This window comes from Falco biarmicus, chromosome 9 (genome assembly GCF_023638135.1).
Source record: "Falco biarmicus isolate bFalBia1 chromosome 9, bFalBia1.pri, whole genome shotgun sequence".
In the NCBI taxonomy this organism is placed as follows: domain Eukaryota; kingdom Metazoa; phylum Chordata; class Aves; order Falconiformes; family Falconidae; genus Falco; species Falco biarmicus.
In genome coordinates, this window is record NC_079296.1 from 45,194,160 (window position 1) to 45,338,338 (window position 144,179).

The 144,179-nt window shown below is 39.6% G+C and overlaps 6 protein-coding genes and 1 long non-coding RNA gene across 23 annotated transcripts in view; 3 read left to right on the forward strand and 4 right to left on the reverse strand.

Annotated features, from left to right (window-relative positions):
* The first annotated feature begins 581 nt into the window (after nucleotides 1-581).
* LOC130154893 (rap1 GTPase-GDP dissociation stimulator 1-like) lies at nucleotides 582-34,433 on the forward strand. The gene is made up of 13 exons (XM_056351575.1): nucleotides 582-762; nucleotides 13,967-14,077; nucleotides 14,924-15,046; nucleotides 15,209-15,334; nucleotides 17,517-17,645; nucleotides 18,868-18,993; nucleotides 19,634-19,777; nucleotides 23,943-24,077; nucleotides 27,231-27,356; nucleotides 30,045-30,184; nucleotides 30,614-30,740; nucleotides 31,792-31,920; nucleotides 33,160-34,433. Exons 1-13 carry the CDS (start codon nucleotides 759-761, stop codon nucleotides 33,291-33,293), a joined length of 1,554 nt encoding a protein of 517 aa, XP_056207550.1. The 5' UTR covers nucleotides 582-758; the 3' UTR covers nucleotides 33,294-34,433.
* A 1,018-nt stretch (nucleotides 34,434-35,451) lies between these two features.
* On the reverse strand, nucleotides 35,452-77,130 carry TSPAN14 (tetraspanin 14). Its single transcript, XM_056351576.1, has 9 exons — nucleotides 76,568-77,130; nucleotides 61,028-61,125; nucleotides 52,732-52,782; nucleotides 47,290-47,436; nucleotides 46,272-46,442; nucleotides 43,394-43,519; nucleotides 41,691-41,735; nucleotides 41,149-41,268; nucleotides 35,452-39,310 (listed from the first exon to the last, which is right to left on the reverse strand). Exons 2-9 carry the CDS (start codon nucleotides 61,106-61,108, stop codon nucleotides 39,239-39,241), a joined length of 813 nt encoding a protein of 270 aa, XP_056207551.1. The 5' UTR covers nucleotides 61,109-61,125; nucleotides 76,568-77,130; the 3' UTR covers nucleotides 35,452-39,238.
* Nucleotides 77,131-83,419: 6,289 nt separating this feature from the next.
* On the reverse strand, nucleotides 83,420-96,546 carry PRXL2A (peroxiredoxin like 2A). Of its 5 annotated transcripts, none has more exons than XM_056352558.1 (6): nucleotides 96,397-96,546; nucleotides 90,085-90,264; nucleotides 89,622-89,713; nucleotides 85,251-85,391; nucleotides 84,038-84,202; nucleotides 83,420-83,902 (listed from the first exon to the last, which is right to left on the reverse strand). In XM_056352558.1, the coding sequence occupies exons 2-6, from the start codon at nucleotides 90,260-90,262 to the stop codon at nucleotides 83,804-83,806; spliced, it is 675 nt and encodes a 224-aa protein (XP_056208533.1). In that variant the 5' UTR covers nucleotides 90,263-90,264; nucleotides 96,397-96,546; the 3' UTR covers nucleotides 83,420-83,803. The 5 variants fall into 5 exon arrangements, with proteins under 5 accessions (XP_056208533.1, XP_056208534.1, XP_056208536.1 ...); XM_056352559.1 differs by having other exon boundaries at nucleotides 96,393-96,520; XM_056352561.1 differs by lacking the exon at nucleotides 96,397-96,546 and adding an exon at nucleotides 96,118-96,243.
* A 7,628-nt stretch (nucleotides 96,547-104,174) lies between these two features.
* EXOSC3 (exosome component 3) lies at nucleotides 104,175-107,542 on the reverse strand. Its single transcript, XM_056351025.1, has 4 exons — nucleotides 107,257-107,542; nucleotides 106,978-107,127; nucleotides 105,959-106,110; nucleotides 104,175-104,496 (listed from the first exon to the last, which is right to left on the reverse strand). The coding sequence occupies exons 1-4, from the start codon at nucleotides 107,515-107,517 to the stop codon at nucleotides 104,295-104,297; spliced, it is 765 nt and encodes a 254-aa protein (XP_056207000.1). The 5' UTR covers nucleotides 107,518-107,542; the 3' UTR covers nucleotides 104,175-104,294.
* A 660-nt stretch (nucleotides 107,543-108,202) lies between these two features.
* Nucleotides 108,203-116,441, forward strand: DYDC1 (DPY30 domain containing 1). Of its 12 annotated transcripts, none has more exons than XM_056351031.1 (6): nucleotides 108,203-108,312; nucleotides 109,620-109,775; nucleotides 109,870-109,992; nucleotides 111,736-111,816; nucleotides 112,736-112,819; nucleotides 114,988-116,441. In XM_056351031.1, exons 2-6 carry the CDS (start codon nucleotides 109,629-109,631, stop codon nucleotides 115,039-115,041), a joined length of 489 nt encoding a protein of 162 aa, XP_056207006.1. In that variant the 5' UTR covers nucleotides 108,203-108,312; nucleotides 109,620-109,628; the 3' UTR covers nucleotides 115,042-116,441. The 12 variants fall into 12 exon arrangements, 11 of the variants coding, with proteins under 11 accessions (XP_056207006.1, XP_056207008.1, XP_056207012.1 ...); XM_056351033.1 differs by having other exon boundaries at nucleotides 109,623-109,775; XM_056351028.1 differs by lacking the exon at nucleotides 108,203-108,312 and adding an exon at nucleotides 108,348-108,574.
* On the reverse strand, nucleotides 115,167-131,118 carry LOC130154705 (uncharacterized). Its single transcript, XR_008823831.1, has 3 exons — nucleotides 130,991-131,118; nucleotides 117,387-117,603; nucleotides 115,167-115,247 (listed from the first exon to the last, which is right to left on the reverse strand). It is a non-coding gene; the product is annotated as an uncharacterized LOC130154705 (long non-coding RNA).
* Nucleotides 131,119-131,219: 101 nt separating this feature from the next.
* Nucleotides 131,220-144,179, forward strand: part of MAT1A (methionine adenosyltransferase 1A) — an 18,510-nt gene continuing 5,550 nt past the window's right edge. The window contains exons 1-7 of one of the 2 annotated variants that reach the window (XM_056351023.1): nucleotides 131,226-131,540; nucleotides 134,291-134,329; nucleotides 138,826-138,903; nucleotides 139,758-139,880; nucleotides 141,577-141,689; nucleotides 143,244-143,387; nucleotides 144,052-144,179. The exon at nucleotides 144,052-144,179 is cut by the window's right edge and continues 91 nt beyond it. In XM_056351023.1, the coding sequence (XP_056206998.1) occupies nucleotides 131,447-131,540; nucleotides 134,291-134,329; nucleotides 138,826-138,903; nucleotides 139,758-139,880; nucleotides 141,577-141,689; nucleotides 143,244-143,387; nucleotides 144,052-144,179 (719 nt within the window). In that variant the 5' untranslated portion in view covers nucleotides 131,226-131,446. Of the gene's footprint in view, nucleotides 131,541-134,290; nucleotides 134,330-138,825; nucleotides 138,904-139,757; nucleotides 139,881-141,576; nucleotides 141,690-143,243; nucleotides 143,388-144,051 lie in introns of both variants that reach the window. The other variant, XM_056351024.1, reaches the window with a different exon arrangement.

A 144,179-nucleotide genomic window follows, 5' to 3' on the forward strand; every position in this document is an offset into this window, starting at 1 on the left:
TTTTTTAACTACTGTTCAAAAAACAGCATTGTTTTTTCAATAACTACCAAAAAAAAAAATTACTAAAAAAAAAACAAACCAAAAACAAAACCACACCACGATAAAATAATAGTAAGCCAGAGATCACAGCTTCAGGCTCTAGCATTATTTTTATGGAAAAGAGCGCTCCCATTTGTCTCAGCTACATAAACTTGAAAGGTGAGTGTGAAGCAGAGTAAGATGAGCTTGGATCAGGCTTTCTCAAGAACTCAGCACCCATCAGGCAAGATTCAGGCATCGATATAGTTTGGCTAGACTTTATAGAAGTAGCTTCTAGGAGCCAAACACTTTTTAAACCTGGCTGGTGTACCTAGATGCCAATGAAGGATCTGGTCTCTCTTAGAAATCTGTCCCTCGTTAGATTCAACAATCACTCTTCTGAATGACAATAGAAGGAAATTCAATATAAATTATTTTGAAGATCTGAAAGATTCTCTCCCAGCATGATAATTACTGTGTTTCCATTGCTGTTAATGACATCTAAGAACTGGAAACACAAGCAACAGTGGAGGATTAAGTAATTACAGAGTATTAGATGCATTTGAAGAGCAGGGTCACAGAAAAAGACAGAAGAGAGTGAGCATGCTGTGGGCTGCTCATCAGCTTGAAAGCTATAAAATATCCCCTCGTATTCACAGCTTGCTAGCTGGGAAGGACAAAGGCTCACAGTACAGATCAGCTATTCTTTATTGTCCCCATTCTGGAGAGCTACAGCTTTTATGGGTAAGTAAAGCTCTTGTTAACTATAGATAGATATGATCTCTTAACGTGATTAATTTTCTCCCATATAGGAATTGTAAATGTATAGAAATAGAAAACTAATTTAGGATCATTAGAAGTGTAGTTCTATGACAAATGCAGTATTATAGGTGACCTGAAATTCTTGTGTGTCTTATTTCAAACAATATGTAACACTTAAAAGTCATATGAAAATTAAGGTTTGTTTAAAGATCACTAGAAAATTATGAGAATAGCAATGAAAAATGAACTTAAAGCATTGGAAAAATGTGAGTACTCATGAATTTAAGTATTTTGAAGGGAACTAAAATTCATCACGCTCTATTGACAGTACAACACACATCAAAGCGAAGCTGCGCACAAACAGGTCTGCATTTTGTCAAGTGCTACTGAAAAGCTGCATTGAAGCGGTCCGGCCTTTGAATATGTTTCTCTATGACTCAGCTCTAGGCCTACATAACCAAGGGCTTACACTCCAGCTTTATGACCACGCCACACGAAAGGAATGACATTCACAGTGGATTTAAAATACACCTTTGAGATTTTATTTCCACTATTCTCCAGATCATTCCAAGGCATCAGGTAACTGGATCAAAGGGTTCAGCCTTCCACCTTCATTCACATAATGGTAACTTACTCCACAATTAGATCTCATGACATCAGTGGAACTAATCTTAGTATTACTCAACATGTTTAAAGGTGAAATAATTTGTCTGAGTATAACAACTGAGCAGCTACTTAGAGTAATCACCCTCCTAGTCAATTAAGTAATTATTCAAGTGAAGTTAAACATCTCAATAGTTTCGGAACACTGATAAAAAAGCAGGTTTAAATTTAATTTAAAAGCACCTTAAGCAGTCAGAGAGATGGACACAAGATGTAGGTGGACTAAACCAGTATTACACAGGCACCGCTTCTGGCTAAACCAGCTCAATTTATACAGAATTACTGCTGTAGGACTGACTTTCTAGTGTGATTCAGGTAGAGATAACTAAACTTTGTGGATTGTTTCTTCTCCTACTCCTACATAGTTTATGTGTACCTGTCCTGCTTTCCAAACGTTCCATTCAGAAGACTTACTCTTTTGAAATATTTGTTGATTGTGGCTAAAAGTGCTTATTCCCACTGTTGTTAGTGTTCTTTTGCTCTGTGATGGTCCAAGTAACTTTTAATACCCATTCATTTTAAACTATCATTTCTGTGCTTTGGGATCCCCTTCCCCTTCATTGAAAAGGCTACATTAAGGAAATACAATATAGTGCCACTTGGAAAAAACTGAATTCTCTTCTCACTATTCTAATAACAAAATCCACTTTTTTGGGGAGCTACTTTCTAATGAAGAGCATATTTAAAATAAAATCCATACAGAAAAATTACTTCATTCAGGACTCAGTCCAGTAAAAGTATTATGACAGCATAATTCCTGTTTGTAAACTGGTGTGGGGACTTTCCTAGGGCCCCTTATAGACTGAAATGTAAAATTATTGTTCTGTTTACTTTAAAAGTATTTGGGAATAGAAGTTGCTCACCTTTACTGGAATACATCTAGAAACTCCTTCAAAGACACCAATTCCAGAAAGAAAAAGGAAATGCTTATCCATTTAAGAGAAATTAGCCCATGTTACAGATTATAGAATAATTCACCTTTAAGGCAGTAAGAAATATCACAAATAAATTTTTCTGATCAGCACTGTTCAACCCATTTGTCAAAACATTTAGCAACCCAAAACTATTTCATGAAAAGCATTTCATCATTCTTTAACTTTGCAAGAAAAAGTAGAACAATAAGAAGAAATTAGTCACAAAGTACTTAAAAATGCACAAGCTCACCACAGCAAAAGAATGTTATGACTTGTGTGCAGACACTTCCTTCCCCCCTTTATTAAACTCTTCCTTTTCTCCTTTCTCCAAATCCCCTCCTATACACTTCAATATTAAAACACTGACTTAGATAATTTCTAACGACTGTAAGCATTTCTTCCAGGCAAACAGAAGTGAAAGAACCTGCAAAGATTTTTGAATGTGATAGTTCTAGGCACTGTCAAAAAAGCTCGTATAGTGTGTTACATAAACAGAAGTTTGTGCATTAAAACCTCATTGCAATATTCAGCCCAGAAAAGACACCCAAGACAGAAGTCATTCATGTCATCTTGTGCAGGCTGGAGCTATTGTAGCCATTAAATCTGTCTAAAATGCTTTAGAACTGATTGTGGGGTAACTGCTTTATTGAATTTATTTCATTGATACAACCAGGTTTTTTTTCCAAGATGTCAGTCTATATAAGCCTGCTTCCTTTCAAAACAAACAAAAAAGTTACCCAAATTGAATTTTCAAAAGCATTAGGACACCTGTGCTTGTCTACATACCTTTAAATCTGATCCTTCTTGCTCCACTGGGAACAAGCACTGAAGTAGCACTTTATAGGCATTGATAAAGTGACGTACCGATGAGCAGATTCTGCTGAGCAACTCAGGTTTTGGAGCACAGGACTAAAATATAGGTTATATACTGCAGCAACAGGTTACTTGTATTAAGCACTGACAGATCTCGTAAGGCCATAATTTTTAAACTATGTGTCAGACCTCAGAATGATCCTCTTTTCAGTATGAGGTATCTTCTACTGCACAAAAATAGCCACACACACCCTCCACTAACTAGGAAAAAAATAATCCTAGCACGTCCATCATGAATCAACCTTGAGGCTATCTTCCAAGGATGATCTTCCCATCCCTATGAAGTTATAAAACAGGTCAAATACACGTCTGGATTGACACTATAATACTGAGCACTACAAAAGCTTCAGACAGTGCCCACAGGAAAAGTTGCCAGAATTTATGCAAGTTCCCACTACAGTCTGCTTTATTCTGGAAACTTCAGATTAGTCAAGAGCCTCACTAACTACACCATAGATCGTGTAACAGCCTTCTCAACAGTGCAGAGACAAGATCCTCCTCCCAGTGGCTTTTCTCCAGATCTTGAGTGGAAAATGGAACAAGCAGTTAGCATGGACAAGATAGGTGGAGGAGGAGTTGCAGACAAAAGCTCTGTCCTTTCAAGAATCTAGAAATATACTCTTTTTTTCGGCACTGTACCAGAAAGCAAAGAAGAAAGGAATGCCCCTTAAAAGTCTGACAACGTAGCTTTGTACTATAGCCTCCTAAATTTACATGATACACCCACCTCAAACAGCATTTGTCACACAGAAGTGGAACAGACAAACGCTCGGGCCTGTGAGTTCCCTTGCACAGACAACAGTAATTAATTAAACCCTAGAGTTCAGGAGTTTTAGTCTGGACTGTAAGACCTTTGTGTTGTGCCTGTTTAGGTGGAATCCAATAATTGAATGTGCCTCATAACTTATCATCTGTCCACGTAGCTCCCACGCTACCGGGCGTGCTGGTGGGGCCTCCTTGCTCTGCCAGCCACGCCACATGATGGGTTGCCACTGTTTGGAGCCAGTCCTACTCCCTGGAGTCTACCTGGTGATGCTCTCTCCACTGCAAACACGCCTTCTGGTTTCAGTTGTGCATTGCCGTGCTCCAGCAATACCTGTACACCAACCAAAACATCTGCAATCAACCAGCTGGCTTTGCAACAAGTCCCTGCGGAGAACGGGATTACACACACTGCCATGGCCAGGGATGAGACTTTTCTGCTTCACTGCAGAGGCAGCAGACAGCTGGAGCTGAGGGATGGCACATCTTCCCAGCTATCCAGCCCACCATTCCGCAGTCTACCTCCTACACCTGTCAACAGCTTTTCTTACGACAACACATATGACTGTTTAGCAGGGATAGTTGAGGACTGGGCTGATGCTTTGATACCAGCACAATGGCTTATTTTTTCACAGCTGATCTTTTACTTGGCTGAAAAACCCCTTGTAGGAGTTGTCAGCCAACGGAAATTAGTGTTTTCTCTGCTATGGAGTCTAATTGGTTTTTCCTCCACTGACAGCTCTTCAAGCTAAATTTAGGGAGCCAGGGAAATTAGACTGAACACTATTTGGCTGAAACTACGGCCTACTTCCCCATACACACATAATGACCAAAGGGAAGGGTTCCCTTGAATTCCTTTTGTGCAGCAGAACTACAGAATGTGAGCAAATAGCAAGCCTATCATATAAAAGATCTATGCTTAAGATGTATATTAACCGTGTGATCAAAGGTACTTTTAGAGGGCAACATCACTCACAAGAAAATGCAGAAAACCAGATCTCCAGTGAGCAAGCAAGGCAGAGGGATTTCATTCATTTCCATAAGTCAGTCAATTTATACCCAGCTGTCACAATTTTTCTGATTACTTTGCTGCTCACATTGTCCTAGTCAGCATGTAGCTTTGCCAGCTCTGACAATTTACCCCTGTGCTTCACAATACTTGGTGAAATCAACACCTTCTAGAACTAAACAGCTATGGAAAAAGCTGAACTTTCATTTAAACCAGAAAGTTTCCTGACCTGTCGTTTACAAAGAAAAACCTGAAAACATGACCCAAACTGTTGCTCACAGAAGAGGAAAGTAATTTTAGGTGCATTACTCATTCCTTTTGAGCATAGTACATTCGTTGCTATTCTTGCAAGTCTGATTTCTAAACCCGAAAGCTGGCGTTCCCCTTCCCTTGCATAAGGAAGGAAAGCATCTGGGAGCTCAGGCTCTGCATTAGCCTGTGAAGCTGTCACCTGTCAAACAGGCCTATTCCATAAGCACCAAGTGTCACAGTTAAATTACCAGGCACGTGAAATGGCGCATACTTCTACACAAGTTTAAAACATTTTGATTCCTTTACACTAAAGTGAATTTTATTCCTATTCTCCATCCCTCAAAAAAGGACTAAGTTTAGCAGAATATGATTAAGCAGCTTTTCATGCTACGGGTCATCTCTTCAGCACATATGTTCTCCCTGACTGCACTCGGCTGGCTTTCTTCCGACTTATCTCACTGACCTGTTTTAGGTTAATCCTAGGATAATCATATTTTTCCTCTTATCTGTTTTCAGTCAGGGTTCTCCAGCATTTTTCTTGATGACTCCACAGGGCACAGCGTAAGCCACAGACCAGCAGGAACTGCTTTCTACCCCTACCTCCCCCCTGCCCTCCCCCACCTTTCCTGTATTCCCTCCTTGGTGGAATTCAGTTATCCAAGAATAAATTTGCCAAGGAAAAGTTGTTTTCCTCCTCCCAATCAATCTCCATTTCACAATCAATTGCTATTTTTCTCACCATCAACAGCGTATTGATGTGTGTTACCACAAGGAATATCAGTACCCCCTTTTACCAGGGCCCCTTCCTCTGAGCCTGAATTTCTCCACTGCAAATTTCTGCAAATACAATCTTCTCATCATGAGAAACATGGCTGAGTCTCTTGCTGTTAACAATGAAAAAAGCCTTTGTTCAGGCACTTACAACTTTATACTTCAGTCATTGCACTGTGAAACTCTCAGCTTCAACCATGTAATTCCCATCCAAATAATCCAATATTTCTAGATCTCCTTTAACTGCCTAAATTTTCAAGTTCTTTGCTCACTTTTGTTTTTCTTAAGTTAAAACTATGCACAGGTTCTCAAAGGATAAAATTTAAATGCCTTCCTGCATCAGCATACTCTCAACCATATGATGAAGTTGTCTCCTACCACACAATGCAATCATATTGTTAGTAAAACGCGTGCTCAGAAGCGAACCCCTCTGTCCACCCATCTGTTTTCTAATACCCCTCTCTGAACATGCCTGAAAACAAACCTGACATCAAAGGCCAAAGGAGAACTAAGATTTCCGGACAAACTGCAGGCCAAGCAGCAGACGGACAGTAGGGAGCCCTTCAGAAGTAAATGCTGAGTGTGGTGGTGATCAGCAGCTGGGAGAGTAAGGAACAGTCTAAGGCCAGCTGATGCACATCTTGTAGACATACCGACACCATAGTGAACTCCCTCTAATACTTGCTGCTCCCCAACCCCTTGCAATGCTCTTCTGTTTAATGGTTGGTGCTCAGGCATTAAAAATTCAACACTCAATATCCAGCCATGGCAGCCAGATGCTGACCCATTTGTGTTCTACATCTATTTTCTTTTTCTACTTTACCGCTAGGTAATATCCTATTATTCTTTACCTCTTTTTTAAAAAAAAATAAATAATGCCACACATTACAGCATGTAAAGAAAGAGTATTTGTGGCTGTCCTGGCTGATCTATGACAATTAAGAGAATTTTAGACATGGATTATAGAAAGCTTTCTTAAATCCTTGAGATTAATAGAGAACGTTAGTGTAAGTACTAGCCAGTCACGCTTAAATTCCTGTTTTTATCATCCCTTCCACCTGCAGCTCAGGCTAAACAATCAAAATCTCCTTAAAAACTCGCTGCATTCTCATGTTCTTTGAATAGTAAAAAGTTCAAAGGCGCATCCTACAGGATCATAGCCACTGAACAATGCTCAGAGGAGTTCAGTATGGGTCAACGCAGTCCAGAAAGGTTGCAAAAGCAATGGGCAAAGGCTAGTTTTTGTGGACAATACACTGGGCTTTCATCTATCTTTTTAGTCTTTGGCAACTGGCATTTTTAAAACGCGCTTAGAAACTGTACATATTTGTCCATTAACAATGAGAATATTTACCTTTAGTCTAAACCCGGATAAGAGAATATTGGGGAAAATACTGCCCTTTTCAGATTCTGAGAGGGCAGGAGGAAATATTTCAATTCCCAGATAGCAACATGGCTCCAGTTTTCTAGGACAACCTCTACAAGCCATCTAATTCCTACCCCTTTTCCTCCTTGGAGGAGGTTGCTGCAGGGTGCAGGGGCAAGGCAGAAAGGTTATATATGCCCCACATGATCATAAACTACAGGACTGTCCCGGTTAATTTAGAGTTAGTGTTAGGTGCCATTCCAAACAACATCTTAGATTTCATCCCCATGCTGCCATACACATAGGATCGAGCCTTAAGCTCAGTTCAGCTTAATTAAATCAAGGACATTCCAGTGAACATCCACCAAGAGAACCACAAATTAAAACACCGTCTCAAGCTTTCAAAAGTATTTAAAGAAAAAAAAAAATTCTGCTTTTCTAATTTAAGAATTTTAATAAAGCCAATGTGTCCACAAAGTAGAAATCCTTTCTTGTCCACAGATGTTTTCTGTCAAGTAACTTCCATTCAGAAAAAGCTAAAAATGTCAAAGGAATCCTTAAAATTTACTTTCATTGTGAAATCTTTACAATTACAGAATAGACAAGAGTAATCAACCACACTTCATAGAGAAACAAGTGTAAAAAAAAAAAAAGTCAGGTGATGAGCTGCTCATAATTATATCCCCTGTCATCCTTAGGATATTGGTTTTAAAGTCTCTCCCCAGCTCCTTTTTAATCTAATGATTTTTTTCTCCTACATCTCATCACCCTTGAGTGCAGTGACAAAGACACAAAACGTATCTTTTAGCATGGCCATATGTGACTTTTCATGGAGACATAGATAATAGCTTAGCTGATTTATAGGACAATTTCCTTGCCATAGGTTTGAAAGTCTGAAGAGATGGAGGAACTATTCTTTTCCAATACTTTATTTCATGCACCAAGATAAGATAGTTCTATTGGAAAGCATGTAAGTCAGCCCTGTCCCAAAACAGTTGCATGCCTTTCTAGAGATGGAATACAATAATTCACCACTGGAGAAATTAAAAAAACCTTTCCTCAGATTGAATTGTACCTTTCTCCTCCCTTTCCTGGTAGGGCCACCACAGTCAAAAGCAGCAGCTTTTGCTTCCCTTGGTTACAGCAGAACTGTTGTAATCATATAGCTGTACCATTCACAGTCGGCAGGAATGTAAGTATTTCACCTTGGAGGCTTTATTTGCTCTTAAGACACATATGCTGACCAGCCCTTCTAGATTTCTCCATCTCCAATTTACATCTTTTTTATGTTTCATTATAAAATAAATACAATAGCACATTCTTAGATGAGGAGACCTGGAGCCTTACTTCTATTACCATTGCTAATTCTTGTACTTGGCATACAGGCACATTTGTTACCATAGGTTTATATGGGTGTTGACATGGACCAGGAATTATTTTTGTTATTTCAGGGAAGAGCATTAAAAAACACACTGCGAGAAAACAGAGGCTTACAGTGACATGATTTTGCAGGCAGCCACATGAGTATGAATGCAAGTCACCTTCTCATTTTGTTTATTATTAAACTGCTAGACAGACCAAAAAGCTATTTTCCAGTATTATGACTTGAAAGTTTTGTTTCTTCAGGTCTCCTCTTATGCCTTCCAGCTACTCTTGACATGCAGAACTCTAGCAGTTTATCAGCATGGACTCTTACTCTCAGCTGTTACACAGGATGCATTTAATGTAAATATATAAAATATATTTAGTAAAATATACTAAAGGTAAGAGGCAGAAGAATAAGTTTAGTATGTGAAATTACTAAAGGAAGAGGCAGCAGAAAAAGCAGACACACAAGACTCTGCATTCAACTGGACTAATTTGTTTCAAGCCCTCAAACTGGATCATACTGACTTCACACTGCTCAGGATCCAAACAGTAATAAGTGACAGCAAATGTAGCACTTGGCATTGCAACATAAGGTCTATATTTCCTCTAGAAAAAACGAACCAAACAAACAAACAAAACAATCCAAACCACAAAATAGTTCCTACACGTGTGAAAGGGTAGAAAATGAGAAGAAAAAAAAAATCAGATAAGGCATTCCTGTTTTAGGGAGTGCATAATCAGTCACTGAATAAGAGAGATGTGTGAGATTCCTTCTCTCTAGGTCCCTGAGGACTTCATAGGTCAAAACTTGTGCTAGGAACTGGCACAGCAATAGTCCAAGGGATCCAAAGAGCTCACACCTCATGTTCTTTCCCCACTGTAGAAGCCAGATGAAACCTCCATGGTCCAGAATGTTTTCTGCGTTGTTTCTGCTCTCAAGATGATCCAAAACCATCTCCCACAGCGGAAGTCTGGTTTCTGTGCCTTTATTTAGTAGCTTATGCACAGATTTATGTGTGAAACAATAACCTAACCGTTCAGGTAAAGGAGAAAAAAAAAAAAAAAAAAAAGCAGCCTTTTGAACTTCAGTCTCCAGGGATTTTTAAATTCAGGCCCTGCAGGTAATCAATGAAAATGTAAAATTAGAGCTTTCCAGGACAGAGCCCGAGTCCATTTCCCCTATTTCTACAGTGAATTAAAGCTGATCAACAATATTCTGATAAAAATGCTGATTCAAGAGAACAAACAAAATATTTCTTAGGAACGTTTATTCTGCTAAAACCCTCCTCAGAAGGTAGGCGGGCAGGCACTCCCACTGCCCAACAAGCCCGCTAGCCTGGCTGGCTTCTTTCCAGCTTGCCAGGCAGCAGACCAGTATGCCAGGCAGCCCCCGGCGGCAGGGGGAGAAGCACATTTGCAAGAAATCTGAAACAAATTGTTCTGTTTTGCCTGAAGTTCCACCTCATCAACATTCTGTTCCAGCACAGGATGAGACAAAATGTCAACACCACAGAATTTTACACAAAACAGAAATATCCTTCTCTGGACAATTTTAGTCACAGTCTGTATGTGTGCCTCTCCACAAAAATAACTGTCTCTTCTGACGTCTGCTTTAATTCCACTTTAAAAGCATGGACTTAAAGGCAATGAGTATTAAGGAATCAGTGCCATGTCAATAAAATTAATCAAGTTTTTATAAACAACACGTTTTATAACGTGTTTTAAAACAAGTTTTATAAACAAAACAAAAATTACATGATGAAATTCTGAGTACCTAAGAAAAGGGTTCAGTGTTTTAAGAGTGTTACAGTTAAACACTGCCTTCCTGCAAAACTTTTATAAAAATAGCTCTTCAGTCAGCTACTTGGTTGAGTCTCCTGCTTATAGTACTAATTTCACAATACTACAGACTGTAACCAGAGAGATATTTTATGAGGACTTTGTCATCATGCATATGGTGTTATTCTACTGATCTATTCCCTGGAAAAATAACAATGCACCTGGATTTCTAATTACCACTATACCAACCTAACAAGTGACCAGTAATGTAGCCTGTTCCCTGCTATTTGTAAAACCACCTCCCCACTTTAGAGTGCGCGATTTGCCTTTTCATCTTTCTATATATACTAACTGTATCAGAAACGTAGTTGCAAATATCACTACTGTTCTAATTAGAGGAGAGAGTACTACAAGTTAAATGTATTACCTCATGCCAACACATTTTGGGTCTTCATTAGGACGAAGTCAGAGTTCAGCAAATAATTCATTCTCACAGGATCCTAACTTATTTGATGTTGCTCTACCAGCAACTGTAGCCTTCTGCCCACTCCCACTGGATCTAGTTTAAGATCAAAGCTGATTCAACTGTCAGGTTGCTCAGGTGATTTTTTTTTTTTTTTTTCTTGCAAACCCCCCTGTTTTCTACATGTGTTTCATTCATGCAAAAATCATTTATTCAGCAAGTTGTGGCAGGAGAATGTGGACAGAAATGGAAACATTTTTTTAAAGCAGGTCAAAAGATGTACAACAAGGTTAATTTCCATATACTCCAGGAGCTTTCAGCCTGTTCTTATTAAGAAAACGGCAACAAATCTGAAGTCATCTATTTCTTAAAAAAGCCATTGATCTCCCATCAATTTTATGCATGGGTTGCCCTTAGCACATGATTTTGAAGAGGCCACAAAAGACAGTTACTTTGAACTACAAAGCCTTTCCACGAGACATCAACACATACAGCTTCAGTTTCTTAATCAAAAAAAATAATATTGACACTTCCCCATAAAGATTTTTAACCTGATGAATCCATTCATTTTTCTACAGACAGCATCTTGTTTAAAGCACAAAACCAAAATTGTTTTTCTTAAGTAACAGCTTTTGATTTTTTTTTTAAACCAAATAATTTTTCTTCTCAAAGGACAGTAACAGCCTTTAATTACATTCTACTTCCCTCCCTTTAATTCATCCTCTCTTCAAAACAACTCAAGACACTTCTGGTTCCTCTGAAGTAGATTCCTGTATGCACTAAATTCATGGCTTCTACTTTTTAAAACAACACCACATTAACCAATGGACACATTAAGAAAAGAGAAAACAGTGAAGCCACCAAACAACAAGTAGTATGAATTATTAATCCTGGGCTGAAGAATTTCTAGACTAAAACTCATAACTCATCTTTTTCAATGAAATAGTTTGTGAAGTAAAATGCTATTTTACTACAGTTTTGGTAGCACTTTACATTATATTCTACTATAATTAACTACTTCAGCCATCAGTTTTCCCAACATTATTTCTTACATTCATTCAACCACTTCAGGTCTTTTCACTTTAAGGAAGTAAATGGAGGAGCCTTCAGATTGAAAGGACAGAAGATTTAGGACAAATCAGTAAAAGAAACGGTAACCAACTGTCATGACTGGATGTTATTCCACAGAGTTTAAGGCATTAAAGAAATGAATCATCAAGTCACCGACTGTGATATGCAGAACGCCATTTAAATCAACTACAGGATTAACAGGGTGGAAAGCAGTTAAGGGTGGCATGAGTTTACAAAAGCAGTTGCAAGGAATGCAGGAATTTAAAAACAGTAAGCTGATATCTGCATAGGTAAATTGCAGAATTATAGTAAAGTATAAAATTACTAAACACAGATATGATAAAAAAAGGAGAGAGTCTCCGACTTCTGTGGAGGCAAGTAATGCTCAACCTCTCTTGCTTTAAATGTATTTTTAAGGAGCTGGCAAGAGGGTGAATAAAGGAGATACTATTAACTATGCATTTCAATTTCTACAAGCCTTTCAGTAAGGTTTATCATATACGCTATCTTGGGGTTAGAGATAAGGTTATCTGATGAAGTTTGAAGGGCAAAATAAAGACAGCTTTCACAATAGAGAGACATAATTATTAGAGGTTACCTTTGCTGGAACCTGCATCATTCAATACATTCATAAACAATCCAGAAATAGCCGAATGGTGAAGAGGTTTTGGATTATTTGGAGTACACAGCTAAGAAGAACTGCAGACAGTTGCAGAAACATATTATCATCCTGTATAACCTGGGACAGAGAGGCACATCAAGTTCAGTGTCTGTAAATACAGAACACAGATGGGGAAAAGACGGCCTAATTATGAATCATGGTGGGGATCTAAATTAAGTCTCTCTGCCCAGAAGACAGAAAGTCATTGTGAATAGCTGCACAAAACACATCCTCAAATAGACAAAGGATTAAAAGAAAAAACAAACAAACAAAAGAAAAACCCTATCTCTGTCTTAATCCCAGTCCACCTATATCTTGAAAACACTTTCAAATTCTAGCTCCTCACCTAAAAAAAAAATAAAAAAAATAAAAGTGAACTGGAGAAAGATTGAGACAAGTTATATCAAAGCTTCTGTAGAGGAAACGTTAAATGAACTGGCAGAAGAATTACAAGGGAGGGTTATAATAAGAATCCATTTAATCATGCCAAGTATGGGAAAGGCAAATAGTGAAGCATCTTTCCTTTCTCTTACTACAGAAACTCAAAGGCTATTAGCTTTGAGCTTTTTGGTAGCTATTTTAAAACAAAATGAAGTACCTGTCTTTTACAACAGCAAAACTGTGGAACTTAATGTCATAGTGTGCTAAGGAGATAAAAAGTATGAATTATCTTAAATAGGCAATTAAAAACATTATGGAATACAAGTCCATCAAAATGTATCAAGTGCATCGATGTAAATACAAGGCACATTTCCAAAAGCCAAGGTTGCCAGAAACTAAGGGAGAAGTATGTTACTGTATCTGTTTCATGCTTGCATTCTTTCAGTGCCTGCTACTGGCCACTATCAGACCAGATACACATGTAATCGAACTGCAAGTGCTATGGTTAGGGTAAGGAGACACTTAGAAATGACAGGCTCCATTTGGGTTCTCTAACTATTCCTCTCCCCTCCCCACTTCAAACTCTGCCACAGTTACTTTATATGTTGGTTTATTCTTCCAGATGTAATTTATCTCTGCACGTCTATACCTGCACAAGAGCTATGTGCTAAGAAGCAGACGGAGCCTTTGCCCTCACACTTTTGGATTAAACGAGTTATTTAGTGAGCCTATTTAGATCTGGACCCTTCAGGAGCTGATCTTACGGTCAGCCATTGTCACTGAAAAATACCAGAAAGAACTAAAAATATTGTCCATACAGGCTCACCACAGTTCTCTATACCATTCTGTTTAGAAACCCTGAGTCAGCACCTGGAGTACCTTGGGCTCTGCGGAGATGACCCAAAAGCTGAAGATCAGATCCTTGAAAGTCTGAACAGGATTCTGCTGGCTCTTACTGAAGACAGCTAAGTATCACTCCAGATCACTGTTTGACCCTTTGCACAATCCAAAAGCATTCACTGAAGGTTTTCATCTGTTGTGGTAATCTGTATTACAAGTGACTGCTGCTGGAAATATAGCTGCCCTCAGCCTGTTTTGCTGCTATCCTTTCTCTTTGTATACTCATAAATCAACCTGTGACCAGATAAAGCTACTAGTCACTAGAGCACCTGAAGCTGCAGAGAAATTCCAAAGTTAATATTTTATTTCCTACAAACTCCTAGGATTAAATTAGAGTGACCCTATCGGTTAGGAATTTTAAAAAAGCAGTTCCTAGTTTCCTTATAAGAAAGTCCTTAAGGTCTCTGCACATTCTCCTGAAATGACATAAACCTGCATTTATTTGGATCTCCTGGCAGATGGTAATTTGCTACCTTAAGGACAATTAGCCATATTTTTGATGAAAAAAGGCTAAGGGAATTGACTGCTCTCATTGCTGGTCTAATAAAAGAAGATGTGCCTACCTACAAAATGAATCGCTAGGCCATACCTCAGGAATAGTCTTAATCCCTTACTTCCCATGCCTTATGCAAGCATCCTTTTATAGTCAGAGAAGATGAAACTGCCTTCCTCTTTGCTTTGCCACCTGTGCTTCAATTCCACATGAGGCAGAATAATCAACTGGAATTACACTTGCTGCAATTCAAGCAGATGACTGCTTCCATATATTTAGACTAAGCCTTCAAATACCTTGTTAAATCAGAACCTTGGATCCCACAGACGTCCACTCAGAATTCTAGGAAACAAACAACATCTAAATAAAACAGCTGCAAACCTACTGCAGGTATTGTTAACACTCTTATCATTACAGAGCAGAGATCCCTCAGCCTACTCAGAGAGAGTGGAATCTTCCTAACATTGGCAAAAATCCTGAAGGGCAATCCACGATGTGCAGTGAAAGCAGCCCAGGTGCTTTCAGAGATAGCTAAGAATGGTATGTTCTACTAAAGTGTTACTACAAGACATATTACAGCACATTAGCTGTACGTTTCCACTCTTGAGTTTTGTTTCATGGCTACCGGCTACTGGTCTTAACTGCAACTGTTTCATTCCAACATGGCAAAACCCCACAAGTTCCTCTCCTTTACCTACACAGAGGAAATGAAGAAACCATGTATTGAAGCAGATTTGGTTCCAGTTTTGATACCTTTGCTGGAGAGTACAGACCAAGAAATGTTGCTGCATGCTGGGAGGGCTATTGGCCGTATCTGTTATGATAATCGTAAGTATGGACTTGCCAGAACCCTATTTTCCCTAGCTCTAAGGTATTATAACCTGTAACTCTCAGTTTTATGAGACCTGAGCACATAATGTACTTCAGCCTCCAGTTAAACATACAGTTTACACAGGTCACAGACACCAGGCTGAATGCATCCCAAACACCTCCAGAACTCTGGGCTTCCCCCTGTATTTTTGACTTCAAGGTAATACATCTTTGTCAAAACTGCTCTGCAAGTACAAGAGTAGCAGAGCCTCATATATACCTTAATCTTGCAGAACTGCCTTGGGATCAAATCCTGAACGGTTTTGTCTTCTTTCAGAGTAATAACAGTGTCTATAAAGCAAAGCACTTTTTTTAAAAGACTCAGAAAAAGCATATCTAAAAAATAAAAAGTACTGATATATTTATCTCTGCAAGGAATTGTCCTCCCTGAGGACCATTGCTTGCATATAGGAGATCTCTGTGCTCCATATTTTTCCATAAAGCCAGTACACTAGCTTGCCTGTTGGTCTCAAGATTTAAACCCTTTCCATTTACTTGCCCCAACAAATTAAGACTTTTTCTACCTTTAATCCCCAGACTGACCAAAATTATTTATTGCATACTGGAGGTAATATGGAACTTTTTACACCGTACCTTCTATCTATTTCCTTCTACCTTCGACCTACCTTCTCTTACCTTTCTAGCATGGACCTGCATAGCTTTACCTAGAAAGCTATGGTTTTGCCTCGGCATTCTTTGCATAATAGGTACTGTATAGATTCTACCGGTCCCCTGCAAGTTATGTGTATTTGCAGCAATTTTATAAAAAACTTCCCCATATGATTACACGCAAGCCTCATGCAACTACCGTAAAGCCAGCATTACTACAGCATATGGCCATACTCCAAATCTGCTTCACTTCTGTCAGAACCAGGCCCAGCATAGATTTAACAAGATGACTATGACTTTAAGATATGTGCTTTAATAATTTCTAACACAACAATAAATACATCACAGAAAAATTAACTTCACCGATTCCCTGACTGATTCCCTACAATTGTGTATGCTGCAACAGCACTCAGGTACCTTCTGGAGTCTGTCATATATGCCATCATCCATGTTTGACTAGTTCTCAGCAAGACACTGCTGCAAAAGCCGTGTCACCATACTGTTAAGCAACCACTGTCCAACTTTGTATTTCATAGCTCTTGGCATTCTTAAAGTCATTTTAGATATTAAGCTTTCATTCTTTACAAGACAAACTACAAAAAGAAAACGGATTATCAGTGTTTTCCTCAGCAACTCTACATGTGGGTGGAGACAACTGTAGTTAGTATACTAAAACCAGGATCAAATTAGTTTTTACTTACTGTACTTCACTGACTTCCCTTAAGGGACATGAATTTACACCTGCTTGGAAACCTTATCAGCCCATAAAAATCCCAATGATACCTTGAATTCAACCACTCTTCATTCCTACATGCTGATCAGCTAGCATTCAAAACGCTGAAAGAGGATGATTCCCCTGGATCAACTTTAAAGCAGTCTGTCTCACAGTGATTTCTTGTAATAGCCCAGGTATTTGTAAAGTGTCTTGTTTTACAAATAATATTTTTTTTCCTTAAAAAAAAAAAGTAATTCTAACATGCAAAAAGCAGGTATATGGACATTTGCTCTGAGTCAAAACACTACTGATCTCGGAAAGCAGACCTGTCACTAGACCATGCTTTATCCTGAGTTTCCAGTCCCTTCCCTCTCCCTGCCCTTCAGAACAAAAGCATCCACAGGACAAGGCTGAGATTCCCATTCCCTGAGAGAAATAAGCCAACTGTCTGTTCCTCACTCAGTTTTCAGGTACACACCAACAGATACAGCCCATCAGAACTTGCATTAGTAGCTGTAGTAGTAATAGAGATGCTCGTGCAGTTGGCTTTATGTATTTTTACAGTGGCTTAATTCCTTCAGTCAAAGCAGAACCGGGAGGTTTAGCAAAACTGCCCTGAACCTGCATTTCTCACACACATGCATTCACTTAGACCCACAGCACAAAAGCTGTATAAATTCTAACAGTGTGTGACAGAACCAGACTATATTGCTGCAAACCATCTCAGTTGGACCCTTTTTACTGATCTAATTGGACCCCTATAAAAGGGTCCCCTATATATTGGTCCCCTTTAACCTCTACGCTTACTGTTACCAGGGGATCTTCAGGAAGAGCTGGTGAAGGCAGGAGTAACCACATCGCTAGTCCGAATATTAACTGATTATGCAGACAGTGAACCCCTTGTCCACGTTGATCTACTGGCCTTATGCAATCTCGCAGACCTTGGTAAGTAAATGTTTTCGTATCTTCAAGTAAAATATCATCTTCACACTGTCACTGCCTTTCTATGTATATGCAGAACACCCACAGGTTTTTGCTCTGGGGGTTTTTTGTCTTGTTTTGGGTTTTTTTGTTTCTTTTTTTTTGTTGTTGTTGGGTTATTGGGGGAGGGGTTTTGGTTTGGGGGTTATTTTGGTTGGTTGATTTGGGTTTTGGTTGTTTTTTTTAAACACTACTGATACCTAATCAGGGACTGGCCACCGTATCTGTATTGGATGCTTTGTATTTTTCCTGGAGTACCAGCTATTGCAGGTACTCTATTAACACAATTAAGATTTAAGAGACAAGTTTTGACCCAGAAAAAAGTACAGAGGGCATAACTTTATGTAATAAATTGGCAGTTTCAGCTATGTCAGATATGGTATCTTAAGTATTCATTTATTAAAATTTTATTTAATTATTAAGTTTGTATACCTTAATGAAACAGTTTCCCTTTTCATTTATGCAATTTTCAAACCAAAGGTGTCCTCACTGATTTAAAATACATCTACCTTACTTTAAACAAGTTGTGACAGAAGAAAAAGACCAAGTAGAAAACTATTACCACGCTTCGTATATGGTCTAACGACAATTTGATTTACTGCTGCCTGCATTTAGGGGGAGGGAGAGGCAGGGAAGTGGGTATGGTACCACACTGTCACATCATCCTCCAGTGAGGTCTGTCCTTTGTAGATTTCACATTACTTAATACCATACTCCATCCAAATCTGTACTACATCAGATACCAGCAAGCTTCCAAAGAAAAAAAAAATTTTTTGTTAACATACATCCTGTAGATATTTAGGATCCCAGCAAGACTAGATGCATCTAATAGAGGCAAAAAATGTACTACTACAGCCAAGTAGCATGTGCCAGTTTGATGTATTAAATAATCATACTACAGATGGATTCATAAAAGTCAGTGAAATTAAGCCAGGATTAATTTGAAAGCTGTTATAAAGTCACAGCTACAGGAATTACACAAAAATGGTGTTAAAGAAAGTGGGGGGAAGAAGGGATGGAGTAGAGTTTTGCTATCTCAGTGCTGTCCAAAGGGACTGAAGTGTCTATAAGAACAGAAAAAACATTCAAGACCAAAGTATGTCTAATCACTTCAGAATATAGGGAGATATGCTTTCAACATTTAATCAGATAAACATTCCAAATCCTGACTTTATCAAATACACAGATACAGCCAAGGAAGCTCTAAGCAAGACCAACATTGCTGAACAGCTGGTGAGACAACTGAGAAGAGCAGCGAACCATGAGAGGTTAGAAATTGTGTTTGAGGTCCTGCAAGCACTTGCAGAAAATGGTAAGGCTCCTTTCAGCCTGGGGGAATGCGGGGAGACTGGGTGCTGGCACTTAGCTTCAGCCCCAGGTTCAGTGTTTGCCATGGGATCCTACTAATGGAACCAGCAATCCCTTCAGTGGAAATAAGACACAAGAACATACAAAATTCTGGCCTAAGAAGGACTTTGAAGCTTAATAGGTGAGGCAAAAAAGAAAGGAGAGAGAGCATAGCATTCCATTCCGTTTCAGCGGATCCATAAGACAGCAGATTCAAACCAATGTTCTCCATGGTGCTAAGAGGAAAGCAGACTAGACAGATTGCTTTTTATAAAAAAAAAAAAAAAAAATGACAACAAAGTAGCATAGAAGATGTCTGTTCTAAGCAGTGGTGTAACAGGCACCAACAAGAACCCACTAAAAACATCCGGTTAACTGAACAGATCTTAAAAGAAAAGAAAACCCATGACCAGTAATACAAGAAATGTCAGAGATCAATTCTGCCTTGGTGTTATCCTACCACCAGAACGCTCCTTACAAATAAAACCAAAACAGTGACTACGTCTGAAAAAAACACTGGCTAAAGTTCAAGGATTTAGCTTCCTAGTTTGAAACACTTCAAAGACCCAAGAAGCTTTAGTGTGCTTTTACTGTGATCTCTACAGATTCTCTGAAAGTGCAGCTGGTGGAGGCAGGGGTGCAAGAGGTGCTGTCCGAGATCCTGCTGAGGCTCCAGGGTAGTTCACAAGCTGAAGACACGTGCATTTTGAAGGCTGCATCAGATCTCATTGTCTCTCTGCTGCTTGGAGGTAAAAACAAACAAACAAACAAACCAACCCAAAAAACAAACAACAAAAAAAACCTCAGAGTACTGACAGTCCAGATACTTAAAGAAACCACACCAGAAAGTCTCCTTAGCAGAGAAGTTGCCATCTGCTCTGTCGCTTTCATCTCCTTAACAGGGACACATCTGCCCCCTGTTTCGTGATCCTTAGGGGAATTCTCAGGCACCACGCTTTTTCATTTTATAGGAGCCTAGTACTCACAGTGCCATGCTTTCCTTCAAGCATATGAGTATGTTGCCACAGGTCATCTAACACCACTGCAACCACTCCTGCGCAGCACACAAACACAAGCACTTCAGCTCGTTGTAACTGTACCTGTGGTTGTCAATTCACACCCTGCTTCTATAACTTCACTTTCAAAGCTGCCCTAAGAGCTGGTTTTTAAATTTAAGCTAATCATCAGGTTAAGTTCACATGGTATTCAACTACTCATGTTTCCTCATTCACTATTCCAAATCTGTGTACATAAAAAAACTTGGATTAACAAATGAAATATAAGAACTTTCTTATAATGTAAGTTCTGCATCTATTAGGAACAGACTACATACATTGCTGACCTAGATTTTTCACTAAGTCTTTAAGCTGATTTCAGGAATAACACAAAAAGGCTGAAGACCTAACAACAACTTAATTTAGGGAGCCCTGCTATGTTGCATTTTGGACAATACAGGTTAAAGAATAAAACATCAGGAACGGGACCACTTAATACTGCATCCCATCATGCCCAATCCCAGAGCAACCAACAGTTTAAAAGTTTTAAAATATTAATAACAACAATCTTAAGTCATCATTGATTTGAACTTCCCCAAAGGCAGACAGAACAGTTTACTTTGGGGCTAATTACAAACAGACATGAGATGTCCCCTCTATTTATTGTGCAACAGACAAGCGCATACAGAATATTATTTTTATTTTTTTTTTTTTTGCTAAGGGATGTGGCATCATCTCCCAGAACACTGGTACTTGCATCACATCTCAATACATGCAGCTACAGAGACAGGAGCAAGGGCTATTGCTAATTTTACAAAAAAAAATGGTAAGGTTGATTATTCTCTACCCTTCAAAGATGGAAAGCCAGTGTTTGTGAGTGGAGAAAAAAAAACAATGCTATTAGGTTTCACTGCTACCTGGCTCTGAAATGGTAACATTCTTGCTTTTCTGCAGATGCGCATACCTTTAAGTTACAGATGCTAATGATATTGAAGCAGTTTGAAGGACATAATACTGAAAAATGAGGTAGTTAGGCATGCGAGTTTTGCGGTTTTGCGTTGGTTTTTTTTTTTGTTTTGTGTTGTTTTTTGTTGTTTGTTCTCCCCCCCGCCCCCCCCCCCCCCCCCCCCCCAATCACATATTATTAGAGGCGAGACTCTAGGAATGTTTCACAGCAAATATTTGTTAGAAACAAAAAAAAAAACCACAAACAACACACAGTTATTGATGTTTTAGATTTTAAGTCACCTTTAGGAAGGGAGGGTTATTCAGACAAATCAGGGGAAAAAAGAAATCTCAAGATAAGTCATTTCATCTTTTACACTTTCCAATTATAGGAAGCAATGAGCCTTAATACTATGTGGAGAGAAACACAGATTCCTGGAAGGCATGCTGTGCCGAATCAGTCACCAGACAATACCCCACCATGTTTTCTGTCCTTTCTCACAGATAGCTACTGTACTGGGTTCAAACTCAATTAACAAAAAGGAACTTTTTCAACATTGCTCAACTTTCTGCATTAATATGTGCTTAGTTATCATAGAAGATTCCCTCACATCTGTCTCAATATTTAGCTAGTCAGTCTAATGCATCTGGACATTTTTTTTATTTGTTGGGGGCTTTTTGCTTGTTTTTAGAGCAAGCTATCATACATGCTCTCCACCTTCCCACTCCCATCCTTTCTTCCTTGTCTTATACCTTGCTCTGAATCACCCACTGTGCACCATGGTTCCACAAAGGCCAGAGACATGCCCTCGGTGCCTTTAAACTGGCTATCTTCAACGTATTCAGCTGAATGGCTTGCTTTGCCTGTCGCTCTTCTCCCTCCACCTCCCCCACAACCCCATTATATGTTCATGTGGAAAAAGTGAGTAATTGCTCTCAGGCCCCCATATATGCCACTGATGTATGCACAGGCCTTAATCTAAGAGGAAAAAAATCCTATGGAAATCTGATCTCGACATCATATGTCTTCTGAGGCAGTGAAAAGACGACAGACAGCTTTTGAGCTATGAAAGTGGTTGTTCCTACCCGACTTTAACTATGAGCCATTACATTCAAGGTTCTGCTGTTATACAAGCAAAAATCCATAGGAGGGAACACCAGTTTGGAGCTCTGTGACCATCAAAGCAAGGCAACCACTAATGGCTTCTGCCTATTCTCACTTTACTACAAGAGAAAAAAATGTTCTACCATTCTTTGGTTTGAAAGGTGGGGGGAGAAGAGAAATTAAGTTCAGTTAAGGTTAGTCTACATGAAGATCAAAATATTTTGCCTGTAGAATTTTGTCACACCAAAAGAGATTATTTATTCCTAGAAAACCTGTTCCTAAAGAGGACTGGGTGATTTCTTCCATATACTTTCATCTCTAAAGATTAGGACCAGGCAACAGAGCATCTGAAGAATCACAAGCAAACCCATCAGCTTTAGAAAACATAAGCATAAATTACTATAGAAAGATTTTTGCATGATCAGAGTTCAAACTATTTCAGTTACAGTTCTATCATGAAAATATCCACTTCGATTGTATGAACATTTGACAAATTCTTACTTAACATATGCAGTAATATATGGGAAAAATATGCTAACAACAGAAATGCTATGAGATTAAAGGAATAGTAGGCATTAGTTCAAAAGACAACTCAGGAGTTTGTTACTTTGGGGTAGAAATAATATTCAAACCAAAGGCATTAAAATTACTAGACCCATTTTCAAGTGGTATACACACAAAATTTAGAAGCCTGTGCATCTTAGGCATGCAGCAGTTAGTACCATGAGAAGCACTTAAAGCTACTTTTGGCCAGATTCTGTATTTGCACAAAGTCTGTATAGGTACATGGATAATTGTTTACTCCAGGTGAAGATGTGATCTTCCTATATAGCATTCACACTTTTTTGCCACATTTTAACAAACAGCGCCCACATGGTAACAGCACAGCAATATGGAAATGGCCAGTGTCAGGAAAACGCTCCATTTGAGGCATAATAAATTGCATAAAATAAAATACAGGAAAATATTTGACAGATGGCATCTTCAAAACACTTCCTTCAGGAAGGCTGCAAACTGTAATATGGAGGGTTTTCTTTTGCTCTTTAGGAGAATGCTTTCTCATTTCCTATCAAGGTGAGCTAAGATGCCTCCTGATACCAAAAGGGCTGTTACCCCTGCAGATCAAGTTCTTGGGCAGGGGGAAAGATACAGACATATGTTGACAAAACAGTGCAGAGCACGTACTGGGAAAAATGGTAGTTCTTTGGAACATAAAAATCACTTTCACCAGCATTAAATAGATCAGAACTCTCTAAGTCAACTCATTTTCCTAGCTTCATACGAGTGCAACACAATAAAACTTCTCATTTCAGAAAGTGGGTTTCTCAAAACAGGTAAGAAAAGCCTAGGCCCAATTCTTTTTACGATTAGTTAATGAAAAAAATTTTGATTAATACAAGAATTAACAGCAGTACAAAACTAGTAATCACTCACTCACCTTGCTAGATAAGATCCTTGGTCTCACAAGAGTCTCTTAAACGAGTAGAATAGCAAAACTGGATTATTAAGGCTATCCTGTGGAGAAACGGAAAATGCCACCAGTATTCCACTACATATATAGTGGAAAGTAAAGCAGCACTGAGGAAGAAATTGATGGGAAAACACATGGGCCTGAATTTGACAGTGACTGTCCCTAAAAAGCTCTCTCAAGCTAAGCTTTACTAGACGGTGTCTCAGCATCAGTTCACAAGTGGCTGATGCCCACTTATCTCTCGAGTTGTTGTAAAAAACAATGCAAAAGCTACAGTGTCCATCTTATCAAGACATGAAAAGTCAAGGCGAGAATTCTTCAAGCTCTCAATCTGCATGATTAATGTCTATCACTGTTTCTTATCTCGCTCACCTGCTTGGTTTTGCCTCTTTCTTCAGATGGCAACTGTGTACGAATGGTACAGCTGGGAGTCATAGATCAGCTTCTAGATCTTTTGGAGAAGCATGTAGAGAGTGGGGACATCTCTGTTCAACATGCTGCACTCAGCGCACTTCGAAACCTTGCTATACCAGGTACAGAGTTTGAAGACAACTGACTTACTGTAATTCTTTGTAAAGACAGGTCATGTAATGGAGATGTGTGCAGCTCTGTCCAAGTCACCAACTCCAGTTCTTTGTATTTTGAGGGGCAATTGACCATTTTTCCCCCTGTAGAGACATATATATTTGAATAATTCATCAGGACTTCTCATCTACATAAAAGGTATAAATATAATAAAGTGTGATCTCATTGGCCGCTGATGAAATGTTGTCATATTAACAGTATACAGCAGTTCAAGACAAAAATTCAGAATAAGGTTTATAGTTTAAACTACAGTGTATGGGGTGGAGCTATCACATCACAACTGGAAGGGATTTCCTCAACCTGCTCCTCTCCTATAAAGCCAATATTCATTGATTATTTGGCTTTTGTAACACGCTTAAAAACTACAGTACTTAAAAGGGGGCATGTAAGAAAGATGGGGACAAACTTTTTAGCAGGATCTGTTGTGACAGGACAAGGGGTAATGGTTTTAAACTGAAAGAGGTAGATTTAGACTACATAAGGAAGAAATTTTTTATGATGAGGGTGGTGAGACACTGGCACAGGTTGCCCAGAGAGGTGGTAGACACCCCATCCCTGGAAACATTCAAGAATACCAGGTTGGATGGAGCTCTGAGCAACCTGACCTAGTTGAAGATGTCCCTGTTCATTGCAAGGGGGCTGGACTGGATGAGCTTTAAAAGGTTCCTTCCAATCCAAACTATTCTACGATTTTACTCTTGTGATATTTTGTTAATACAGGTCAGAAAGTTATGCTGCTTCTTATTGCAAATTTACTGCTTCCATGTAAAGGCCAGACACGTTTTGCTAGAGACTTAACGGTACGTTACCCTGCAACGCAGTCCTTACACAGCTCTACAGTACCCTAGAGAAGAGCGTGACAGCAAAATTATTTTGTGAAAACAAAAACTTGAATTTGTGTGCTATAATCATTGCTTTGAACAGTGAGAGCCCCAGAATGTACTAGTTGCTACTTAGCCTCCGCTACTTCCTTTTAAAGCCTGTTACACTCATTTCTTCTTGCAGGTAGCTCTCCTCAGAACTTCACTTATTGCTTTCAACTGGTTTTTTATATGCTTTCAAGTAATTTATTTAGTTTGGCTTACAGGATCATCACATCCTTTGGATCACAATAGCCAGTCACATCTTTCTACTCAGTATTTTCATAAACGTTCACACCATAAGCCCCTCACTGCTTCTATGTGTATTTTATTTTTCTGTGAAGAGATGTTCTACCACCATCCACATCAGCACACAGAGGCCTGTGCAAATTGCTTTTTGGTGCTAAGAGTATACAGCTTCTTGACCATGCATGCTAGCTACCTTACATCAATTACAACCTAACATAGAGCTGTTAGAAGATAATCACAGAATCATGAAAAATCACAGAAAGCCATCCAGCTGAAACTTGGAGAGTAGTTTTGTAGGCAAAATGTGACTAATTTTATTAGAATGAAAAGAAGGATTTTTTTTTCTATAAGCCTAGGCATGGGCTCCCACTTAGTTCTCATTGACTTCCCTCCTGTAATGTGTACAATAGGATTCAATGATTACAAGGAGCAAAGAAACCTATTAATCTCATTTGAAAGATAATAATTTTGATGTAGTTTCCCTTGAAAACAAGCAGAGATGATCACATTCTAACTCAAAACAGAACGCATTCCTCAACAAATACTAAGGTCTGCTTTTTGTAGTGCCAAGCCCAAGCATTCCTTGGGAACTCCTTAACAAAGCAATGAATGCAGATGATCTGCAAAGATGATAGGTCCCAGAACTCCAGAAAAATGTGGTTGCGGCTTACAACTTCATCCCTCTATCATTGCCTGTTACAGAGTTACCAGTACATCTTCATGTTCTTTGCAGCTGTACTTGCAAAGGCTAAGCTCTGAATTATAAAATATCAATGTATCAATATGGAGTCTATTTTGGTTATTTGTTCTGTTCAAGTGTGTTACAAACTATTTTAGATCTTTCTAAGTATGTAGGCAATGTAGGCACTTAAAATGCTATTTCTGCACCACACTTTTGCTCATCAATTGATAAAAATTTCATAACAGGGAAGCTGTAAGACATTCCTTCATGATAATACATTGCTCTATAGATACAGAAATTCTATCACTTTCAACAATACAGTCTGCTACCTGGAAAAAAAACCGAACACCAAACAAAAAAAAAGACTGAGTGCAAATCCAAATAAATCATAAAATTAAATTAATATGGGCTAATACTTACAAAGGTACACAGGGGAAGTCTTCAATTCAAGAGCAATCTTAAAAGAGAATAGGTGCTTATAAAAGAATTGAAAAAAGTCGTTATGCTGCTCTAAGTGAATGGAACCAGTCAAGGACATTAAGAGCAATTTACTTAACAGTGTCTACTTCCCAATTTGCCCCATAGGAGGAAGAGATAGAACAGTTATCTCCCTAATTTCACTGCCATGCCACCACCCCACCCCCTCAAAAAAAAAACCAACAAACCAAAACCTAAACAACAGGACATGAAGAAGATGGGAGGAAAATTCCTCTGGAGGAAGCGGCTTTCGGTAGCCCAGTTAAGAAGCATTAGGATTCTTTCCAGACAAGCTTCTGATTATCACCAGGGATTACTGCATTAACAACTGGAGGAAAGATGCAAGAATTAGGAGAGGGAAGTACAGAAACAAAGGCGTGAACAACAGGGGATCAGTAAGCTCAAATATGAAACCAAAATTCATTCTCAGGAAATAGTTATGTAAATGACTTCTGCCACCTAGTTCAGTTAAAATGAGCAAGCACAGGAAAGCCTTGCTCATGTGAGTGGGTGAGTAGATGGATAATCTATTACAACTAGAAAAACAAAGAGAAACAATGCTGTGCTTATCCTCTTAAGTACTTCGTTCAGGGCATAGCTGAGATCAAAAGTAACCAGAGTATAGTAACAGCAATTCCTAGGAAGTTTTTAGCTCAGAAGGAGCCTAAACAGTTTGGTAGTCCTAACTTCATTTCCAATTTCTCTAACATGTTAGACCTTTTGCTAAGAGCATAACAGAGCATAAAATTCTGAACAACAGTTATGTCCTATCTACATTTTTCACATGTGTAGTCACTGAGCTTCACATTCACATTCTTTTTTCCATTTTCTAGTTGTTAACAAGGTTCAAGTGCTAGAGGAAGGTGTGGCAGAACGGATTCAGGTACTTCTAAGATCAGAGGTGCCTCCTGTGCAGCTTAAACTTCTTGGGACACTACGGATGTTAGCAGATGGTCAAGGTAAGGAATTGCCAATGTTTCATGATGTCAACTACATGCTCCCCTCCTCCTGCAATACAACGGATGTGAAGGAGATTACAGGCTAAGTGTCCCGCTAACCTAATTCCATTCAGCCTGGAGAGGTTCCAACAGAGATGATTGCTAGGGGCTGCAAGCCTTCCATACTGACCCAGGCACCCTCACAGACAGATGAGAAACAAACTAAATGGAAGAGTCTGCAGTAGCCAGTGAAAAACGGCAAAGGCCTAAACCAAAAGTGTTTTCTACCAGAGATACACCAGCAAGGCATGAGTTTGATGGAAAAAGAGTCAGGCTGAGGCTTTGCAGTGCCAAGTCACAGGAAAGCAAATCAACAGGAAAAAAAAAAAAAAAAAAAAGGAGAATATGAAACAATCACAGGGAGCTGGGATGGAGAGAGGCAGGAGAAAATCCACTGTTTTGCTTCTGAGCAAAAGAATTTGTGCACTTCAACGGGCAAAGGACTTTCAGATCATGCACACAGTTCATTCAAATCTGGTGTTTTGTAAATTAAAAGGTCCTCCTGTTCCTGTTAAGAATAACTAATTAGATTTTATCTCAAAGAGCTCTATTGCTGGTAGACATCAGGAAGTCCCTATCAGACTGCTTCAGGGTGCTTTTGCTGAACAAGCCTCAGGCTGAGGTTCCACTCACCACCCTCTTACAAGTTCCAGCTTACTGTATTTAACTGGATTACCGTAATCTCCTCAGACTAACATGTAACATCTATGTAACATCTGACCCAGAAACAAAAGGAGGTAATATGCAGGTGATTCTGCGACAACAAGTAACTCAACTCAAAACAAAGATGTTCAACTAAGCTACAAACAGGACCAGGGTGATGCCCCTATCAGCTAAAACTATCCCTTCCGTTCCATGTGTTAATGGTGGTTCTTCCTCAAGTCTTTGCTTCAGCAAAGCTCTGAGACACAAAACTTCCCAGTATCTTAAAACCACGCAGACTTTCCCCCCACATTTTTCCCTTTCTGAATTTGCTTCCAAAAGCAGGGATCTCCCCGGTTACTTTCTTTCAGGCCTGGAACTATTTAAAGAGATTGGAAAAGCAGAAAGATTGGGAAAAGCTCACAGACCCTTTATAGCCCTTCTCAGGGAATGTACACTTCCCATGAAGGCCTCTACCACACCTTTCCTCCTTTGGAGCACCCAATGCACATTTCATGCTCATCTGCTCTGGTCCTCCAGCACCAAGAGGTAGGGGGCGGACATGGGACAGGACTCAATATGACCAAAATTAAGTCAACAAGAAAACCCCTTAATTACAAATAACTACATGAGACCCCTAAATTTGAATTAATTCTTGCAGCCACAGTGTAATTTTGCAAACAGGGTATTTCTACACCCAAAGTTAGCATCTGTCTGGTGACTACTCTTGCCTCTCAGTTGCTACATCTGTTGCCTAACTGGAAGTGCTGTGCATTTATATCCTCAGTTCACGATCAAACAGAACACATCGAACCAGCACTTTGGCAGTTTACAAAACCAGCTCTTTTGTGCTCAAAGCCAAATGGGCGAACACTCAGTTCCTACAAAAAGGCACATTAAGTTTTGCACATTACTACTTTCTTATCTTTCTCCTAGTACTCCTCACTTAGAAGAAAATTCCAGTTGAATCAAGATGTAGAATTTCAGTCTTAAGTACTGAACAGAATCAACTAACTGAAATCACTGAAGCAGTGTCTACCAGGATTTTCTCCGGACTGAACCCTTGCTTAACATATTTGGTTAAAATAGAGTATGTCAGCCTTCAGCACCCTTAACTGCATTTTTCTTTGGCTTAGGAAATCACTTTCCAACAGTTAGTCACTTTTGATCCACAGCACTTTAAAGATGCATTATTAAACTGCAATAAGATTCACACAGAACCATGTGTGAGACTGATGCAATATTTAAAGAGCACGACTTAAATCCCTTCTGCTGTTGAACTTTTAAGATTTTGGGGAGTAGTCTCCCTTAACAGCAACAAGATTTAAACCATATCACTAGAGTTCCACTTCTTAGAAAAAGTTAAATCTAGTGAGGGTTTTTCCAGATGTCAGCCACAGATTAATACTTCTAGCAAGTTTTAAGATTGCATTCCCTTGTGTTTCAGGAGTCCTAATTATAAGGCTCCTCCAAACACTGGGAAATTTTGATGATGCCCAATACACAGTTCACCACACATTCTTGAGACATGCAATTACAGACATGCTGCAATTCTGTACCAAGACTTAGCTTCCCACCTGCTACCAACAGTAATTATTACCACTACCAAGAGCACTCAACCAGAACAGGCTCCGAGGAGCCCATGATTACATTTGTGCAGGGCTCAAAGAGCAAATGCAAGAAACCAAACAGGAAAGGGACACTCGTCATGAAGACTTCAGTATAGCAACAGAATATCTGCTTTCAAAGATATGAAGCTGTTCATTTCAAGCCCTGCTCCAGCAGCCTCTTAGATAGGGCAGCTCTTGGAGGTAAAGAGCAAAGGTCGGTCTTCTGATAGACCTAACACAACTAGCATTCCTCAGGTTAAGATCTCTAAGATCCCTTAAAAGCCCAACACTGTAGTTACAGCTTTTAAAGCATACCGAGTTCTATACTCACAATTCTTTGACAGAAACATTGCAAGGTCTAATTTTGAATGTCTCCTGATGATGCTTTTCTCCTCAGCCGACGCAGCTGAAATCTTGGGCCAAGACCCCATGCTGCTCAACAGACTTGTGCAGTGGTGCGATGCCAACGACCACACCGGCATTCATGGAGAAGCAAATCGGCTGCTGGCATCCATCATGCATCACAACAGATCCCAAGTATGACTACTATTGGTCTGATATGTTTCTACTTTCTATCTTTCTCAAATCTTTTTAAAGCTTGTTGATACAGCTAGGTGTGCAGTGTTAAACAGCACACACAGCTTTATTGTTAAAAACATGAAAGTTCACAGTAAAACCTCCCCTAGTCTGCCTCAATACCAAGACAAAACACATATTTTTCTTATAGATATGCACATTCATAATTGTAAGTATTGATATTCCAAAACAGACCACCTCTAAGCAGACATGAATGATCAACGCCAAAAGCAATGTTATCTCTAGTCTCCAAATATCATCAATTTGCATTGCACCAGGCAAATAATTTTCCATCTCTTCAAAGGCTGAAGAGTATAATCTCATTTCTCTCTTCATTCTATTTTATTTGTAAAGATTTCCGTCTGTGATATTTTACCTTTGCTTTAACAGGAAGTGGTCAGAGCCATCCAGGAGGCGCAAGGAGTGAAGCATCTGGTTTCCATGACAACAAGTAAACACGCTGCCATGCAGAATGAGGCTCTGAATGCCTTGGCAATAGCATCTGCAATCGATTTAGGTATTTTTTTTCTGCTAAAAGTATTAGAGCTATGCAAGATCTTCAGTTACAAAGAAACTCTGTCATGCTGTTAATTCTACATAACATGGAAGATAAAGCGTATTTCTTGTCTAGATTTAGCTCTTCAGCATGAAATAAAGGTCAGCCATCCAGAAGATCACAAAAGCAACAGGCTTCAAGAATTGCCTGAAGATTTAGGGTAGAGTCAAATGATCAAGCTGTCTGGACAGGGACAACCTTAAGTTGCATGGTACGATGCTAGAAACCTACACACACAAAGCACAGAAGTAAAGATGAAAGACTAGAGAAAGAGATGAAAAAGTCTAAATGAACACAAAATTAAGGATAAACTCTGGACTTGAATAGTCAGTGAAGCCTAAAAGTGGAGGAAATAATCTTCAGAAGACAGATAATTGAATGCAAGAGACAAAGCAGAAACACAGATAAAAGGGCCTTATAAGAAGCTGCAAATGAAAAAAGTGAAAAACTGAAGGTTCTAGCTACTTTTACTGGGCTTATTTTCAGAGATTGAGTATAATTTTTTCCCAGGGTTTTTTTTTTTTTCCCATGTATGACTGATCACGTTTGAAAATGGGTCTCAATTTATTACAATAAAGATTTTCACCACAAATCTACATACATCAAGAGATAAATTGAAAAGAACTATCAACTTGCAATTTCTTGTACCAACAAAGCAAGACAGTAAAGCACCCATTTCACTGCTTGGTCCACCAATAAAGCTCTCAAACTCAGTTGGGTAACTAATGTGAACCAACTCTTCCAGCACTGATCATCACAAAGTTTTATCTACGATGAGGTTATTTTATACAGTCTATAGTATACATGTTCTGTCTTCCAGAATGAGGCCAGCAAAGAAACACTACAGAAAATACAGTAATTCTCCAGTACAGAAAACAGATGCACAAGACATCAGCGTAAAGCCAATTTGAAATAAGGCCAGTCAGGGATTTTATTTAAAAAAAAGCAAGCATGTTCACTTTCTAGCTTCTTCTCAGGTAACAGCTCATGTATTTGTTTACTTATTTTTCAGAAACCCTTGAAGAATCTTTTAAAGAATCACAGTTAGTTCAAAGCTTACACAAACTTCTACAAGATGATAATACAAGTCCTGAGGTGAAATATAATTCAATGGGTCTTTTGTGCAGTCTTCTTAATTCAGGTAACATAATTTTAAGTTGTCTGTGATGAAAAGATGGGAGTTTGTGGCAAAGACAAGTGTTTTCTGTTACCAAAATGTGCTGCTTGTGATGTTACAGTCAGTGAGTAGTAAAAGATATTCAAGAGGTTCATTCTTTATTGATCACCAAAAATCCCAGTCAAGTAGCTTCTTTGTTTTTGGAAAGTTGATTAAACCATCAGCTGAATAAAAAAAGAAAGGCTTTATTCCAGTGAGTCAGTGGCATAATCAAGTCATGAAACAGCAGAATTAGAGCCTTGGAATAAAGGCATCTTTGTCCAAATTCACCATGCACAAGTGTCTGGCAGTCCCAGGTCCTGTATGTACCCCAGTATTTTTGTGTTCAAAGAAATAATGAGTCTGTGTTATCTTCCACAGGCAGGCATGCATTTGTTCTCCCTATGCTGTAAGTAAACTAGAAGCCGAGATAAAACAGCGGGTTTAGCAATGCTGTCTTTGCACAGCAACTTTTAGTAAAACGTATGAAGGATATGCTTTCAGATTCTCACTCCATGGTTAGGGCAGACTTAAAATGCTTCAAGCAAGATCAGACTCATCCTGGATATGTGGCACTAACTGAAAAAAACACCCTGAAACCAGGAGTCCAAAGACCTCATGCCATTTTCTCACATCTTAATATATATATCATATAAGTTGAAAATAATGATTGTGCTCAAGCAAGGATCTGCCACACAGGGAGCTGCTTTTCAAATCCTGGAGCTACCTTATATTGGCAGACAAGCTGGATTTTGTAGTACTCTATTTTTTCCCTGTAGCCATTCAGATATTGGAATAGGAATAAGCATTTGCATCCTTCAGTGCTACCACAGAGTATTGACACAATTAATGTGATTTAAGACTTCTTCCAGAGGTCCATATACATAGTACTTTATAGACTAACATTAGGAGTTGTGTCTTATTAATATGAAAGGCTAACAGAAAGCCTACAGGCAAAAGAATGCTGGAACTTGTCCTATATTATATTTTCACCAAAGTACTTTTCCTCTGTTCAGTCACTTCTTGGAAGTCAAACAGGAGAAAACAACATCTTAACTGGTTCAAGACTTTCAATGGCTGAAAGGGTATCTATTGAGAGAAATTTGTTTAAATTAAAGCAGTTCATTTTAAACAGCAAGCACTCCAAACTTATCTTACAGCAGTTATTGGGAGTCACTATGCCATGGCACATCACTAAAAGTCACCATTTCATCTCCAATTCAGGTGATCTGAGACAAGAAATAGAAGAGGACAAGATTAAAGAAACCCTCGAACAACTCTGCAGTCACAGCAATGCAAATGTAGTCAAGGAAGCTGTCACAACATTACAGGTTTTGAGAGGAGAGACACCCCACTAACCTCCCTTCTTCCTCATTGCAACCCTGCACTGCTGCTGCTGCAAATGCAATAAAATGCCAGCTTAGACAACCCTACCTTGCATTTGTCATGCTGCCACATAACCAACACTACGAAAGCCCAGGTACAGTTCCTGCTTTTAAAGCTACACATACAAAAAAAAAAAAAAAAAGAAAAAGTCATTTGCTCATCTATTTGGCCTACAGATGCTTGTATCACTGCTGCTCTTCACTGAGCTACTAACACGTGGCAGTAGGAATGAGGGCTGTCAAGCAAGTGGTCTTAAACATCACATGAGAAGCATCAGGCAATTACCACTCGTGTAAATACATTTTATACATTATATTATGCAACCTGAAACAATGGGGTTTTAGATTAGTGAGAGCTGTAGCTTAAACAATGCAAAGGGCTAATTGCCACCAATCCAATCTCTGCACACTGCCACAAAACTAAATGTAAACCAATTCCCCCTTCAACTGCCAATTTTAAAACTCACGTCCAAGTTTTTAACCTACTAGTGTCACAAGCTATATTCCTAAATATCTGAGGTCACAGTCTTGTTCTTTTCAAAGTTGCAGCTATTGTAATGCTGAATGACACTCAGTAGAAGCAAAGTTTACAAGAAACTGCAGTCAACCTCCATACAGTGCTTGGACAAGATAGAAATTAACGACAGTTACAAATTACAAAGCGGACATGTGAAGATTTGGAGGCAGCTGGCATTTCATTAAGTTATCTCCAGTAAGAAAACCTAGGTTTAACTTTAAAAATTAAAAAACTGTAGTATGAAAAATGCCTCTGAACATTTCTACAGAAACTTTTCTTATTTAAAAATGGTCACCTGACAAAAAAAGCTAACGGGATCTATTGCACAACGTGTTCTTATGGGAACTTCCTGAAGCCATTGCAAGCATGTTGCAGAGTCCCACTGCCAAGAGGTAGGAGATCAAAGTAAAAATGTAGTGGTAGATGCTGAAGAGCTAAGTAACAATTACTCTTTTGAGCCAGCAGTAAAAGTTATTGAGAAAACAACAACAGAGAGTATTGACCTTCAAAAATTATTACAAAGCAGGGAATATTTAAAAGTCAACAAGGCCTCCTGTACTCGAACAATTTGAGTTTAACTGGCTTATGCCTGCAAAAGTGCAAAAGCTTTCCCACTTGCAAAATTTGTTAACACCATTTAGCTCACCACATTTGCCACCAAATATCACCTTGAGGAGTACTCTTGAGAAAGAGGAATTTCATAAAACCACCCAAGCAAGCTTTGACCACATTGTAGGAGAAGAAAAAAAAAAAACAACCAACACACACACACACAACAAAAAAACCTGAGATGAACCACATGCAATCTTCTCTAGTTTAAAGCACACAGTGATAGGGGTGTCAAAATCGGCACAGCTTCCAACAATCTCAACTTCAAAATGAGATCTGGGGTTGTGCCTAAACAGGCATTAGTATGAAACAGACCAGGATCTATTACAAGTTCTATAGATACACACCAAATAGCCACATTCAAGCGAAGTCATTGTTAGCAGAAATGATCCAGTCTTAATATTCTAGAGTATCCAATTCTGGATATTGCATTATTCAAATACAGTAATTATCTATTGGTTAAATGTCTCTCTGACCTTATCAAAACTAAAATCAGGTTTTAATGCATTGAAGAAATGTTAAAATGGCCAAAGAAGCAGACACAAGCCTATTTCTGCAAGCCTCATCTTCTAATCTGGAAGTTCCCTTCTGCACTCTTAAAGAGCAATTTCAGGAACATTGCTCAGAAATGACAAAGCATAGACTGCGCAAATCACAAGAGCAATAACTGTGGATAATAGCTGTCAAAGTGCAAACAGCAGTGCTAACTTTTTAGGTGTCTACATATTTAATAACTTCTGTACACCATTCTGCAACTCCTCACTTGTTTGGCTTTCCATTAACAATGGAAAGAAAAGCACCAGTGTTACCCTATTATTCAGCAGCCCAGACTGGAAAAAAAAATAATCAAGAATTAGTTTTGGCAAAACATACACATGAGCACCGGCAGATCTTTACCATTTCTGTAGTTATCCACAAACTGCAGTCTCAGTAGCCAGCCTAAACTGTACAGAAGGAAATACTAATGACTAGAAGCAAGAAATCTTAGAAATCAAACTCCAGGCATACAAAACATTAAATTTTATTTAATCAATCAAACTTAAGGCTTGAGAAAAAAAAAAAATACTGAAAGTCACTCAAAAAAGCCATCTCAGAAGAGGAGACAGAGCTTCCCCTTCCACTGGCTACACAATGTTCAAGCTGCATGATAACCCACAGGCATTAGGGGGAAGGAAGAGGAACGGGTGCAATGGGGAGACAAAAAACAAGGCAATTCTACACATAAGCCAACTGCCACATCAACCTGAATGGACCAGAGGTACAAGTCTATCCACATGGCACTGTATGAGGGTCACCAAAACTAAAGGCCCCTTTGGAGGAAGTATTCAGGTCTTCAGGAGGCAACCAAAGCTCCTTTGGTCATGGCAAATTTTTCAGTGCTTATATTCATCGTCCTCCCTCATCTTCACATACAGGGAAACTGTGTCCAAATGCAGGTATATTAACAGAAACAAAAGGGCAGTTGCACTGTCAAACACACTGACAAATAAATACATTGTTTCACAGAAATAAATTGTGCTCATTTCTGAGAAATAAAAGTGATCACACCGAAAAGTTTCCTTCTCTCAGTCTAGTTATTCATGTCTGATCTCATCTTTGACATCATTAAAAACCCTGTTTCCATTGTAGTGTTTGTGGAGTTGTTCCAAATGCAACCACTGAAATCTAGACATCAACAATTTTTCAAACCTCTCTGGGCGAGATCATTGAATTGCTTCTCCTTCGAGGTTTTAGAGGCAAGCTCACACCCAACTGCTTCTGCTGACAAGACTTTTAAACCATAGCCTAGATCTTTAGCCATGAAGTCATTGCAGGTCCACAGAGAAGGTGCTAAATACAACTAACAAGAACGTGGTAAGAAAGTATTCCCATTCCAAGTCTGAAATTATACCAGCCATGTGTGCCACCAGTTGGGGTGCACTTCAAGACATCTAAGAGTAAACCAGTATAGAGCCCTAGGGTTTTAAAAGTGATACTGAATAAGCACAGAGCAGTTCATCCACAGTGGGGTTAAAAAAAAAACAAAAACAAAAACAAAAAACAAATCACCCCATGAATTTAAAGATCCTCAAATAGGCTGAAGTTGCTCTCTTGAATTCAGTTCCAAATAACTGCAGCATTGATACAAAGCTGGTGTCAACGTGGCCAAAGCCAGTACAAACAAGCTGTGGAAAGACAACACTTCAATTAAATTCTGTTTTGCATACAAACAGTACTTCAAGAAGAAACCAAGTATTCATTTGTCTTCAGGCAACTTGGCAAGACTTGCAGACACTGGAATCCTGATCCATGACACTGGCTCAGCAGCAGCTCATTTCAGTGTACAAACTCCACAGGTATCTTTGACACCATGATGATTCTCACCAACTGCTGAAATTACTTCCCAGTATTAGGAGCTTTCTGTGTCAGAAAGTGGCAAAGGGAAAAGTACTCCCTAGATGCAATTGTCAATGCAATGTTTTACAAATAAAAAGTTACAAAAACTTCCTTCCCCTGTTTTACATACATCAGATTATTACACAAAACCATTACACTTTAGTTGGTTGATGAGGTGTTGTAAAGTTTCAAGCACCAAAATTTAGAGCAAAGGTTGCTGGACACTTCTTCACTGCTTAAAAAGTAGCAGTAACAGCAGGAAATTTTTGGCTGCTCCTAATGCATTAGATTCAACAAATAAGTAATAAAAACCTCAAATTCAAGACTCTACAGAAGAAATGTCACTTGATCTCCCCTCAGTGATTTACTGCTATTGTTTCCTTGTTGTATATCCAAGCTAAAACAAAAGAAAAAATAATCACAGTGCACTTCTAGCGATTTTACTTTCAGGTTTTCAGATGAGTAACAGCAGACTGCTCTCTCTCTACTGTAAGGAAATCAGCCATCCTTAGACAAGCTTCCTTTTCCTTCCTGTTGTGCCTCAATCACTGGCCAGAAAAAGGACTATGAAAGCTGAATTAAAGTACACATGAGACGTACAGCATTGTCTGTGAAGTGCTGCTCAGATTAAAAGCCAGAAGGATGTCTCGACAACCAATACAGACAAAAAGATTCTTACTGTTGATTTGCTTTTGCCAGTGAAACATTCATTAATACATGCATAATAGAAAAAAGGACAGTAGAGAGATATTTAGAAGTTTAGCTTCCCAAGAAAGCCATATATTTTGGAAATAGAAGTATTAAATCCTTCAGGCAGACTACATGTAGTAAAATATCATAGTAAAAATATATACTTTTCTAAAATTTACACTATGTTAGGCACTGTAAATTAACCTGCTCTCCCTGAAGAAAGTGGTGTCACTGGAAGCAGCAAACAATGTTAGTTGTATGCCCCACAGTAAAACTGACAGCTACAACTACTTCCAAGAACTCTGCGCTTTTATTACTTCTACCTTATAGCTAAACATACTATGCCAAAGCCTTTTAAAGTAGTCTGAAACTCTTACTGAACTACATACAGATCCATCTACTGAATCCCCAAGAAGGGAGGGCAGGAAGAAAGAGAGTTTAGATTTCTTCCAATAAAAAATAAAAAAAAAATATTAAAAAAAAATAATCACTTCAGCAGGAGTAGTTCAGTTTGGTGCAGAAGATGACTGTGAAGAAGTCATTCTGGTTCACCACATTGTGACGGGCATTTGAACCAGGTATCTGAATGCAAGCAGAACTGATGATTCAATAGCTTTACAGAAGATTTAAACATTCAGCAACTACTAATCTTTCACTAAATGTGTATTTCCTCATCAAATGGCGATTTCAATAGGGATCAATGACTAATTTAAATGTTTTTCATCAATCCTGATATTAGCAGTTAGGACTTGTGAAGATCAATACAGCAGTTGAGAGAAACCAGAGGAAAAGCAAAACCGTCAACAGCTAGCACAGCATGCTTGCTACCAACTGAAACAAGCTGCATTTTGAAATTTCTGCAGACAGCACTTGTAAAAGGTATTTCTGATCAATAAAAAGCTAAGTATCGTTAAAGAGTTTTTTCTTCTATAAATAAAGAATATTTACATTTTTTTGACATGAAACAGCATCAGAGATTTACACCCCCTTGCCTTAAATGGAGATTTCTAACACACAGCGCTACAGATAGTCAAGATTTTTCCCCTCTTGAGAAAAGGCTTCCATTTTCAAACAGCATTGTTTACTCAAGTTCTGATGCTGAGCACAAGTTCCTGCTCCCAAGACATCACATTTTTCCCAGTCAAACAGAACTATCACTGTTTCTGTACAACTGAAAACCAATTAGAGAACCAGATAATTTGTGACTTTTTTTCCCTCCAATTTCCAATATCATGACAATTACATTGCTGGATATCTTGCCAAAAAATGACTGCATGACTCTACTGTAGAGATTAAAAATATTTCAAGATCATGAAGAAATCAGCATGCCTTCTGAAAAGATTACATTGAGATTGATGCCAGTTGGGAGTGAAAACAGAACAATCTTCACAGTAATCCTTCAAGGAAAGGATTTACAGCAGTTTCACATCTCCTTGCAACAACCTTTAAAATCTGTTCCACCAATGTCTTGGGAAATTCCATTTCTTCCTCAGAGATCAATGCTGGTGCATCAAGTTGTCTCATTAGAAAAAAGGTAGGCAGGTGTGTGTGTACAGGGTTGGTTTTCTTCTGTACCAGCTTCCAACAAAAAAGCATAAGCAGGGTAAAATCCACATAAGACTTTTAGTAACAGGATTATTTCATGGTCTGTGCATTTCTTCTACCTTGGTGTCCGACCGATAACCGTAAAATACACTTTTTTTGCAACATGTGTCTGCTTTTATATTCAGAAGGCATTACCTGCCTTTACAGCTTCAATATCAGAAATCAACGTCCTGGCTAGGAAAATCCCAAAAATCTAAAAAGACAAAAAAAATAACCATTTGTGAGATGAAACACTTATAACCTACCAGTCTGCCAGATGTTTGTTTGTAGATTCAGGTATCATTTCATAGCCAGGATCATCCATCAAAGCATGGCTATTACTAAACAGTAAAGGCAGCAGAATCTTGCAGCAAATAAAACTCATGAGAAAAAGGTGCTTTCACATAACACTTCAGAAGCATTCAAAATAATAAGCTTCTAGGTACCTTAGAGCTGGAAGAAATCCACTTCAAGTCTGAATCTTGTAACACACCTATTGCTAAAGTTACAAATCAGGCATTTGCGTTCATTCCACAACTTTGGATAATCCACTCAATTTTCTGATCATTTTTTTTTAAATACATGCATAATGCACAACTGCCTGTACTAAAATGAAATTCTTGTCAGAAACAGTAGTGAAAAAAGTTCCAGATTATTCTGAGACATTTAAGTTTGCAATTCCAATGTTCACTCAAGTTCTCAGGGGAATCTTCCTTTACAAGTTCAAGATAAATTCACAACTCAGCACATTTCATGAAACATTCTTGGAAAAACAAAAGACTGGGGTGAAGCTTCAGAAAAGCCAGAAGATTCGTTTTAGAAGGAGTCAGGTTATGTCTAACTCTCAGTCTCACCATGAAATAGTTTAATCCACAAGAAAGAGCCAATTTGAAAATATAAGCAACTGAAAGTGGCTTCACAGAGACTCAGGACAAGAACAACAACAAAATCAAGTTGTTGTCAACATGCCGCCAAAAGATTAGACTTCATATCTTGAGTGCCTTCCTAGCAGAAAGTGGTGTTCTCAGGACAGCAGCTCTGGAGCCGTGGAAGCACCATCACTAGATGGTGATAAAATATCAAAAGCCAAGCAATAGAGGGCAGCACTGCCATGGCTGGGAAAAAGTATTTTGCCAGTACTCTACGTGCAACTATTTTCAGTTAAATGGGAAATACATTCTACAGAACATTTACAATTTTATTTCCCACCAAAGTGAAGCAGTACTGTAGCAAAGAAACTTAGGCATGTGTAAACTGCCACAATGAAAGCAGGATCCACCTCAAAAGTAGTAATCTGGTATACTTTATATTTTTTTTGATGTACCAACAACAAAACAAGGTACTAGAAGAAATCACAGCAACTCCTTCATCTGATTCTGCTAATATCACATTTGCAACCTGTTCACCAATGTCCCTACTCTTCTATTCTCAGCATTTGGTTTTTGGGTTTCTTTTGTTTGTTTTGGGTGGTTTGGTTTTCGGGTTTTTTTGTTGTTTTGTTGTTGAGTTTTGGGTTTTTTTAGCAGTGTGCTACATGTTAACGCAGCCAGCTGAGTGGTAATGTTAGCATGAAGGACAGAACTGTATTTTAGTCATTTTACATTTTTGACAGAAGGCTGTAGTTCAGATCTACTGGATTAGATAACCAGAAGATCTCCCCTCCCTCACAGTATACTGAAACGTAAGAAATATTATGATATCACATTATTTTATATCATCATCATATATTGGCATATTGCTATATTAATATATTACAATATACATCACAATCATCATTAGTGCATATATTGTAATCGTGATATATTTTTATAATAGCCTTCATTGCTTTGAGGAACATAATTTCAACAGAATTAAATTAGTTGATATCAGATATTTTCACTCTAGAATCCCCACGTCCCTATAGGGTTTTTTTACCATATTATTCTCATACATAAAAAAATCCCAGTGTCAAAATATTTACTCTACCTCTCCCCATGACTACTTTAAACTTCAGCAGGTCTGCATCTGCAAACTTGAAACTTTTTTCAGGGTAGCATAACAAAAACAACTAACCTGGAGCAGTGAGATAGCTATGAAGACACCTGCAACAATGTAGATATTTCGGGGTAACCAAGCTTCAAGTGCAAGAATACATCCTTTGACAAAAATCTGATCATCCCATTGACTCTTGCTCTGAATGTGGAGAGGAAGAACAAGAATTTAACCAAACTTCAGAAATAAATGTATGCCCAGATTAAACCAGGGAATGTTGGACATGGATGTTAGCATCTTCCTGCAAATCCTAATAGAATATTTTAGAATTGGCAGATAACACAATTCAGAGTTAGACTATTATAACTAATAACATTTGAAATGCAAGTCCTACCCCTTTTTGTAACACACCTTTCCCTTTCTCCATTCCATCACTTGTTTTCTCCACTCTCCCACAGTATGTTTACTTCAAACAAAGGAAAATCTCTACCACTCCACTCGTAGTATGATATAGCACTGCCAACTGGTTCACAGAGTTTTAAGCTGACAGCAATTCCACCGTTTTTATAGTTTTGCCTATGCAGGCATAGAACATGACAAACAGCAAGATCCCAGCAGCTTACCTTCTTCCTGACATCATAGCCACACTGTGTATTCACAACTTTTTGCTGCAAAGGAAAAAAAGATATTATTTTAAGTCAAATGAATTCTAGTCACTTATGTTCACAGGAAATTTTTCTCTTTTAGATTAACACATCAAGACTGTCAGAGCCAACCACTTTAAGAAGCTTTTTTACTAATACTCAGCAAAGCACTAGCAGAACACAAGAAAAGTAATTACAATGCAGAGGTGTATACTACCAGGAAAGCATCCTCCAACAGAAATCCCAGCTGCTTCTACCGTTTCGCTTTCAACTAGCAATGACTTTTTAGCATGAAGCACAGCAGCTGTACTGGCAGCATACAGATAAGACATCTGCATTTCCAAGATCAGTTTCATGTTAGCTATTTCACATAACACCTAAACATTGAGGTAACAATAAAGGTATCAGGCTGATTTATTTAAACCTGCTGTGCAAAAACATGCCTTACAACTCCATCATTTCAAGCGGTATACAACTTGCTATCCCAATCAGTTAAAACAAGTAACAGCTGCAAGCCATTTGAGCCCCCTCAGTCAACAGCTGAAGCTCACGCAAAGCCAAGCGCCAAGATACACCTAGACTTGAAGACAAAACACTCCAGTTGCAGATCCCACGTAGGAAGATCATAAACACCTTCTAGATCACAACCCTACACAACACAATGACAGTATATATCTCCAAAGATGCAAAGACATTCCTTTTAAGACATTTTTTGTTTTCTCTGTGTAAGACTTATGAAAACGTATGTATTGCACAATTACAGCATAATATACACAAGGCATAGTGAGTTATATAGAAATACTAAGAGCAGAATCTCATATTAAAAGATTTACATGTGCTTATGTCTCCTTAAATACAGCACGAGAAAGTTGTAGTGGAATAGTACTGCTCCAAATTAAAGTAGAAAATAATTACTGGGGAATGCGAACACTGAATAATTCCTTGTCAAAGTTTTTCCTTGGCTCACTTCCAAGACAAGCAAAAGCCATAGTACAACCTGCCAATGGCTATCTGCACCACACAAGGACTGCTGGACTCATTTAGAACTAGAACTATTCCCACTAATACTATAAAGCATTTATGTTAGTTCCTACCTCCACGTTTTTGCTTCCAGTGAAAGGGTCAGATTCCTAGTTTAGTAAACAGATCTAACCAATAAGCACCTAAATCTTGCCAGAAACAGAATTGGTTCAAACTGAGTTTCTGCATGCGCACTTTATTAGTTGCCGATTAAAAAAAAAAAAAAAAAATCATCAGCAAATGCAGTTATTCCTACTTATCTGGCAGAGAGATGGTGTAACATTAATTCTAACTGGGGCAAGGACAGAGCTTAGACAGCACTCTCAGATCCCTACAAGCTAAATAAGAGGTCAGGAATTCAAGTAAACAATACATTGGGAATAAAAAAAAAAGTAACAGTCACCAATACTTGCAGACTCAAGCCATACAAAAATAGCTTGAATACCTGATGACAATACATTTTCAGCTGTGTAACAGGTTACCACATCTGGACTCTAAAAAGGATGAAGCAGAAACATGAAAAGAGTTTGTCTGTACAAGAGTAATTTTTGATCACCTAGGAGACCTTTTAAAGCCCTAGTCATCACACCTTATTCAGGAATTCCTTCCTTTCATAACTCTCCAACAACATCACATCAATACAAAGCCAGGAAACAACTTACAGCAGGATCAGGTATACAACAGGAAAAAGGAACGCCACACTTCTCACGACTTTTGCTTTCACTGCTGCAGTTGAAGTATATGTTAAAGTCCCAGTCATCTGGACCCTGGGCACCACAGCAATGGTTCTGCAACAGATAAACACACACTTGGCATTTGGGGGTATGTTAGAGACAATTTATACATTAAACTAAATCTCTGGAATGGCATTCATTCATGACCTTCACTTTAAGAGTGTGAAGAATTAATGGCAGAGTGGGGAAAAAAAAAAAGAGCAAACAACACTGCAGCTTTATGAAATCAAAGCAATACATTTGGCATACTACTCTAAATATGTGTCAGCATGACAAGCGAAATCATAAGTTATCACTTTAGATGTAACTGCTAGACGTACATCTATAAATGCTGCAACAAAACAGTTTATACAAATGCTTTGTGCCCCATTATCTCCAAGTCAACAAAAAACCAGAACAACTGCGAAGAATGTTTCTTTGACTCCATCCTTAAATATTCATGTCAACAAGTTTTCTTCTTGTTTACTTCTTGTAAAAACTGGATCCAGACATTTATGAATATACTTGCTTTCTTCTGAATGAAAAGATTTTCATATCCAAGTGAAATAACTAGTGAAGTCTCACTAGTGCAAAGGTCAGTCAGCTGCATAAGTATTTCACATAAGTTTCTTGACCTAAACAGCATAAGGTAATTATCATAATTGCAGGTTGGAGAAATCCCAACCTTTCAAGGAATGTTCAATTCCTGGAAATAATAAAAGCTAATTTCTTATTAAGTTATGCTTTGCAGTCTACTGGCCTGAGTATTTAAGGGTGCAAATCTTTCCCTGTAACGTGAGTTCTTGAAATGTTATACCATCACAGAGATTTTCCTGGTACATGAAGTCCCATCCTTTCGGGATATCTCTAACCTCTCTCCTATGCCCGCTGCCAACCTCCAAAAAAGGAAGTAGTATAATACACTGCACCTTGTATTAAACTGCCTGCAAGTCCACCAAAACCTGAAGTCAGTAAATGGATTCAGAAAATTACCAAGTTGGGACAGACACAGATGCAAACAGAGAGCAGAACTGTTTGCACAGTTCCCACAGGAAATATGATGAGAGCGCTGAACAGAACGGTCAGAACAGAAAAAAATGCCAAGAAAAGAAAAATTATATTAAGTCACTAATTCATTTACCAGAAAAAGCAAAAGAGGTTCATTTTTGCCTTCCTAGTCCCTCCTCCCTCACACACCTAAACCTTAGTAAAAGGCCATACAAGCACTAAACAGGCTAATCTATTTTAGTAAGGAAGAGACTATGAGGTCATGCACTTTCAGGCCTGAAAGTAATATAATTAGCCAGAGCAAGGAGCTGCCTACAAAAAGCCCTTCGGGTCCTAAGGCACACACTGCGAACAGAGCAAGTCAGCCTAAGGAGCACAGCTCCTTTAAAGACAGGCTTCAGTGAGGCATTTGAATACACTGCTGCACCTTGTTGTTCAACCCTTGCAGAACCGCCCTTGCTAATCCCCACTGCATACTTCCCCTCCTTCCTCAGTACTTTCAGGTACGGATCAACAACAGGCTGACTCACATTTTTCTGGTTTTTTCCTTTTTGTGTTCTATTAGCTTGTTAACCTGGCTAGTGATCTCCTTTTAGTAAGCTCAGCCTTTTACTTTCATTGAAAAAGTATTTAACTGGAGTTCAACTGTAAATCAGCTTAGCATATTGGCCTGGCTGACTATACTGAAACTAGATAGAAAGAGCAACAACTGAGTAGACAACACTGAGAGAATTACTGGTGTTGGTCTTGGCCAGGAGAAGCCCTACCTTACCAAAAGCTAAGGCAAAGCAGCACTGAAATCCATCCAGGCAGCTTAGAGGATGCTTTCCTATCAATGTGTACAAGACTGAATGAACAAAACAGTTAAGCTGCTGGTAATATACAGCCGACCAAACCAGTAATCACTCTAAAATGCGCTTTGCTATCAAACTGAGCTGTGATTTTTAAACATGATCTTCTAGCAGATGAAACAGACAAAACCAACCTTCTTCCATAAAAGGAAAAAAAAAAAATTTGAAGGAGACAAATATTTTACCTCTTTGTGAAGTACTCACATGAGTACTCTGTTTCTCTCCATATGTATTTTTTTAACCACACACAAATAAATAAAAATCAGAAGAGTCACACTCACTGGTTGTTTCCTGGGCATGATTACAAAAGCAGCTGATTGAATGAAAACCATCAGGCCCTTACGAGAACAAGTCTTGTCATCTCCTGGTGTACATCACTATCGTCTGGCAACTGAACGCTTTTAGGTACAGAGGAGCATAAAATTATTTCATCCTTTTTTGACAACTAACTGACTAGAGACTAGCCTTTCCCAGTTAACGAAAATCCTCTTTTGCTTCAAGATGAGGTACATCTCCAAAGACAAAAGGCCCTGTGCTGCATCCCTGAACAAGACTGCAGTGCCTCTTAAAATAACAGTGCAGACTACCAGTTCCATTGCACAATTTTTTCAGGCTATTTTTATTGCTCACTTCACTTAAACTGGTGCAACACTGATCAGAGCAGGGGAACAAGTCAAGAAGGTCAAAAGGCAGACAGATGCTTGGCAGAGCTTCCACATTTACAGTCAGAACAGCACTGTGTCTTAGAATATATTGCCTCCGTGATGCTTTCAATGCAGAAAGAGCAAAACAGCACATCTGTAACATGACACTATTAAATGTACATAATATATACACAGATGTGTATATATTATTATATAAAATATCTATTCATATTGTAGAATATGATAAATTTATTTCAAAAAGGAAAACTTCCAAATCTACGTATTCTCCTAGAATGCATGAAAAGTGACAGGATATAAACTTACAATTTTCTGTAGCGAATCAATGAGGTTCTGGAGGTCAATATCGTCGCGGTAGGATTTAATGTTATTCTCAAAGAACTCCTTGACCCTGTCCCTCACCCAGTCCTGGAACAGGAAAGCCAAAACTGCCACTGCCAGCTCCAGCAGGAATATAAACACAATAGCTCCACAGAACTGTAAAAAAAAACCAAGTCCCAATTAGGAAATATCCATTCATTTTGAGTGCATCCCTACTTCAGCTCCACCAGAAACAGACAGAGAATTAGGTTAAGATTCTCATTCAGTACAGATACCATAAGAACACAGCCCGTTAAACGAGAATACAACATAAAGAAACCCCCAAAAGTAGTAGAGTTATCTTTTTGATTTGGTCACCTGAACTTGACGCTAAAATAAGCACCATACCACAGTCATTATGCACAGCACTGAAAATAATAATAAGCAAGAACGTGCAAAACACAGGGCCAAAGTAGTCTTGATGTTACCTCTTGGATTGTTTCTAGTTTTATAATTTTTTGTCCAGCTCCACTGTTTTCAGATCTAAAGCCAAAAAGAAGCCTCAGTACCACAAGAGCCATTTAAGAAGATTTCACACCAAAGTCCAAGTTTTGTCCACCAAACATTTAGAAGAAATTTTAAAGTGTAAGACATTTTGTTCTTCCTAAACCACTATATCGTCTCCTCTCCATGATTCTTTACTGACTACATGTTCCAGAACACCATATTTGGTATCTTACATACACAATGTTAGATTCCAGTATATATACTATAACATCACTGTATAGCAGAATGAATGAGAAAGGAAGAAATGTTTTCCAGAAAGGGGAAAACATACAAAGGTTTGAACCTACACTGCTTTTAACACTCCCCTGAAAAGCCTTTGAGTAATGGTAAGTTTACCATATATACTGTAACAAACCAAACCGTATAAATTAATTATCTGGGTTTGATACTAGTTCTTCACCCATTGTTCCCTGCTTTCACAAACCTAACAGTCCAGTTATATAATGATGGTACTTACAAACTTCAGAAGGCAGATGTTTTCTCTCAGTGCCCCTACACAACCAGCAAATCCCAATGTAAACATCACTATTCCCACCAGTAAGACAAGAACCACTGGGTCCAGACCATGAAGACCAGTCACCTTCGTCAGATCAGACAATACACCCTGAAAGAGAAACAGGGTAACAGAGAAAGGTGAACACTTAAAAGCATTTTTCATTTAACATTCCTTCTGGATGTCCATGATTCCAGATGAATCTGTTGCAACATTCTCCTAGGTCTATTTGTCAAACAAGCTTTCACAAGATGATGCCAAAAGCTAAGTACTATTACTGAATACTCTTCTAGTTTTAAGGCAAAAGAATTTATGCTCTATATTAACTTGAAGTACATCAATAAGAAGGGCACTCCAATTCCAGTCTCTTAAAAAATGCTAAGGAATTTTTCCAGTCCTCATGTTTAAGTGGCAGAAAGGGAGAGACATGGATATGGGTGAAACTTCGAGGGAAACAATCTTGGTTTGGTTTTCAAGGGAAGATGATTTTTCCTCTCATTGTTTTAGTTATACCCCTTCTAGTGCTGAATAGTCTTAGGAATCATCCCGTATTTTTGCAAGAGTTGGGAGAAGTATAGTCTAAATACTCCCCTTTCACCCCAGATAAAATTCTTACACCAAAAGAGGTTATCTATTCCCTATTAGATAGTTGCAATTTTCCCAGTTTAGCAGCACCTTTTTTTTAAAAAAAAAAACTATCCAGAGGCACAACTTATCTTGGCATAATCTTGCCTATTAAGCTTGTCTGCCTAGAACTTAGGACAGAAATTCTATGTAAATGTAATGTTAACACAGTGAAGCTCTTATTTCTAGATTAGGTTTTAAAGAAATTTTTATATACCAGCTACCATTAAAATTCCATCAAATACATATAACACAAGCTTCTCATCTAATGTGCAAGAACAAGATGCAACATGCAGAAGACAGAAGGAACAAACAGCTGAAACTCTTAAAGTTAACAAGAACAACTTGTAGAGACATCCATGCAGCCTTGCAATAGTCTGTTTGTCATACACATCATCAACAAACAGAACATTTTAATAAGGGAATACTTTCCCTTTAAAACAGAAGTAGCAAAAAAACCACAGTACAATATGCTTTGTAATAAATAAATAGAGTATGTTTACTTTTTTTTTTCCTTTGTAAAGTACATTCTGAAGCTAACTATGTTTAGTGTAAGAGGAAGATATAAGAAAGACTCGAAGTAATCAATACAAGCAGTCAAAGGAATGTAAATTCTCATCTTGCTACTCAGGTATTTGTGCTGAAGTGCAAAGAATACACATGCTAAAAGAATACCTTGGAAAAATCCCTATCACTTTGTATTTAAATGCTTACTTAACAAAAAAAATGTTTTCAATATACAATTAGAAAAAAATGTATACATGGAGAAACTTCATGAGGTGCTGAAAAGACAATGATTAACAGCACTATAGTGATACACAGGAGTTCATCTTCCTTTTATAATGTGTTCCATAACAGACCTTGTTAGACCTGTTAACTTGGCAAAACAATAGAGTTATTTTTACCAAAACTGGTTGAAGGAATGAAAATAAGAAAAATATTCAACTGTAGAACTCAGAATTGCCTTGCAATACCTGGTGACTAACAGTCAAAAGAGCCTATTAAAAAGTGGTCTCCGTTTATAAATTTCCCAGCATTCAGAAAGTCTTGGGAAGCAAAGACTTTTCTAGTTCGTGTCACCAGTGACGCACTTCATTCTTACAAACTGTAAGACCTCACAGCTAACTATCAAACTTGGTCTACTGGGTTAATTATGAGTGTCCCACCTAACCAAGCCTTAGCTCAGACCCACGACCAAGGAAAATATGCCAAGATTAGCTAGGCTAATTCAGTGTCTTTGTAGAACCAACACTATGAAACCAAACCCTGTATGACGGATATTGAAACTTTCACAACTATTTCCAGCCATCTCCTTTCCACACCCAAACTCAAGCTTTTTCCCCCCCGGACAATCTCACACAAGCAACATTTTTTGGAAGAAAACTTCCTCTGATTAAAGCATGTTATGAAGAAAAGCTGGCAGGAACTGGGCTCTATTATTCACCCTCAGATGTTGCTGGTTCACAACAGTTTCTTCATGTTCACATTTTATAATATTCTCTTTTGAAGAGAAGGTTGTGGGTTGGTTTTTTTGCCAAACAAAAGATGTTAAGTGAAAAATCCTTAAGGAAGCAAACAAGAGGATTAATTCAGGGGACTATCTCATTCCACCTCACTCATCTCTCTAAAGATGCTTCTGCCTGTGCCATCTGCAGGATGGTAAAAGCTCTCCGAAGCACAGGCTGCCCTTTATAACAGCACCTATATTTCATACCAGCATACAGGAATGAGGTCTGATACCTGAAGTCAGTGTCAAAAAAATCCAAGAACAAAACTCAGCCTTCAAGACTTCCTTTCCAGCAAGCTAAGAGTTCAACTGCACAATACTTAACCTGTTTTCCGCTTTCTTTAATTTTGTAAGCATTATGCCACCATCTCAACTGAAGTATGTTGGCAGAAAGCAAGCATGGATTGCCCTTAAAAGAAGTGTTTAAAATACCAAAAGCCAAGCCAGTTACTGTCTTGAGGTACACTAGTAGGGAAACTACAAACTACATCTAAGGACAGAGTTTATTTCTTATAATGAAGTTCTGTAAACTGGATGTTGGTTGTCACAGTATCACACTGCCACTAATTATAACACAAATTACACGGACATACCTTTAGTTTACATAACGCTGTATACAAACACAAAGATCAGCAGACTAAAGAATAAGTACACTTCATCACAGAGTAAATTAGGGTTGGAAAAGTCCTGTCTAACACAGGCAGTCCCAAACCCAGACACAATACTCCAGATCCAGCCTCACGTGTGATGAATACTGTTGGAAAAAGCTCTCCCTCAACCACTGGCCACATCGGTGCTAATATAACCCAGTATGCTGCTGGCCTTGACACGGGGGCACACTTGATATTCAACTTACTGATCAACAGGAACTCAGGTTTTTTTCCCGCAAAAAGCTGCTTTCTAGGCGGTCAACCCTCATCCCCTACTGACACATTGGGTTGCTCGATCTCAGGCACAGGATTTTGCACTTGCCTTTTTTCTTTTTAAAATAAACTTCCATCAGGTTCCTGTCAACCTATTTCTCCATGCTTTTGAATTCCCTCTAAATAAGTCTTGCTTTGAAGTAGACTGACTGCTCCCTCTCCATTTGTTATTAGCCATGAGCTTGCTGGAATGAAGTTAGGCTGACTAGCCTCTAGTTTTCCAGATCCCCCTTTGTGTCTTTTTTGAAGTGGTTTTACCAATAAAAACTGGTTTCCTGATGAAAGGGTTCAGTGTTATTCACATTGCTCCCATTAACTTTCTCTTTAGTGACTTTTGCACTCTCTTGGGTGAGAGATAAACATCTATCCAGTTTTTATTGTGGAGACTTAAAATTTTGTGCAGTTTAACATTGACGTGACCGTTCCAAATATTTCCTTATGACCTTGTAACTGGGTTTTGTTAATTAGGTACACCAGTTAAAGAGACTGGATTTGGCTCAAAAAGGTAACACAAATCAGGATGAGTAACATTTTTACATATAGTATTTTCAACATTTCTCACAAACCACTATTCTGATTTTGATATTTTGTAAGAAAAAGATGCACAGGATTTATAGACAGAAAAAAAGGCTGCTGAGGAATCAACAAGAAGTGTAATCCCAGCAGAAAAAAAAAAAAAAAAAAACAACAACCCCAAAAAAACCAGGGAAGGTAAAGGCACCCAATATACTTCATGTTGCACTGGGAGACAGGATGTTTGAAACTTCCACCACCTGTAGTTTATCTTTGAGTTTACCACTGCAGCACAGCTTCTGGAATGTTTTTCTCCTTCTTCCCATCTATTGTTCACCAAGATGTTTATCTGTAAACACACAGATCCACATATCCATATCCCCTATGGCTGAAGAATGGCACTACTGTGAAAGACTATCCACACAGCACAGAACAGACATGAAAAGCACGTACAGATTTCACAAGACATTCAGAAGTTCAAAACCACAGAAAAAGCTTTGAAGCCCTTATCTGCAAGGTATGACAGAGAGCAGAAATAGTTTAGGCAAAATTTAAGAAGTCAAGATAGAAAGAGCCTGTCCTTGCCTTTTAGTAACTTCAGCATACCATAAAGTCCGTTTGGCAAGTGGAGGTAGTTGTAAGCTAGTAATTTCCAACCACACAGATCCTACATGCCTCTTTACAGAACAGAAGACAATGTCTGACCATGAAAGAATACAAATTCAAGACAAGTTTAACATCCTCCCTGAAGGGTTGGAAAGAAAATCCTTTTGTAACAACATAATAGAAGGTAAATGCATTTGTGTGTGGAGATAGGCTGCTTACTGTACATCAATAACACTATCTAGTTGTGGGAAGGTGTGCATGCACATAGGCCGCAGGGAGAAGGAGAATAAACATCCCAGCATTAAGATCATCATCGTCAAACTCTTTCACTTCCAAAAAGCAGAACAATCCCACAACCTCTCTCTATGTGGGTAGCTGCTGCATACAAGCACTCTAAAGGAACTGTTACACTACAATGGTATTGAAGTGTTCCTACTCAGCAGCACAATGGAACAACTGAGGGCACCTGCCCCTCGCTGTTAATTAAGATGCAGATCAGTAAATCTGCTAGTAGTTGTCACTTTTTCCTACTGCTTGCAGTCATATTAAAGGCATGCTACTACATTCATAACAAGAGGGTGAACCATTCATTTCTATACCTAAACCATCTCTTCTCTTGTAAAAGAACTCCATAGGTACATGCCCACACAGACCTTCTGTGATTGAGGAAGTTATTCAGCTGAAAGAAACCTTTGCCAAAAATAAAGGTGTTATTCAGATTGATCATGCTCCCCAATTTTGTCTCTCTACATGGAGATGCAATAACACAAGCAGCTCCACGGAGAGTAAAGTAGAAGACAACAGATGGCCTGCAGATTGGAATACTTCAGAACAATGGTCCCAAAAACATTGTTTTAAATAGAAAAAGATATCTTTTACATTCCTCCCAAATGCTTCTTGTTTTTAATAAAAAGAGGTGGGTAGACATGCGTATTTTAGAAAACAGGCTTTCAAAAGAGAACCTGTTCCTAAAGACTATTCATAAAGGTTAAAATCTCCCTAGCAGCCTGCTCTTACAAGTTTACAAAAAAGGTCTAGAAATCAAGGCTCACAGCTTAATACCTGATGAGGGACAAGAATGAAACTAATTAAAACCAGTTTAGATCATTTGAACATGGTCCTGAGCTCAGATGCTACATCTAACCTTTGCTGCCTCCTAAGGAAGTAGTTTCACTGGGGCAAGGAGCAGGGGGGTGCAGCCATCAAGCAAAGACCAGTCATTTCTACACTTACCTTTTCACTCCATGCCCAGAGACCAGCTGCAAGGAAGGCCACCCCAGCTAGCTAAAACAAAAAGGAAAAAAAAAAAAAAGAATTAGCTATTCTAAACACATTCTCAAAACACAGCCAGTAGCACTGTTGCTCAAGTAAAATATTCTCTGTAATCTCAGACAATAGCCATGGGATATTCCTCCCCATTAATCAATCTCTTGCAAAAAGGATTTAGAGTGCTTTATTCCATAGCATTCTTGCATATTTTTTTTAAATTATTTCAATTTGATTTTTCATGATTACTCAAGAAGCACACAGTCCTAAATTAACAGTTCTATACAGTAGTGTGCAAGTTATCCATGTTCCAATGACTTGCTCTAAACCTTATTCCTGGCACACTAATGAAGATTTCAGAATATTTAATGCATTTTGACTTTAATCCCTATTTAGCCATTTTGTAGTACCACTGCCAGACAGTAGCCATACTTGACTCTTCATAACTTCTCAGTGTCAAGGCTCATTGTATTAGCCTCTCCTCAAATAAGATAGTTTGTCTCCTGAATCCTTACCTTGTTTAAGCCCTTTTGAATTAAGCTGAAGTAATGGTCCATCTACTTTCAATATCAAAACTAATTGTCAACATATAAACATTACACCAATATATGTGTTTCTATAATAACCATGTCTGAATTACATTCATCCAAACAAAGCAAGAGATCCTCATTCTAGTCTTTTATTCCCTTTCTCCATTCTCGGGTTGTTTGTCTAAAGACCCAATTTCAATAATCAAACTAAAATGGCCTTTCTACAAAGTGAGGGCAGCTCCCCCTCACTACTCTAAAGCGGCATTCTACTCTGCTGTGTCCATATAACCTTCTAAGACATTGAGGTGCTGAAATGTGTCCAAAGAAAAGCAATGAAGATGGTGAAGGGTCTAGAGCGCAAATCTTATGAGCGGCTGAGGGAAATGGGGGTGTTCAACCTGGAAAAAAGGAGGCTCAGCGGGGACTCTTATCGCTCCCTGCAGCTGCCTGACAGGGGCTGTAGGCAGGGGGGGTCGGGCTCTGCTCCCAGGGAACAAGGGACAGGACAGGAGGGAACGGCCTCAGGTGGCACCAGGGGAGGGTTAGATTGGGTGTGAGGGGACATGTCTTCACCGAAAGGGTGGTCAGGCACTGGAACGGGCTGCCCGGGGAGGTGGTGGAGTCACCATCCCTGGAGGTGTTTAAAAGCCATGTACATGTGCCACCTGGGGACATGGTTTAGTGATGGACTTGACAGTGCTGGGTTAATGGTTGGACTTGATCTTAAAGGTCTTTTTCCAACCTAAACGATTCTATATAAAGTACTGAGGCTGCTCCCACCCCCAAGCCTTACACAGATTGACAAGCAGATCCCAACAACTGAAAAATGCCTTGAAAAAGTGCCCTTTCCCTCTAGGGAACGCAGCATCTTGTATGAGCTAAACAGGCATCACAGGCAAGAAGCAAAAAAATTAAATAAATAATGAGACCCTCTTACAGGGTCTCATTCACAAGAATATACGTATAGGTTTTAAGTACCAAATTGACTACTAGTAACATGGAAAGAGCTACAAAGTAGTGCTAAGTAAGTTAAATTTCCAGGTGTTGCTTAATAGACAGCACGACGACTACTCATCTCGGACTGTGCATGAACTACAAACATTTGAAGTGATGATTTGGATCAAAGCACAACTTTAAAAATACTATTAAAACCCACACAGATATAAACAAAATATTGATCCAGATTACCCTTAAATCTTAACCCAGTTATTTTCAGAGGAAGCAGCAACACTGGTGGGGGTAATACTCAAACTTGCATATCGCTAAGTTACACCATGCATGCAATTGATGCATCCTTCACACTTTCTCATTCCAAAGGCTCCAGAAATGCCAAGGCAGTTGAAGACAGCTGGTATAATTTGCAGTAATCAAGGTAAATTACACAGTAGATACAGATGGTTCTTTGGGAATGTTTTCTAAAGATATGAGGAAAAAAAACAATTGAGAAGACACACATCCTCCACAGTCTGTACACAAGCTAATGTTAGTGTAGCGCTAATACTGTGCTATTGAATGCACAAACAAGACATCCTCTTCAGACTGGCTGCCTTTCACCACAACTGCCATCTTAATTACATTGTAATAGATTCTCGATTAAGCAGAATTTTCACCGGCATGCTTCATTTTCACCTCAGAACACAAACATTGCTCTCATTTTTATGAAGTGTTCAGGTTCACAAACTATGCTATTTTTGTGAAGTTATTTCCATGAGCACCTATGCAAACTAGCTACAAGTAAAACTATCAGCAGAAAAATAGTCTCATAGAATCAACGTGGATAATTCAAAGACAAATGATTCATAATTCTCACTAGAAGCAGCCAAATCATATACATTATGTTTCTTTAGCAAAAAGACAATGAAGTATGGTACACTAGCAGAAGAAACAAAGCCATTAGCTGCTACTTTTACATGCACAATCACCAAGACAACCAATTTGCAAGGAAGTAAAATATTAGCTGTTTAACCAAATGAAATTCCTTTGCTTTAAATACCACGTGCAAGATACTTTAAGGTAAGTATCTCACTGAAAATTATTGTAGAACACACCATGGTGATAATACTACCTCAGAAGTTAACATGATTGAGCACACCCAATACAGAGTTCTACAGACAATTAGCACCAGGAAAACACCCTCTCTTTACCACTTTTTCAAGTGACTGCTATGAGGCAGACCAGGGAACTAATCCAGCCTGAACTGAAGGACAAGCTTAACCCTTCATCAGCTCACTGAACTAACTTGTCACAAGAATAGGAGAACAGGCTGCTGAGAAATAGCAACTCTAACCGAAAGTGCTCCCAAGGTGATAAGTGAGCAAGACCGCTATTTCAAGAGAAAAATTTTGAAATTTGCTTTTCACCAGAATCTGGACAAGGTGTAAGCAAGAACAAACTGGACTACACAATTCACTTCTATAAAAGAGCCATTTAAGCCATATCCTGCATGAAAGGTTAGATGGAAACATACGTAAAGCACCTCAGCTGTACCCCTTTGAACAGGAAACTCGAACTAGTAACCAACGCTTTGTCATTTCCTGCTTTAGTACTGAAAAATCCACATTATTAGCATATTGCATTGAGCTGTAAGCTCCACTCAGGAGATGTGCAATACTGATGCCAACTCACCCACACCATGCACAAGACCACTTAGTTTAAGCATTATCTGTTCCCAACAACAGTTTAAATTCCTTTGATTATGCTATCAGAATCACCCTACTGAGAAAACAGGTTTAATTTGTTTCTCAAAATCTAAGTTGCAGCTAAGCATAATTCTTGCAAGAGAACCCTTTGCAAATAAACTGATTTTGGCTCAGTCTGCCTCAAGGTCTGGTTAGAAGCAATGGGAATGCATTCTTATTGTGCTCAGTTTGCATAAGCACAAAGTGTTACTCTTACAGGGAACACCTTCTACCCACTGGACAATCCTATTTCGCACTGTAGCTCCACCCATGCTGTAGCAATCAGCAGCCTACAGCCCTTCCTTCCTACCCTGATCTTTCCCTCTCAGGGTCAGGAAACCACCTGGTGGGGGATTCCTTCCTCTACTGGGCACAGCCTTGCTGTTTTAAACATCCCTGAAAAACATACAGACACTGCAAAAGAAAATCTTATGCTAGCCTAAGTCTTCTTTTACTTTTGAAAAGTAAGCTCAGAATTCTTTTCCAGAACTTAGAAGAGATTTTTTGCCCATAATCATCATGTTCAGGGCATCAATGCCCCATCTCCTATAGCACTTAGTAACAGTGAGCTCACATGCAACCTAAAAGGCTTTGGCAGAGCACACATGCAATCCTACACTTCACTGAAACAGCCGTGTTCTGGCTGAGGTGCAATTCTTGGACTACACATCCCCCCCCCCCAAAAAAAAATATCCTTCAGCTGGCGACAAAGAAGCAAGCACCAGAGACAGGTGATTGAGGCATCACCTTTTAATTCCTAAGGCCTTCCCAAGTACAGGCTGGAAGATATAGAGCAGCGCTGCACCCCAAGACAGGGCACCCATGCACTCCTCCTGGAGTCAGTTATCCAACCTCTGCCTCCACAACAGAACTCCATCGCAAAATGACTCAGAACAGAAAGGTGCCAAAACCAAGCTCTTCATTTGGTATTACTGCAGGGTTGATTTCATTATGACAAATGAAGGTATTTGGAAAAAAAAAACCCACCAACCAAAACCACCCAAACAAAACCCACCAACCAAAACCCCAACTTTCAAATTCAAAAGGAGGTCCAGTCTTGCTGTAACAAGGTCATTTCACTTAAGCTTCTGAGCACTGCCTAAGAAAACTACAGTTATCTTAATGGTTGCAACACTGCCTCATCACTACTCACTAAAACAAGAATACTTGCAGAAGATAAATCTTATTAGCATGCTTAAAAAGCAAGATGAAAATAAAGTAATATCACATTAAAATCATGCTCAGGAAGACAGAGCCTTCCTATAATCTCCATTCCCTTTCTTACAAGGGAAAGCCAAGCAAAAAGAATAGTGACTTTGCAAGCCAGTCATACACAACTAACTCAAAGCATCAGAACTGAACGTTCTATTTCCAAGTTGCTTCTATTGCCAAGTTGCCCCTCTGGGGAAAAAAAACAAACCACCAAACCTCCAAAGGACGATGAAGATTTACAGATTTCTAAAGGCTGATTAAACTGTGTGCTTGCTATTATTAAATTAGTCATATTTGTCCTCCAAGTTCAGTATTTTGTTCCACCCCATTCTATGCGAACTGCACTTGAAACATGGCACAAACTGAAGAAAAGCAGCCACCTACTAAAAAGTTTAAATACTCTGTAAACTACTCACTAAGTCACCATATGCTTTAACTTTAAAGTTTACACAGTGACTGGTACTGTCTTTAGAGCTACAACAGGGAAGTCAACATGCATCTTTAAGTAAGCCTGACAGAAAAATAAATGCAGCTCTTCGCTTACATGCGAATTACCTGGCTTGTGAATAAAGCCTGTCACAAGCTGAGACACAGGTGAGCTACCATCATACCTCCAGTAACAGCTTACATGGGCAAAAGGCTGTCTGCACTCCTATCTAAATACCATCCCTCACACCCATTATATAGTGGCCACCCTTACTAACATAAAACACAAAACCTGCTCCCACAAGCACCTCTCCTGCAAGCCAAGAAGAGGAGGGAATGTTAGACGATTCACTTAAATGCTGCTTTTTTGAATCATGGTTACATTTCCCTTCTGATTTTGCAGTCCTTCAGTTCTTTTAAGGCACATAGAAAGTTTACTTTGTTCTACACATGATGAATTTGTCCAATTAAAGATATTGTGAGACTAGTCATCCCAGCCCGCAGGACATCATAGACTCCCGAATCATCATGTCAGCTAAATGATTCATGCATCGCCTACAGGAGTGTCTCTCCTCCCATTCAACATTTACATAGCTTGTTCTACAACTACAGGTGCTGAACTCTTATCAAGAAAGAGCTGTAGTTACACATAATTTACTAGGTCAGCCTGATAGTAGCTTCTCAGAAGAAGCCTCAGACCATTCATTGAGCAAGACTACTAGTACCTGTTCAGAAAAAAAATTCCTCCAGCCAACAGATGATCTGAAACACAAAAGCTGCATTTCAAATTCTCCTCAATTTTTCTGCATCTCTTTCTTTAAAAGTGATTCTTTAAGGCACAGAAAAATCCTTGGAACTTCATCATTAATTTCAAGAGAATACAGTTAAAAAAAGAAGTTTGAAAAAATTGAGATAAAATGACTCTGCAGGGAATAAAAAAAGAGAAAATATTAATTACTATGAAAAAGCAAAGGTAAATTCTCAATAGTCTTCCCAGTAAAGACAAAAAAGTTCAGTTTTCCAAAGTTGTTTACCCAGCAAAAACAGTAATAGACCCCACTTGATAAGACACTCACTATCAAGCAAGCAGAGATCTAGAACAACAATAAATTCATGAACAAAAGAGTCTGTCAATTTCTCACATACCCCCACACTACCTGCTGAAAAGCATCCACCTAGTTAAAGCAATTTCTCTGAAAACCACAACAGGTTAACAAATATTACTTCTCATTGCACCACACTCCACTACGGGTACATGGGAGTTGTACTACATAGAAGAAAAATAACTACAGAACTGATGGACTTTAAGCACATACATTTTTTGACACATTAAGCCATGATAGCAATCCTCAATTACTAGGGGAAAAATAATTATCACTAACCAACATTTGCACTATGGCAATACTGTGGCAAATAACCCTTACTGGAAAAAAGTTTTACTCAAGCCACACACCTTTTCTGCAGTTATCCACAAAAGGATAAACTCTCCTGTGGCTTAATGCTACAGTATTACAGTATCATGTCAAAACACTGCACTAGGAGACAAGAGGTGGTGACAGCAGCAAAAACTTCTGTGATTTTCAACAGCCAAACATTGCAGTCTCGGAATATTACCTGGCTTTCTAAGATTTTAATTAGGTTGAAGACAGCAGAAAACTGATGAGTAAGAAGCTCACAAGACTCCCAGCAATTCCTTCAGGCAGTGAATCCACTCCATGGGTCTTGCTTTAAACAGAAAATTGGGCCAGATGACCTCCAGAAGTTCATAGGATTATAGAATGGTTTGCGTTGGAAGGGAGCTTAAAGATCATCTAGATCCATCCCCTCGCCACAGGCAGGGGCACCTTCCACCAGACCAGGCTGCTCAAAGTCCCATCCAACCTAGCCTTCCATCTGGTGGTTTGTTCCAAACATACACTTTTCTATGATTCTAAATTAATTCATTTTTTTCCATCATACATGCAGCTTTCAAAAGAGCTTATTTTCTACCTTAAATACTGCCAAAACAGCCAAAATGTGCAGAAACACCAGCCTAGTTTACCAGAGGTTGATGTGGTTTAATCAAACAAGATACCAAGCCATTATTGACAAGTACAAACAAGGTTCTGCAGCCGGCAATTTGTGTTTGGATACTAAACCCCCTTTTTTACTGAAGTTAAATACAGATTTGTGTAATAATTCTGTATATCTTAAATTTTAGGTAGCAAAAAGCTGACACTGTTCAAGGAATCACAGTAAACAAGTAGAACTAATACAGTCTTCTCTAGCATGTCTACTGATCTCAGACAACTCAGGATCAGGAAATTGGTATTTCACTCAAGTTGTGTCAACCACATACCACAACTTTCATTCTTACCACTTGATCCTTTCAGCTTTGAAAAAAACCTAAACATTTCAGAAAAAGCTATCCATATTAACAAATATTTCAATTCTGAATCAGAACATTAATCTAAGCTGCTAGCATGGGCAAGTCACGGTGTCTGCACCTCTCCATGACTACCCATGCATTTCCATAACTTCAGGTGCAAACTCCTATGCTTGACCTGCAAGTTCTGAAAAATTCTGAACTGCATCCTAACCTTCAAATCCCCTCACAGATACATTAACTATTTCTAATGCAACACTATGCATTAACCTTTGAATAGCCTTCTTTTCCAAAGTAGTCAGGTGCTTCAGTGATCTTGACCATCATACAAGTAAGTGTGTGTGTGTTACGTGTGTTTTTGCACCCTTTTCACATTCACAATTCTAAACAAATGTTACAGGCAGGCTAGTCCCTAGCTAAGTATTTCAAGACACTACCAGATAATTTCATGACATTTAAGATCCTGACTATGTTGTAATGCCAGCTGTTAACGTGTCTGGGGCACTTCCTTTCTTCTCTTTTGCATAATGTATTTACAGTTATACCGCCCCAACATAGAGATCAAAGATGATCTGAAAGGAGATATTAGAAGAGACGTCTCTTAACAGGGAAGCAACTTTTAAGTGCACTTGAGTGGTATGTTAAGGTAGCTTTAACCTTTGCCCCAAACATAACCAGCATTTAATGGCCTCCATCATTCAAAAGACATAGGCCTTGTCAGCAACAGCAGAGATGCTATTTTCTTTCTTTCTCCATCAAAAAATAACCCACAACCCAAACCAAGGAAACCAGTTTTATCTGCTTCAATCCTCTATCTTCACTCAGAAAGTAAGATAGGAGGAAGGGGAAAATTGTGAGTAATCTGTATCGGTGTAATTTTCAGTAATTACTTTCTCACATGGGATTGGCTTCAGTTCCAAAACACCCAGGACATACACTATACATCAGCTTCCTGCTTTCAGATAAAATACTTCAGCCTGTTCCCTTGAGCAGAAAAGTTAGTAACAACGAGGTATGCCTAAACTATTTCAGTTTCTACATTTTGTACTCACCCAGAAGACAATGTTGTAGCTGAAGAGCAGGTATTTGTACCAACAGCTGACTTCTGCATTAGAATATCTGTAATAGTGCATCTTCTATAGCACAGTGCCTGCACAGAAGAAAACGAATGCGAAGAATTAGGCAGCGAAAGATTTGACAAATAAAGAATTTTTTTTCCAGAGAAAGGGACTATAGTAACCTGTACTGTATGCCATTCAGAGGTGTGTTCAACGTCAGCTTAAAAACTTCTGCTGACCCTAAATTCCCTATAAGTATTTGTTGCTTAATAATCCTATCTTTTTTAAGCACCCTTATGTGGTGACGGGGAGGGACACCCAAAAAGGAAACTAGCTATACAGTTAGCCTAGAAAGACCTGCATCTGCAAGCTGACATTCATGCGCTTTCTCACTCCTTCAAAACCATTTTACTTACAGATGGCTGCTTGGACTTACGCAACAGTCTGAACACACACCCTGTGGATTACACATCCAACAACCCAGCTAGCAAACATTAGAAGCAGTTACCTGGAAAACCTCAGCATCTACAGACTGCTAAAGGTAGTTGTACTCTGCCTTTTCCATACTTTAATGTGTCTTTTCCAAATCAGTACTCCACAAGATGTTTTATTGTCAAGAATAACGGCCCCACCATGAAACAGCTGGCAGTTTGGTATTCCCACTTCCTTAAGTACACTAGAGATAAGGTTCAGCCACAGCTGTTGCTCAAATATTTCAGAGAACTACAGTTTTTCAGAATATAACAAATAAAGCAACCTCTGCAGGAATGCCACACATAAGAAAAGACACACAGGACAATCTGTTAAATCAAAAGCCAGACCTGGGAAGACAAAGCACTCCCACAGCCCTTGCATTCTAGAGAGCTGACTACGCCACTGCTGCCTATGGCAGATAAGAACCAGCTCCACATTTAACCCTCCACACACGTGAGGTAAATGTTTTCCTCCCATAAGATAACAGTGGAAGGTTTATGACAGGGAAGCAAGCAAAGAGAATTTTCAAACACCTCATAACTAAGAAAGAGACTTCAACTACACTGACCTGGACATTCACAGACAGCATGCAAAACCCAAGCCTACCCAGCAAAAATCTGAAACCATGGAACAGAGAACTAAAAATTTCCACCACATCCACAGCTATGAGAAGGGAAACTAATTTTTTTTAGAAGGCAATTTGCACCTGGGTATAAAAACCAATCCCACTGAAAAAAGGAACACAAGCAAATACCTGCCAGGTTTAAGAATCCCATTCAATACAATGAACGGCTTGCTTTAGCTTTTTAGCAAAATACCAATTATTTTCTGAGACAATTATGGAGTACTACCATTAATGTCTCCTTGGAGGAGCTTGCTTTTTGAAATCTCAATAAAAATGTTTCAAGCCTTACCTTGAGCTGGTTTTCTCCTGAAGGTGAAACAATACACTCAACAGATCAAGGACACACAACAGACATCTCTAGCCCATAAGACCATAGACAGAAATCCCAAACAAGCTTTGATTTTCCTTCCAGAGGTCTCCCCATGCCAGGCTTGGCTTCCATCTGGAAGCAGACTGAGAATCCCTTCTTCTTGGTCCAGACACATCCTCCCATCCCTCTTTGAGCCCAGCCAGGAAGTTTCTTTGCTGCCCAACTAAATGGAAATACTTTTCAGAGACCATGGAGAAAAATCTAAAGCTTTAGATTTTGGGGGGTTTTGTTTTGGTAGAATACTCCAGAGCTTTAAGAAGTTATGGAAAAAACAAGTGGAAATTCAGGTAACTTGTCATACCAAAGTAGAATTGCAATTGTGGACAGAAAATAATTTCTGCTTTTTTCAAGCTAAGATGACCTGCATGTGCATAAAAGGAATTTTCAGATCCTACTGACAGGTGGTAGGTATTATACAACTCCTAGTGATCCACCTGACACGAAGTAGATTAATTTGTATATAAAGTCAGGCATCACTTAAGTAGCCTTCATGCATATGTTACACCTATGCAGGCTGCTTAAGATACATTACCCACAGGCATCTCCAGATTAGTGCATCTGGACAGACAAAACAGCAACAGAAAAATCATTAAAAAAGGAATTACTCATCCTGATTCCATCCAAAATGGAGTAAAAAATTCTATATGAGATAGAGTAAAACTGAGTCAAGTCAGAACTAAAAGATTTTTTCCTCAATAGCCCCAGTAAAGGGACTGAATACACAGAATGAACTACTTAGCTGGTTCCAGAGAAATGGCAGTCTGGAGAAAGATTAAAAAAATAAATTGCACATTCTTACAGAAACAATACCTGCAAAATTTGCCAGGCTAGAGAGTGTGAGCATTCACCATTAACACCTGGGCTTGGTATTTCCACAGTTTAGATGTTTATTTCCATACAGTTTTAACCAAATACTGAAAACAAGGGGATTTTTTGCCTTCCAAAACCTCATCTTACAACTAGGTCCTAACGCTCACAGTTCACTTATAACAAAAAGCACTTAAACCGTGTTAAAACAAAATTGTACTTTGTGACAGTATAGGCAGTGACTGGAAACAATTTTCCTGCATGTGACCCAGTCATCTACATAAGCTGATTTTTGCCACATACATTCCTAAATAGACAGTTTGGTTTCCTCATGCCCTGGTTCAGCTATATTTACTGACCTTTTCAACCCATCTATCCTCACAGACAATACTTAGGAATATTACTATTATGACATCTAGTAAAGAAAACTTGTTTAAAAACCACTCTCCTGACATGCTTTATTAAGCTTGCAGCTGAGAGAATACAGAAGGAACAAATGGTTGGGTTTCTGAACTTCTTTATTTTAGTCTCTAGCTCCAAATGGCAATTTATATTTCAGCAGTCAATAGCCATACACTTGACCAAGTCAGTAAGTCTGATGGGCCTGCAGAAGAGAGGGAAAAGAGGGGGCACTAGGAGACAACAGCAGAATGCCACTAGTCTGAGCAGAGTTCAAAACTCAATTTGCATCAGTGTAAATGTGTATTACAGCAATAGGCTGGCTACCAGTGCAAACATTCTCTGGATGCAGGCACACCAAGGCCTCCATCACTGTTTTGCCTCCCTCCCTCTGAAAATCAGGATCCTGGCAAATGACAGGAGCAGCAACTCTAAGATGTACATACTACTACTAAGAAACATCTCTTCTGTAGTGGTAGTGGCAGCAAAAGCAGAGGCAGCAGGTGGCATTTAGCTAGCACATCACTAAATTCCGTAAAAAGGGGCTTCTACTAAACAAAGAGGCTTAAAATATAATCTGAGGCAGAAAGGCAAGTATATCATTTCAGGACCTAAAATATACAAAGTCTGAAGTCTTACTTTTTGTTAGGTTGCCCTCCCTGGCATAGGGACTGACATCCAGCTGTTGTCAGGGAAGCTATTCACAGGAATAAGAGCATCAGAAGTATCTTTACTGATAAGCACCATTCCCCACCTACCTCACCATTTTGACCACATTTCTCCCCACTTCCCCATACAACTGGCAAGATACTCCAGTCAATACCAATTACAGTATTCTCACAGAACGAAAAAGAAAAAAAATAATTATATACTGTTTGGGGTTTTTTAGTGCTCTGAAGTAACAGGGGCCCAGTACTACCAGTACTGGTTCCTTGTTGCAAGGAGCTATCCTATAACAGCACGTGGCTGCCCAGACAGATGTTACCTTCTGGAACACCTGCCTATATTAAGAGTAGATTTGACTTAATCTCTTTGCTTATCCTTATCAGGAGTCTTTTGGTTCCTCTTGACACTGAACACCATATAGTACGGTATAATCACTACTGGTGTGGGAGTGACATTCTGACACTATAAATCTCAACAGTAGGTGAATCCAGCTTTTTCCCCTAACCCTACAAATAAACAGACCAACAATCCAGTCAAGGCCACACAGCTGCCTTCCCTGTGTTTACACTAAAAGCAGTCATGTTTCCTAGTGTAGGAGGCATCTGTTACCAGCCTAGAAATCTGCTACATCAGTACTTCGTTGAATTTACATCACAGGCTACACATCTATGGTTAGGCAATAGTACAAAACACTTGGAAGATTAAAGTAGTATGTGGGCAGCATAGACAAGGAACTTTCTCTACAGTGTTTCAAACAACGCAAGTCACATTGTGTCAGCTGACAGTTTTCACCCACTCATGACAACAGGAATTTCTAACAGTTAAATACAGAGCACTGCTGCTTTGGTAGAACATATAATTTTGTCTTTGTGTTTACAGCTTTACTAAGGAGCAAAAAAAAAAAAAAAAAAAAAAATGTAGTCATTCATCAAGAGGCTACTGCCATTTCCAAAGTGTTTCTACACCCACAGATTCCACTCTTACCTTCAAAATGTTTACAGCACTGATATTCATAGTCTATATATTTTAACTCTCATAAAGCCAAAGTTGTGATATATGAATCTAATTTAGGTATGCAGGAAAACCCTCACAGATAAGATGTTAAATATAGAACAAGAACAACTGGAACACTAATTCACATCTCTAGACATAGGTCTACTAATTCTTTTGACCCTCAGGAGATGTTAACCTTACAAGGCTGACCTAAGTCACACTGAAGTTCCAGGTTCAGTCACTACTGCCACCGTGTGTAGTCCTGATCCCTTCCCTGCCCCCTCCTAAAATCCACAACCACTAATCATCCTACTCTGTGGAGCAAACAGTCACAGAGCAAATCACATAGCAAATCTCGAGAACAATCCTGTGATCTTGTACCACGCACCACGGAGAAAACATTTTTAAGCTTTCCAATCTACCTCCCTGGAACTCATATAAATGCCAGTGTGGGTGCAGTTGGGAGGTGGCAGGAGAACAGGATGGGAGGCCAGAAGCAGTACTAGCTTCTGAGAGTGCTCCTGGGAATGCAACACCCCTGCAATGACAGCACACAGCAGCACCGCAGGCTACACCACACTTGAGGCTAACACGCTGAAATGGATGATACTGGGGGAACAGGGGCAGAACTGAGGCAAGAGAAAACAAAGAAAAAAACCTGTCATTTTATAAGCTGTTTGCTGCTCCCTCATCATTCATCAGTACAAAGCATCAAGTCTATATGAAGCTGGTGAAACAAATCAAGTCGAAAGAACACACTGAGGAGCAAGAAAAAATTTTACAACACAGCCAGAGATGCACTTTGGCCTATGGTTTGTTTCAATATGACTACTTAATTCCAGTACTTTATCAAAACCATTCAAGTTTATTCAAGAAATGGTGCCATTAAAAATAATTGCCATATTCTTTGGACATGCTCAATCAATAGGGTTGTGGGGTTTTTTGTGAAGTTCAAAGGAAGACTTCTCCCTGACCAGAGATCACAGATTTTCTCATAACCTTCTGAAATGGAGCAACTTAGCAGCACCTATAGACTGTTCTTCCCACATGCCAGAGAGGTCTTAATGTTCAGTACAAAACCTGGGTGCCGAGGATCAAATCTTCACGTGTTAAGGGCTGATCTGGTGCAACACAAAGGAAAGAAAAACTGATGGGATTTGGAGCTCTTACAGGCTTATCTGTTCCTGGAAACAGAGATAGTAGCCCTGCCGATGATTCAGGATCTCCGTGCAAGCATGTGTCATCTTTATTTTCGTAATTTTGTCTCCAAGGAACTCTGACTGGAGCCTCCCAAAGAAAATGCAAGCTTCTCTTAAGCAATAAAAGTATAGTGTATTTACTTCTGCTACAGTCCAGAAAAGCAGCAAAATATTTGCTCATTTTTAGAGGAAAGCTGGGAACTACTCAACAAAAGGGTATTTTTTTTTATCCTGAAAGACTCATGATGCAAGACAGATATTGCTAATAGGTTATCCCTGGGTTTACTAAAAAAATAACGGCAGATAGCACATCTCTGAACTCAATGGAAAACATGACCAAAGCCAGACAGATTCCTTAAGACACCATCTTTTGAGGCTTTTATTTTTGTAGTGTGCTGAAGACTCAAAGTTCTTAAAGCATTTGAAGAATATTTCAAGCAGAAGTTGCTCTGATACATACTCTACAAAACAATCCCTCAGAGCAGATCCAATCCCCTATAAATTGGAAAGAGTTTCAGATTTCAGTGATCAGGCTTCATTTGCTATGGCACAAATTGCAACTTGGGAAAACTTGTAAGTAACATACATACACCAGTGTTCCCAAACCCAAAACAAAGAAGCAGCAATTCAGAAGAGCTCCACTCCAGCTCTACAGACAATTCACACTATATGCATGTGCTTTTTGGCCTTTTATGAGTTGCATCTGAAATACCATGTACAATTACTCTAACCTTAGACTAACATTCAGAAGGTAGATACCTTAAATTCTGAAAATAATCTACATGGGCATCGGAAAGCATCATCTTTTAACCTCTTCGGAACCGTCCACTTGACTAACATGACCAATAATTCAACATAAAAGCTCTACATTGCACAGCTGTAACTCAAGGAGCTAGTCAAGCTATCATTCACGGAATATTTTCAGCTTCACTAGATTACTTTAATAGAAATATACTTCAGGAAGATTTGAAAAAGCAGAGTATAATTAAGGATCACTCCCACAGCAATTAAAAAGCAGTGACAGAGGACAATAGCAGTTGTAACAATTTTACTTTTCATCATTCTTCAAAGAAGCTACCAAAAGATACAGCTGGCTGGCCTCGCTTTCACATCTTAAAATCTTTATTCCTACTTAGCTATGAAAGCTACTAGTAATGCTAAAAAATATATCCACAAAACAGAAGCAGCTCCAAGAAATCCTTATTTTCATTTACACACACTAGTCAGAATGAAAACCAATGACACTGTAGAATTCAAGTATTGACTATGTAAATCCAAACTGCAAATAATTTTAATTGACAATGAGGAGACATACAACTGTACTCAGCTATCCACTGAGTTTCACTAGGTTTATGCTACTTCTGCTCCACTGAGGTAATAAGTGAACAGATTAAGAGACTTTCCGCTCCAACATACAGCAGCGCTTGACAAAGGCACCAACTAAAAGGTATGGGTCTTTTACCTAGTTCAAGGGAAATCTGCTCAAAGTAGCTGACTACAAATAAAGTGTATACTCCATTCTGACTTAAAGCACGAGGTAGCACAGGAAGCAGAAAGAAAAGGAAATACCACAAGTAAACTGCATCTTAAAAGCCAGTGACTTTCCAAACACGAGCAGAAGAGTAAAAGACAGAAGAGAGAACATGTTGTAAGCCATCAGGCTCTTTATTAATATTAAAGAATAGAGGTAACGGCAGGAGTAGAGGATGTAGAGCCTTCACTAACCTTATCCTCAAAAGCACTTGGGAATTACCCATGCTCATGCAAGTTAAAACTCAGATGGATTACACCAGAGTAAGTGAAACCAACACTAGACACCATCACTGCAGTTCAATGGATGGCTTGTTAACATCTTGGTAAAGTTTGGAAAAAAATCTTTCATGTCTATGAAAGTTTTTTTAACAAAGCTGTCAACCAGTTTCACCTGAATAGGAGCTTGCCTGTGCTGTAACTTATTTAGTATGTGCAAGAAACCACAAGCCATGTTTTCCTTTTACTTCACAGAAAGTTCAGGTATTGTGAAATGCATAGAAGCGTGTCAGTCATTCTGACCAGAAGGTTATTCACCCCAGGGAGCAAAGCCTGTTAGAACAAGTAGCCAGAATAATCTTAGCCGATCAAAACTCCTTGGCTGCTTTCTACTGCCTCTCATGAGGCTCAGATACATATCCACTGCCTTTAACAGAACAGTAGCAAGGCAAAACTCAAGGTCTCAAATTAAAGCAAGCTTGTAATTTGACTTTTTTTTCCCTCCAACAGAAGGTTTTGGAACCCTAACAAAGCAAGTATTTTATTTGAGGAGCCAGATCTTCCAGTTTGGGGAACAATTTTATTCCTATTTAGTGATCAGGGGATAATTTTATTTCTGTTTAGTGATCCAACAGTAACAGAATCTATTCCATATACACTGTCCGCTCCTTCCCATACCTCCATACAGACCAAAATGTTTCAAGAACAAAAGAGGTCTTGCTATACCACTTTATATCACAAAAGTAAGTCACAACTTAAGAAAAGACAGGAAGCCATCAACTTTCTTTGCTGATAAATGCACGCTTTCTTCAGAGAACATCCTAAACTTTTACCATATTGTGGCTTTCCTCTGTTTCCAGAAAAGCTATTTGTTTGAGTTTCCAGTTACACTTCAGCCAAAATTGATAACCATTCATTTTCTTTTTTCGTAAGAGAGAAGAACAGGAGACTGATTATAGTAATACACCCTAAAGAAATGACGAGTATATAATTTGTTTCGGGGTTTTGTTTGGTGGGTGGTTTTTTTCTTTTCTTAAAAACATGCCTTGCTTTGGGTATAACATGCAGTCTGTCCACGTCCACACCATATTTCTTAGCCTTTACGCTGAATGTTCCTATATATGTATTTAAACACATATATAATATGTATACATAATATGTGTGTATATATACAACAAAATATATATTTAATAATTTAAACCAGATAAAGGGGTCTCTAAGTTTAAAAAAAAAAAAAAAAAAGAATTCCAGCATTGACAACTCCAGTAATGAGCATGCTAAGGAATGAATGCGTGTATTTGTACAATACTAGTTATATTCACTATTTGTTCAGGTTAAACAAGGTTGTCTCCATGTCGTGGAGACATGATGTGGAGCTGAATCCATAAAAATTCAATTTTTTCTCCCCTCCCACCCCAAGTAACAGGACCCATCCTTTCAAACACCAGAGGAAGAGTCATTCCAAGGAGGTGCCCTCCTAGCACCAGGGCATGCTACTTGTTGGGGGAATGGAGTGTTAATACATGTTGGGTTTGGGGACAACACTTTCAAACCTTGCTTTCCTTTGCTGCCCTCCACCTTGTACACCACCTGCATTCTCAGCACACCCAGGGGAACCTTATTTTATATGCTGAGCAGAGCAGTCACCAGCTCAAAGGCCACAAGAGAAAAAGGCTATTTGTGGTCCCATAGACAGCTCAACCACTATGCAGCTATTCTCCCTACTGACTGACTTTCTGGTAAAGAAACACACTTGTGCAACTTTCAAAAATCAACTAGCATATAAATCTCTTAACGCAACATCAGAAAATGTTAGAGACGTGACCAAATGGCATTCACTAAACACCTCACAGTCTTAACCACTGCCAACTCTTCAGCAAACTAGATGTCTCAGCCCAAAGACACAGAAATAAGGTAATGCTTCAGGAGACACAGCAGGTAGGTTTGCAAAGCAACCTGCACACCCCACCACAACACCAGGAAAAAGAATTTAAAAAAAGACAAAGACCAAAGCTGCTCCAGGCCAAGCCTGTGCTTGAACAGCTTCAGCCCTTCCCCCAAGAGCCAGTGCTCAGGCAGGTCATGAGAAACCCTTGACTGTCTCACTGGAAGACTCTACATCCGCCCCAGGGGAAGGAGGAAAAACAGGCTTTCCACCTCTCAGGATTATGCCAAGAACAACAGGGTGCCATTAAGAGACTGAGGCAGCAAAAGCTGCGAAGTGACACTGTTGGAGCACCTTCCAATGCAGACATCAAGTCTCTGCAATACCTAATAGCAAACAACAGCAGAATTGGAAGGTGCAGAGGTTAGACACAAACACTTCCTAATCTGCAGCTTTTATTAAAGGAAAAAACCCCAAATACCTCCAGAGGGAAAAAAAAAAAAAAAAGTGAGAACACAGGAAACTGCCATCTTAACAGGCTGACAGCATGACTGGTTACACAAGCAGCACAGCTCAGAAAAAAAAGATGGGAGCTGAACACCACCTTCCCTTCTCACTTGCCCAAGCTAGACAGTCTTTCAAACTCCCTTCTGCTTTACAGCAGACCACTGCTATGATCACTTTGTCAAAAACCCCTCTGCAACCTCAGCACACTGTACACTTTGCAAAGAAAGCCACCTCATTGTCTTCTGAGAGTCATCTCACTAATTGCCTATCCATTAGTTTCAAGTCAAACAACTTTTTAGATTAACCTTCCTCCTCCACAGGCTTGCCATGCAGACAAACTGAAGTAACTTAATACTCAGGGCAGGGTAGAAAGCTTTGTCATTTTGTACCCTTTATTATTTATAGCTATACCACCGCATTCATACTCCACACAACATTAAGTACTTCCCTGAGCACTGTTTAATAACAAATTGTTGAAGGGAAAGAAACGTGCATCAAGAGAATCGGCCCCATGTCCCGACAGTCAGAAGGCTGCTGTCACATAGAGACCAAAGTCCACCATCTCAGGTGTCTTCCTTCAGGTGCAAGTTACTTGAGGCTATTCCCTTTGTTTTCTATACCAGGAGTTTCTAGATGTCAGTGCACATGTTTCAGCACTGATTTTATACCCTAAAACAAAAGTAGACAGCTCTCACCAAGCGGAACAAATCACACTCTTTTTGAAATATTAAAATTCACAGCATTCAGCTGCCTTTGAATATTGTGCTTCATTCTGCTTCCTGTAGCTGCAACTGCAGCAACTGGAAGCTGTCTTTTTACCTCCAAGTCCATCAATTATTTAGAGAAAACACCTTTCCAGAGACACTCAAGCACTCAAGTATCAATTATTTAGTTTTGGAGCAGGAATCAAAAACTTTTAAAACAGGAAAAATGATTTCTGGAAAGGACTGTTGGGCCACATGAACAAATTTGGTTTTGTACGCTAGCAACCTGTCTGAAACAGGATAAAAAAGCCAAAAGTACACACAGAAGCGCAGTGAGTGCCTGAGCCTCCTACTGCCAAAGGAAGAGCCCTAACTGCATCAGGGTGCTTCAGCACAGGTCTTCACATGGAAGACCTTTATCAATTTGTAATAAATGCCTGCTCTCCAGACCAGCAGAAAAGCTCCTCTGTAATACCAGAACTCTGAAAAACATTCAACAATGCTTACTGCAAAGATCAAGAGGAAGCAAAGCCCTACATTTATTACACCCTTGCCTTTCACATTCAGGTTCAGATTGAGGGTGAAGACACCTCTAAAATGTTCAGCTTTTGCACAGACTTCTAAAGACAAGGGCACAGAAAGAGCTCTAAGAAATACATGTAAGCAGGCACTCTGGCTAAGAACAAAAATTAATCCATCTACACATAGTACAGCTCATACATGATACAAAGAAAGGGATAAAACACTTATTTTGCTCCCCCAAAAAGATGACAGACAGGAAACATTGAAGCAAAACAAGTGCTGGTCCCCCCATTCCAAAGGGGGGCTGAGGAACACTTTGAAGCAGAAAGGTTCAAAATACATAAACTTTTAAATCCTGCTAAGAGCCTTGGGTTTGGATACAGTTCCTCTTGTGGTCAGCACATTTTATGTTCATTTGCTAAAATTTTTCTGCTTAAGTGACAACAGAATTCAAGCGTGAATAATCAAGTAGAACGATACTTCACCTCTCTCAAAGGGCTTCAATTCCAAGATTTATGTCACATTGGTAATGAAGATCATCTAAAGCCTGGCCATTCAAGTCAGTGGTTTCAGCTGCAAACACTGCAATCCTTTACCCTGTGTCAATATTTGAGGATCACCATTTGCTGCAGGTTAAATCCTTTACCATAATCCTCACCTGTGACATGCCTAAAATAGAAGTATTTACCCAACAATGATTTTTCAGCTCACTGACCATACTGAAAACAGGTTTTGTTCAGTCATCCAGAATAAAGAGAGACTGGTTTACAATGCAAAAAAATCAAATACAAGATGTTCAACTATCAGTAATTAAGTTGTGGATGGACCCATCTGAACCTAGATGCTTCAGCCCGCTCCCCTACCTCACCCGCTCTTTTTTTTTTTTTCATTGCTACATTAAAAATCAGATCTCAGCCTTTCTGGGGCGACCCAAGCTATTAAACTTGAAAACCCACACATATCTAATTTTGATTAGCTTACTCTGATCATCTCCAACATTGTTCTTAATGTTTCCTTTACCAGATGCTTTTGGCTGAGCATGAGCCAAAGGGCCAAGGAGAAGGATCCTGCTCTTGCCCAAAGTGTGGTAGGGGCTGGAAGGCTGTGTCAGTTCCAGAAGAGCTACAGAATTTAGGACATGCAATACCAGGGGACAGACTCAACTGTCCTGTGGATGTATGATCAGAACCCACCCGGGAAAGGACCGTTTCTTAACTCCCCCTTATGTCTGCAACATTTACTCTGAAGTAAAAACAATTTTTATCCCTTTTATTTAATTTATCCATGATACTTAAGCTCAAAGCAACATAAGAACCATAGCATGTTCATGGATTTTGTGAATTGCAGCCCGTACACCTTGGAAATGCACCACAGATGCCAAAATACCAAAGTCCATTCTTTCCTTCAGAAACAGGAAGTTTTGACCCAGGAAGCCACAGCATGAAGCAGCATGGCACAAAAAGCCCACAAGTAAAAACATTCTCGATTCACATGCGAGTGAGGCATAAATGTCTCCTTTGTCTGGTGTCTGAAACCCACATATTTTACCATAACCCACCCAAGTGGAATTTTTTTTTGGTACAAGCAGAAAATGACAAAAAGGGAAGATCTGTAGGAACAGCTTTGACAATCGCTCTGTGAACCCTGCTCACCACCACCACCACACACCTCAATGAGATTTCTAACCTAATACAGTGAGATTAGAACAAGAGTTTAATTTATTCACACTCAGCAGTGCTCAAACTGTGCCACACCTAATATACCACGGGTAACTTGATGGAAAGCTGTAAGAATTAATTGTAGGAGTTTGTCAGCAGAAAAATTCACCCCCTCCACCCCCCTTTTTTTTCCTCCCCAAACATCCAGGTAATGGCGAACTGTTAGCCACACACCAAAGCTTCATAAACTAAACATAACTACCCTCTAAGAAAATCAGGTCATCCTCAAGATGAAACAATCTATGAGAGATCAAAAGGAATATTCCTCAATTACTCATTAGAAGTTAGCCTACAATTTAAGCTTCTTCATCCAGATTACCTACACATTTGTATCCAAACATGACGAAATTCAAAACACACCAATTCAATAATTTTCTCACTACATCTAAGAGGAAAAAAGTAACATCTTCAATACCAAAGACAGTGTCCAAATTAGATAGCATTGTAGGGCTCAGAGCAAGGGCTTTTTATGATCCTTTCATTAAGTATTACAAGGCCTAAAGCTAGTAAAAGGTAGCTCAGAACATACCCCCCCCATTTCAGTCCCGTCAGGTATATTACCTATATGAAAGCTCTCACACAGATGCTGCTCCTAACAAAAGATAGTATTTTTCCTTTTTTTTTTCTGCCACCCCCTGTCCCGCCCCTTGCAAGGGGGCAGGGATGAGGGGAAAGAGGCTTTAAGCAGGAGAACAGTGTATGACTAATTATTCTACAATGCACTAAATGTCAAAGCCTACCCAGAGACAAGAATAAGACTCAAGTGAGGTTTCTTCTGATTTGGTCTTAGCTAGGTATTGGAGATAAGGATACAAAGGAAGCTAACTGGACCAACTTACACTAAAAAATCACACATAGCACACACCAGATAAAGAAGAGTGACTTTCAATGACTGATTTAGTCATAGACCTCACTTATCAAGTCCATCTATGAGCAAGCCGAAAAAAAAATAAAGATGCCAACCACGTAACTTACTTTGCATATTGTTTTTCAAGACTATTATAAGCACATTTCCAAGCTTTTGGGAAGCTATTTCTAAAACCTGCTCTTTCTGTGGTGTTGTAATTTTGAACACAAAAATCTTCTACGGACAGGCATTATTACTTCATTCTTCCCTCCCCACTCCACAAGAACAGAGCTAAAAGGACATACATCACACCCCCAGAAATTACCTTTCTTCCAGGGTCATTAGCTAGAGGATAAAGAACACCATTCCACCAACACAGATGTTCTGGATTTGTTTAAAAAAAATAAACCAGGCCAACCAAAAAACAAAAGCCGCAAAGCAGTTCCTCCTACAGCTCATTCCTACTTCACACCAATGACTAGACTTGAAATTCCCACCTGACCCTTTCTGTCCCCACACAATTCCTCAGTCAAGCAGACAGGGGTTGCATCTCAACCATCCACACAGAAGCATTTAAAGTTTCACACATTTATTCTAAGTATAAAGTGGCTCAGAAAGTCCTAAAAACATGTGAGTACCCATGCCTAACTCGCTGCCAGAAAGGAGATCATCAAGCCACTGAACATTTATGAACAAGATATACCCAGTATTTCCGTTCTCTAGGAGCTGGTTTCCTTCCATTTTAACTAAAGCTCTAGGTCACAAGCTTTATGTCCCTATTTAGAAATAAATAAATAAAAGTGCAGTGCTGGAAAAATCTTGTTGTGCCTTTGAAGAGCTATTATGGAAGAGAAATCCAACACAGTAAGCAACTTATTTTTTACAGCTTTTTTTTATTATTAGGAAAGTGGTCAATATGAAACCATTAAGTCTACATCGATGTGAGGTTAAGTCAGATGGACACTTAACAGCCTCATGCAGATACGCTGAAAGTGTAAAATTGCAGTTTATTCTACACAAGAAAAGCCAGTATTGAACTTAGGCAGGTCTCCATAACACTAAGCCTTTTCCAGCTTTGCTTAAAGTATCTCTCTAGAAAGGCACAAGGGCCATCCCTTTCTTTAACAAAAAAGTTTACAAGGGGGGGGGAAAAAACCCAACAAACTTTCCCCACATTAACCGTACATAACGCATTTGACTTGCACCCCCCTGGCAGGGTCTGTATGCAGCAACTCCTCAGCAGCACTCTGTAGTGGTCACAGACCAGAAATTAAACATTCACCTGGAACTACAGAGGCAACCAGGCAGCAGGTAAATGACCAAACCGGAACCGGTGATGCGTAAGTTTTCCAGACACCCATGCCCGGACCCCACAGGAGCCAAAGCAGGCCCGGCATCACCTCAGGTGACACCCGCCCAACGGCCGGGCCTCCTTCGGCGGGAAGCTGGAGGGGTGTCCGAGAGGTCCCTTACTAACACAGTCTACAAGCAATTAAAGTTAAAATAAAATTTAAAACCCAAAAAGTTACAGATCTCAGCCCTCGCACACACAGAGTGGCTGCTCCTGCTCACAGCAGCCCGGACGGAGGGCTGGGGCCGGCAGCAGCCGGTGCTGTGGCAGGGTAAGGAGCAGGCACACACTGCCCGGCGGCTCCAGCACCCCGAAAGGCCTTTTTTTGTTTGTTTGTTTGCTAAATATTTTTCTCCCTCGTCGCACCTCACAACGAAACAACAACTTCGCCTGAACTCCCAGAGGAAGCCTCGCCCGGCTTCCTTTAATGGACAAGGACAATGGCAGAGGCTCGCCATAGCCCCGCCGTTTCGGAAACTTGGGAAGCCTGAAGGCTGCTGCCCGCCCGCTCCCACGGCTGCCGGCTCCCGGGGGATATCGCAGGGGACAGCCGTGCTCCGGGGCGCGGGGGGTGGGCTGGGCTGTGTGTCAAAATGCCGGTGCTTAAAGACAGCGTGGGGAGGAAAGGGCATTCCGTACGGCGGGGACGCGGCGCGACCCCCGGGGCAGACGGCTGAGGGGGATGCCCGGGCCGGCGGCGGGGCGGGCAGGGACTCACCGGGGCAGCAGCCTGCTCGCTAAGTTTCGCCAAGTTGGGCGGAGGGCGAGGCGGCCGTCGGCGTAATGGGGGATCTCTCCGCTGCCTCAGCTAGTCCATGGACACGGCGCGGCGGCGTTCCCGGACCTTCCCCGCCTGAGCGCGGCCGGCCACCAGCGCCGGGGGTGCCTCTCCGCCGAGCCGCGCCGCCCCGCCGCTGCCGTGCGAGCGGACGCACGTCCTGCAGCCACGCCCGCGCGTAGCTCCGCTCCACACAAAGGGGAGCGCCAGAGGCCCAGCGCTGTCTCCGGACCGCTGGGCTCCCGTGGGCCGCTCCGCCTGCCGTGATCCCCGCGGGCGTCCCCCGAGCTGGCGATGGAGTGCCGGCGGCCCCCGAAGGCCGGGCGGAGGCTGCGAGCGCCTCACGTTCCCACCGCCCCTTCCCGGCGGGCGACCCCCGCAGCCCCCTCCGGCGGCTCAGTTGGAGGAAGCCCGCGGCCGCTCAGGAAGGCTCTCGGCTTTTTTATTGAGGCTCGTTTTCTGGTGGAGATGGCTGCGCCCCCCGCCCTGCGGAAGAGGCTCCGCCAGCAGCTCCGCCTCCGGGCCGGGCCGGCCACATCCGCGCTCCCCTCGGCCCCTCAGCGCCGCTTCCTGCTGCCGCGGGGCTTCGGCGGGAAACGGCCAGGCGCGCGCGCGCGGCGGGGTGAGCGGCCGGCCTCTACCTGGGAAGCTAGAAGGCGAAGGAATAAAATAAATCGACCCGACCCTGAAGGGTATTTTGAAACTTTAGATGTCCTGGGGCTTCTAAACCTCTCTTTCGAGGTTGCTGGGAAGACAGGAGGGGGCTGAGTCATGGGGTTTTTAAACCCATGTGGTGAGCAAGTGATGGCTCACACCTGAGGTGGCTGGGCCCGGCAGGTGGGGAAGCGCCTGCCCCGTCCCTGCCCAGTTTAGCTCCTGACTTCATGCACTGCTCCCGTGCCCTTCTTTCCCAGGCATCGCAACCTCCTGGCACAGGGAAGCACTTCTGTTGCTTTTGTTCTCTTTGTCAAATGTAGAGCAAAACTCTTTACTTCAGCACCTGACTATGAAAATACACTTGTGCGCGGGCAGGCAAGGCGACGGCAGTTCGGCACCAGAGGTGTTTGGTACAGGCCGCCTCATATTCTCTGCGCTTCCTTCACCTGCTCCAGGCCTTGGACTTTGAGGACTTCCTCGTTCCCCTGAGCTCAAGAATTGCAAAGGCAGCAGCCACCCCACCTGGTGCTCAGCTAAAAGTGGAAAGGAACTGCTGAGCAATTAAACGGGGGTGGCTTAGTGCTTCTCTTGTGTGGTAGTTCTTCACTAGGTCAAGGCTGACAACCAAAACTATGCTAGAATTACTATGTTACAAACACACAGTTCCCCTCACCCACACCAATCTGAAGTCAGAGAAAGCAGATAGACACCAGTGTGTCACCCACCCACCGGCTGCATTATCAAGATTCCTCCTCATCTCCTACAGCAGTTGTTCAAAGAAATGTGGAGAGAAACAAAAAAATGTGTGTGTGTTGTAGACCTCCCCCAGCTTGCTTGAGGCTTCTCAGAAACCAAAGTAAAATGGAATTGACTGGTAAAGCTGAAAGAAGATGCTAGAAGAATCACCTGAACTTTAGGGAGGAGCAAAGTGAGTAAGGGGAGCTAGAAAAGGTCACTGGATGCCCAGGTGGTTAAAAGAACTAGAACAGATCCTTTTTCCATCTCAGAAGTACTTAAGTCATCTTACAGAGTCACATCTCCAGAAAGTCCAGAGCCAAGGCAGAAAGCTTCAGTGTGCTGCTTCTGTAAGAGGTAGGAAGATGGAGGATGCAATAGTAAGTGTTAAGATTCAGCAGGGGAAATGGGGAAATTTCAGGGAAATTCAACAGCTTTAGGATGCAAGGACTGTGGAATTAGGAAGGGCGTTTGGCAGTAAAATAAGGTTCTCTGGCAGCTTAAAATAGTCTTGTAAAATGGTTTGTGTTAGCAGTCTGCAGAGTAGTTAAATTGACTGTGCTGCTAGCATGGAGACAGTTCGAACAACCGTTCTATGTCCCATTTATTTGCCTTTGACATTATCTCTGTTCTGTGTGCTTCGCAGTGTTGCCGAGACAATTAGGGTAAAAATGTCATCCATCACAAAAACATTAACTAAGTGCTAGGGCAAATTGGAAGACTTTTAAAAAATAGTAACTTTGGCAGTAAAAGGGTATAATAATACTGCAGGAATGAAAATGGAAAATCTGATTTTTTTAGTGAACTCATGCAGGCCAATGTTAATGTATGGTTTGTCAATGCTTTTTCCTCGGACCACTACAAAACATTTCCTGAAATATGAATGACTCATTATGAGGACTAGCTGGTAGAAAATGGCATTACCTATTCACCAATTCCACTGTATCTGCTCAGCATCATTATTATCATCAAATACAACTTTTTAGTGGAAGAAATTTCTATTTATGCAGGGAGGTTTCTGGAAATCAGAGTTAAAGTTGGAATTATCATGTGGTTTCGATAATTATGAGGTTAAGAGAGAAGAAGGTGCGCAGGGAAAAAAGCCCACAGAAGCTACTGTGAGGCTTTAAACAACTTCAAAGACAAAGAAAACAGTACCTGGACCTAAAAGAGAAAGTAGAAATATTTCAGGGAAAACCTTTTTAACATTTTCGAGATAAATTACAAGAAGAATAAATTAGGATGGAACTACTCAGGTATCAAGTAAAATTAGAGTGGATTAAACTGAATCAATGATTTAACTTCATTCATCAAGTCGCCACAAGGTTTACTCCGTCTCCCAAGCTCCCTCTGCCGCTATCAGGTGGCTATTGCACCTCGCTGCTCCAGCTCCACTACATCGAGGCTTTGACGGAGCTCTGTGGGACAAAGCAAGCCACTCACACGCTGGCAGTATTTAAAATTAATGTTACTAAAACATAAGACTCACTGTACAGTGAGTCTGTTAATAATTTATTCCCTCCACACTCATTTAGAAATATCTATATACCACAGACTGTATCAGAAACTTCATTTAAGTTGCTTATTTTACAGAGAAAATGTCCGTACAAGTAAAAAGATCGCAGGAGCAGATGTATTTTCTAACAGCTTTCTTCTAGCCTCATCGGAATCTATAGTGGTCTCCTCCTGGCATCTTTATTATGCAAATCTTACTGCACAAAAAAACCACGGGTTTACGGCTGACCTTCATTTTGGCTGGGGTAGCAGTGACATCCAGCGGTTCAGAGAAAGAAAGAAATTCGCTCATTCTTTCTACCACAATGCACGGCAGGAAACGCATCAGAACATAGCAGGGATCCCTTGTCATTCCCTTCTTTGTGGATATTCGTAAATGGCACCAACTACAGGCAGTTTGACAGCCGTGGGTATGGATAACCCACACGGGGAAACACAAATGCGGAACAGGAAATAAATAGAAAACATCCCCAAGGCAAGCCATCCTTCTTCTAATGGCTTTAAAAGGACACCGCAAGTAAAAAATGTAATTGGTATTTTTAAAAGTTCCAGTAAAAAAGAACCTTCCTATATTACACCTACCCCATTGACTTCACAGCATTTTCCTTCTTAAAAAAAAACCAAACCTATTTATTAACCCTCTTTTTGTATGGGGAAACAGGGCAAACAAAGAAGGGAAAGTTGATTGAAGAGAAATTGCTACAGGGGTTTTGTTTCTCAAGCCTAGCCTAAATAAACTTTCAATTATTAGAGTTTCCACTAACTAGCTGAGTCTTGAACTGTGATGTGATAGTTGATGCACTGAGAAGTGATTTAGACTTTGTGCACATGTTGTGCTTTATAAGGGAAAAAAACCCGAATCAAAACATTAAATGCGTATCATGAACTGGGCCAGCAGAGGTAGCTGTTGGTACTAAAAAATCAACAACTATGACAGTTTTGTTCAATGAACATTCCTCATCTGAAGAAAAGCTTTACAACCAGTCAGACCTTGCCATCTCCAGCACTGAAAATTCACTTAGAATTTGTTACTCCTTTGCTATTTTGCTGTCATTTTTATTTGACACTGCCCATTTCCAGTTCCTGTTAACTGTTCCAAGCTCCTAGTCACTGGGTACCTTCTATCCTCTCCATTTGTAATTTGTCAATGTAGAGTTCCGAAAGATGAGTCAGCTCCAAATAATCCCAAGGTTGGCTAAAAAAAATTATCAAATTTATCAATAACAATTCTTCAGAACATTTTCAAATGCCATTTGGACCTTTTGTTAACTCCAAATTTTGACTTCTCTCTGAAAGACAAGGTTGGAAAACTTTGAAATGTGGATAAGCTTACATAATTTTCAAATCAAGAAGTACACTGTCCCACTAGCAGTTTATGGGAACTATCAGTGTTAACAGCAGGAAAATACACTCTCCCAGACCTAGATCTGACATGGTTACCATACATCAGCCTTTGCTGAAGCTCACAGAGCTGAAAACCTTAATCTCCGTATTTTAATAAATACCTTCCAAAGAAAGTTTCTCAATGTGGTAGGTGCTTTATATACATAAATATATATATATATCTCTCTCCTTCAAAAGGACTTCACAGGTCTTTCTAAAATATTTCTACGCTAAAGGAATATTTCATCATGTTGTAGCATTAGGGATTTGTATATTTAACAGCTATTATGTTTTAGCTAAACATGCCAAATGCTGGACACAATGGCTTGCTGCTTGTTTCCAAAATCACAAAACACCGCCCCTTTGGGTGGGCTAACAGCAGAGCCGCAACACCAGGGCATCCATGTCATCGTTTAGGACTTCCTGTAGTCTGATTGAAAGAACTGGCAGCCAGCTCTATCAAAGTGGGTGGAATTCAATTGCATGTACACAGCATTTTAAGTAGATGCTCCCCAGATTTGGCAGGTTCTAAAGGCACTTTATGTTAAATTCCTTGGAATCTATCTGGCTTCCCAGATAGATTCATTCTCCATTCAGCCCATTCTCCAAGGACTGTTTATGCCTTTCGTACTTAAATGTTTATGTGCAATGTATAAGCAGCCCTTGGAACAAGGCCTGAGAGCCGGGTCTAAGATCAGTACCTTCTTTGCCTGCGTCTGTGCAAGATGTTTTCTACAAATAGCAAAGCTCTACCAGTTTCCACTGGGAAGAAAATGCATCCACTGGGAAGAAAATGCAAAACTCTATAGGAGCCATGATCCAGATTTCTCCTCCTATTGTGAGAAAGATCTTTGTTATTAGTAGCATCTTGCAACTGTAAGAAACAGTAGCTCACATCACACCCATTTCTTTTAGCATCTTTTGTGTTTCCTACCACATGCCCTCCAAACCTGCTGACGAAGGGACACTTACACAATGCTTCAAACTGCATATTTGCACAGAGCTTTAGGTGCCTCGTGTCAGGCAAGAACTCATGATACACGTACTTACTTTCACTGGTAAAACCTGGGACAAAAAGCCTTCAGGCACAATTCCTTTATTTCACGGAGCAAACTCTTAGAGGAGCCCACCTCCAGTCAAGTCATTTCATGTCTTTGAACACCCAACAGCTTTTTGACACCATCTTACAGACATACTTACCTGGGCAGCTCAGAACATGGACAGAGACAATACATGGTGCTTTGCACCTGTCCATGACTCCTAGAAGAGCCCTTATGAAGTCCGTATCATGTAGTTAATATGTTCTAGACTCTGCTGCTCTACTCTCCAAACTCCTGTTCTTTCCCCCATCCTCCAAAACAGTCAAACCACAAATGTCTGCTGACAGCTGCATGCATTGAGCCCAATTTCCATTTAGTTTTTAAACAAAATATTTTCATGAACATACAAATTACTCAAAATTCTCACTGCTAGGGGTGTTTCAGGGAACTGTGAAGAACAGACTCTGAAGAGCATATACTTTTAGTTAACAATAGTTCTGCCTGGACACAAATATTATTAAAAAAAAAAAAAAAAAAAGAGGTCAGGATTTCATCCATAATGATGCAGTTTTAAAGCCTATGTAACTGATTTAACACAGAACAAAGCCAAGCCCCAATGTTTGTGAAGTTTTAGAGCTTCTGGCATTGTAGGTTTCATAAAGTCAGTGTCATGTTTGACCATTTTTTTGCACCCAGCTCAGTAATAGAGACGGATAGGCACTGGCACACAGAACAAAAATAGCCATATTACCAATGTTTCAGTGGTGCAAAGTATCCCTGCCCTCAGATACATGAAGGTTTCATTAATTTTACACTCAGAAGAAGTCACAACAGCTGTTTGGACTGACCTGCTGCTAGAACAAAAAAATCCTTCCCTTTAATTCTTCTGCTAGCTTAATACGTTCTAGCCTGCATATTTTTCCAATTACCTAGCCTTTTACATACACCAGCTAACAAAGGATATGCAACACTTGATAATCCTTTTTAAGTGGAATGTTAAAGATTTGTTCAGACTTTGAAACATCAGCGTATTTCAAAAATTCACATTGTCTTGTTCATACTTCAGTCTAGGTACACATATTTGGCTATGCATCGTACTGGCTCTCATGGATCATATTGTGCAACACTACCTACATTTCTACTGCAGACTCAAGCCAGGATGGAAACTCTACCCAAACTGCTCTGTGATATTGTTCCTTTTTCTTAGAATCTTAAACACAAGAAGGAACTTGCCCTTATCACAGTTATCTTCTGAAATGAACACTAGATGTCTTCACCCTTTCTTGCAAGGAATCACACAAAGACCTGGTAGAACTAGAGCCAGCAGTTAACTACCAAGAAACTTACTGGGTGGCATGTCTTGAATGCAGAATCTCAGAATAATCTAGAGGAGTGACAAGATTTAGTCTTCTAGAAACACAGATGTGTCTACACATTAATGAAAAAACAAAAGGCAATAGCGTTTCATTTACATAGAAGTTTTATTATCCTTCAACCTCAGCTGGTACTGCATTACTCCAGCCTTAGCAGATTTTGCTCCCCTAGGTAGACAAGTTTTCAACCGACTGTCTCTGACTGAAAACATCTAGGCTAGGTCAAATTTTAGACCCAGCCTTTCATTAATACAGTCAGACACAAAAGAGCAGTTGAAATCCTGACCACCTGAAAGGCTGCAAAGCAACAAAAAAAAAGATCCAGGAGGATTTTCATAATTTTCTACGTTTGATTAGAGAATCTTTCCTTTGCGCTGATCACTAGTTAAGAAGCAATTAAACTGCATGTTCAAGAAACGGATGCACTCTACATTTCAAGCTGTGATCAGAAACATGTGCAACTAATTTTCCACTTATGAAGCTCGTGGGTTTATCTTCTCAGCAGCTTCAAGGACAGACGGAAGGCTGACTTTGTCTCCAAATTCTTTCTCACGATGCTCCAGTAAAACACCCTAGTTGAAGACACAAGAGAGAAATTCATACACTAGTATCCCCACGGGAGAACAACTGACCAGCACCTGAACAATTCCAGAAAAGAAACTTGGTCTCACAGGAGGCATAAAAGCCTCCTAGATGGCCTGCAGTACCTGTCTTCCTGCCCCAATCACATATACTCCTCCCAGGGTGAATCCTTCCCCTTCTAGGTTACCACTATATCCACTTCTCCAAGCACGGAAGAAATTTTGCCAGACTCCAAAGCGGAAGAATCCTGACATCATCATTTTTCGTCTGCGTGGACCATAGAAGCCTTTCTGCAGGGAAGCAGAAACTTATCTCAGCAAACAAAGTTAAAAAGACTTTTCCTACCAAATGAAATTCAGGAAACCAGCTGATCCGGTATCCAAGAAAGGCTGCAACACACAAAAGCTAACCAAGCATATCTAAAAAGAAATTGCACCTGAACTAACCTCTTTAACGCAATACCTGACCATTTACCTCCACACAGCCAGCTCGTGGTACCGCCACCATTCATGTGGATTTTAAGCTAATCCACATTTATTTAAGCCCCATGTACATCCACATCCCTACTGCTGGCAACAAGGGTTCTTTGTGCTAAACATATTTTTTCTTGTTTTTGAAGTATGGCAATAAAAATGCTGGTAAAGAGATAACAGTGGTGCCAAGTCCTTGAAACTTTATCAGCCATCTGTTTTTGGTTTTGTGTGTGTTTGTTTTTTATGGGATTTTGTGTTTGGGGTTTTTTTTTTATATCACAATGATTTTTTCACACAGGCAGAGTGAGGAGGAAAAGTAAAGGTATCTTTCTAGTTGATTTTGAGAACTATGTATTCTTTTTCCTTCAGAAGCCAAATGATTTCTAAATGCATCCTCTGGGTTAAGGAGTAAGCAGGGCTGTGGTTTTCTAGGACATGAGACGGGCAATACAGCATGTGCCAGTGCACTGGGACAAGCCACATCACTGCAATTTGGCCTGTACATCATGAATTAATTATTTCTGTCAGCTTCACACCTTGATTCATACACCATAAACACCAGAAAGTCACACAGCCATTGGAAGAAAGAATAAATATTAATAGGCCATATTGTTTACCTGTTAAAGGGGAGGGGAGGAATAATGCTGCAACAGCATGTTATCAGTGCACAGCTACAGAACAGTTTGTAAGCTGAGCAGGATATATATATATAGAAAAGCAAAGCTAATTAACTTCTTAAACTACAATGCTACTAAATCCTTTTTCATTGAGACCACATTCTATCTATATTATTTATACAAGGTCTTCAAAGAGGACATTCAACAGCTTGTTTTTAAACAAAAGGAGAACACTGACTTCACTATACCTTTTCATCCAGAAAGATTTCTCCTCTGAAATAATGCTGGAAATCCTCCACTTCAGTCCCTATCTTCTCTTTCACAACAGCATAGAGAGGGACACCCAGCTTGGACAGCTGAGGTTGCAGAGAGGAGAGCTCAGAAGCCTCCTAAGAAAGGAAAAAAGACCCAAACATTTCAGGCAGTAAATGGAGGTTGGAAAGCTTCACCTTGAATCTCAAAAGCATCAGAAACACACGTAAATTCTAGCTTGAGGCACAAAGCAGAAACAGACCTGTAAATCAGACATTTAAGCTAGTTCTACTCCTGGGCAGGTCTTCATTAAATTTACTAAATTTTTTTTCATTAAGCACGGAGGGAGATTTTTTTCAGTTTACTGGATAAAATATTAAAATCCTGAAGAAAACATATTTTTAACTCAAAGCTGCAGATACACCTTGCCTGTAGCTAGGGCTTCAACTATCTTTTGAAGTGTTTACAGAACAGTAAAAAGATACTGCCTGCACTTCGCTTAGAAATTCTGGCCTTGGAAGAAAGTTAATTCTTTTTTCCAAGTAGAAATACACCTTATCAGCCTTTTTGCAAAATATTTAGAGGGCTCTGTGCAAGAGCAGGCTATACAAGTGTAGAACAAGTAAAGGAGTGAAGATGTACTCTCCTACCTAGATCCCCCAGCAAAAATAATCAGGGAATTTCTTCACACACCTTCAGTATTCCAGAATCATAGAATCATTTAGGTTGGAAAAGACCTTTAAGATCATCGAGTTCAACCCTTAACCCAGCACTGCCAAGCCCAGCACCAAGCCACGTCCCCAAGTGCCACATCTACACGGCTTTTAAACACCTCCAGGGATGGTGACTCCACCACCTCCCCGGGCAGCCTGTTCCAGTGCCTGACCACCCTTTCGGTGAAGACATGTCCCCTCACACCCAATCTAACCCTCCCCTGGTGCCACCTGAGGCCGTTCCCTCCTGTCCTGTCCCTTGTTCCCTGGGAGCAGAGCCCGACCCCCCCTGCCTACAGCCCCTGTCAGGCAGCTGCAGGGAGCGATAAGGGCACTCCCGAGCCCCCTCCTCTCCAGACTGAACCCCCCAGCTCCCTCAGCTGCTGCCCATAAGACTGGGCAGACCCTTCTGCAGCTTGTTGCCTTAAGAAACTTAAAAAAGCACTACTGCTTTTTCTGGTGAATAAGGGAAGTATAAGGTGTCACTGCTCATCTGCTGTTTTTTTTTGTTCTGCTGAAGGAACTCCTGCTCCCACAATTTGCGCAAAGACCTCTGAGGTTTCCAACAGATTAGAGTACGCATTGAAAATATGTTTCTTCTCATCTCCAGTGGAGAAAGGCCATTTTTACTGGACAAAACTCCCACAAAAAACTCCATGCTTTGAAAAGTAGACACAGTTTACAGGACCGTCCGTTAGCCACCTAACCAAAAAGCCTTAACTCAAAGGCTTGAAGGACATTAGAATTTAGCGAGTATCAAGCAGGAGACAGATAGGGGTGAACAAACAAGAGAAAAGATATTAGAGAAAGACATCAGTAGGTGAAAGGGTAAGGGCAGCTTTCCAGTCCACTACTCTTTTCCAGAAGAAATTAAGAAGGATGCATCAGCATCACAACCAAACACTGAGTAGTGAGTGGTTAGAGTTTAAGGATCATAGCTTATGCTTGTTGGATCTTTCCTCTCTTTTCTTAAAAAACTGGTAATTATTTATTTTCTGTTTTCCCCTCAACAAAATGCCTTATGATCTTCCTAAAAGGGAGGTTAATAACAATTTTACCTGGCATTTTTTATACAGTTCAAAACTCTCATAACAAACAAAACAAAAAAGATCTGTATTGGAACCTAACATGTTTGAGAACCGATGTTCCAGTGGGGTGCCCTGTAAAGCCACAGTCTCTAGACAGCAAGCAATACCATCAAACCTTGTTTAACCTTTTGGAGAAAGGCACTTCAGCAGTTTGGTGGGGTTTATTTTAGGTCTTCTTGCTTGGCTTTTGGGAGGGGAGAGAGCAAGAATGATGTAAAAGCATAGTTAAGTTTTAAAATTCTCAAGAGATTAGACTCCAAGCAGCATCTTGGGACTAGACCTGGTTTGTTTTTCTCTACTGCTATTTAAAATTGATATAATAAGACAAAGCAAAGTCTATTTTTTTTTTTGTGGGCAAACTGTATCACAAAAAAGCTGTGCAGCCTTATCATGGGGCTGTGACCATTTCATTTAGTCTGTGCAACTGTTTCCTTCTTTTTGTAAAAAGCAGACAAGCACACCCTAGCAGAGTACTTTCTCTCTCCCCCAAGCACGGACAACCCAAAAGAACAATACCCATTTCACTTTGCCCCTCCGATAGTTCAACTGTGGCTCTTCTGCTACTTCAGACTGCTTGAGTTGATACCTACAATACTTAGCAAGCCCATGGCACTTTCACAATGACTAGAGTACTGGATCGCTCCACGGCTGGCTCCAGACTATAAGATGTACAAGTGCAGTCCTGTTAAAGTATCTTAAATAACAAAAAAGGAATCTGGTGATTTAGGATGTAGATGATAAAGATAAAAGACACCATATTTCTTAAATCTACAGGCCTCAATTCTCAAGGATCCAAGGGCATCATTCCAGTAGGATTTGTGAGATCCTTTATAGTAGATAATGGAAGCAAGTCCTCCCACTGGTACCAGGCCGGTGATCTATAAGTTAAAATAGCCTCTTTTCTATGCCACCACTGTGTCCAGGGAAGTACATATTCCTTCATGGTGCTGTCAAAAAGGACAAAGTTCAATATCCTTTCCAAGGTGTAAGATGGCAGGAAAAAAGTATATTTTGTCTCTTGCAAAAAAATAAAAACCTATCACCTGCAGGTTAACAGGTATGGCAAGTCACCCGTACTCAACCATTCTACCAGCTCAAAGTCAGTGACAGTGGGGAAATAAGCTGCTGTCACACTATGGAGAAAAGTTAACAGACAAAAAAAAAAATGCAACTGAACTGTTCCTAGGAGAAAAGCAGGAGTCAACTCACAAAAATGCTTTGAATATACAACAAGCCTCATTCCTCACCTGCCTGCAGCTTTCATTGCCCTGTCACCCAATACTCTCACATGCACCCTTTTAAACTATGTCTATATGGATATTTTTTACCTATCCAAGATAGGTTTAGACAATTTAAAAGCTTTTTCAAACACTTTCACAGTTAAAATACAAAATTAGTCTTTGCCCTAATTAGCTGATCAGTGCTGTAACTGCCTCTGTTTTGGCATTTTTTTTTTGTTTGGATTTTTTTTGTTGGTTTTTTGCTGTTTTTAAAGTTTTGAACCAAAACCAAGAATTAGAAAATTAAATTTCTCTCACCTCAATTTTTTCTTGAATAAGAAAACCAACAATTCTTTGAATTTTGTGCTTTATTTCTATTTAGGGTGGTTAGCATTACAAATATATATATAAATAATTAATGAATCCCTGTCTGTATGCAAAAGCCACAGTCAGGCATTTAGCGCGTTCTCCTCCTGCCTACGCTACACCTGTTCAGAAAGCAAAGTACTTTAATCTTTAACCTTCCATGAATGCTACACATACTTAAGCAGTTACTACTGATGGGAGCAGATTCCTTAATTAAGTGGTTGCAATATTAATTACTCCATGTTACAGAGCGGTGAGTAACAACATAATAGCTATTTTTCCCCATAGCTATGAGAAAAATAATGTCCAAGGTGCAAGTTATGGCTGTTCTTAGGCACATGGTATGTTCAGATTATATTTTAAGTGTCTCCTTGTGCCTCCACGCAAGGAGCCTAATGCCAGCTTTGTGTCCCAACCCACCTTGTTATGGAACAGTAACCCCTTGTCTTCAGACTCCTTACTTTCCTGCCTCACATTCAGCATTCAGAACAGCAAGGGACTCCTCTTTATGCACTTGTTTTCCTTGGGGTTTTGTTGTTTGCTTTTTTTTTTTTTTTTCTGATGAGCTTTACCTGATGGCTTTCTGCCAGTCCAGTCTGGGGCTGCTTTTGACCAGAAACTACCTGGCTTACAGAGATTTATTTTGGACATGTGGAACACAACTAGCTCATAAGACTCATTACCAATCGGATTTTGTGTAATCTCCCTTTCTAATTACCATGGCCTAGGTCCCTGGCAGATGTAAAAATCACATAACCACTACCTTCAGAAGGAAAATGCTCAGAACCTAGACTATACAAACCACCAAAGAGAACTAAGTATGCTGTCAGCTGGCGACAAGTTTGGGCTAGGAAACAAGGCCTTTCAGATACCTCAGATTTATTTGATGACCATCCTACTCACCACCTCCCTTTACTTAAAGGGAATCTGTGCATGTAGAGCTCAACTCTCCCTAATTAATCCCCAAGCCCAGCAAGTACCTCTCTGCACAAAAATCATCCAGGTCTTCGCACAGCCATGATCACTGCACCATTCTTCTTCCATAGTTCTCCTGCTTTGAATGTTCTTTGTTCTGTTTATGCAGGAAAAAAGCATCAACAAAAACTTCAGCCATTCTTGTTTATAATGATTAAAGCTTTAAGGAGCAACATAAAGCACCACAGAAAATTCCACATTCAAATACAGTTCTATATAAAAAAGAAAAATTCTATATGCATAACAGGGTATTATTACTTTACTGATTTTTAAAAGTGTGCCATGTTTCATCCAGAAATACCAGCTTTTGATTGCTTTTCCTTCATCAGAATTATTGGCTATCAAGACACTCAACTAAGAGTTATAACTAGGAAAGACTAAGAAAAACTCTTCCAACCCTGGCCTTACAAATATTCTTATAAAAGCCCAGTTATTGAAGAATGTGGGCTAAAACATCCATAATCTTACCTGACCCCAAAGTTTTTAGCTCTATCTCCTCTAAAAACTCCAGTGTAGCCTTTTCTGGCTTGGACAAAAACAAGTCAGTATTAGCAAGTACAATCCCTGTCACAGCTGCACCGATGGCTCCAAGACCAACAGACCACATGCCCATGGTGAAGATCCCAAAGTCAGGCAGGAAGGACATTTCTGGAAAGAGAAAGAAGCAAGCAGTTCTTAAACTGGACATCAATGATCCCAGACAAAGAGGAACTGGATTAAAAAAACCAACTAAAACCTCACACAGATATTTTTGGTTTGACTGTAGACATTCTGTATATGTGGATATATCGGAGGGAGTAATGTTCCGTTATCATTTTATTTCATTTACCATCATTAAGTGTTAGGTTTTCATAAGATACATTACCTCTAAACTGCTAGTGTTACATAGCAGTTTTATTTTATGTGATCTTAATTTGAATTATTTTTTTTAATTAACTTTTGCAGTTATATTGTGGTGGACTTGGTGGTTGGACTTGATGATCTTAAGGGTCTTTTCCAACCTAAATAATTCAATGATTTATTAATGTACTCAACTGGGTTTTAGAAGATCTAGATTACATTCCAGTTCTGTGCCTGACCCACACCAAAACTATTAACAAGATACTCTTGCCTTTTCCAGCTACTGGACTCACAAAAACATTCATGATTAAAGTGCTTAGTTGCAATGAGGAGAAAGATGATTGAAGTATACATGTGTAATAAAGAGCATCTAACATGATGACCTTTATGATAGCCAGTAACTTAAATTATTACAGTATGACAGTGGTGGAGTTTTTTAGTTCATTTTTTTTTCCAAAAAGAAACGTTTGTAAATTAAATGTTTCCCTCTCCCCAATATATATTTGTGCAGTTTACAACTATACCACAGAAGAATCAAAAAAAAAACCAAAAAAAAAACCTTTTTATCTGGTTCACCATAACTGGTAACCTTTCCTGTTCCTTACAGTTCACCACTAGAACCAAAACAGGCACCAAGCCAAAAAGTAGAGACCATCAGTCATGCCTGCAGACAGAAATATGTAGACTTGCAACCATTTGATTAGACACAGTGATCCAACATTACAAACATGCCTTGGACAGCACCTTCAACATACTAACCCATTTCCACTCTTGCTAAAGCAGATATGACATCGGGAACAAACAACTTAAACTCACACCCATCAGTTAGAACTGATAACATTGCAATAGAAGCCATTATATACACGTTTCCAAGTCTTAAAGTACAAACATACTTCTTGTTACCAATGACTCCGGTTTGGTGGCAGTTTTGTTTAACTGTCATCCATCCACAAACACCCTACAGCCCAATCCTGACCCTTGCACATGTTTCACAAGCCTGGAAAGATCTGCCAGCCACCTTCCCGGGAGGCAGTACCAGTTAAGAGGATGCAGGAAAGCACACTTAGCCCTGTCTCATGGACAAAATTCAAGATCCAGCTCTGAGCAACAACTGGTATAAGAGTCATTGGAGTTTTGGCAGTATAAGAAGTCAGTGTACACTTACATCACAGCAGTTATGTGTTACAAAGGGCTATAGATTTGCAGCCACCCAATTTTAGTATTACACAATACAGAGAATCAAATTTTTTCCAGAGCCATCTGCAAAACCCTATTCCCTGACAAGACTGTTTTGGTAAATATTGCTGTCTGTATATACTTTTGTATGGGAGAGGTTTTTTTCTGTCATAAATATAGTAAAATTTTACTATTTTGAACTGTGACTGCAATAAACCAGAGACACACTTAGTATTTATCCCCACAGCTAGCTGTTGCCAGAATTCAGAAAGCAAGAACTAGTAGCTCCTCGCTTTTGTGCCTAGGATTTTCTGGGAGAAAATCCCTTTCCATCCTTAAAACTAGCTCCAGAATACTACTGACAAACAAATACAACCAGCTGCTTACCTGCAAAAACAGCTAGAAAGCATTTGGTTGAAAAAAGAAAAAGGGGAAAAAAAAAAAAAAAAAAAAAAAAAGATTGCTTTGTTCTTTTAACAGTGTACTTGGCTCCAAGGAAGGCAATATCACAGTATCTAGAAATGTGAGCAAGCCATGATCCCAAGCAGGAAACAAGGCCAGTCTACACAAACACAACACAGATAAAAGAACAGATTCTACCCCACCTCACTTATTTCCAACCAAGGGAAACTTTCCTTGAGCATATCTGCTTTTTCTACATTTTATCAAAGTCATAATGTACTGACAAGTTTTTGGTATCTGCCTTTCACTCGTATCAGAGGTCATCCTGACTCCAGCCTTAGGAATAATCAAAGTGTAGTTCAAAATGTATTGCCATAATGCAGCAATATCCTCGTGTTAACACTCAAAATCTCTGTGGCATACTCAAAAGGCTACAGCCCTGCTGCCTCCCAGAGCTGGATTATTCAACTATTCTTTGGACTTGGATCTTGTCTGGTAAAGAACTCTTTTTCTTTTAATTAATTTTTTAAAAGAGAAGGGAGTAAAAACCAAGTATTAATCCCTTGTGCATGTCATTTGTATATACAAATGTTATGAAATCTGTGGCAACTGATTAATGAGTGGATCCCCCATAGCTTTTTATTGGCATTATTATCATTGCTAAAAGCCAGCTTCCTCTCAGTTGTAGCTGAGAGAGAGATCGTTAAGCGTAGTCAACACACCTTTTTAGTTTAGAGGGACTCTTTGATGTCCCCTCAGTGACAAAAAAAACCCAAACCCCTATTCAAATATGCAGAATCTTTTGCTATTTAAGTAAATAAGGGAATGGAAGAAGCAGCTTTGCATGGTGATACTGAAATTCCTCCCCTTCTAAGCAAGCACCATAGTGAGCCACTCTGAATAATATGCATGGGAAAGAGCCACCAGGATTATTAAAACATTTGCTAAGACAGGCTGAGCCCCAACATATCTATGTCACTGAACCCCATGTGAAGAGATGAAATGCAAAACAGCTGAGCATTTGCAACTAGCAGTTTTGTTTCTGTTTATCTGCCGTTTATTAAGGAAATCTGAAGCTCCAAAAAACTTCACAATCCTCCACCCCACCTTAAAACACAAATGCTACCACCTTGCGATCCAACTCTATGAACTTTGAGACATGAAACGGCAATGCACAGTAAGAAAATACAACAAAGCATCCCATAATCCATAATCCATGAGGAGAAGATACAACAGGGCATCCCATAAGACTTTAACATTTAGATGCAGGCACTCACCAGAACCCATGCAGCCTGCACAAGCATCAGCCACCACCAGCTCCCCCTGAATGCGAGCACCAGCAAGAGAGAAGACAAACTGCACTGGCAGGCAGGACCAGGCAGGAGTCCAGCTCTTAAGCCTTGTGGACCAGACCCAGATCTCAGCGACTTTGAGCAATACATGCCACAGTCACCCTGCAGCAGTTACGAAAGAACGGCTGTCCAATCCACAGCAAGACTGTTTTAAATGTATCTTAATCATTTAACTTTTTTTTTTTTTTTTTTAAGCGAACACATGGTTACCCTCTTTATGGGGTGGGTGGGTACAGGGAACAGGAATTACACAAAGCTGTTTTGAAGCTGGGCACACAGCACTAAACTTTTAAGACTTGCATGATAAACTGTGTGCTTCAAGTCTGCATTTTTCACAAGTAGTATTTTCCCAATGTTTCGGCTTATACTATTTCTAATCCCCACACACATGCACACTGCATGCCATTACAATACAAACAACCCTGGAAACAATTACAAAGCCTGCACAATGTTGGAAAAAAGTTTCAATATAGAGGCTGTACTGGTGAGTTAACCCAGCATTTCTATGCTCTGTTACTTGCTTTAGTGGTAACATCCCTTTGCTGAAGAACTGCATTTTTTCTAGAACTATCACAACTGCAGGCTCTCAACCCTGCTAAAACCTCCAGCAGGGAACCAGCACTTCTCTTTACAGAAAGCAGAGGCCAAAGTAAAAAGGAAAAACATCTTTTTGTGTGTTTTTGTGGTGACCACACGAGATGTTCAAGATGACAGTGAGTAATTTTATAGTCTATTAGTACTCAGCTAACCAGAATTTAAACAAGCCTAGTCTTAATCCTTTTTGAAGTGCCAGTTGATGGTCTTCACTTTGTGTCAAGATGACCAGTTTAAACATGGCTTTCTAGATGTCTCATTTCCCTTCCACCTACAACTGGAGAAAAAATTGTCATGAAGGGGATAGCTATCCCTAAACATTTATTTTAGCAGTGTAAACATGACCCATTGCAGCTGTGTCAAAAATCTGGAAAGCCTGTGTTTTCAAGTTGTCAGTAAAACTCAGGGTAGCACGCAGATTTCCTCACATACTTTTCCTAAGACGACAGTGGAGCAAAAGTGGAAACACTCAATGGGTACTCTCTCAAGCAAGATTGCACCAACACATATACCCTAGTCTAAAATGGCTTTGACCATTGCTTATTATTCCCTTCTCTTCTGCTGCCAACTACCCCAAGACATTCCATATTAAGCTTAAAAATCTTTCAGAGCTTTGTCACAACTTGCATACCCCAAACAAGTTGAGCTGATTATTTTTTATGAGACATTCTCCCCCAAATGAGTCATATGATTACAAATATATTTAGTCCCATAAAGAAAATTTACAATTCACAATAACCTGGTAACATGCTCATCAAGATTTCATGAGCTTTTAAATACCATTAAGGATGACAAAATACAGCATCCTGACCCATCTTCAAGATTAGCCCTGCTTTAAGCGGGGATTTGACCGAAGAAACTTGAGAGGTCCCTTCCAACCTAAACTGTCCTTTAAATGCAAAAAATCAACACACAAAGAAGCCTCCTAACATTTCTGATGGTATGAACGTAATTTTCACAATGTGAAGGGATTTTCGTCTTTTCACCATTGTAAAGATCCTGTAAATTCCTTGTGTTGAGAGTAACGGGCATCTTTTTACACTTCTTCCCAGTCTGCAAATGTTTCATTACTCCAGTACAAAACTGCTCTTGGCTCTAGCTGAAGGGAAAGTTGCTGTGTCAAGCACCCAAACCACACTCCTTCCTTTGAAAGGAAGTTAATTGTTAGACCAAATAATCTCCCCCATTCTTAGATTTTTTTAAAGAAACCCAACATCTCAACAACCCTTTTCTTTTGAGCAAGGGAGAGCAAAGAGCTATGGCCCAACACTTTTGGAAGTCTTCCAGCTCTCCAAATGCATTCAGAGGGAACTGGCAGATAGATACCATGTAGGGGAAAATTCACATCTCTGCTCGATCAACAAAATGGAGATACCATGGAGACAGGAGGAAATACCTTGAGCACAGAACTGCAAAAAGTCCTTACGTGAAGATAATACTGGCTAAACTCACTGTGGGGTCTGCTGGGGACCCAGAGCAGGACAGCTGCAGGCTGCAGCGATGGGGAAAGAAGGGGAAGGCCAACAGACCCACTAACGGTGCAAATCAGTGCTCACTGAAAACACAGGGACCCAAGTGATACACGGCAGCAAGTGGTCCCTCCCGTTCCAACCCAGCCATAACTCCTGCAAATCCAAACTTAAACTACTTTCCCACCTTTTGGGACCCTTAGGCCTCTCTTGTATTTTAACTTCCACATTCCTCACATTCCCAACAGCACAATTATTCGTCGCTAAAAGCAAAAACCCAAGATGATCACTACACATTTCAACTCAAACCCACAGGGCAGCGGATGCTCTATGCATAAACCAGGCTGTAACTCACGGGAAGGCCAGTCTGCTGGTACACCCGGCCAGGAACCTTCCCCACCGCCTGGCGGCCCTCAGCCGGCCCGGGGAGATGCGCCCTGCGCTGAGGCCGCTGCAGGCTGGTGCTTCAAGCAGCCCGAAGGCGCGGTCAGGGCGTTTCTTCAGTCCGAGCGGAGCGATCGCACCTGAGGCTGGACCACAGCGGTAGGAACGACGCCAGAAACGGAGCACCGAGCCTCTTCGCCGGGCCTGCTGCCCTGCTTACACCCAGGTTAAGTTACACGGCAAACGGGGATGCACCGAAACACTCAGTCATCACCAGGACTGACCTCATCAGGACCGCAGGCTTCAGAGGTCGGGGGAAGCTGCGGGGCTCGGCCGGCGCGGAGCTGCCCAGGCCACCGCGGCCCTGCAGCGCGGAGGGGTGGCGCCCCACGCCTGCCCTGCGCGGCCCGCGGCGCTGCCGCCCCCGGCCCCCCACGCCTCGGCAGCCGCTGCCTGCGGCGAGGAGACAGCGCAGCCCCGCGCCGCTGCGGGGACAGGCCGCCCGCCGCACCAGCCTCCCCCCCCCCCCCCCCCCCCCCCCCCGCCGGCCCGCACTCACTCACACTGCGACCCCGCACCGCGCCGCCGCCGCTCCCGCAGGCCACGTGCGGCGCCGGGCACCGCCCCGCTGCCCCCCGCGCAGGCCCGGCGGCGCTGGGTGCCCTTCGGCCCGGCGGCGCAGGGGCTTATCCCCGGCGTCAGGGACGGGCTGCGGAGCAACCTCTCACTGCCTCCCGGGACCTATTTTTCCCCACTCGGGATTTTCTTAGCTTCTGGCAACGCTAAGAAAGAAACGAAATATATGCTAAGAGACAGCACTTAAATATACTTAAGGCACCCCCCACCCCCCCCAACTTAATGACTTAAGTCTAAGAATGTAGTGAGCTTATCATTCCAGTACCCTGATTAATGGAGCACTCAGAATGCTTACATATACTGCATTCAAGAATATACTTGTTCAGAGAATCCAGCCAGTAACATGTCACAACATCATGTAACGAATGCACTCTTCAGTTGCTTGTGGTCATTAGGCACTGCTCCAGCCAGAAACCCAAGGGGACTCATCTTCACTACCTTGGACTGTTTCCTAAGGTCTCCACTTAACCTGGCACTTAAAACAGTGAAAACCAAAAACAGTAGTAGCAGTGACAGCACAGTCTGGCCAGTAACAACAGCAGCTCAGGACAACGAATGCCATCTTTTTGATGGTACCAGAGAGTCTACATTCCAAATGACTGAGAGCCCACTGGTTTTCAGCATATCCCAAACTTTTCTAGACCAAAAGGCCTTTTCTGACCTCTCTCTTAACTGGGAGTCACTGGCCACTCTGGTTAGACCTGCTTAGTTTACCTCTTATTTGCAGCTTATCTTCAGCACATGCCTTGTTTTTTTTTGAGGAATCTCACCACAGAACAAGTTCTCTAACTGGAAGCAACAACAGCCTTGGGGTTCTGATCTAGCACTGATCAAACTGGAGGCGACAACATGCCACTTGTGGTGGGATGCTTCAGAAACCATCACCTGGAAGCCTGCCTGGACACCCCGGCAGAGCCCTCTGAGCCCAAGCCCAGCAGCTGGCTGCTCAGTGGGCACACTGCCTTGCCCCTACAGGAGGGCACAGTGGCCCTGCGCTGCTGAAAGCCACACCAACTGGCGGCTTTACAAGACACAGCCCCGTGGCATCATGTGGCTTAGTACACGTCGGAATGGCACAGTCCCAGGCAGCTGCAGGGAAAGATTTGGGGTCTTCTTGCCCGAAATTGTGGTAGCTATGCTTTCATCTATACATGTGCTTTTACAAATCAGATGGATTCTAAAAAGCACTGAAGTCACTCAGACTTGCCAGCAATTAAAAAATAACCTAAGGAAACTTCATGGCAGAAACAGCATTACCAGACTACCTGAAAGAGCTGGGGAATCTGGCAGGACTGAAGGGTTTGGGGCTCCTTTTCTTCCTCGGAAATATATGAAACCAATTAATATCTGTATTTTTTTCTCTAACCAGTGTGGGAAGGGTCTCTGCCAATACCAAACATAATAGGTTAAAGGGCTTTCTCACCATTTCTGAAATGCAGTCAACGTTAGCATATACGTAGCTTTGCCACTGTGACACAGCAATCTTCGGAAAAACACTACAACAAAAAAATGACTGATGAATTTTTTCAGCCATGATCATGTAATTAAAACCCTGATTTCTGCAGGCTGTCAACATTCTTTTCTTCTGAATTTTATAATGGTTGTGGCTTCAGCTGTCAACATTTGGCAATGGTAGAATTGCAGCTCCATTATTTTTGTTGTCATGGTAAGCACACAAAACAAAAAGCCCATTATTTTTTCTTAAGCAAGAAGTTACACCTCTTAACTATCTGCATCTGGTCTTCACAATGCAAAGGCAGCCAGTATTCCGGGGGGGGGGGGGGGGGGGACCAGGGTCGGGGGACCATCTATGAACCTATGACAAGATGAAAACATCTTTTTTAAAAAAAAAACAACATTCTTTGCTCTGGGTAGGAGTCCATTACAAGGCATCAGGCAAGAGCAATAAGCAGTTAATCACAAAAATTACTGACTTCATTTGTCTCTACTGTAAAAATGAAAAATGCAGAAAAATCTGAGCCCATGCATCTGGATTGCATCGGTATCTTCCTACTTCACAAAGCAGTGAAATTCCTTGAATGCATGCGCACTTCTAGTAGATGCAGAACTCAAAGGAAAACGGTGTCATGAAAATACTGGAATCTAACCTTCTCTTGACTACATCTCCAGAAAAGTCTGCTTTCCATGAAAACCTACTGTGCAGAACTCAAAGGAAAACGGTGTCATGAAAATACTGGAATCTAACCTTCTCTTGACTACATCTCCAGAAAAGTCTGCTTTCCATGAAAACCTACTGTGTTGCATAACTGGAGTTGCAGCAACAATTATTTTGTCCTTATTAGACTACCCTTGCCTTTACTGCTTCAGAAAGTTATTGAGATTTTGGCAGGGAAGTCAAGTGGAAATTTCACTTCTTTGGTTTTCTGGTTTTGCCACTGGATAAAATCATATGGTAATTGATCCATAGTAGTTCAGTTTTTCCATACACCTATTCAGATGTTATACTCTTATGTTTCCTCTTAAAAAAAAAAGTGAACAATAAAGTCCCTAACACACATGAAAAGAACATTTCACAAAGCAACAGGCACCAACATTTTATCTTCTAGTTCTCAGGTTTTGAACAGTGTTCTTAAAAAGCACACTGATTCTCTACCTGCTTTCCTAATTCAATTTTATAGCAGTTAAACTGACTGAAGAGGATCAGTCTGTAAACTGCTAGTATATCAGTTAATTAGATTTCCCGAGCATGTCTGTGCATAAGTCACCCAGCATGCACTGTATCAGTATCTATGCTAAAACATGATTTAGCATTACGAAATTTTCAATTCATGTACAGAATGACAAAGCTGTGTGTTACTTCAGAAGTTAATTATTTCTATTTCTTGTCAGATCATGCTTCCATAGATCAGCTTTAGACCAAGGGCGTTGTTAGACAAATGGCTTATACTAAACAAACTGTCTTTTCTATCAGGAAACAGGAGATCTCAAAAGCAACCAGGAAACAGCCAGTGGTGGGCTAAGGCAGGATCCAGGTCCTACAGTAGTAGAGTCTGTAGAAGGGTTTCCAGACTAACTGAGATTTTCAATATTGAGCCACTAAGACTGGGTGCAGATAGACAAAAACACCTCTTGAACTTTTCAGCCATGTGCTTCTAAAGGCATATCTACATGGATGCAAACTGGCATAGGTTTCAACCAGGCAAAAGTCATCTCCTGTTTGGAGGCTGTACGATGCGTGTGGTAGTGTTTTCAACCCCATCCTGATCCTCAGGAAATAAAAGCACCAGTCTGTCCACAGCCAGTCTGGACACAGGATCTCAGATTTATCTTAAGGTAGATCAGGGTGCAGTAGGCACAGAAGAAACCGAAGGACCTACAGGTCTTTTGAAATCAGTTTCACCCACATGAGCAGTTCACAGTGGGACACCAAGAAGAGATTTGTGCAACACCCGCCATCTGGACAGGAACAGGAAGAAAGAATTAGCAAGTCTTTTTAACTGCTACACAGATGCTCATAACAAATCCCCCTTGGCAATAGCCTACTAAACAGTGAATCACAGAAAAACCTACCGTTTAGAACAATACAATAGATAACTAAAGCCTTCGGAAAGAGTAGATGAGGTCATTAGTCCTCTCTGTCCATCAGCCTTTTAATATCTTTACGTCAGGCAAGTGTAATTAAAGCAGAATTGAATCTCAGTGGCCTATAGTTTTTCTTTGTCCTGTTTACTGCAGTGCTAGCTATATTGTTATTCTATTTGAATTTTTTCTTTTTTCTCATGCTAGGTAGGACATCGAGGCCTAGTAAAAAAAGTTATTTTTAATGACTATTCAAGCACTAGAAGAACAGTAATCAAGTTTCAGGCTCTATAAGCAAAAACAGGCTCTTGAACATCCCAAAATACCCATATTGATAGCACTTCTGCAAGATCAGGACATCAGAGGAAAACAGTCATTCTGCAGTGGTTCTGGTTAACCACCAAGTACTACACAGTTGTTCTTAAAATCCAGGCACCCAACATGTTCCTAAGCTTTTTCTCTTTCAAGTTGTTGGGGCAAAACTGACCTGTTAATTCCTTACTATAGACTTCAAAAGTAGTTACACACCTTGCAACCCATAGAACTCATCAGTAAGGGACAAGGCTGCTTGTGTCACTAGTGCAGCTAAATAGTGTCTTACATTGTCCTTAAGACAGCTAGTTTCTATAGTCAGTCAAGCTGGTTGTATGTAGCTAAAAAAACAGGTGTATTTTTTTATGTAAGTGTGTAAAGCTTGGAGATGACCGATTTTGTGAAGTTCAAAATAACTTGATTTACTGGTTGATTTAGCTGTTATTCAGAATTATTTGTTCAAGCACTAAGGAAGAAAACTGGGCCTCCTCTAACACATTTGAGCTTCTCCAGTAGTAGATGAGCTGCTTTTAATATTTAAAATCTGAGAAAAAAATTCCATGATCTCATCTGTTGAAAGAACATTCAGGTTAGAAAAACAAAATAACCCTGCTATTAGAAGTGTTGATGCCAATTTGCTAATGTTGATAGAACCTGGCTACAGACTCAAATCTACATGCCAGCTAACCTCAGTTGCAACTTCTGGTGGTAAGGTGATAGAGTAGTTGGGCACAAGTAAACTTCTTATCAAGCAGAGTTACAGCCACACTCCAACCATAGCCTTAGAGGTAAGCTCTTAATCCTCTTGCTATGTTGAACTATTTGCCTGTGGTATCTCCTTGTGCTAGAGCAAAATACAAATGTTTTACTATTCAAATTTCAACACTGCATATCTGTTCTTTCTTTTAGCATTTATCCTTCTCTTTATACAATACATCAACCTAGGAGGGGCCACCAAACTATGTATTTCGTATTTTTGATGTATGGTTTCCAATTAATTCTTTGTGAACTTTAATTTTAAGGGGTTGTGCTGAACAATTTGTACTTCCTAACTGTTGTCACAACAACCTGAAAGAAAAACAACGTAACAAAGCACCAAAGGCACAATCACCAAACATCTGGAAATGAACTCTAATGACTTAAACTGACAAAGGCATATCTCATGCGGATAAATGCAAGAGAAAGACATTTTACTAAGCAAGGTACCTTTCAAGTCCACAGCATCACTTCTGCAAGTTCCATTTCCTGAAACATATGTGTTACTGTGCCTTTAATAGGAGTGTGAAGGGCTTCCTGTAACATTCCCAGCAGAATACATAATTAATTCACGAGGAGTCTTCCCAGAACCAAGTTACATTTCATGTCACTCTTTTTGGTGATGCTAGTTTAGTCACCGAGCCAGAACTAGAAGTTCACAAAGACATCATATAGATTTTGCCTGAATATTTTGTTCAACAGCTAAAGCTTGTCAAAGCTAGCAATTAGTTTAAGGAATATAACTTTTCTCCAAGTTAAAAAAAAAAAAAACAACAAACGAAAAAACAACACACACACACACCCCCATATTGCCTTCTTTTAGTCACGTTTCCAACATTTTTCCCCACACCCATTTTTCTCACATCCACTGTCATTTTTTGCCACTGCATAAATTGTCAAACAAGTGTAGTACATACCTAAAATGGTTGTGTAGGGGGTAAAAATCAAGTACTTTGTGGATACACCATTTTATTACGTTAAAAACCAGCATAATTTTAATAGATTTTGTTTCCAGCTCTTGATTTAACTAAGATTGTATTTGGGTGATAAGCAGTTAACAGTGGGATGGAACAGTGGGTAGTGTGAAATAGGGCACTGACAACATCAAATTCTTTCAAGGTCAACATTTGCTATGTTGCATTACCAGAAAAGCATTTTTAAACTGGTGACCGATCACGTATCTTACGGCTTCAGCTTAAAACTCAAGACTTTTGGGAGAGAAAGGAGGCTGCTTAGATAGGTAAAAGGGGGAGTGGAAAGGCTAACTGCATTTCAACCCACAACTCTTCAGGAAATGATCTGTCATGCCTCATTCCCGTGGTTTTACCATGACGATCCAAGAACAGCCACAGAAACAAAGCTGGCACCCTGAGATTATCTGGCAAGTATTTTTCTGCTTATGCCAGCTATTCTATTAACAGACAACCTGTAGGGGCTCTGGTTAGCTAAAGCTGAAAAAACACTGAGAACAGAGTTAGTGAAATCCTTTTGTGGGATCTTTATTAAATTACAGGTTTTCACCTGTACTAAGAGAGAGATTATAGGCTAAAAGATTTATGGGATGTGAATGAGAGTCACTTCAGCTGGGAGAAGACAGGTGAAAAAAACATGACTAAAGGTCTACCAAGCCAGATGAGCAATACCCTAAATGCTAAATAGGGAAGGCAGTGAAACCCAGAAATAATTCTGAATTGTAGCCATTAGGCTCACATGGAAACCATTAGTTGTGTTTTTATTGAATCAGGGGAAGCCCTAGGTAAGCATATTAAAGATGACTCAGAAGGGGTTCTGAATTGAAGCAATTTCTAAATGCAAGAAATGCCAAAGAAAACTATCATCAAATACTGCAGGCTAAACTTTGGATGAAATATACAGTAAGGAACATTTTTATTTCCACTTGGAATTAAGTTAGTATTCAGGCTTACTCCAATCCATTTTTTCTAACTATTGCTATCAAATTATTCAGCTTATCAAGAACCACAAAAGAGATCCAAGTTAACTACTTAAAAACAGCTCCAATTCCCAGTTCATTGGGTACATACAGCCAAATTCTCCCACAGAAAGCAGGAATCAGTAACTCCCCTTCTGTTACTCTAGGGTTCTCTTTCGCTTTCAAAAGAACAGTAGCAAACCATTCACACACAAACACAGACTGACAGCTTATCCTTCCTAGGACAGCATTTCCTCTGTATACATGTGAGGAACTACTAACACAAGGAAGCCTAACATAGGCTTTTATTAGAAATGCTTGTTTTGTTAAACATGAAGCAAAGCTAGATGGAATCTCCATGCTGTAACTAAAGAAAACCAGTCTAAAGTATGTAGGATTGAGAAATAACGTTGCTATTGCTGCAGTGGTTCTCCAGCTAATCTCTAGTTACAAAGCACTTATGAAAAGTTGCAAGTGCCAGGTTGGATGGGGCTTTGGGCAACCTGGTCTAGTGGAGCTGGTAAGGCAGGGGAATTGGAACTAATGATCTTTAAGGTCCCTTCCAACCCAAACCATTCCATGATGCTGTGATGACTTCAAAGGACATAGCTCACTGGAGATAAAACAGACTTCACAGCAATCAAGCTTCCTGAATGTTGATACTGAAGTTATACTTAATACTACTACCCAGGTTATCTTGTAGATAAAGTGGTAGTCACTGTGACCATATGTTAGGACTTATCTGATCATCTGCTTTAACCACCGTATGATTATTTTGTGCTGCACCCTATAATTATCTTCTGGTATTTTTGACCTGTGTTTTTATTCCCAGATTTTGTAAAATATTAAATAACAACTTCTTGTCACTGTATAAGTAGAGCACCTTACCAGAATGAATGGCCTGCAGGATAATTTCCGCTACCCCAAGTAAAAAACAATTGTTTATAATGATTAAAAAACCAAATATATGCAGCTTACAAATCAACCAGTTTTCTCACTGAAGACTTCAGTTACACCTCAAAACTCACAGCTAAAGGAAGATTTTTGAAGAATGTCTCCACATCAGTCAGAATTCAAATATAAACAGCGTTTCATAATCACAAAAGCGAGTAAAACCAAAGTTCCTAAACAAGACAAAAAAAAAGCAGAGAGGATGAAGAAGGGAACTAAAGAATAAAAGTCTAGTACTTTATTTAAAAAAGTGGCTTTTAATATAAATCGGAATACAAAAATGATGAAAACATCCTACAGCCATCTCGAACAAATGTGCAACAAGGTTTTCTCTTGTCAATTCCCTGACAATTTCGCAAGCGCTTGTTTTCTCTGCTCTGCAGTCATATACTCACAGGCTTCCAAAATATTTACTATAATTAAAGTCTGTTGAACTGTTTTTGCTTTTACCCATATTCTTCCATTCATTCCCAGCACCAGCTCAAATGGGTACAATTGTGACAACTCCTGAATTATTTCACTTTTGGGAGCCAAGAGTCTGTAAACAGAATTTAAAAAAAGTCAGAGAAAGAAGTGCTCACATTTGATAGACACATTTTCAATAACTAAAACACAGTACTGGTGTTCTGGGAACTATTAAAGCAACACCAAAAGGTTAAGATGATCACATTGCATATGGATTCAAAACCAGCAATACAGTAACAGATTTTTAATTCTCTTCTCATTAAATACATCTAAAAAACCACACTGAGCACTTGTGAAATTATGTTTAAACTAGTTAGATTCAGAAGTGATGCCTGACAAATTTCAAGTGAATCAATACTTTTATACCAATTCTATGATTTAATGAATTCTAAAAATACATTGTTTGATAAAGTAACATTTCTAAACTGAGGTTATTTGTAAATTTGACACCAGAGTTAAAGGTGTGTCCTTCAAAACACAACTTCCCTTCTCCTTCAGGGAGACTGTATTAACAGCAGTCAATACTGAGTATTTTATTAGCTAGCAGCATACTGAAAAATAAAACGATTAAGAATATTGTAACTCGTCTAGGATTAAATCAAGCTTCAACAGACTTCCTCAAAGAAGAAACAAACATATCATGATTTAGCATTTACTTGTAACATACTGTTATTTCTTTATTTGCATACAGACAAAATTCTGAAAACAAGCTGTGTGGCTGCAAAAAATAGTTCTCATCAGTTCACACTGACTTCTGATGGGACGTGTAAAAAAGACAAACCATTACTTACAAACCCAGGAATGAAAGCTGTACTGCACCTCTGCATTGCTTTTCCAAAGAACAACAAACAAAACCCCCCACCAAAAGCAACAAAGATTGACTACCGTTTCTCCCTACTATCTCATATTCTTTGATAGTCACAAAAGTCTTTATTTACATCAGCTTAAGTAATTCCAAAGTTCACAACACATTTAACAGCTTATGAAACACTTCCTGGATTAACATGTGAGTTCCAAATGAAAATCCCATGAATTTTTAATCTGTATCCTTATTTCAATGCAATTCATTTTTCTTTATAAGTCAGAAAATATGCATTGATGTGGAAAGCCCCCTTTCAATCGACTGTCAGTCAAATGCACATCCCCCACTATCCCATTAAGCAGAGAAGTGACAGTAAGCATTTACAATTTTTAAACTCCAAGGTATTGGGTACACACATGAAACTATCTTGAATGTTTGATTTCCCCAGGTCACTAGTTTTATTTTCCATACTGCCTTGGCAACCACATCACTTTTTCTAAACAGGTCACACAATGCCACATACAAGAGCATCTAAATCTCTCAATGGGGAAAAATAAATGCTTCTTCCAGGTCAATATCCATACTCTATTCAGTAAAACTGGTATAAGTGCACTGAAGCAATTACATGCCCTGATTACCAAATTGTCCACACTGCTCAAAGGAAATAGTTGTGCAAATTCTATCCCTCGTACCACAAATGTTAAAGTGACTACTTACTTTTCTTAGTACTTACTTTCTTATTAAACCTAAGGAAACTTTAATGAGGAAGCCATCTTGTCCAATTATTCCCATTCCATTTGATCTTCCACTGCTGTCTATACAGACCATCTCTGGTTCCATGTCTTTATTTGCTACAAGGAACTGACCATAAATAAGATCTCCCACCTAAACAAAGCAGCGCCAAAAAGCAAAAGTAGTAAAAAAGATAATACTGCATTTGCAAGAAATACTCAGTTAATAAAGATCCTCTCGTGAGGCCACAAAATAGTGTTTACATATTGTTGGTAGAAAAATAAACCAGTACAACAGGGATTTCACATTTCCCTCTAATAAAGGCAACATCCTCTCAGAAAAGTTACCTTGCATCGCTACCAGACTTTAAAAAATACAAAAAAAAGTACAGAATTCTATTTCATGGAATATTCCTCTTTTTTTAAATACCAAACATGAATTCACTTTCTTCAAACTTTAAGGGTATTCAAAGTTTAAGCAACCCGCTCTTGTAATCATTTATCAGGCTGATAACGACAACAAAAAAAAAAAAATCATTGTAATCTACCTTGTTTTTCTTCAGTGTCTATTTTCACATTCTGGTGATGGCATTTCAGTTGAATGCTGCAGCTGTGGCATGCATGTGCCACACCTGTTTATAACAGCACTATTAAGAAAACATTTTCTACTATTACCAGATGGTGGAAAAGCTTGGTTTAAAAACTTCTGAGTGCCTCCTTGGACACATCAGTTATCAACAGCATCTGCTGCTGGCAGGGTTATGGTACAGTTAAAAAGTCAGGAGTGAAAAAGCCTGCCACCTGACAGGTATCAAACCACACTAGTTTCACATTCTCAAAGCCCACTGCCTAATCGTGAAAAAAGCCTTCAAGGAGGGCAGAGGCAAAATGATTATGAGTAAGCCTGCATACCTCCTTTTCCATGTGGCTTATAAAAATAATTTTACTAAGAACCACTAAAACGTAGCAGAAGCACCAAACGACATCGCTAACGTGTTAGCTGATAAAGAAAGGCATTCACCTGCACGTTGGGCCTGTTCCTCTTCGTGGCGCCTTCAAAGGCCAAGTAGGACAGCGATGCCTGCTCGCTCCCACCGACGTCCAGCTTGAACACGTCTCCCGCCTTGGCCGTCACCACTCCTATGACGTGGTCGCCCTTGACCGGAACATACTGCAGAGGGGGTTGGGGGACAAAAGGGTCAGGCAAGCGCGGACGAGGGGGGGCTCCCCCCACACCCCCAGCCGACCCGGTCCCTCCGCCCCCCGGGCTCCCCCCCCGCCCGGTCCCTCCGGCCCCTACCCGCTTCTGCTGCGAGTCCACCCAGTAGGCGCCGCCCGCCGCCGCGCCGCCGCCCGTCTGGCGGTGCCTCAGCAGCCCGCACTTGGTCACCAGCAGTCCCGCCGCGCACCGCCGCAGCCCCGGCCCGCACAGCAGCCGGCCCCGCGGGGCCGCACCGCCGCCCAGCCGCAGCCGCTCCCCGTCCTCATCGGGGTGGGCGGGCAGGAGCAGCACGTCCCCGGGCAGCACCACCTGCCCCACGCACGCCTCGGCCGCCGCCATGACCGCGCCGGCGCGGAACGGCCGCCGGGCGCCGCGCAGGCGCGGGAGGGGCGCGGCCCGGGCGGGGGGCGCGGGGTGACCGCGCGGGGGGGGGCGGTCCCCCCTCTGCCAGCCGCTGCCGACGGCGCGGGGGCAGCGCGGGGGGCTTCCCCTCTGCTCCGCGGGCGGCCCCGCCTCAGCCCCCGCGGGGAGGCGGCCGAGCCTCTGCCCCCTCCGCAGCGTGTCCGCGGAGCGCCAGCGGCACCCTCCGGCCGCAGCGCCGCCGGCGGCCCTGCGAGAAAATACCAACGAAATACGCCAAGAAACACCGAAGCCAGCTTCTTAACACGCTGAGAAATACCGAAGGAGGAGAAATCCTCCTTACCGTTCAAAAGTCAAGTTCCCCGAGCTGGATGCTTCGCTGCCGCGAGGCAGGCTTCTGCTCGGAAGGAATCGGTCCGGCAGCCTCACGTCTGCTAGGGAAAGACCAAGATAACGTTAGTGTCATCGAGCTTCGGGATTCATACAGGCGCTGAATCAATTATTTCACTTGCAAAATTATTTCAAGGATTTTTGAATACCGGACGCTAATGCAACAAGCAGCCGGCTCGGTCAGAGGCGGCCGTCTGCCGAGGAGCTTGTCAGCGCGGAGAAGCTGGAGCCCGACCTTTGGGAGACCGCCGCCGTATGCTGGAGCCCGACCTTTGGGAGACCGCCGCCGTATGCTGGAGCCTTAATGCTGGAGCCCGACCTTTGGGAGACCACCGCCGTATGCTGGAGCCCGACCTTTGGGAGACCACCGCCGTAATTAAAAACGTAACCTGTAACCGGAATGCACCCAACGATTTAATCTTTAAACTAACCGGGGAGGAGCTGTGCGTTGCCGCCGGCCCCACCCCTGTGAGGGCCCGGGCCGCCCCGCGGGGCGGTGACTGACCCGCGGCCCCGCCCCCCGCCCAATCGGGTGCCTCCTAACAGCGATGTGGAGGTCGCGGCGCGGTCGCGAGCGGCGTTGCTTAGCAACCCACCGCGTTCCGGGGCGGCCGCTGCGGGCGGGGAGCCGGCGCAGAGGTGCCCGGTAGGCCGCGGGCGGGCGGACTGCTGCCGTCCCGGGGCTGTGGGGGCTTCTATCAGGGAGCGGCGCTGCGCTCTGAGGGAAGGCGAGCGGGGGGGCGCGGCCGGCCACAGCGCAGGCCAGGTGGTTACCGCAGCGCGCAGCACCAGAGGTGGGGTGGCGGCGGCAGCGGGTCCTAGTGACGGCCCTCGGAGCACCGGGTGCGGCAGGGGGACGCGCCGGGTCTGGCAGGAGCCGGAACAGCGCTGCGGGAGTGGGACTGAGGAACAGGCCTGCCCAGCGCGGAGCTCAGGGAAGGGGTAAGGGCCCGGCCTGTGCTTGAGTGGAGCCCGGGGGCAGAGGACGTGGGTGGGGGCTGCAGGTGGAAGGGGTCGGGGCTGGGGCCGCTGGGGGCTGCCGGTGCCGCAGGGCCGCTGTGAGCGCGGAGGGCCAGCGCCGGGCGGACCTGCCCCCGGGCCCTTCGACGGCAAACGGAGGGTGTTTGAACGTTGCAGACATCGGGCTTCAGCTATGCGATGTGTTTTTTGGCGTCGGGGTAGTAAAGTCTTGCATGTACGCACAGAGATTTGTGCCTTCGGGAACGGGATGGAGCGATTGCTTCAGGCCCTGGTCTTGCATGCATATCCTAATGCATAGTTTCGTTAGTTCAAACTAAAATCTGACCTTAATCGTTTGCAGAACTACTTGGCCATTCTTCAGATAATCTGTACAGAAGTTTTCTATATCCTGTTGTGGTTTTGAGGGGGTTTTGCCATTATGCTAACCTGGCATCGCCAGCCTATTTCCAAGCAGTTTCTGAATTAGATGTGCCCAAAGAAGAAGGGTCTTCTTGTAGCATTTTTTTCTGTAATGCTTCATATAACTGAGCTGTCACTGGAGCTTTTTAAGAGCTACACCAATTTTAAATTTAAATAACTTTTTAATCTTAATTGCTAGATTAATAAAAAGAGTAATGTTGTATTTGATATTTGGTCTCTAAAGCAGTAATTCTTAAAACCCTTAGTTTAATTTTGACCTTGGTGGCTAATGTCTGTCTGTCTGTTGTTAGTAGGTGTGAATGGAGTCACAGTATCTGAAGAGATGCCTGGGGAGTTGCTTGAAAAAGGGACTGGCAGAGGTGGTAGAGCATCGGCCAGCAGATCCAATAGAGTATCTGGCACACTGGATTTACAATTACAGAAGAATTTTAGATGAAGAAAAAAAGGTGGATCCATCTTGGGGGAATAAAAATTCATGGTGATATAACTCATGCTATTTAGTTTCTCTTTATTTTTTAATTGATATTACTTCTGAAACAGAGAATGTTGGAGAGGACTGAACTGGAACAAGAACGGGAGGCGGCCCTGGTAGAAGTCGAAATATTAAGAAAAATGAAGGAAGAAGAGCTAATGATCCAGCGGAAACTTGAAGAACAATGTCAGGTTAATAATAGTTAATAATAGATAATTATAGATAGTGTATTGTGGAGTGGCATCTGGTACCTCAGTATATATCTCTAATCTCTGTATAATGATTTTGATAGAGGGTAACATAAAACAAGTATTTTAATCTCACTTTTTAAAATAATAACTGAAATACTAGTCAGCATATAGGAAGTAAAACTTCAAACTCTGCAATAAAATATGAAGGAGCCTAAGATAAAAAACAACCAGTCTGAGACTGACACAAGTAATAGCTTTAAGTAGACTCTCTTCTGTAGGTAGTTATGAACAAGAGCTGCTGCAAATAAAGCTAGAAACAGTTGCAAAAATTTGTGGCCTGCTAGGAGGCCTGGGAGCAATAACCAATCATTGTCTCCAGCTGCTTCGGTGTGATACCTGTGATGCAAAAGAAGGTAATGAGGATGTATGTGTAATTAGTGTCCTTAAAGCAGCTGGGAATCAATGAATGAAGATTGCATATTTAAGCAGTATGTATCAGATAGCCTGCTCCAGTGAGATGCCTTTTCCTTTCCTTAGCTACCTGAGCATTCTGTTGGCATGAAGATCTTTGAATACTATACTTTATGGACTTTAAATATAAGAAATACAGATAACATCTGTGTTTCTAGTGATTCTTTATAAAAGGAGTCATGTGAATTTGACCACGTGTGTGACAGCCTTGGTGGTGTTTGTGCTAATGTTGGTATTGTCTGAGTGGATTTTTTAACACGGCTGACTTTCACAACGTTAAATTCGAAGGTGTAACTAAATCTGTGCTGATCTTGTCGAGCCCAGTTCTAGTGTACAACACATTCACTCTGTTTCACTTGTACTTTTTAAATTTGGAGTTTACTAACTTGCAGACCAAAAGTTATGCGCTTAAGGATTTCATGAGTCATTCAAAATAGCAAATGGAAACAAGAATATTAGATCGTGTCTAGAGGTAATTGACAGAGAATTAAATGAATTATTTCATGTAAACTACAGGAAAGATGTTCAACAATACTCACATTAGACGCATTTTTTTAACCTAACTCACAGTTTTGGGTATGTTCATGTTTTCAGACATGTTTTGATTGTGTGTACCAAAAGGGAATGTGAAAACTACTTACTACAGTGTGACTGTATCTGTTGTAACTGCCTACGAAATGCTACAGCAAACAGTATCTCTAGGCCCCGGGACTGTTGAATGTGAACACTTAGATTATGCAGTTTCTGAAGTTTTGATGTAATAGGACTTAAGCTCACAAAGAATAAACACTTTGTATTAGATATTTCCAATTGGAAGTACTAAAGGTTGCTGCTGCTGATTAATGTTAATGACATTGCTTACCAATCTTTCTGTAGATGTGATTCTATATGGATTCATCTGTCTGTGCTAGATACTACGTGAAGTATCAAAGAGCTTAATACAAAGCATAGAACATAATGAATATAGACTGATAAAGAACATGGGGAATGAGACAATATCTTAAGTGTGTGCGCTAACTTCGGTTGTCTGTTTCTTTTTCCTCTTGGTAGTAAAGCCTTTCTATCCACGCAAGTCCAAAACCTATGAAAATGTTGAATCTGATGATATGGAAAGGGCTTTATGTTATTGGCATTGCAGTTACGTTTTATGCTTCCTTTTTATTTTATGTAAGATTTCAGTCATTAAATACATTGTAAGAGATGGGGTGGGGAAGGTGAATGTGGGTTGGGGTTTTTTGCCTTCTAATTTGTCATTTCTTAAACTGACTGCAGGGCCAGTTGGAACAAGAACGTGAGGAGTTGGAACTGCAGAATGAAGATGACAAAATGCTGTTTCAGCAGGAAGATCAAGAGGTTTAAGCCAAAGCTTAGTCAGTGGTTTGAAAATACTGTTAATCAGCCGTCTTTTTCCAGATGCAGGCACTAAATAACATGGGCAGAAGCCCATGAGTGTTGAACTAACACATAATTATTATTTTTTAAAAAGTGAAAAAGGACTAAGAATGTCTAATACCTTGCTTCCATTCTGAGTTTTATACTTGAATTTTGGTCTGTCATATTAGGCTTATTTTATTTATATTCAGAATAGAGCATAAATTCATTGCAAAATTGAGCGTAAGGGTAGCTTAGCTGGTGCTTTCACGTTCCTTGGTGATATTTATGAGAAAATGTAACTTGAGCATGCCTAATTTAAGTGTCTAGACAGTAATGTTTTACAACGTATCAACACAAAGTCCATTTACTGTACCTGGAAAAAGAACTGTGGTTTGGAATTGGGATAGCTCTTGATTCTGAGATCTGGTGCACAGGAATTTATACTAACAGAAGAGTGTGTATACAGATGTCCATGTGAATGTATGGTCTTTTAGTGCTATTTCAGTAAAAACCTATGCTGATAATTGGCTTTTAAATGTGACTATCTCTTAAATTTACATGCAGCACGTCATATTTTAGAGATATGTATGTTTTAGTGCACTGTTAAAATAATGACAGAACATAATTGTAGAAAGATGATGACCTGAAAGAGACAGAAAAAATGAATATGTATAAATTTAAACCAAAATTCCTGGTATTTAAAAAAAACTGGTAAAAGTAGTCTTAACGAGCATACAAAGACCATATTCACATACCAATACATTTGTATAGCACGCATCTAAAGTATTCTTTTTATATTAATATGTAATGTGCTTTTAACACATCTGAAATAGTCTTCATAAACAATTATTCATGGTGTGGAATACTTTTAACTGGAAACTGGTTTCCATTACCATAGGAAATTGGAAAGACAATAGCTGAACTTACAGATAAAGCTGGAGTGCCTAATCTGACCAGAATTGAGGAGAATGAACAGTTAGAAGTAAGTGTTTAGAAAGAACAGGGAGATTATAAATGATTGATTCTTACAGATTTGCTTTTCTGTGCAAAGGTTAAAACTGTTGCAGGTAAGACTCTGCTGGTTCGTTCTTACGGTTTTAAGGGATGGTATTTTAGCCACAACCTGCAAACTGCTGATAGCTTGTTTTCTGGTACAAGTTAAGCCCTTGTAAAAGACTGTGGTGATGGCTGACTAAATCCTCAAGATTTAAAATGTGCTTTTGTATTCAGATATGTTACAAGTGAGACTATGAATATCCTCAGAGAGGAGGCAGCCTTCCTTTGCTGTATGAACAGTCATATACAACATGTACTAAATCACAAATGATGACTTGCTTTTGAGTGACCGAAGTTATTTATATTTTTCTGGCTGGCGTGAATTATATTTTTTGGATAGCAGAATGCACTCTTGTGTGGAGATAGGTGAGCAACCATTGAACAAATAACACCAGATACTAAAGAGACACAGTGCTTGCTACGGCTAGGACTTGCAGAGAACCAGGTTATCTGAGCCTTATGCCAACATGAATGTAGTGCTTTCAATAACACAACTACACCTCTGTACTGTGATCCTCAGGCATATTCTACACCCAGCTTTTTACTTAATTTTTTTTATTAGTCCTTTTATACTTGACAGTCCAGGGAAATGAGAGAATATGAGTCAGCCTTCATTTATTGTAAGGCATGGCAATACCTTTAACAAATGATGCCAAATATTGCAAAATCACTCAGCTTTATGGGTATTCACTGGTCATAAAGATATTCATATCTATCTGACTTTTTCCAGTATTCCAAGTGGTACAACTTGAGATTTTGATGTATTAGTTTTAGTATGTCATTATCAGAACCCTTTTTCCTTTATTAGCCTTAATAATTTGCCCACTTAATTTCTGGTATCAGTAGAGTAATTCTAGCTCAGAATTTATATTGTGATATTAATATGCTTTATGCTTAAGGTTACTTTAATAATAGTCTGTTTTATAGGTGTAAATATATTTATGAACATACTTACGACTATTCTTAGGGTCAGGTTTTCAGAGGTGGTTTTTTCACTATGGTAAATCAGATGAGTTCTCAGGGTGTTGTATAGCCCCATTTTTTATAATTTTCTGATAATTACGTATTAGAAAGTATTCTTGAGGCTTCATGCATATTTTATGCATTCTTAAATAAGTTAATTGCAAAACCAGACGTGAAAAGTACTATGTACTGCTTCACAGAAGTAAAGAATGCTGCATTTAGCTCTAGGGCCCCCAACGTAAGAAGGACATGGGCCTGTTGGAGCAAGCCCAGAGGAGGCTACGCAGATGATCAGGGGGCCCAAGCACTTCTCCTGTGATGACAGGCTGAGAGAGCTGGAGCAGTTGAGCCTGGAGAAGGGAAGGCTCCGGGGACACCTTAGGGCAGCCTGCCAGTACCTAAAGGGGCCTCTAAGAAAGGTGGGGACAGACGTTTTAGTAGGGCCTGTTGTGATAGGACAAGGGAGAATGGTTTTAAACTGAAAGAGGGTAGGTTTAGACTAGATATTAGGAAGCAATTCTTCACTGTGAGGGCAGTGAGGCACTGGCACAGGCTGCCCAGAGCAGCTGGGCTCTCTAGCTTGCCCCATCCCTGGCAGTGCTCAAGGCCAGGTTGGATGGGGCTGTGAACAACCTGGTCTTATGGAAGGTGTCCCTGCCCGTGGCAGGGGGCTTGAAGCTAGACGATCTTTAAGGTCCCTTCCAACTCAAACCATTTCATGATTCTATGAAAATGAGTAATAAAGTTACCTGCTGCTGGTTATATGTGCCGTCTTCCAAGTTTTCATGCCTGAAGTCATTTAAAGTTGGATTACATTGGCCTTTGGTAATGTTATTTCAGATTTTACAGTGATATGTATGTTGAATTAAACTACAAAGAACAGATCAATAAAATTAAAATATATAGATTTGTACTCTTGAAACTGTACTGCTCTCAGAATCCTAATACTTCGTCCAGATTCGTTAGATTTTATAACAAAAGTCTGGTGATAAACTTCATGGTATTTCACTGAATGAAAGAGTTCATAATTATATTGATGGTCTGTCATGTGGGTTTTTTTCCCTCTTTTTTACTTTTTATGAAGTTCAGTTAATGCTGGTAACTGATAAAATTTCTTTTTTTATTTTGTAGAGTATAACAGATCTCATGGCAGAAGCAGAACAAGAAAGTTCCCAACTGATCTGAAAGCAGTAAATATATTTTTCTACTCATTACTTGCTGAACCTGAAGGTTAATATTTATGTATTTTATATAGAGAGCTGATTTACATACCTGTTGCTTCGGTTTCTGTGCTTTCTGGGTGCTTGTATAAAGTCTGTTAATTCTGCCATGTGATGCTTTCTTTTTGTTCTGAAACCATTGTAGCTAGCACAGCTGACTCAGGAAGAAAACTGCAATTGAAATGAAAGCAGTGAATATATTTTCTACTTATTGTGCATTGATTCTTGCAGTGTAATCATAATAATTGTAGATATAATTGAGTCAAGGTTATTTTGGAGTAGAGGCTACAATATGATAATTTGAATCAATATTAAAAGAATAAAAGATTATTGAGAAAGGATTTCTCAAGGATTTGAGCGGTTTCTAATAGAAAGAGGGAATGCTCTGTGGATTAGAAGATGGAGGGGGTTCTGCACATCAAACTAGATGCAAAAATCAAATCACAAGGTTTTCCCGTTTATCTGGAAGAGATAAATTGAACTCTGTGACTTAGTAGACAGATGTACTAAAAGATCTTCTCTGTCTTACAAATCATGAGGTGCTTCTTGTAACACTAGGTGTTTGCTGTGTATAATACCTTTTTCTGGTTATTATGTGATATTAGGTGAGTTGCAAGTGTCTGCATATCAGTTTTGATTAGCCAAGTCTTAAAGTGATTTTTCTGCATTTTTCTTGAATTTGCAGATCACAAAATTACTTCTGTGTTTTTACTAAATATCATTAGTTCTCAAAGCTTTACTTCTAAAAAAATTTGGAAGAATATTTACTTTGATCCATATTTATCTGTTAAAAATAAGTTTTATAATCCTTAAAGCTTGCATTAAGTTTTATAAGAACAAATTTCTATAATCACTGTTGTCTTGGTATAGGTTGTCAAGAATATTCTGTGTCTGTTAATTATAAATGGAAAAGACACCAGCATTAAGAAATCCTATGCGTCTTGGCTAAAACATGCCTTTCCATCTCAATGGCTTCTAATAATACAGGTTAGTCGGCCAATTAACATTAAGTCGTTGCCAATATTATAGAGTAAGAATACTTTTATTACAAATTCAGTGCATAGTTAATGCATTCATTGCATCAGTTTTGGCATGGAAGAGATTTTTGTGATAATTTCTCTTTGATTTGTTTATATTATATCTAGTTTTAAGGATTTTGATGTTAAAAATATCTATATGCCCAAAAAGCAAAGGTCAACCATGTAATAAGTATTTTTCTGCTCTAAATAACTTGTTCTGTTCATGTAGCTCATACTAGGCATAATCCTAGTAACTTTTAAAAAGACAAGCATAAGCACTATTGGTTTTTAGTATAGTAATACATCATTTTGCCCTCAAAAATAATAAAATATGTTTATTTAACAAGTCCTGTTGCCCTCTTTATTGCTACATTGCTTTTTGGATGCTGTTAATTGGCACATCTTATATGAACATCCTTAATGTCAAAAGAGAAAAATTTCGCTTTCCAAGTATAAATGTGCAGAAATGTTTGTGTAACTTCTTAAGCAATGAGAAATGGAACTACTTTTGTGACTAGGTGGTCAGGCTTTGCTGTCTACATTCATTCTGCATTGGTATAGGTTTGTGATTTCCATGACAGTCAAGAACCTTTTCTGTGGAGTGAATATGCCCTTGTGGCTGATATTCCAGTAAACTGATTTTGTCACATTTTATGGTTTTATCTATTAGTAATAGTTGAAATAGCATTTTAAGATACTACAGATGTAATTACACCTGTTAACACTGTATGCACAGCAGGTTCTTGTGCCAATCTCAAAGGGATAGAGTAACTGGATAAATAGATGGAGTTTTCTTTTGAGCCAGTATGTATAACTGATTCTTGTTATTTAGACTAAAAATTTCAAAAAGTGGTAAGTAACTTGTGTCCATCTGCGGTTTATGTCCAGTCATGTCAACTATGACAATTTCATACAGCCTTCATATTTAATCAGGAAATATGTTCGAGTTACAAGACAGTATTTTAAAGCAAAAATAATTCTTATTACTACTTCCAACATGCAGCTTTCACTTTCTATCTTGTCATAACATTTGTATCTTTCTTTGATTTTGTGTGTCCACTAGAGTGCATCCTAAATAAACACACTAGTGGCTTTGTCAGTTACAATCCAGGAAAACTACAACTTGCTGTCATTTTGTTTCAGCTCATTTTAAACTGTGACTTTTTTCTTTGTGATCCTGCAGTTTGTATTCCCCATTCTCTTTGTAGATAAGTATTGAATATTTGGATGGAAACTTTTATCAGAAAATTGCTTAGCAAGTGTCAAAATAAAATGGTGGATTCCAGTTTACCTATTTCTTTGCTGTTACGTACAGAAGACACAAGTTTTTCAAATGTTATTTATAGAAATTTTTCAGGAGTTGTGCGTTGATCACCTTCTGTAGCTTTATAGGAATTCTTAGGCTGAATAGACAGTTCTTGGCTCAGTGCTTTAAGGTGCAAAACAGCCTGTAGGTAACTTGGAAATGTAGTTCACAGCAAAGATGACTTCTGCTTGGGTGTCTAAGCCTGGAGGGAAATTAAGGCAGCTTAAAATCATCTTTTCCTTCTCCTTCTGAACTTTAACCTTCTTTGGAGTATAGCAAGCTAGAGCTTGGAAGAGGCAAAGAACAGAAGAGAAGATACTATTTTATTGTTACCACACATGATGCAATTTCAGAAGTGTTAATACAATTTAACCTCTGCATAAAATCTAAGGTCATATATTGGAAAAAAAATGCAGTTACCTAATGCAGCTTCAGCTACAGATTACATTCCCTTCAGACACATTTTTGTGGAACAAAGAAGATGGAATTCAGAAGCAGATGATGGAAAATGTTGCTGAAAATAAGATGCTAAATACTGACAGAAGATTTATGAAATTGTCATTTTCCTTTCTTCAGAATGGGAGCAACTTATTTAGGCTGCTATCAGACCCCATGTACAGATCCTCCAAAGAATGTGCTGATAGTAAAGTGCCCGTTCACAGCTGTTCTCATTCCAGCAATAGTGAAGCATAAGGATGAAAACAGATATGAAGCCCAGAATAGGACAAAATGAATCAGATTAACTATCAGTCTGCTCACAAAGATGGAAACTCAGCTCTGCAATGTGAGAAGTTTTTTTCATGCAAGGAGAAATGTTGTAGCAAGCACATTTTAATGTTACCTTTTAACAGAACAGGCTTTATTAAGTCTGCAGCCTCTTATGATGGATGATTTTCTTTCATAGTCTAAAGGAACTAACTTATCTTTTTGTAAGCAAAAGCTTTATACAGTAATTTACCAATGGTAGTGAGTCGGATGAATTAGTCTGGATTAAATGTAAAATTGAATTCCCCTGAACTTTGCTAATGCAGTTTAGTCATATTTGAAGTCAGCTATTAATTGCTTTACTTCTGTGAAGTTTTTCCTGTACTTAAAGATAAAGAACAGTGTTTTCTATTGACTACAGCTAGAAAAGTCTAAACCTGTTACTTGCTGATAAGGACTGATCCACTTCTTAAAATGTCTTACCAGTACACTTGTTTGATTATTTTTTTTTTTTTTTAACTTTTGTTTGTTTTCTGGCATTACCATTATAAACCCTCATGCGGTCTTTGTGCTTTATACTTGTCTGCTTGTTTCAATTCATGTGATGGAAGAAGCTATGTGATTATAAGCATATATAGGCATTACTGGGCTAGTAGTGGAAGAAAAGCGGAGAAGAGAGGAACGTGCCACTTAATTGAGCTGTCACAGTGTAGCAAACTTTATAAGAAGCAAGAGACAGATTCACAGAATTTGAGAGCTCTGAGATGTATATTCAACTTAAAGGCTGTGGGTCTTCCCCGTTAACCTGCACCTTGTAGAATCACTATCATAAACCAAAGTCAGCGTTTAACTTGGATCAGAGATCAGAATTGTTGTCACTTGTATGACTTTTTTTTTATTTGAAATAAGTTACTCTAGAAGGTGCTATGTCATGAAAAATTACATTTACTAGGGCCTGTGTGGAAATGCTGATTGCTTTTGGTTTATCTTTAGTTGTAGAGCTCTCACAGTCAATGGCCATTTTGAAAAAAAATATAAAAATTGTGATGACCAGTTCCTTAGGTTAGTCTTTTGACTATATGGACATGAGTTAACTGAAGAGGAGGTAAATAAATGGTTTAACACAGTCCTCTTTTTTTTTTTTTTTTTTTTTTTTTTTTTAATATTAATACCAAGCATGTTTTTATTATTACCTGAAAGTAAATCCACAGGTAAATGGTCAAGTAATAAGTAGAGAAGGTTGCAGTTTGCTGCTTCTTGGTTAATCTTATTTGAGTTGTTACTTATTACAAAGGCTGTATTGATGTCTCTGTACTGATGCAGAATTATATCCTCGTTTTGCATTTGGCATAATTTAAAATTTCAGTGTACTTTAAATGACGCTGTAAAGCTTGGGTTTGATTTAGGAAAAAAAATGTATTTAGGGATGTCACATCAAAATTATCTGAATAATCTTACCCTCTCCAAGGACTATTTAGAAGTTTTAGGTATCTTTTAACAAGCTCTCCAAGGAGATTTTGCTGCTTTCTGCACGTAGTCATTCACGGATCTCAACAGAAGCTGCTATTACAAAGGACTATTATTTTTTTTCCGAAATCTTGAGAAAGTTAAGTGTGAAAAATATGTGATTGATGCAAGATTCCACTGCTGTTTGAGTTCAGCAATTTGTTTTCTGGACAAAAGAAATTACTTTACTCAGTGGTTCTTCTATAATTTAGACATAGTCTAGCAGATTCCAGACAAAGAAATCAGCTGCTTCTGCGGCAGGAGGAGAATGTCTGAACTTGATCAGTATCTTGGCTAGTCCAGTTTTCTTAATGAACTGAATCATTTGCAGCTCTTATAGAGCTGATTGTAGTGGGTTTGTTTTCACAAAAAATTGAAGCAAAACATTTTTTGGTGCATTGAGAAAGTAGTCTTGCAAGAACCTGAATTTTGTTCTCATTGAAGTTACTGAAACAGCTGTAATTGAAAGTTCTACCTCTGAGAAGCTGTATCCTATTTATTAAACTTTTAATATACTTAACATTAAAACATGAGAGAATCGATTGACTCAAACTACATGTAAGGAAAGATACTGCAGAAATGAAATGAGAATAATTGTTGTGGGGTGGGTGGGAGAGGGGAAACATTCAGGCAATAAATCATTCCCACTGCAGCTCCCCTTTGCTGTTTCAAGTCACATTCCTGGGAGTGTGTTGGGCTTCTCCAATCATTCTGCTTCATTTCTACTCCACCTCCTGAATGTACTTTCTTCCAGAAATGACTGGCTGCATGCAGACACACCTGTATTTGGTTCATTATTATCTTAAGCAATTGCGGTTTTGCCACTGATGTGTTTAGTAGATAAGTTTAAAAAATGCTATTTATTTAGCTGATAATAGTAACCCTGGAAACAGGATCTGTTGTTTGTTTCATTGTAAACCTAGCTGCACTGAAAAGTTACCCTTAGGCACTGACAGCTGAAAATTTCTAGGGCTGGGACTGCTGCGAAATCCTGAGACAGCTGTTCTTCAACATTTTTTGGTGGGCATATGTATCTTAAGTGGAGTCTATAGAAGAAAATGCACTACTGTTTTGTCTCTCACTTGGGCTTGAGTTAAGTGTTATTGTATTTGCTTGTATTTTAAAATTATTTAGTCAGGTTTCTCAGCAAGAATGATGATCAGTCATCCCTCTGCAACACTATTCTCTTACCTCAATAGATTGTGTTTTTTATAGACACTGGTCTCTATATCTTTAGGATAAATGTTTTCACCACTGCTCAGGCATAGGCCACTGTTAACTCAAACAACTATTCCCCTTATCCCTTTACTTGACTCTTTAATTTTTATTTTTATTTTTTCAAACTAGCACTTGGAAACTCAGCATAGTTACATGATGTACAAGTCTGTCTTAGAATGTGCACAAGCTTTCCTTGGTACAAAAACCCAGGAGAATACAGCCAGACATACATATTTCTATATACTTGGCCTGACTCTTTACATAGAGTACTATAAAGGCAGGTTTCCTTTTTTTTTGCCACAGCTTCTTCAACTGTCTCTCCAGCAGCTACAAGTCTCACTATTCTGTGACTACAAGAAAGTTGCTACTTGTATGTGTGGGAAGCTCATGCTGCTGGGAGCAATACACCAGTATTCTTTTTCGCACTTTTTTTTAAATCCAAGAGCCATCTAACCTTTAAAAATGATCCATTGACTATTCTGTATTTTGCTTTGGTAGGGCAAATAAATTCCTAGTATTAAGTAAAAGAAAATTTTACTACTTACAGTATTTCAATGATATAAGCTGTAAAAGTGAAACTTGCAGTTTTGAACAGGTTTGAATTTTTGTGAATTCAAAATCTGGAAATGAATTTTGTGTTCTCGTTTTCTGTCAGCGTAGACAATATTTTAGTTTCTAAAGAGAGCAGGTCTGTACTTACTGGCAGGATTCCCACTTGAGTGCTGGTAAAACATTCGTGCCAGCTGCGTGGGAATATCTGTATGTCTTAAAAATAATTACACATTGGAATCACTTTGCTGACCTTGCTTCTAAAGACTTGCAGAATCCCAGTGACATATTTTTACAGTACTGCAGAGGTGGAGACGTAACAAAATAGAGCTGATCAATATAAAACTCCAAAGGCCTTGTTCTCTGACTGTTGCTGTTGGGATGCTAAGCTGTTGGTAACTGGCAAATCTTTAATAATAAACTGCAGTATAGACTTACTATTAGTTTTCTCATTAGCCTAGATTTCTAAAGATACAGAAGAGAGGATGTCTTAGAGCAGTGCTTTATGAGTGCCAGTTTCAGTACTAATTTTCAAAAGCAGGAAGTGTGGTGGACTTTCACTTCACTGTCCATACATTCTAATATGTATGGTTCAAATGCTTTTTCTTTCAAGAGTTGATAGGAATAGTTGATAGGTTTTGTTTATGGCAGGTCTGCTCTGTTCTCTGTTTTCTGGTTGACTTCTTTGCTAACTGTTGAGAGACCAAAGGCAACACTCGTGTTTAATTACAAGCAACGTGGATTGTGAAAATAAGAAAGGAGCAGTAGTAGTAATTCTGTAAGCTGTCAACCTCAGAAACAGGAAATGAGCCTCTGCCTAGGAAACGGAATCAATGATTGGTATGAATTCAGAAAATTCAGGCACTCCTGAAATCCATTAGTAGGAGAAGCTGGAAGAGGGAGAAAAGAACAACCAAGGAATGAGAAAATACTGGAGTGGAAGAAGAGATACAGCCTCAGAGCAGCTCTTGCACATGTTAAGCTATGAGCCACTACCCATGGGTACTCTTATGTAGGGTGGAGTTTAGGAAGGTAAAGAGAATACTTGGTGGTTCTGTTCTTTCCTGCATAGTAGAACTTCAGGCTTCAGTTTCCCTTTACAGGACTAAAACTGGGTCTTCTTCCTTGAGATCTCATGTTACTGGTCCATTTCCTGGAGCTCTGTGATTTTTTTTTTTTTTTTTTGTGATGAGCATAACTTGAATACTTTCATTGCAGAAGTGAAAACTTATAGATCTTAATCCTTAAGAACCAGATTTTGAATTTTATAGCCTTAATTCACACTAATACCAGATCGTATTCAGAAGGTTTTGTTAGTTTTATTCTTTTTTGCATGTTTCATTACAAGAGGGAAGGTGTGACATTCTTAGTCCTGACACTTCTTTCTCTTTGCTAAAAGTGTTCTTGTGGCTAAGGGTCAAAATGAGGTTGTTACAACTCACAAGTCCAACGTTAGTTCTTAGGCAGACCTAGTGCCACTTGGCAGAAGGGTAAAAATTTGCCCTCACAGAAAAGGCAAAGTTGTTACATATCTATTTGTAGCAGAAGTGCCTGGCTTGGTTTATCATTCTTCGGTGGTTCTTCTCTGTTTTCCAATAGAGTGAGTAGGCTGTCAGTCATGAAGAACACGGGGAATAAGAAGCCACTAGGTGCTTATGTCTTTATTACTAATAATTTTGGAAGGAACATTATAAAATTCTCTTTTCTTAAATTTTAAGCTGATAATCCTGCATGTGAATTTAAAAAAGAAATGCTTTTGGAAAGGGTATTACTTGTATTTCACTCTTATGGTAAGCATTCTGTTGGAAAAACAATGGCATAGATAACATGACTCCGTTGTGCACTTAGACGGGTATATATGAAATTTTATAACAATAGTTGTAACAAGCTCCACGATACCATCTTGAAAGTTTGGAGCCTAACTATTCTAAGCAGCTTCATCTTATCTTATTTCAAGGTATTGCCATGATTCGGTGCTTTCAAGCATCCCGTGGTGTCAAAATACTTGTTTAGTGATAAAGTAATAGGAAAAATTCCTTATGCTGTAGAGAAAGTATGTGTACAAACACATATATATTTATACATATGAAAGAAAGTTTTCAGAGACGTCTTATCCTTATTGTTTCTTTCTAGTTGGTTATGAATCAATTAATAGTGTAATAATTTTAATAATCTTTGGAAAATAAAGCTAAAACAAAGATGGCGGGGGGCATAGTGATATCCTGCACTGCAGATGTTGTGAGCTTTTGCTGACATTCCCCAGAGTTGCGTCTGAACATAAAGTTACAATACTAATTCAAAACATTGCAAGGTAGCATTTCTAGAATGCTGTTTAAAACGTCAGTAGCTTGCAGTAATAGATGTTGGACTCTTATTTGCTTTGTCTTAAGAAACCAAATTTATTCACAAATTTGGAAAACATCCTGAGACTTTTTGTTTGTTTCAGGGCAAAGAATTTTAAAAAGTTTCATAATGAAACTCTGAGATTGCAACTGTGTCTGTAAGCCTGAAATCTTTTGGTTAGACTGAAACTTTCCATTCTATATTCCATCTATGAATGGGAATCTCTAGAAATGTTTGTGTGTTCTGGTTACTGTATGCATTTTTGTCTAGTATCATTTATATACTTGTGTTGGTTGATGCTGCATACCCTTCATCCATTAGACAACGTCCCCTGTTTGGACAGATATCTAAGAATATAGTTGACAGTGTTTTATTTCATCCTTGTTTATCTGAAACTACTAAATGACTAGTTGCAGTAAAATCTTTCAGACATAGATGAAAGATAATGATGTTTGCTGTTTGCTAATATATTTGCCCAGGTGGAGTAAGTGAAATTGCTATTTCAATGGCAGCCTTCCCTGGCTGAACCAACTGTAGGAACAGTTAGTTAGGAGGTTAGGTTGGGGGATTTCAGAAATGTGAATTTCTGAAATGTGATTGTGACCAATCAGATTTAGTTTGCAGTTTTTGCAGACCTCTGAGCACCACTAGCGTGTTTGAGCTCTGTAGCAGTGATGGTGGGAGCATTTCTGAAAAAGCTGTGAATAACCTACGGATAGGAATCATGACAAAAAGTGTTGCTGGATGTGTGTTATATATTTTTCTCCAGATAGCCATACAAGCGTAATTCTGCAGCTCACAGCATTATGCAGTCCTATTCAGTCATGCAAAATGAATGCAAAATTCTGCTATGCATTGTTTACTAGATTAGTACTGAGTGTGTAAGTAGATGTGCTTGCCTGTATCAAGCAGTTATAGTATGTAAATATTTTCTTCTGCAAATATTGGTTATTGTTTCTCATACACTATGCATACAGGGTAGACTTGTGAAGGTTTTTGATCACTAAATGTTTCAGAAAAGTGATTATAGTCCTATACCACATGAAAGAAAAGTCTCTTCTGGCATTACCTATCTAGAAAAAGTCAAAAGTGCCTGAATTTAACCTAATGTTCCTTGTCAGGAAGCCAGAATTTACGAATTCCACAACTGTTCTTGCAGATAGGTTCCTGAAAACTGACTTCATGTACTAGCGTCAATATTTGTTTCAAAGTCCAAAGACCACCTGTACTGTAAACATCTGTGAAACACTGCAGCAAAAACTCTTGGGTAATGGCTGTTTAAATGCATCAGTCTGTTTCCTAAGGTACTGAGGAAATCCTAATGGTTTACATATATACACTAATAATGTCACAAGACACGTGGAAGCAGGTCATACAGATCTTCCCTAGCCAAACTGTTTTTGAGATCTAAATCTATGGCTGTAAATGGGGTTTAGTCTGGACAGGTGATGAGACCTGTCATTAACAGCAAGGAGTCCTAACTATTCTCCCCGAAAGGAACTGTGGCTGTGCGTGTATCTGATGTGTGGTCACACCCTACGCAATTGAAATTAAGGGTTTTGCTTTATTACATGTCAGATGACAGTCTTTCTCCAGCCAAACAAATGACTATCGACTGGAAAAAGCATCCAGGGGAAACGCATAGATGGCTTTCTGTAAGGTTAAAGAGAGACTGTTCCTAATCAAAGATTTTTCCGTCCCTGTCCAAGGCATAACTTTAACAATGAATGGTTTAATTTATTCAACTTAGCATAATAGCATATGAGCAAAATGCTAAATCTGTAAGTTATATACTCTTACATTTGCAAACTGAAAAAACTTTGCTGTGTGAGACAAAGATAGAATAGGGCTCCATTCTTTCTCATCTACCCCCTCATCATTTATGGGGGACCCAGGGGATTTGTGATTCTGCTGTAACAGGACTCCACGTAAGGACGTAACACAAACAAATGCTTCTATGTTGCTCTGTAGAGCTTATAACTTAAACAGGAAAAATTGCCAAAGACTAAAGGCAGAACTAATTATATACCAGTGTGGTTTAATGCTGTTTAAATGAAGCAATAAAAAACAATCAGCGTAAGGGAAACCTTAAACTTTAACTAATCTTGCTAGTTTTCCACCATTTCTGATACAACAATGCTAATTTGTGAAGACTGATTAGAAAACAGACTTTTCTATTTGTTATTATGGAAGAAACTGAGGTGTCTATCTGAGGTGTTAAAAATGCCTGTGTTTGTAAACAGGTGTTTCGTTTAGAGCCTTAAGGAACGATCTAGAGGTTGAGACTTAATTTTCTGTTTACTCAATAAAAGTCCTAGGTCTTTAAGTTGTATTCAATTCTACCTAGATTTCCAGTTCTGTGGAAATAATGCTTCTAGTGAAATTAGTGCCAAGACTACAGCTAACTTGGGTGAAGGCAGAATTTAGCCCCTGAAGTAGCTTTAAATATTTCCTCAGAAGCAACTCAAAGTTGCTACTTCACGTATAAGGCCCTAGCACATGCTACTTCATGACACAGCCATGAGCAACCTGTTCAAGTTGGTGCTGCTTTGAGCAGAGGGTTGGACTAGAGACCATCCAGCCTCAAGGATTCCATGATTCAGTGATGTGTCAGAATAGAGAATTAGAGGTCAAAAGGATGCAAAGAGGACAAGCACATGGGAGAGGAGCAAAATTATTTTCTTTGATGTTAGTAATGAAAGACTTCTTAGGGAGTGAAAGGGAAGGCAGATGGGAGACAGCAGAGGATCTCTCTGAAGCTGAAGTAACTGTGGAATAACTTACATAGATTGCACGCCAAGAAATTGCTTGAGTGGATCTGGTATTTACTCAAAAAGGTATCAGAAAACTCAGGAATGAAAGATCTGAACTGCTTATGGTTGTGTGTGGAGGTTGCAGGAGGTCCGGTACTCCAGAGAAGGAAAAAGGTGATGTGAAAGAACAAACGCTGGGTGATGAGCGCCCATCAGAATACATACTACCTCCTCTCCTCTTGCAGTCACGACAGGGTTTTTTTCTGCCCCACGGTATTTATTTTAATCTGAATGTTTATGGGCCAGTGAAATTCTACACCTGCACATTTGAGAGGCCTTGAGCTGCTCTCATTTTCAGGTAACAGAGCTGAGAGTTCTGAAGCAGGTGGGAGTTCTGTGTTAAGTTCCTGACGTTCAACCTTTATTGCTCTGACCAGTCTTGTCATTCTTTGTGCAAAAGAAACAAACCCAGCTAACATTTTCTGTATGTTAACTTTAAAAGCAAAACAAAACATCCACCTCCCCCAACCCAAAAGGTACAGACTAAATCAAGTCTTCTCACCAACAAACCAAAAAGCCCTCAAAGGCATGCCCGTGAGGCTTGCATAATTTAGTGCTTATTTCCAACTTATTTCCAAAAAGATGAACTGTAGTTAGTAACTGCAGTGTGGTGAAACAACACTATTTGTATTATATGAATTACTTCTACTAAACAGCATAAATGAAACTAGTATTAAAATTGGTTTTGTAAACACCTGGAAAACTTTTTTTTCCCCACAGGCATGAATTAGGAGTAAATTCCTTGCATGGTTTTATGAAGTGATAACAAAATAGCAGGATAAAAACTTAAACTGTTAGCCTGTTAAACAGTTAACTTTAGTAAAATAAAGTCTTACCTGATGATAAAGTTGAGATAACAAAAGAGAAGTATTTAGGAAAACACTTTCCTATGTGTTATTTGTATGCACAAAGTGTTTCTGTATATTGTTAGTTAAGCGTGTTTGAGTCCTTTAATGATAATGGAATTGTAGTTTTCAGTTACTGTGAAGTGTGTGCTCTCTGCAAAGCAAGTCCTTGTCCTTTGCGTTTGAGAGTTGTGGTGAGAGAGACAAATTACATAGCTTAAGCAATGGTTTTCCCACGACTGATTCTAGTCATGTAGAAGTGCTTCAGAGTTCTTGATACAATTTCCTCCTCACTCAAAAGAAGTCACCTGAAAGTTTCCATGGTGGTGAAATAATAAAAGTGAATGAGTCTAAACCTGTACTGAATAAGGATGGCTACTTTCTTCCTTCCCCTTCTGCTGTGATAGTTAAACCTGTATTTTCTGTAAGCCATTAGCTCAGACACATTTTCTCATTTCTACAGATACCATTCATCCATGAAGGCTCCATTCTCACTGGTTTATAAAATGAATGGGACATCAGTAGAGACAGGTAGGGTGGTGGAAAGGAGTAAGTAAAAGGAAGATAAACAAAGAAAGGGATATGTGTTTTAATCAAAAGAATATATGCAAGACAAAAAGAGGGAAGGGGAGTATAGGAGAAAATCAGATAAGGGTAGGAAAGGAGAGGATGAGCGAGTAAAACAATCAGATGAGAATATGTCATGAGAGTTTGAAGGTCAAGACAATTTATTAGTCATATCTGTCTAGAGAATCAGCAGCATCAATAGCAATCATTCATAAAATTCTTTTCTCAGTTAAATCTTTTCACATCATTATTTTCAGCGCTTTCTCAAGGCTACGATAAAACCATCCCTTCTGACAGCTGTTAAGTGTTACATGAACTAGAAGGGGGATAGTTTTGCAGGATTCCTGTGAGTAAAAGTAGCAAAACTGTGGGATGTTCCAAATATGAAGACTTACAGTTAACAGATTCACTGTGTGGTTATTCCAGTGGTGACAACGGACATTATAGTCAGTGTGAATAAATACTTAAGCAATACAGAAGGACAGTGATACTATTACATTGTGATTTTCCTGTCTTTCACCTCATTTCAAAGCACAGGAGCTGTACTGGATGAGAAGATTTTGCCATTAGGTATCTTCTGAGTAAAAGTTATAGAATGTAGTCAGAAGATGCTGGGCGATATACAAATTATAAATTGATTTGCAGAGAAACTGACTTTCTTAGGGCTCAGCCCACAAAGCTGTTGAGTACAGCAATAAAGTTAACAAAAAAATTGGAAGCCTGTTACATGACTGGTGAGTCATTATCAATAAAATGGAATAGGGAGAAACACTGATATCAATCATTATTTTATCATCCTCTTTTTTTTTTTTTTTTTTTTTTTTTTTTGATAGGCAGAAGGTATGTGCCAGAAAGACATGATGGTAGAGCACTATCTTAAGTTTTTACAAATATTTAACAAGTCAAATTGTCTGGGAAGAAAAGCCAAATTAAACATTACCTAACCCTACAGTGGTTTAGAGCTGGTCGCAGGTGTCCTAGAAGAGAACATGCTGAGATGCTTCATGGACATAAAGCAAATGTGTTGCTCTTGATAGTAAAACCACAACTGGAAGCTGTTCAGGCTGGAGTTTTTACACAAGCTATGTGAAATGCAGCTGTGCAGCATTTCTAGAACACTATTACCAGAGAGGCTATTTTAATGAAGGGTGACCCTCCAAAGTTCTCAAGGACCAATGCATTTCACTCACCAGAAGTGAGTCCAAAAAGGGGACTGTAACTCATTAATCTTGTATGACAAATAACTTGCGCTCTACAGCATTTTAAGAACTTGTGCTTTTTTGGTTTTATATGGGATAAGAGGACTATGTGAGACGCTTGCTTCTGCATTCTGTTTAAGCGTTACCTTAAAAACAAAAATGCAGATTCCCAAAATGCAATTTCTGTCCTGAAGTGGCACTGAAAACCAAGAGAAAGCAAAACCAGAAGCCAGAGAGAATGGAACTCACAAACGGACAATGTTCAATCTTTTCTGCTTTTTTTGGGAGGATTGTTTGTGGAATTAGAATGAAAACTCTTATGTGTATAAAAAGAGGTTTTGTCAGACGTGTTTCATGTATTCCAATCCTGTCTTCCGGTGCTTACATAAAGAAAAAGCATTTGCATTTAAGAATGGATGCTTATTACTGGTGTTACTTTACTTTAAAAGTTAATATAATTTTTGAATGTTACCCATTTAACTACGGTTAGTATCATGAGTTACTCTTTGGTCTTCTGTTTTTCTTACAAATTCTATTTATTTTTTTTACTGGTGTTAATGCATAATTTATTCAGACTGGAATAGAATGTTCGTGTCATAGGGTGATGACAGTTTACTCCAGAGGAAGCTATGTCTCATAGTGTGTATCTGATGTGTGAATTCTGCATTTTTAAGTACAACTAGTGCTTTTCATCCTATGAAATGAATTCTGTACAGCAGAAGACCAAGAAAATGTCCTTGAAGTTAACACTTCCATGTCAATGATAATTAGAGAGGGGCCAATACTACAGCAAATAACTGCTGAACATTCACAGGCATTGGTTATTGTTTTCAGGAATGTAGGTGGAAAGTGAAAATTCTAATGAATTCTTACTTAAATATGTAACAGTGGAGAAATTAGACTCCAAGGGGCTGTATAAAGTGATCTTTGAAAAGAATACTGACCAAGGTTTTGAAGTAAACTAAATCAGTTTTTAAACTGATGAGTTCTAAGGATTTCATTGCTGTCAAAATTGCAAGGGCTGTTGAACAAGCAGTGTGTTGCTCATTATAATCCAAGTATCAGATGCACTTTGAATGATTAAGAGAGTATGATTCAGTGTTTGTTGAAGTAAAGGGAAATTTTTATTTTGGTAGACCAATGATTTGGTCTGAGACTGAGACTAGGATGGTTTCTTTAAAGCAATTAAGATTAATTACATTATTTTATAATGGTGCAGTAATGCTGGGCATTTTCTGGATCTGCCCCATGGGTATGTTTACTTTTTTTTTAATGTATGCGAACTTAAAGACATGTATACCCACAAAATGCCATCTGTCTTCATACCTGTCATACCATCATCATATTCCAGACACGAGCCATCTGACTAGAAGTAATTTTCAGTAGCAAAACAAGTGCTGAGTACTCAGATGTGGCAGTCATTGTATTTCTAAGGGTTATGGAATATAATATGAGAATACGATACAAAAAGAATTAAGATGGATCTGAATTAGTAGGAGAGAGGACAGAGGAAAAGAAAAGCAAAGGCTGAAGGGAGAGGTCTGCATCTGAATGAGAAGCACTCATCACGCTAGATCTTATCAGATGTTTCGTCTCTCAAATGTGCGTGAAGAATGAATGGAAATGAAAAAAAAATATTTCAGGAGAGAACTGTACTTTTCAGGAGATGAAAAAGTAACATGAAAATGCAGTTACAGGATGCACAGTAAACTTCTTCCAGTCTCTGCTAGGAAAGACATGCATTTACATATTTTTAATCTATCCTTGTAAAACCACAACACGCAGTTGGAAGCACACCATAGATCCCAGAATTAGGGGAGAGACAAACTGAAGAAGCAGCTGACCTGAACTGTCACCAGTATTCCTGCGTTACTTCGTGCTCAGCTGAGTTGCTAAGATAACCAGTCTTGCACAGGTTGAATGCAGAATGTTTCCAAGAACTGAGTTAATTAGTGAAATATCCTAAAGTTAACTAACTCCCCTGCCAAGAAATGGGCTCTTCCATTTTCCTCACATGATTATCTAGGCACTTTCACTTTTCCATATATAGGAGCAGCTCAGGGACTGACAGATCAGGCTAGGTAGGGATACAGACTTCAGGCACATGCATACTCCTTGCGTGTGTACACAGGTGCAAGCACATGCTCACTTCACACACTGAAATTCAAGTTAGTGTAAGAGGTAATAAGTGAAGACAGCAATAGTCGTGCTGATAAAAAACCTTCTCCTTTAAGAGAAGGCACTAAAGTTAGAACTCTTCAACCACTTTCTAATAATCCATCAGGAAAAGCATCACAGTCATGAATGGGCCAGTGGATGGTTTATGCGATTACACGCTGGATGATGAAGGGGCTTTCATGTTCACATCGGAGTCGGTGGGAGAGGGACATCCAGGTAAGAAACCAGCTCTGGCAAATGTTTAAAAAGAATAATATTTTCATTTAAAAAGTTGTAAAAGCCTGAATTCATCTACTATTAATCTTATTATGGAAGTTATTTGTAACAGAGCGCTTTTTACTTTATTTCTATTGGACCTTGTCCATATAGACTATAGAACCGCTATACCTAGGGTGCTTCCAGCGGGAGTTTACGTACTTTTGCTGGGTGTGTGTTACACTGAGGAGGGCAGTAGGGTTTATGGTTGCTGCTTCTTTCTTTTCATGTGAATTTCTTTCAGTATTACTGTGGGGACAGTACTATCTCTCTGATAGACTCGAGTTTCACATATGGATAAGAACGCATAGCTTGCTTCTCAAGTTCCGTATCTTTAGGAGCCTTGTGAAACTGTCCTGCATATATGCTATGCTCTAAAACTGTCACCCACGACAGGAATATCTCTAAGCAGGCTGTTTTAAAGCCTTTAAAAATCAATGGTCCCAGCAGCTGTACATGGCAAAGTTGCTGATTTCCCACCCCCCCATACCATTATCTGATGCAATATATGGAATTGCTTAAGCAAATAGTGGACAGTTATTTGCTAAACTTTCTGTATGGTCAGCAGAGCTTAGTTTGATTTTATTGAAAACAAATGTTCATCCGCCATAAACATGTACCTTATGTCAACAGCAAGTGTCCCCCCAAATGAGGCCAGGGGACAATAGACTGTTTGATGTCCTGAAAAGTGTATTTATTTTTAAAAGCCAATTTGGCATGCTGCACCTTTTGCTATAATAAGGCTTTTTCAGGTCTGTACTTGTGCTATGTGAATAAATCACAAATGGGTGGAATGGCATAGCAGAGAATCAAAAGGTCACAAATGAGAATTTTGTGTCTATAATTCTGATACTCTTCTATAATATTAACTTATTACTGCACATCAAATCCATGGCTGATGCAATTGAGTCCATCTCTGTCAATGTCAAGGCAGCTACATCAGGTTAAGCCAGTTGGGGTTCTTTCTGATGTAACACAATCAGAAAATGACAACCCCATTCGGTCCCTGGGACATAGGTCCCATCTCATATTTCTATATAATTACATTCAGCGTCTGTAGCGCAGTGTAGTTTCATAGGAAAAATGACATTCTACAATATGGTAGTTTTAAATGGATGATTGTATTTCCAAAGATGACAGGTCAGAATTTATGCTCCTCTAATCATTATTGTTAATCCCATGGGTCAATAATAGATAAGTCTCAGAACAGGGGGAGTTCAGCTGAGTCCCCAGGTTTAGCTTTGCCCCTTGGTTTCCTTCCTTTACTGATTCTCTCTTTGTCTTGTTTCCTGTTTTAAAATTTGGCCTATTTTTTACTTCTTCTTCACATTCCCTTCTTTATCTCCAAAAACTCTATTGGCCCTTAGCAGGCCTTCTTGTAAGCCCCATGAACATTATTTCCATCCTGCACTGAAGTACTGGGCAGGCCTTTGGGAAAGGATGTTATCACTTGTCAGATTCGTGTGCATCCTCCCGTGGGCAGAGGGTACCAGATCTCTGGGGCGGGGAAATGCGGAGTGGCCGCCTGAGAGGCTTGTTGTAGAGGGAGTGGAAAGCTGGAATTTACTCGGATGTGTTCAAGACTGTGATGCTCATACTTCGTTAAGCAGCCTAGGTTTTCACATAGGGTACTGAAAACCCAGATGCTTATGATGAAGGAAAGATGCAGATTTTCCAGGTCAGGGGAGGTCAGATTGACAGTAAGTAACTCTGGGTGCTCCTGCAAATTCTTGCTCCTGAACACAGCCCAGCAATAGGTCTTAATGGTCTCAGCAATAGACAGCAGGTTTCCGACAGCAGTGCTCACCCTTACATCCTAGGCAACCCCCCCTTTCCCTGTCTGCGGTTTTACATGAGAGGTGTATATATGCCATTAGGTTTTATCACCTGGGAAAATCTTGGCTGTTTCCTTAAAATGGGGCCAAGGCTGTAGCTGAGCTTCTGACATTGTCAGTAGCACTAGAATTTTAGGGTGAGATTTGAGTTCCTCTCTTTGCTACCAAGCGGGTAATTTGTGTGTTCTTGATTATTTCTCTTCTGTATGTGATAGTACAGTTTTGCCAGAGGGCATTATGTGAAGTAAAGATCCTGAAGCAGATCTTTGTCTGGTGGAAATGTGAATCGTTCTGATTACGTTAGCTGGGGATTGAATGCTTTAAGGGAGACCTCCTTCTTAATAAACAAAGCAGGAGCGATTACATACGCATTTATTTGGGTATACAGAGAGCAGCCATGTACCTGTGCAATGCCTAAGAGCTGCGTATTGCCAAGAAGCCCAGATTACATAGAAGCAAGTGGTAGCTGGCAATAATTAACGTGCAGGTATTGTAGAAGAGTCTGTTTATCCCATCTTCTCAGTCCAAATTCTCCAAAATCACTTGGGTGTGAAATTTGGGACTTCCTTCCAGGTCTTTAATCGTGGCATTTAGTGGGGTAAATTCCAAATTCTCTGAAGACTTAACACATGACTTCTTTATTTCAATATAAGAAAAGCACGTAGATAGCAGCATGGGGAGAGAAAGTTTGGTATTTTTTTTTTCTTTAGATAGTGTTGTCACTGCTCCATTTTGCTTTGTCCAGTAGTGTCTGTCCATGGTGCACAATGGTTTCACTGTGCTTTGAAAGGCATTGTGTGTTTCTCTGACCCACAATGTCTTACAGGTGCCAAACCACTTAGGATTAATTCCTTCTCCTATCTGGTGTGACTTCAGGTGGAATTGCCCGCAAACAGAATGTCATTCAGTTTTCCAGTAAGTATCAAGGAATCTCTTTAAAGGTATAAGAGAAAACATCTGCCAAAACCACCCTCAGATATTTAGATTTTCAACCTTATTAAAAACATATGTTTATCTTCTGGATATTCACGGAAGAAAATCGCAAAAGAAAAAAAACCCAACTGAACAAACAGAAAATGCAGATCTTCCCAGCAAGTTGATGCTTGCATGTCTCATATCTAACATTATATATACTTAACAATATCTAACTTCATATATACTTAACAGTATACATAATACTTCAGCAAACGGTGTATTGAACAAAGAGAACAGATGTACAAGATATTTAAACAGTGTAGTGTTAATATTGAAGTACTACTGCCGTTATCACCTAGCACTCCTCAAGAGTCTTTTAAATAGGAAAAATGTAAACCAGCGCAATTCAGCTATTCAGGCTTTCTAGTGAAACATTTTTTGGTGGAAAATTTTTTGATGAAGTACTTATGATAAGTATCTGCATTTCTTCACTGTTTTAATTTTTTACCAGAAAACTCAGAATTGCTCAGTTTATCGTATTTAGAAAATATAATTTCATATTCTAGTTTTAAATTATTTTTTCTGTTGATATAATTAATGTATCATTGAAAATACTGATTTTTATTTTGATGATCACAGGTTTTTAAGAAAACCAACCTTACCTTTTGAAGTTTTCAGTGGTTATTATATTTACTACCCCATCAAAGCTAGGAGTGTGGTTGTACCTGTTTGTTGTACTTCGAAGGGTGGAGCTTTTTGGAATTACATTTTCAGTTGTTACTACTGTTCAAAGATTTTTCTGTGTGTGTGTGAGGTGAATCCCTGAAACCGAATTCTTGGGGAGATCCTGAGAACTTGCAGATGTCGTGGCTTGTGTTGGGCTCTTACATAGTCTAGCTTCAACTAACAAACTTACATATAGCTATCTGGAAAACTGTGAAGTTCCTTCGAATTATTGGAGATCACTTTTGTTGTTGAATGCTTCCTTTGCTTCGTAATTTGACAACTGGCCATTTGAGTAGGGTTTCTCATCAGCTCCCCTAGACTCATTCATTCCTTGTATAGTTAGCAAGAGCTGCTTTACGGCTAATTGACATCTCTGCCATAAGGCTGGGTCTGTGGGATGTTTGGATTTAATGAAAAGAATTTGTGGTTATCTAATACTTTCCTGCTCAGTTAAGAAATCCTCAGCGTGGACATCCCTTTTGCAGTATTTGTCCTATTGGATAGTAATTTGCTATATGAAGGTATGCATGAACTGAATTCTTACCTATTACATCTTTTTTTTTTAGACGATAAAGCCTCACTACAAGTTGTCCATTACACTCTCCCCATTTCCAAAAAAGAAGGAATGAAAAAAAGGAAGGAAATAATGGACAAACCTATCTTATCACATTTAGCAACTAATAAAAGAAATGTGTCGTTTGAGATGAGAAATTCAAAGAACAGAATGAAGGGTGCACAAAGCCTGCTAAGCGTTGCTAAAAATAGAATGCCTGGTTTTATTTTACACCAGAGACCTTTACTAATAGGCATGCCTTTAATTTAATGCATTATTCAGCCAATCATTCAGCTAGATTTCTCTTTCCAGGCTGGATAGATATATCTGTGGCTGTATTCGGATCTAGTTGCACTAGAGCTGCTGGGTGTTGCACCAACAACACGAATTGTCAAACTGATTTGTCTCAGCCTATTTTAATCTAAAAGTGTGCTATTGGTATAGCAGATTGAATTATTCTAATTTATTATTTTAATTTATTAAATTCTCACATAGATTTTAAAGACCAGAAGGGACCTTTGATATATAATCTGGTCGTACGTTCATACTCGGGTAATAATATTTCATGCAGTAATTCTAAACGTGCTTGTAGATGATGGTTGAAATTCATTCATACCTGTTAAAAAGATACCCAATTTTCATCTAGAGGTTTGAAGGAACAAGGAATCCTGCATACCTCAAAATGAATGGTTTCAATGGCTCTCACCCTTTTAAGATTTTCATTTTTGAATCTTTACCTGTGTCTCTAATTTTCAGCTATCAACTGTAGTTACATTATTGTCCATCAGACAAAACCTTTTCTCTCAGCATATTACTTTTGAGTTCTTAGAGACTGTGATTCCAATGCCTATAGAGATTTCCTCTGGTAGGTCACCTTTCCTTCAGGCTTTCAAAACTAGATTGAGCTTGATTGATTTCATCTTGTAAGATGAATCTTTTCTGATTTGGGGCCATTCTTGTCAGTCTGCCCTAAGCCTTCCCACTGCTTTGTAATGCCACCTTTGGAACACCACCACCAGAATCTAACATTTCTGTAGCAGTCTCACTAATGCTATTGTATGGAGATAACTTAATTTCAATGGATGACTGTTAATCTGATTCTCTGTCGTGATCTTCTTGGAGTAACAGTTTAGTAAGATGAATTCTCCCCTTCTGTAAATGTGGACTGTGCTTTTTGTTCGTGAGTGTTTGCCGTGTTATTTCTCTGAGAGGGAAGCAAAAGAGCTGCCTTTCCATCTACCAGTATCCTTGAAATTCGGTAGGTACTAATGATACAGTTCATGCAAAAAAAACCAAACCCAAAACCATGAAAACATCCTATTAAATCTTCACTTATTGATTTCACTACCTAGTAAGGCTAATGCTTCCTTAAGATATTTCATGAAAATTTTAGTTTATAAATTAATTTCAACCACAGCATGCAAAACCAGCATAAGGTTCTTTGTACCAGGTAGGTGCCATGAGGAGAGACGAGGATGAATTAGGCATATGGAATTGCCTGCACTCTTCTTGAATGTTTTGGAAAGAAGGCATATAATACCCTTGTATGTGCCATATAGGGAACTTAGACGAACATGGGACACTGGCATCTAATGCAGGTGGGACATGCTTCATGTGGAGCAAGGACAGGGATAGAGGTTGTTCCTGGCATAGAAACTCTGGACATTGAAATAAAGACTACCAAGCAGTCCCAGTCACTAGGAGTTTACTGCAGGGCATTGAACCTGCACTAAGAAGGTCATCCTATACCAGTTGCTTTGTTGTCCCATGCAGGTAATAAAAAAATTACATATATTCATTAATATGTTTTGGATTTTCTGCTTGAAAATATGGCTATATTTCCTTATAAAAATGGAAACTTTGAAGAGAGCAAGCAGAGATGCATTTTAATAACTTCTGCTACCTTTGTCCCCAGTCTTGCTAAACAAGGTTCATTTGGACTTCTAACTGAATTGCAAGAATGGTGTCTGATTCCTGTTCGGTAATAATTGTCCCAATTTAATAATCCACGCACAGCTCTTGCAAGACCGACATTTCCAATGCAGCCTACATTGGCTAGTTGTCTTTTGTGTTGAAGGGGTTAATATGGGAGGTAAGAGCGTCAGGATCACATTGGTTCTCTAGTCTGATTTGTCTCTCTTAGCTAAAGGTACACCATCCTCATGAAAATAAATGAGAAACTAGTTTGACTTGAGGTTTTAAATGTATAAAGTCTCTAATGACATACTGTTACAAAACATTGCTTTCCAACACATGGTGCTGCAAATGGCAAGGCAGGAGATTATTTTGCCACACAGCATGTTGTGGCAACATCTAAACATAGTATGCAATACTACACTTTTTTGAACAAGAATACAATCAAAATATGAGAAAAAGATACCATTTTCATGTGGAAGGCATTGTTATGGGTGCTGCCTTTTAGATTAGCTACATTATTTGATAAAGATTCATTATTTATTAGAATGGTAGGAAAAGAAAGATAGAAAAAGAGAAAAGATTATGATGGTAAACCTCAGCTGAAACCTTTGTATATGGGATGTAACTGAAGATAAACTCAAGATTTACCTCAGGCAAACTGCTTGGTGACCCCTTCTTGCTTTCTGCACGTGCTGCTCGCCCCCCTGCCTTAGGCGGGTTGCAGTGAGTATTGAGAGGTTTGCATTGCAGGGTAGTAGGAAGCAGTGAAAAGCAGCGAAGGTGAAACAGGCACTTGACTCTGAGCTGCGCATTATCTGTACTAGTTTAAACACTTTCTCAGGTTTTACCAGCAGTGCTGGTCCAGTGCATTCTAACTTTCTGCTGGGGAGATGGAAGCTGCTGGTGGAATATGACCTTGTTAGAATGCTGCTGATGTGGAGTGTGTGCTGTATTGGCTCGTGGTGTTGGCGAAGGAGAAGGCTGGGAATAAAGCCTCTTAGCCTCTCGGGCCTCTCAGGTAAATCTATGCATAACATACTTGTTTCACACTTAGGTGCAGAAAACTACAGATAAAGTTATAGTCAGTATTAGTTTACAGCAGTAAATGAATTCCCCGTTGCATCTACTGACTTTGATTGCAGGATGTTCCATGTTTTTCTACTTAGTTAACTTTAAATACTCCAGTACTAAGCAATAAAAGAATTCCTTGCTGAAATGCCTACCCATTCAAAGAAACACAAACAGTCCATGTTTTGATTTGAGTGCTATGGTTTTGAATCACAACTTTGATGTCTTTCAGATAAAATCTGTGATCAAATCAGCGATGCTGTACTAGACGCCCATCTCAAGCAGGACCCAAATGCCAAGGTTGCTTGTGGTAAGTTCTTTGCTGCTTTGCTTTAAGTCAGCACCCAGTCACCGTTCTTTTTTAATGATGTTTGCAGAGAACATGCTGCTATCATTTGCTAACTCATTTTGCTCTCAAAAAATTAAGTAAGAATTACAGTCTTCAAGTAAAGGAGAGATGAGAAGAAACGAAGTTTCGATAAAGCCTAAGCAGGCTGTAGAAGGGTAGGATAGTTTATTTTGTGTGTGGACTGAATTTTCCTGGGAGAAACAGATTTGGCTTCATTACAGTGGGTTTTTAAAAGAATATTTGAATGTTTTGTTGAAAAGCTCATTTGCTGTATTTAATAAGGTATTAATTTTTCAGTCCAAGTGCCCATAACTACTGGTTTGAAAAAAAATCTCTTCAGAAAGAGTTGTACCATCAGCTCTCAGGTTTTTAGCCCAGTTCGTGTATTAGGTAACTAAACCCCATCTTCAGATTCTTCCTCCTGGGACTGGAGGCAAGTTTTCCAAATAGTTGATCCCTTCTGAGTTTTATTTAGCCTCAGTATCTATCTTAGAGTGACGAAGTGGATTTAGAAATCGCGGCTTAGTGCTGTATTTCCCTAAAATCTGTGCATATTGCTGAATCAGGTTCAGTGTTTTGACTTTCCCATTTGTAAATTGGACATATTGGTCTTTTCCTTACCGTCAGGCAGACAGTGGATATGAAAAGAATTTGTTGTAGAAGGAGCTAATAATACTAAAAATATGGGTAGAAAGGACTTACACTGTATACAGCTAGTAGTTCTCTCAAAATCACTATCATCACAAACATAGTTATTTGCCTTAGTGGGCTGGGTTATTCTGCTGTTGTAATCCTGTTTTCATCTCTCATTTCAGAGACAGTATGTAAGACAGGAATGGTGTTGCTCTGTGGTGAGATCACATCTCGTGCTATTGTGGATTATCAACGAGTTGTCCGAGATGCAATTAGACATATTGGCTATGATGACTCAGCTAAAGGTTGGTGGAAAAACTCATGAAATCCTTGAAGGGCAAGCGATAGGCAACTGCAACCCAAGTCTGGCACCACTTCCATACACGGGCTTTAGCAAGCCTGATAAAAACTGAATATCCTCTGTCAAAGCTGCTTACATGACACTACGTGATACACTTTTTGGCTTTGTCCCAGTAAGCAGAAAAACTGAAAGGCACTAGGCAGAATATACTTTGAACTGTAGTATTAGGCCAGGATACTTAACGGCAACTCGAGCCACAGAACCTACCACTCCTTCAAACCTGCGAGAACTTTAATCTTAGTTATCCATTTGGGGAGCCGATCGATGCATCTGGATGTGAAAGTGAGGGAAGGAGAAACCTAGTTAATTTTGTTGTACCATTATATATTTGTATTGTGGTAGCACCTAGAATTCCCAGGCGTAAAGCGGATTCTCACTGTGCAAGGTACTCACTTAGCTCTGAACAACTCCTACGCTGAGGAGTCTGCAGTCCAAATCCAGTTTGTGTAACGTACAAATGATAAAAAAAGACACATTAAACTTTCTGGTTTGCCATGTATCTGTTTATACATTACAAATATTCCACTGTTACAGTGAAGTGTATCTTTCAAGAGCATTTGGTTAAAAAAAGTTTTTTCCTGCAGGCCTTTAATTGCTATTGAATTTGCAGGGAAATTGTGGTGGGAGAATATTATAGGAGCACATCTGCAAGTTACCTCTACTGTCACGTAACAGCAGTGCTTTCAGAAAATGCTGGCAAATGTAGTAGGTCATAAATCTCCTTCTTATCCTAACTGCCAAAAATTATAAAGGAAGATGCAACGACCCATAAAAAACAATTTCTATGCAGAAGTAAAACAAAAAGTTAAAACAAACAATTGCACGCAGAAATACAATTTTCTTTTCCACATAGCCTACTTGAAAGAGGGTGAAGAGCATTCTCCAAGTGGATCATATGCATATGGATGTGTATGGATGTTGTATTGGCTGAACGTGAGTTTGGCCAGCAGCTGCCAGTAACTACAGTTCTAGGAAAGGCTGAATTTGGAGAGTAGCAAGTTACTATTAATACACCTAGGAACAGGTGGAAAATTTTGCCACAATCTTCTCTAAGTCTTTCTATTTCTCTTTAAAAGCTTCCTTTTAGTCTTTCAAAGTAATGTAAATAAATTCCCACTTCCAAATATGTTGGGAGACTTGAATCTGGGGGTTTTTTTCCCCTCTGTCTGTAGCTCTCGCATGAACTCTCATAAGAGGTTTAGGTCTAGATGCTGCTTTACAAATAATGTATCAGAGCGCAGAGCCTTCAGCTGCTCAAAACATCAGCGCCTAGGAATTTATGTAGAGGTTTTTAATACTATTTATTTGGGAGAGGCTCATTATTTACTTTCTTTTAGAGACTACTTTTCTGCAGTTAACAATTCATAATCTGAATTGGCTTGGCACAGGGTACCAGTGCAAGAGAAAACAAGCAGTAACAAGCAATAAAGGCAACCCTGTATACCCCACCTCCTCCCAGAAAAGGTTTCAAGTGTTGTATTGACAAAAAAAACCCACCCAAACCCAACAACCTAAAAATAAGTTAAGTTTTGAGTTCTGAATGCAGTACCCTTCAGAATGAAAATTTTGTCATATGGTTTTCCATGTTACTTAATTGTGACAGAAAAAGCTAATTTACCGCTATTCTTTTCTCCAAATAGGCTTTGACTACAAGACTTGTAATGTTTTAGTGGCACTCGAACAGCAGTCACCTGATATTGCTCAGGGTGTTCATCTACACAGGAATGAAGAGGATGTTGGTGCCGGAGATCAGGTAGACCTAACCACATCAAAACCATCAAAGCTGTCTGAATGGAAAAAGTTTATCCCATTTTATTGCCCTATTTTCTAAATCAAAACCCATGTGAAGAGTTCCATGTTTCCATCTTGGCTACCCCAGAATAGCAAACATATTTTTTATTAAAACAGTTAGAAATCCATAGAGGACAGACTTTTGCCCAGTATTTGTCATAGCACTCCATGCAAGTCAGGAACGCTCTGTCAGTTTGTAGTAGCCGAGGATGTGTCCTTTAGAACTTAGCAAGTTTTTTGCATATGTATTTCATGTTTCTGTTGAGTAGCTTTAGATTCATTAGACCATTCATCTTGCAGCCAGGCTTGTCCTGTAAGATGGAATAAACAAAGGATTTTTTCACTTTCACTGAGCACTTGAGATTTTACACAGCAAAAAATTAGGCGCTGTTTCAACTGTCTTCAGCATTAGTACAATGAAGGCAAATACACCAGAGTACTTTTCGTTCTCATTTATTTCCCAGAGGCAGCTATTGTAATAGGTGTTCCACATAATTAAGACTGTCCAAGCTGCATTTCTATGAGCTAAATAACACATGTAGATAATTATGGTATGTTCCCAAGAGAAAGATGCTACCATAAAAACTCCATAATCTGACTGATGCCAATATGAGTGAGTTTAACATTTACTGTTGTTGTCATTAGTAGTAATATCTAGTTTATAACAATACTGTCGAGAATCATAAGTGGAGATATCAGAGTCTAGGAGCCAAGCTAATATTGTTCAAAAAGCCCTTGAGGACTAAATTAAAATGCTTTTATGCTGTCATGGGGACATAATACTACGTAAGATGAAAAGATATCTGACTTTATTTGGCATTTTGATGGCCTCAAAAGTATCAAATGGTATCAAAGTACCTTCCTGTCTTTTTTTTTTTTTTTTTTTTTTATTACAACATACAATGGATGAGAAGAAAGAAAATGCTGCTAACGCTATTTAACAAATGATAATCTGGTGCAGGGAACATGGCTGAAAAGCAGTAGAAGCTGTGACTAGAAGCATGTGGCATTGAAAATCTGAGGCAGGTGCCTTAAACTGTTGAATGGTATGTCCTTCATGGAGCATTCACATCCCATTCCCCTGAAATTTCAGATGCCAGTTGCAGTAAAAGTGTGTCTGTACTTGTACATAAAAGCCTCTGCAGCGTTTCCAAGCTAATTATAACACCTTTCCCACGACAGAATAGTTCTGAAATTATTTTGTTCCAACAGGTTGAGAGGTTTTCTTTATGAAAGAACCAGATTTTTTCACAGAAACTTCTCCATTTTTGTCCAGGTTTCCAGCTCAACATGTAAACCTTCAGGCTTTCAGTGAAAAATTCTAGGAATGTGGTTTGTTTCTCATTACACCGTAACATGTTGGAGCCTGATCTGAGTTTAGGCTTCTTGCACTGCAATGTAAGACAGTAAAAAATAAACCTGAGGGTACTGTTTACTCTTTGCTTCAGATGAAATCTCGCCGCCTTTGGTTGTAGTGCTTTCAACAGTGATTGAAGTATGTCTTCTCCTCCTGTAGGGTTTGATGTTTGGTTATGCAACAGATGAGACAGAAGAATGTATGCCTCTAACAATTATTCTTGCTCATAAACTGAATGCCAGGTTAGCAGAGCTGAGGCGTAATGGAGAACTTCCTTGGCTGAGGCCTGACTCTAAGACACAGGTAAATACTGCTATGGATAGTCCAAATAGTTGAAAGCTAACACTGTTCCTTTCCATAAATCTTAAGTATATTTAAAGACAGCAATTGATGTTGTTCAGAGTATCAGAATAACGTACAAGTAGCAGATAACACATTTCCACTGCTTGCGATACTGTCTCCTTGAGTGTTGGTAGGTGGTTAACCTGTATCAGAGTGCTAGGAGCACTGAACCACCTACTGGTGAAGAAACATTTAACCCTTCAGACCTAAATGGTCTGTTTTCATTGAAAAGGTGACAGGAGATCCAAAGGATTTTTTTATACGTAGGGATTTGGGTTGGCCTTTTTGAAGATATGCTGAGAATATAAATTTCTGAGGCTTGGGAGTTTCACTGGAAATCCCAACCAAAAGACAACATTTTTGACAATTACATAGAAAATCAGATTGTCCATATTGAGTCTTTTTATTTTTTTTTTCTCAGCACAGCAAAAATGAAGAATGAGAAAATAGGCTTCATTTCTCATACCTTGGCAACAATGTGCGCAGTAATTGTTGTAATGTCAGCATTGACATTTTGGTATAAATTTCCTCTTAGAATAGCACAGCACGACATTTGATGTAGACCAGTAATAAGTTTTATAGCAACTTTGTTCTTTTTCTTCCTCCTTCTCCTGGTTCTATCCAGGTCACAGTTCAGTACATCCAGGAGAATGGAGCAGTCATCCCAGTGCGTGTTCACACCATTGTGATATCTGTGCAGCATGATGAAACCATTTCGCTGGAGAATATGCGCAGGACCCTGAAGGATCGCGT

Excerpts from the sequence above, each read along its gene's own strand:
- LOC130154893 (XM_056351575.1), top strand. Across the intron at positions 18,994-19,633 it reads GCAAGCACTTGCAGAAAATG|ATTCTCTGAAAGTGCAGCTG; the intron begins GTAAGGCTCCTT and ends TGATCTCTACAG. Across the intron at positions 19,778-23,942 it reads TGTCTCTCTGCTGCTTGGAG|ATGGCAACTGTGTACGAATG; the intron begins GTAAAAACAAAC and ends CTCTTTCTTCAG.
- TSPAN14 (XM_056351576.1), bottom strand. The coding sequence starts at position 61,108 with ATGCACTATTACAGATATTCTAATGCAGAAGTCAGCTGTTGGTACAAA. Across the intron at positions 52,783-61,027 it reads GCTACAACATTGTCTTCTGG|CTAGCTGGGGTGGCCTTCCT; the intron begins GTGAGTACAAAA and ends TTTTTGTTTTAG. Across the intron at positions 41,736-43,393 it reads GTTGTATACCTGATCCTGCT|CAAAAAGTTGTGAATACACA; the intron begins GTAAGTTGTTTC and ends TTTCCTTTGCAG.
- EXOSC3 (XM_056351025.1), bottom strand. The coding sequence starts at position 107,517 with ATGGCGGCGGCCGAGGCGTGCGTGGGGCAGGTGGTGCTGCCCGGGGAC. Across the intron at positions 107,128-107,256 it reads TGGACTCGCAGCAGAAGCGG|TATGTTCCGGTCAAGGGCGA; the intron begins GTAGGGGCCGGA and ends CCCCCTCTGCAG. Across the intron at positions 106,111-106,977 it reads GGAACAGGCCCAACGTGCAG|GTGGGAGATCTTATTTATGG; the intron begins GTGAATGCCTTT and ends TGCTTTGTTTAG.
- DYDC1 (XM_056351031.1), top strand. The coding sequence starts at position 109,629 with ATGGAGTCACAGTATCTGAAGAGATGCCTGGGGAGTTGCTTGAAAAAG. Across the intron at positions 109,993-111,735 it reads AACTTGAAGAACAATGTCAG|GGCCAGTTGGAACAAGAACG; the intron begins GTTAATAATAGT and ends AACTGACTGCAG. Across the intron at positions 111,817-112,735 it reads TTCAGCAGGAAGATCAAGAG|GAAATTGGAAAGACAATAGC; the intron begins GTTTAAGCCAAA and ends CCATTACCATAG.